General features: G+C 53.5%; 4 protein-coding genes and 3 long non-coding RNA genes across 22 annotated transcripts; 2 read left to right on the top strand and 5 right to left on the bottom strand.

Annotated features, from left to right (window-relative positions):
* Positions 1-26,709: 26,709 nt before the first annotated feature.
* SMUG1 (single-strand-selective monofunctional uracil-DNA glycosylase 1) lies at positions 26,710-33,279 on the bottom strand. 3 transcript variants are annotated; one of them, XM_077869780.1, is made up of 5 exons: positions 33,048-33,279; positions 31,990-32,202; positions 29,814-30,115; positions 28,676-28,795; positions 26,710-28,477 (listed from the first exon to the last, which is right to left on the bottom strand). In XM_077869780.1, the coding sequence occupies exons 3-5, from the start codon at positions 30,045-30,047 to the stop codon at positions 28,268-28,270; spliced, it is 564 nt and encodes a 187-aa protein (XP_077725906.1). In that variant the 5' UTR covers positions 30,048-30,115; positions 31,990-32,202; positions 33,048-33,279; the 3' UTR covers positions 26,710-28,267. The 3 variants fall into 3 exon arrangements, with proteins under 3 accessions (XP_077725906.1, XP_077725904.1, XP_077725905.1); XM_077869778.1 differs by having other exon boundaries at positions 26,710-28,795; positions 33,048-33,206; XM_077869779.1 differs by lacking the exon at positions 33,048-33,279 and adding an exon at positions 32,659-32,881 and having other exon boundaries at positions 26,710-28,795.
* A 1,768-nt stretch (positions 33,280-35,047) lies between these two features.
* Positions 35,048-41,005, bottom strand: LOC144296710 (uncharacterized). Of its 2 annotated transcripts, XR_013363707.1 has the most exons (4): positions 40,430-41,001; positions 39,368-39,530; positions 37,128-38,080; positions 35,048-37,030 (listed from the first exon to the last, which is right to left on the bottom strand). It is a non-coding gene; the product is annotated as an uncharacterized LOC144296710 (long non-coding RNA). The 2 variants fall into 2 exon arrangements; XR_013363706.1 differs by having other exon boundaries at positions 35,048-38,080; positions 40,430-41,005.
* A 25,593-nt stretch (positions 41,006-66,598) lies between these two features.
* Positions 66,599-104,369, bottom strand: CBX5 (chromobox 5). Of its 6 annotated transcripts, XM_077869771.1 has the most exons (7): positions 104,210-104,368; positions 99,192-99,294; positions 98,012-98,120; positions 84,881-85,059; positions 80,683-80,869; positions 76,964-77,064; positions 66,599-74,984 (listed from the first exon to the last, which is right to left on the bottom strand). In XM_077869771.1, the coding sequence occupies exons 2-7, from the start codon at positions 99,263-99,265 to the stop codon at positions 74,834-74,836; spliced, it is 801 nt and encodes a 266-aa protein (XP_077725897.1). In that variant the 5' UTR covers positions 99,266-99,294; positions 104,210-104,368; the 3' UTR covers positions 66,599-74,833. The 6 variants fall into 6 exon arrangements, with proteins under 6 accessions (XP_077725897.1, XP_077725900.1, XP_077725898.1 ...); XM_077869774.1 differs by lacking the exon at positions 98,012-98,120; XM_077869772.1 differs by lacking the exon at positions 104,210-104,368 and having other exon boundaries at positions 99,192-99,207.
* On the top strand, positions 72,293-84,195 carry LOC144296709 (uncharacterized). Of its 2 annotated transcripts, none has more exons than XR_013363704.1 (4): positions 72,293-72,425; positions 72,620-72,912; positions 75,324-75,383; positions 83,750-84,195. It is a non-coding gene; the product is annotated as an uncharacterized LOC144296709 (long non-coding RNA). The 2 variants fall into 2 exon arrangements; XR_013363705.1 differs by having other exon boundaries at positions 72,313-72,425; positions 72,818-72,912.
* A 514-nt stretch (positions 104,370-104,883) lies between the features above and the next one.
* On the top strand, positions 104,884-111,409 carry HNRNPA1 (heterogeneous nuclear ribonucleoprotein A1). 3 transcript variants are annotated; one of them, XR_013363703.1, is made up of 12 exons: positions 104,884-105,041; positions 105,593-105,709; positions 106,024-106,170; positions 106,307-106,517; positions 106,616-106,708; positions 106,805-106,897; positions 107,159-107,233; positions 107,427-107,585; positions 108,147-108,302; positions 108,523-108,588; positions 110,965-111,049; positions 111,270-111,409. XR_013363703.1 is itself a non-coding variant. In XM_077869764.1 (11 exons), the coding sequence occupies exons 1-10, from the start codon at positions 105,027-105,029 to the stop codon at positions 108,576-108,578; spliced, it is 1,122 nt and encodes a 373-aa protein (XP_077725890.1). In that variant the 5' UTR covers positions 104,884-105,026; the 3' UTR covers positions 108,579-108,588; positions 108,818-109,517. The 3 variants fall into 3 exon arrangements, 2 of the variants coding, with proteins under 2 accessions (XP_077725890.1, XP_077725891.1); XM_077869764.1 differs by lacking the exons at positions 110,965-111,049; positions 111,270-111,409 and adding an exon at positions 108,818-109,517; XM_077869765.1 differs by lacking the exons at positions 107,427-107,585; positions 110,965-111,049; positions 111,270-111,409 and adding an exon at positions 108,818-109,517.
* Positions 111,410-114,333: 2,924 nt separating this feature from the next.
* On the bottom strand, positions 114,334-121,343 carry NFE2 (nuclear factor, erythroid 2). 4 transcript variants are annotated; one of them, XM_077869766.1, is made up of 3 exons: positions 121,043-121,343; positions 116,951-117,118; positions 114,334-115,595 (listed from the first exon to the last, which is right to left on the bottom strand). In XM_077869766.1, exons 2-3 carry the CDS (start codon positions 117,062-117,064, stop codon positions 114,588-114,590), a joined length of 1,122 nt encoding a protein of 373 aa, XP_077725892.1. In that variant the 5' UTR covers positions 117,065-117,118; positions 121,043-121,343; the 3' UTR covers positions 114,334-114,587. The 4 variants fall into 4 exon arrangements, with proteins under 4 accessions (XP_077725892.1, XP_077725896.1, XP_077725895.1 ...); XM_077869770.1 differs by lacking the exon at positions 121,043-121,343 and adding an exon at positions 120,729-120,981; XM_077869769.1 differs by lacking the exon at positions 121,043-121,343 and adding an exon at positions 118,558-120,482.
* A 3,565-nt stretch (positions 121,344-124,908) lies between these two features.
* On the bottom strand, positions 124,909-136,339 carry LOC144297545 (uncharacterized). 2 transcript variants are annotated; one of them, XR_013364543.1, is made up of 4 exons: positions 136,196-136,339; positions 125,977-126,068; positions 125,281-125,439; positions 124,909-125,155 (listed from the first exon to the last, which is right to left on the bottom strand). It is a non-coding gene; the product is annotated as an uncharacterized LOC144297545 (long non-coding RNA). The 2 variants fall into 2 exon arrangements; XR_013364544.1 differs by lacking the exons at positions 125,977-126,068; positions 136,196-136,339 and adding an exon at positions 125,586-125,730.
* Between the last annotated feature and the right edge of the window lie 1,691 nt (positions 136,340-138,030).

Genomic DNA, 138,030 nt, shown 5'->3' with positions numbered 1-138,030 from the left:
CGGGGCCTCAGTTTCTTTGTTTGTACCATGAAGGGATTAGAGAAGACCAGGACGTTTTCCTGCAGCAGCAGCAGCAGCGCCTTAGAACTTCTCTTCAAAGCACCTTCACTCAACCCCGACACAGGAAGGGGGACGAGGTCTGGAGAGAGCGCGAGGCCAGGGGCGATCTGGAGCCTGCCAGTGACCCCGAGGCCCACCAGGGGCCCCGGGGACGCCCAGACCCCAGGCCCAGCCCCGGGCCGGGATGATCTCAGGCCTTCCTCCACCGGCCCTCTAGGCGGCTGGTGCCCCAGAAAGAGCAAGAGCTCTCCCAACCACCCCGGAGCGGGGGGCCGAGGGGGCCCCGGAGAAGGACTCTCTGAGGACAGGAGGGGTGGAGGGGGAGGGCTGCAGGAGGCCAAGCAGAGGGCTCCGCGGAGGACGGCTGGTCCCCAGCCCGGGCACAAACCACCCCGAGAGCCTCCACCCTCCGCAGGCTTCCCCACTCCGGCGGCCCGCACGCCCACCAGAGCTGCAGCCCAAGAAAACACGGCCATAAAACAGACATTTGCTTTAATTTTGACTTGAAGGGGCAATTTAGCGCAGGCTGTTTGCAAGCTGTCAGAGTTCTTTACGAGGCTCTATCATGTTTTCCCAAAATGCTCCCCCCAAGCGGATTCCCAGGGTCAGAGTTCACATATGACTATTTAGAAGGAAGAGAGGTTGGAGAGAGCATGGGAGCTTGTGGAGAGCGGAGAGTGAATCTGTGTATACATATGTGCGTGTGCGTGTGCGTGTGCGTGTATGTGTGTGTATATATATATTTTTTAATCAGATCAAGAGTGGCTGGGAAACTAACAGCAGAGAGCGCCAGCCCGGGAGAGCCCCAGGTCGGGGCAAGTGCTGCGTGGCTCTGCCCAGGCACCCCCCGCCCCGGGGCCTCCCACCGCAGACGCCTGCCCAGGCAGAAAAACGGACATAGGGACTCAGCCGCAGCCTCAAGGGCTTCACACACTTATTCGCAGTGACCCAGATACTAGGACACTGGCATTCACGACCAAGCCAATCTCTGTGTCCTGGCTGGCACTGTTTTTTTCTTTCTTTTTTTTTTTTTTTTTTAAGTTTTTTAGTAATCTCTGCAGCCAGCATAGGGCTTGGACTCATAACCCCCAAATCAAGAGTCAGCCGGGCTCCCCTGATTGGCATGTTGTTATTGGCTCTCTACCCCGCCTTCTAGCAGCTCCAGCCCCCACCCCCGCCCCCAAACTGCTGACGCCTCTTCTCTCCTCAGTTTCCCCTCTGATGTCCCCGCTGGTTTTCTAAGGCCCTCCTTTCCTAGGAGAAAGTGCTAGATCTTATTAGATCCTCCCAGCTGTCCAAGGGCGGGGAGGGAAGGCACCGACCCACGTCCTCCCAAAGCGACGCTTGGTTCCTCTCCATCAGTTTTCCCACAGTCCATCCCCCGCTTCCCTCAGGAGCCCGGGGCTGAGAGGCAGGGGTAGGAATAAACCCCATACACCATAAACAGCAGTTGCTCCCAAGTCTGGAGGCCCCCAAGGTCCTTGGAGATCTCGGAGCGCAGAGGGCCTGGGAAGCCAGACCCGGGGTCCCCTGAACATGCCCGGGTACCCTCCAGCTCCCTACAAAAGAGGCCTCTCTTGCCTTCTCTTGCCTTTAAGGTCCTTGGCAGGCTGGGGCATAGGGGCTCGGGGGTGCACACTGGGGCCTTCCTCCAACCCTCCCCTAGGGTGCCATGGGAAGCAAAGAGGAGACAGAGACTGAAATATAGGACAGGGGGTCTCCCTTCACTGAAGACCCCTCCCCCTTCCTCATACTTCTGAGGAACTTTTCTGGCCTCTGCGGACAACTCCAGCCTCAGTATTCCCAGGGAAGGGCAATGAGGCAAGGGGGACATGGCCTAGGCTGGGAGAGATCCCAGAGGTCAGATGGGGGCCGGATGTCCCGGAGGCAGGGGAATTGGGACTATGGGAATCTGGGGCGGTGGGAAATCTCGTGATTCCTGCAGAGCAGCATGTGCGCAGGAGACTCGGCCAGAGGAGCTCCCTAGAAGCTCACGGAGGTGTTTCGCAGCCCAGACCTTGCCAGTGGCCGCGGGTCAGGGACACCACCAAGGCCTGATGCCAAGCCACTCAGGCCGACTGGAGGAGAGGTGGGTGCAGGTTCTCCCAGGCAATAATCAAGGAGAAAAGAAACAGGGCAGAGCCCAGACTAGGAGGAAGGAGAAGGGAAGGGGACGCAGACACAGGTCCCCAGATAACTGCACCCCTACCCATACCGGGCATGGATTAAGCTCCCACCGGCTGAAGGTTCTCCAATGGCCCAAAGCAGCCTGTGACATTAACTCTGCTCTCCGTATAGATAAACCAAGGATGCAGGAGGTAAAGGAAGTGGCCTAAATCCACGCTGTCTGTCTGGACCTGACGCCAAGCTGCTTTCTCCCAGGGAGCAAGGACCCTCCAGACACCCGAGTGTAACTGCTCCCACCATTGAGCTCGTTACCCACCCACCCCCGCCCCTCTGTGCTGAAAGGGGCCTCCCGTGCCCCTATCTAGGGGGGTTAGAGCCCCATACTCTAAGATTCGGTGTGTTTGTGGTGGTGAGGATGAGGACAGGCGTCCCAGCGTTAATTCTATTTTCCATGTAGATAAACTAAGGCTGCAGGAGGTAAAGGAATCGTGAGCGGCGCAGCTATGCTGCTTGCTTGAGGTTGAACAGCCAAGAAGAGCAAGAGCAGGGACGTGATCCAATTCCGATGGATGCTGTTCCCCAGAGCCAGGTCCGCAGCCACTTATGTGCCCGGATGCCAAGCACCATGTTGGCAGAGGGGAACTAAGGATGAATAAATACAGGCTCTGCTCCGAGAGGCTCACACGTGGGGACAGAGCAGCCTCTCATGCCAACCTAGAGGCAGATTTCTTCAGATGTCGAAAACCGAGCTAAGGAAGAAGTCGGTAAAAGCTGAGGCAGTGAAAAAGGCCTCCCGGAGGAGGTGAGCCTCACCCAGTAGAGCCGTGGACGGAAGACGGCACGGCCCCTGATCCACACGGGAAGAGAAATGTAAGTGTATATGATTTTTTTTAGGAAAACACTCCTGGTGGAGGATTATGGGAGACCAGGCTGGGAGGTCAGGTTAGCACCAGATCAGAGAGGGCCTCGGATGCTAGGCTAGGGATCGGAGCCTCACCCCGAGGGCACCAAGGAGTCATGAAAAGTTTTCATCTGGGGTCAGAGGGGAACCCACGCAAAGAGGTTTATTTGAAGATTTACCCTAGAAACAGTTTCTGGGGAAGACCGCCTGAAAGAAAGCCTGAGACGGGGGCGCCTGGGGGGCTCAGGTGGTTGGGCGTCTGCCTTCAGCTCAGGTCATGATCTGGGTCGAGCCCCATGTCGGGCTCCTGCTCAGCATGGGGTCTGTTTCTCCCTCTGCCCCAATCATGCTATGTGTGTGTGTGTCTCTCTCAATCTTAAGTAGACAAGTGAATCTGAAAGAAAGAAAGAAAGAAAGAAAGAAAGAAAGAAAGAAAGAAAGAAAGAAAGAAAGAAAGAAAGAAAGAAAGAAAGAAAGAAAGAAAGCTCCGACACCAAGAGCCTCACTGTGAGTGTCGGGGTGTGGTCTGCAGGGGCGTGCCCATGTTGCACGGTGTGAGTGTGCACACGTGCACAGACATGCCCCCCACATACACCTAAGTGCGATGCTAAGATCAGGAAAGTCTGGTTCCACAAAACCACCCTGGTCTGCTTGAGGGGGGAAATGATGGATCACCAGCTCCCCGCCCCTCTGTCTCCCTCGTCTAGCTGCCCTGAATGGGCAGGAGCGTTGCACCCCAGCGTGCACATGAAGAAAGCTCTCCTTGAAGCAGAGAGCACAGCCCGGAGCAGAGTGAGCCTCTCCTCACCTGGCATGTCCCCCCAGATCTCGTGCCAGTGGTGAAGGGCACCCATGGCTGACCATCCAGCAGCCCATGGGCCCAGAAGGGCAGTGAGAGTCAGGTGGGGGACAGGTGTGAGGGCACCGCTGATGAGGACAGTCCAACCACCTGAGGCCCACGGAAACTCAGAGAAGGCAGAGGGACAGTAGAGATGGGGGACCATTGGGAAGAGGGGTCCCCGGGGGCCACTGGGAGCCCACATGCCCCTTGCCTTCCTGCTCACTAGGCCCTGACTGACGTAAGGGAGACAGACACCTGCCTTACAGGGAAAATGTTAATTTTGTCCTCCTTTGGCACCTGGGAGCCAAGGAGCTCAGGCCACCTGCCTTCCCTCAACCAAGAGGACCTCAAAGATGGGGGGACTGTGATTAATGAATCCCGCTGGGGCTGTCATTTCTGTGACCCACAGAAGAGTGACTGGCAATCATCACCGCCACGCCGTCATGTCCGCTGGCCCCGGAGGAGGGGCCCGGCAGCCACCAGCAATCAGCCCACCTTCCCTGGCTTCCCTTCTCTTACTCATTTTTAAAATTTTATTCTTTTTTCTTTTTTTTTTTTTAAGGCATTGCTTTCTCGTTTTTAAAGGTTTATTTACTTACTGATTTGAGAGGGAAGGAGAGAGACGGTGAGCGAGGGGAGGGCCGAGGGAGACGGAGACCCAGAGTCTCGAGCAGACTGCACAGAGCATGGAGCCCTGCGCGGGGCCATCTCACCACCCGGAGATCATGATCCGAGCTGAAACCAAGAGTCAGGTGCCTAACTGGCCGAGCCCCCCAGGTGCCCCTGTTTATTTATTTGTAAGTAATCTCTACACCCGACGTGGGGCTCAAACTCGTGACTCCACCATCAGAGGTCGCATGCTCTACTGACTGAGCCAGCCAGGTGCCCCATTGGCTTCCCTTCTCAAAACCTACGGAGAGGGATCCCTGGGTGGCGCAGCGGTTTGGCGCCTGCCTTTGGCCTAGGGCACGATCCTGGAGACCCGGGATCGAGTCCCACATCGGGCTCCCGGTGCATGGAGCCTGCTTCTCCCTCTGCCTGTGTCTCTGCCTCTCTCTCTTTCTCTCTGTGTGACTATCATAAATAAATAAAAATTAAAAAAAAAAAAAAACCTACAGAGAATCCTAATTTGGGGACTCCTGGGGTCTCAGAGTCAGAACAAATCTTGTAGAGGCCCCACCCATTTGTGACCGTCTGTTGGCCCATCTCCAGGCACCCACTGCCCTGGCGAATTGCTGAAGACACACAGCTGACCCTTACGTCCTGGTGCCCACCGGAGAAGGCTGGAGGAGCTCTGCCATTTGTAGGATCCCCAGGTCTTTCCCATCCGTCCCCAAGCAAGCCCAGACATCTCGCCCCCCCACCCCCCCACCCCCATGCTGGTTGATTTGAGCCCACCTCTTTGAGCTTCCACTTCAGGGTCACCCACCCCCACCCCCGCTGCAAGAACCTCTCCACGTTCTCCTCAAGCCGCACCACTGTCATGCGGCCTACTTCTGCAGTGACCCCCCGAGAGCCTCCCGCAGGCCGGAAAAGGCTGGTCTCAGTTGCCTGCCTTCTGAGAAGGCTTCCAAACCTCTACTTCTGCCTTCCGGTCTCTTGCTCGACTGCATCGTATCCCAGACAGTCGGGAAGTTCTCCTCCACATTTAACCCAAATCTCGCCCTCGGTGTGAAGGGCTTGGAGAAGGGTCATTTATTCAAAGTCCCATCGCAGCCTCCCAGGTCACCGAGAGTGTGCTTTCCTTCCCCTCATCAGCCTTCCGGAAGCGGCACCCCCCCGCTCCAGCCCAAACCCCAGGCTAGGGCCCAGCACCCCATCACCCCAGAGCCGTTCAGGCCAGGCTCTAGCTCGGGATGCCAGCCTTGGCCCCGGTGGATTGAGAGGGAAGCCGTGGAGGCGCCCAGCCCCCAACCCCGGCTGGAGAAGGAGGTAATTAGGAGCTGTGCGGTCCCTGTCCCCCAACAGGTACGGCCTGGCAGCGCATCCATCATCCGGGCAGCTGCCAGGGAGGGGAGGGTCACGTGGCTGGGCAGGACCAACGGCGGGGGGCGCGGGCGCTTCGGCTGCTGGGCCAGCGGAGGGCTGGAGGGGATAGCCCGAGAGTGACCTTGTGGGGACTTGGGCCCCCAGGAGACACCCCTGCTTGCTAACGCAGTCTGTGTACGGGAGGATGGCCTCGTGTGGGCTTCATAGGTCTGGGGGAGGCAGTGGCGTGGCCTGGATAAGCGCGGGCGGCCCCTGAGAATCACCCTGGAAGGTTAGGGTTGGAAGAGGGGAGGGAGGGAGGAGGGACGGGGTGGGGGCCGCGTTTGGGCGGAACAAGTGTTGGTGCAGGTGCATCTTCCCTAATTGCCTGCCTCGGTGCCAGGCTGTGGATGTGAAGGAGCGCGTGCTGGCAGCCCGGCGCAGGGCGCGTGGGGGGCAGCCCGGGACGTGCTCTGCATGCTTGCGCCCTCCTGGGCCGTCCCCACAGGCTGCAGCACACTTGGCGGAGCCGGCACGGGGACCTCGACCTTCCTGCAGTGCGGGAGGCTCACGCGTGCGCCCACGCAGCTGGTACCGAGCGCACCCACAGTGGGCGCTCGCCTTGGCGGCTTCTGCTGGGGGGAACCCCACGACTGGCCTGCGCCTGGGACCCTGCAGCTCCTCTCCCAGCTGGGTGGCAGGAGCCCTCCCGCCGCACCCCTAGAACCCCAGGTCAGGGTGGCAGCTGGCAGGAGAGAAGAAAGCGAAAAGAGAGGAGGGGCAGCTTCTCCAACACCTGTGAAGGGCCTTCGTTATATATGCAAATGTCCTCATTAGAGATGCGGAGCGCCTCCCGGAGCTAACGGCTGCGAGCAGAAGGAGCGGGGGCGGCGGGGCAGGAGCAGGAGCAGGAGCAGGAGCGGTGCCAGCGCCCTCGTCCCCAGAGCTGCTCCTTGTCCTGGAGGCGCCGCGGTGAGCCGCAGGCACCCGGCTTCGCCCCCCAGCCTCACCGCGCCCCCCACCTCTGCAGCCACCAGGCCCCAAAGCCCCGGACCTCTGGGTCTCGGAGCAGGTGGCCCTGGTGCCCCACAGGACGCCGCCGGCGCAGCCTGCCACGGACACGTGCACACAGCCTGCTCCCGAGGCCTCCGTGGGAAACGCGGCCTCAGCCACAGAGCAAGGGGCCTGAGCCCGGCCCGGCCCCCGCAGCCCCCCAACGCCCGGCCATACAGCAGCCGCTGCTCGGGCCTCGCAGCCTCACTGCCGCCAACATGTACCAGGCGCCCCCCCCAACCAGAAATCACCCTCCTCACCCCCGGGGCGCCCCTGGCCTGTGCCTGGCGACCTGCCCTCAGACACACACCCGCACCCGGACCGTCCTGCGGGCCGCTGCTGTCCTTGAGCACGCACGTCATCCCATTTTGGGGACACGCTCCGCAGAGACCTCGCCTGCCCTACCCCCCACCTCTCCTTTCTTCACTTCTCCCTCCCCTTCCCGCCCTCCTCCCTGGGCACCCGTTTGCCAGGGTTATTTATAGAAGCAAGCGATAAATTCAGTGTGTTTCTCGGCGCGCAAAGCTATAAATAATGGCACAGATCATTAAACCCCGAGAGCAGGCCCAGCCGCCCCACAAACAAGATGAAGTACAAACCACCACGTGAGAGGGAGAGAGGGAGGCGCCAGGCGGAGCCCCGGACCCGGGCCGGTGGGCTCCCGCCTGCACCCTGCAGCCCCGTCCCAGGGGGCCTGGCCGGGCGGGCGCTCCGGGAGTGGGGACAGCCAGCCGGGCCTGCTCTGCGGGCTGGTGGGCAGGGCTCACCCCGCCACCTGCCCCCTTCGCCCTCTCTCCCCGCTCCGCTTCCCTCCCACCCCCTCGCTGGGTTTTCATCCTTCCTCTGTCTTCTGCACACAGGCTGTGCCCCTTTCCCCCGTCCCCCCATCTCCCCTACCTTCTGCCCACACCCCTCCCTCTCCACCCAGCGTCCTGCGCAGCCTTCCTCCCCTCACCCCAAGTCCCCGGGCTCCAGGAGGGGCCCTGATCCCACCAAGGAGCCCTCAGAGGCAGAAAGTCCCCCGTCAGCAGAACGCTGGAGCTGGCTGCTGATTCAGTGTCTGTAATCTCCCAGGCGGAGGCAGCGGGGCGGGGGGCGGGCGGGGGGACAGCGAAGATGGATGAGCAGTAGGAGAACAAAATGGCACGGACACCGGGGCAGGCTCCAGGCTCAGGGAGGTCCGGGGAGTGGGACCAGAGCCCGAGCCGCTGGCCGGTCAGCCAAGTGGGAGAAGTGCTTTCTGGGTACAGAGAGGGCACCCCGGGAAAGACAGGGCGAGTGGGAAGGAGCAGGGGCACCGGGCAGGGGCCGCAGGGAGAAGACGTTGGGGGACCTGGAGAAAGAGGGGTCACAAGGAAGCCAGGGGAGAAAGGGGCTCCGATAGAGGGACGGCCCCCCAGCCCCACCCGAGCCGCCTGCAGCGAGGACGCCGAGCTGCCACAGGGTGCTCCCCAGTCCGCCCCAGGGAGCGACGGCTGGGGGGCCCGCCCACGGCTACCAACCCGCCCTCCTTCACTTGTGGGAAGCACCTCTACCCTTCGGGGTTCACGCAGCCCAACTCAAGCCCGTCTGGCGGAGGCCTCGGTAGCGGCCACTCAGGTCACCTACAGCCTGGGGTCGTCCCGCTTCCCACTGGGGAGGTCTTGCCACCGCCTGTTTCTTGGAGCCGCGCTCCCACTGGGGCAGAGCCTCCGTCCGTCCGTCCGTATGCACCAAACAGGGTCCCAGGGCGCCGAGCAGCGCCCAACCCTTTGCGGCCTACTCGGCCCGCGACGGCAGCCGGTTCTCTCCTGCTCCCGCGGTGCCAGGCCAACAGGCGTCAGGTGGGGCAGCGGCGATCGGACTCGCGGGCCGAGGGCGGGGGACGCCAGCACCGCAGTCCGGTCCTCGACAGGTGGGGGAGCCCCAGGGGCCTTGTGGCCGCCCGCCGTGCCTGCCCCCTGCACCGCCCCCTGCACCGCGGCCGCGGCCATCTGCTCCCACCCGCTCCCTGTCGGCCGCGGTGATGCAGAGCTCGGTTACTTGCCGGGGGATTTATAGTAGGAGCCAGGACAGCAGCTAAATCCCGGCCACCGAGGTAAATCAGCTGCCGCGATGGGCCGGAACGAGGGAGCTGTCAGGCCCGGAGGCGGCCCAGCAGGGCTGGAGAGGAAAACACTTGTCCCTGCTCCCTGGGGGCAGCAGCCAATAAATCCCCTCCGGCACCCATTAGGGCCACGGCGCTGCTGGCAGGGGGCAGTGCCCACGGAGACAGGCTGCGGCCCGGGCACGGGGATCCTCGCAGAGCGGCTGGGCCAGCAACACTGGGGGGACCAACGGCTGCCTCCCCAGGGCCGGGTGGGGCAGGGTCCCGGCTTAGGGGGCGGGGTCTCGAGAGCCAAAGGCCTGGGCTCAAGTCCGGCCTTGCCACTCATGACTGTGTGACTGTGGGCACGTTACTCACTTCCCCGTGCCTCAGTTTCCTCCAGTGCAAAATGCGGATGAGAAGAGAGGCTGCCTTGCGGTTATTATGGTGATGACCTGAGGTGACATGGGCTGTCCCCAGCACTGCCACCTGGAATAAGCACCTGAGGTTACATTAGATCTGGCCTCATGCACAGAAAGGAGAAGGGGCCGAGGAAGCCCGAGCTTCCAAGGTGCTGCTCAAAGAAAGTCCCTGCTCAGCCGGGAACTGGCTTCTCCCTGCGAGGCCTGCTGCTCCCCCTGCCTGTGCTCTCTCCCTCCCTCTTTCCTCTTCTCTGTGTCAAATAAATAAATAAAATCTTTTTAAAAAAAAGAAAAAAGGAAAAAAGAAAAGAAAAGAAAAGAAAGAAAAGAAAGAAAAGAAAAGAAAAGAAAAGAAAAGAAAAGAAAAGAAAAGAAAAGTTCTCGTGGGCGCCTGGTGGCTCAGTCGGTTAGGCGTCTAGATGTCGGCTCAGGTCGCGACCTCAGGATCCCAGGATCGAGGCCCACACTGGGCTCCACGCTCAGCAGGGAGTCTGCTTGAGAGTCTCTTCATCCCCCTCGGCCCCTCCCCCTCTCTTTTTTCTCAGAAATACATAAATAGACTTTTTTTTAAGATTTTATTTATTTATTCATGAAAGACACAGAGAGAGGCAGAGACACGGGCAGAGGGAGAAGCAGGCTCCCTGTGGGGGGCCTGATGTGGGACTCAATCCCGGGACCCCAGGATCACATCCTGGGCCGAAGGCGGTGCTAAACCGCTGAGCCACCCGGGCTGCCCTAAAATACATAAATAACCTTTAAAGAACGAGGGGGTCTCTTAAGCTCAAGAGGAGAGAGAGTGAGAACGGTCTCCCAGGGCCTGCGTTGACTCCCGTGGTCAAGACACAGGCTCCCCGGTCAGGTTTGCATCCAAGTCCTGGCGCGTATCACCGGTGAGCCCCTCAGCACGTTCTTTAACTTGTCTACGCCCGACTGACCTCATCTGTAAAATGGGGACCGTAAGAGCACGTCACAGGGCTACTGAGAGGATGACCCAGTACGGGAATTGTCTTGTCCATAGTAAGTGCCCCTGACAGTTTAGTCCTGTGATCACTATCATGTCAGCAAGTGATTGAGGACCATGCAGTGAGCCCTAAATCCAAGCAGTGAAGCTGACATGGAGAGAACGGGTGGGGGGGGCAGAGGGGTGAAGGCTGGGGGCAGAGGGGTCAATAAGGAGAAAGGGAGCCCCAATATGGAAGAGGAAGATAGGAGCAGGCGGGCGAGCCGGGAGACTTGGAGGCAGAGGGAGAGGAAGGGGACGGCAGGGGGATGAGGTTATGGGAGGGGAGGAGAGGGGAAGGGAGGGGCGGGGTGGGTGGGGTGGGGTGGGGTGGGGTGGGGTGCATCCAGGAGAGGAACGGATGGCAGCCAGGGGGCTGCAGGGCCTGCAGGGCCGCATCCGGAGGGACAATGGATGGAACCTCAGAGCAGGTGTCCAGAGGGGGCGGCAGGGACCGTGGGGCAAACTGGGGGTCCGGGGAATGAGGAGAAGGGGCCAGGGCAGGAGGGAGGAGACAGGAGGCCAGGACACAGGCGGGGAGACAAAGGAGGAAGAGTCCTCGTGGAAACGCAGCGAGCCAGAGCTGGGGCGGCTCCTCACAGAAATGTGGCTCCAGGCGGCTCCGCTGCCCCCCATTTTCCCGCCCTCACTTTCAGCTTGGCTTCCCCCTGGCCCCCCTCTCCCGTGCACCCCTCCTGCCGGCCGCAGGGCACATGAGGCAGCAGGGCGGGTGGGGGCTTGGGCTCCGCTCACCAGGGGATGCGGAGGGGAGGGAGGAAAGGGAACCCGGGGGCCCAGGCCTCCTTCTGGGGCTCCCCCTTGTCAGCGGTGGAAGGAACCGCACGAGTGGAATCGTACTGAGAGCAGCAAAGCCTTAGTGTCCACAAGGCCGGGGGCTCGCGACAAGCCTTGGGATGCAGGCGGCACCACCCCACTTACCATCACCACCCGCACCAAGCGGAACACGCACTTCCCCTGTTGACCCTCTGGCCGCAGCCCCGTGAGCCCCACTTTACAGACCACAAGCTGAACCCCACGTCCCTCCGCCTTGGCCCCGCCTCCGATCTCTCCTGCCCCTGCCGGACCCTCCGAATCCTGCCTCTCCTCCGTTCCCCCTGCGGTCCCCTCTTCCCATCGTCCCTGCTCACCAAACCTCAAACTGGGTTTCTGCGCACCCTCTACCACCCCCCACGGCCCAGGGACCAGCAGGACCCAGCGCAACTGCATCTGATGGGCAGCCCTTCATCTGGGGACCCACCAAAGCCCCGAAAAGGGAATCACAGGGCGGCTGACGTCAACTGTGACAGTGTCTTCCGAGATGCTGTTTCCCCCCACTTTTCTCCCCAGCGGGGGGATGACTACCGTCTCAGACCCGGAGTGACGGGACAGCAACACACCAGGAGAGCGTGAGGGAGGAGAAACCGGGAGGTGAGAGGGCGGCCCTGGAAAGGACCCCTAGGGGCGGAGCTGCGCAGGGGAACCTAAGTCAGCCCGCAGTGGCCTGACGAGGATGCACGAAGCCAGGTCGAGGCCTACAACCTCCTCGCCCGCCCCGGAAGTCCCCTCCCGCGTCCATCGGCCACGCACTGGGTGTCCGTGATGACACCCAGGACGCAGACCTTGCTCTTCACCCTACAAGGCCCCAGGAGAGCTGCGGGACTGAGCCGAGGGCTCCAGGCGGGACACCCGCCCAGGGAGAGGCAGGGCCCACATGAGCTTGGCCCAGAGCCCAGAGAAGGCTGCGGGGTGTCCGAGCCGTCCCCGCCCCGCTCCCACTCCCGCGTGGCCTCCTTGGCACGCAGGCCCCGCCCGCCCATCGACCCGCTCCTGGCTGCCCCTGCTCCTAGGCACAGCAGCGTGGCGGGTCCAGAATAAATCAGATGCAAGTAATACCGCATGCTCCCCCTCGGAAACCAAGCCTGCCCTCCCTGCTGGCATAGTTTCCAGCCTGAGGGAGGAACGAGCCCGAGGAAGCGAGCGACGGAGGGCAGGGACACCCAGGGAGGAAAGACACGGTCCCCCGGTCCCCGTTAGGGAGGCCTCCAGATTTGCAGGGGTGCGGCCCCCGCCCACAGTCACAGAAATGCTGCCCCTTCCCCGGCAGCCAGCAGGGGGGCCCACGCCATCTAGGCCTGTGCGTGAAACACAGGCACGCGAGGCCGGGAAGTCGGTTCTCAGAAGGCGGACGCGTGGACAGTGCTGGGGGTTGCTGAGCAGGAAAGCCGCCAAGCACACGGCACTGGCGACATGGGCCCACCCAGGGGCAGCCCCTCCAGGCCCTGAGACACTCCGGGGGCGGCGGAGGGGCTGACAGGCCACGGAGCACCCGCAGTCCTGGGCCCGTGGGTGGGCCCCGGCGTTCACCAGCGTGCACCCGCCTGGCCGCCACCTGCTCAGCTCCCAGAGGAAACAGACCTTATCGGCGCCGGAGGGACTCAGTGGGTGAGCACCTGCCCTCGGCCCAGGGCGTGACCCCGGGGTCCCGGGATCGAGTCCCGCATCCGGCTCCCCGCATGGAGCCTGCTTCTCCCTCTGCTTGGGTCTCTGCCTCTCTCTGTGTGTCTCTCATGAATAAGTAAATAAAATCTTTAAAAAAAAAAGAAGCAGCTGACCTTATCTCCCTCCTTCTCCCTTTCCTGAAGCACAGTCTGTCCTCATCAGGGCCTCCTGCTTAAGAGAACCCGGAGGTAAGGCAGGAGTTCAGGAACCTCCCACATAACAAAACGAGCTTGTCCCCACACTGGAGGAGGGGAGGCGACCCCCAGCTCCTCCCACACCCAGGTGCCAGCCCCCCGCCTTCCAAGCCTGCCTGAGCCTCCAGCGGGTGCAGACAGCCGGCCAGGAGGACACGCAGAGGTGGGTCCCTGCCCGTGGGCCTTTCCTGGAAGCACGTCTTGCCATGCACACATCTCACGAACTCCCTCCCCTGCTCCCTAATGCGTGCAGAACAAACCTGCGTTCACATCAAAGCCCTGATTCCTCAAATTAGGGGCGCCCGGGGCGGGGCGGGGCTCAGTCCATTAAGCATCTGCCTTCAGCTCAGGTCAGGAGCCCAGGGTCCGGCCCTGCGGGGAGCCTGCTTCTCCCTCTGCCTCTGCCCGCCGCTCCCCCTGCTTAGGCTCTCTCTCTCTGACAAATAAATAAAAATCTTTAAAATAATAATAATAAAGCCCCGCTCAGTGCAGACCCAAAGAGCCCCTGCAACTTCTCCTCCCTCCCTCCCCCTCTTCCTGCTGCTGGTCGCCCCCTGGTTCAAGGAACACGCCCTGAACCATCCTGCTTCCAGCCCATTTTGCCCGAGTGCCCTCCCTGCCAGCTCCTGGGGCTCCGAGATGCTCCTCAGAGCCTTCCCCATCTCCCTCCGAGGCCACGCTCAGATCAGCTCCTCTCACCCCCCTCTAGCTGGGCCTCCGTTCACCGTGTGCCTGGCGCTCACAGGTCGTCTGGGTGATGTTTGTGGGTTCAGACAAACACTCCAAACCGTTCTCTCCCAGCCTTCTTTCCTGTGACTCATGGGGTACTTGCAAGTGAGGAGACAGGGACAGGAGGTGGCAGCCGTCCCCAGAGCCCGATACCCCCAAGTCGGGGCCGGGGCCCCCGGGAGACAGGCTACGGCGGGAGATGCCAGCTGCGCTCCTGGAGGCTGTCAGGATGCCGGCTTCCGAGAGGCTTCGGGGGCCATTGAACTGGGGCGGGGGGGGCTCCTTTCTCCCTTTAGCTCCTCTTTCACTATCTCTCCGTCTTTCTCAATCTTCATCATTCTCTTTTCCAATTGCAGGTGGGGTGTTCCTTCTGTCTGAGAGACACCTCCTCTAAGAGCCTCGTTACTCAAAATGTGATCTGAGAACCAGCAGCATCAGCATCCCTGGAAACGTGCTGGAAATGCCAACTTTCAGGCCCCAGCCCAGATGTGGTCAATCCAATTCTCCAGCCTACCAGGATCTCCAGATGGTTCTCGCACACATTAGAGTCTGAAAGCACTAGTTTAAGACACCAGGAAGGCCAGGCCAGGGGCCCAACAGGGAAGCTGAACACTTAAGACACGGATTCAGTCATTCCTTTATCCTTTTTTATTTTATTTATTTATTCGTGAGAGACACAGAGAGAGAGAGAGACAGAGACAGAGACAGAGACAGAGAGGGGCAGAGACACAGGCAGAGGGAGAAGCAGGCTCCATGCTGGGAGCCCGATGTGGGACTCAATCCCAGGACTCCAGGACCATACCCTGGGCAAAGGCAGGCACTAAACCACTGAGCCACCCAGGGATCCCCATCCCTTTATCCTTTTAATCAGTATTTAACCAGCACCCACTGGGTGCAAAGCGCTGCACTAGGCACTGGGGATAAAGTGGGGCGTGAGCAGACCTGGGTGTCCAGGCTGGAGAGGACGGCAGCCGTGTTTCCCCCACCCGGGGGGTTCCTGGCCAGGGCCTTGGAGGGGAGGGAGGCCCGGGCCAGGAATAGGGGTGCATTCAGCAGGCAAATCTCTCAAGAGCCTGAGGTCGGCGAGAGAGTCTTCTCAACCTCAATCCGAGGAAAGAGTCAGTTGGTGAGACAGACAGGAAGAAGCTCTGAGAAGGAGGGAGAAGGCCGCATATGGAAGAGAAGATGGAAATGAGGCGAAGCAGGTCTACGGCGAAAGCCCTGAGTGCCCCGGCCACCGCAGAGACACTTGCGACCTTACCCGTTGACCTCTCGGTGCGTGCCCCTCCACAGCAGCACAACAGGTAGATGGGCTCCCACGACAGCGGTCCTCGGGGCTCTGTGCACGACAGCCCCAGCCCCTCCTGCACCCTCCAGCCCAGGAGCCGGGGTGGGGGTGGTCACACCGGGCAGCGGGACCCGTTGGAAGGACATGAGACTAGGAAGCAGCCCAAGGACTTGGGAGATGGGGTGAGGACTTCAGGCGAGAGACGGCTGCGTGGAGGATGTGCAGGGTCAAGGAGGCGGCTGTGCAGGAGCCCTGGCGGTCAAGGAGCATCTGGGGACAAGGAGCATCCGGCTAGGACCGCTCAGGGGAGACCGGGAGATGCGGTCGGATGTGGGGTACACATGGCGATGAGGCTGCTGGAACTGGCTCACAGACTGAGTGTGACAGGTGACGGCCCCTTAGGGGTGGGGCCCGAGCTACCACGGTGATCTGGTGATGGGGACACTTCTGGAAGGTGTAGGAGCAGCGGGGAAGGGAAAGGAAGGGGGGGGAGGGGGAGGGGAAGGGGAGGGGAAGGGAAGGGGAGGGGAGGGGGAGGGGAAGGGGAGGGGAGGGGAGGGGAGGGGAGGGGAGGGAAGGGAAGGGAAGGGAAGGGGAGGGAAGACAAGACCCAGGCACCAAGTGGGGAAGAAGAGAGTCCATGCCGGGGAGCCTAAGGAATCGAAGTGAAGAGACAGGAGAAGAACGGGAAAGTTATGCCGGGTCCTCATTCAAGCCTCTTGGGGTTGCCTCCTGTTTCTCCTGAGGCCCTCGGGGTCCTCTGCGGCTGTTCTGCACGGAGCGGGGGCAATCAGCCCCGGTAGGCGGTTGGTGCTCCTTGGGAAGTGATCCAAAAGAGGGGGCGCCTGGGGGGCTCAGCGGGTGAGCATCTGCCTTGGGCCCAGGGCATGACCCCGGGGTCCCGGGATCGAGTCCGCCTCGGGCTCCTGCATGGAGCCTGCTTCTCCCTCTGCCTGGGTCTCTGCCTCTCTCTGTGTCTCTCATGAATAAATAGATAAAATCCTTTAAAAAAAAAAAAAAAAAGAGAGAGAGAGAGAGAGAAGTGGTCCAAAAGGCAGCACGGGGGCGGGGGCTAGAGAGAGCACTCAGCTACGTCTCGGGGGCCCCAGCCACCTTCTGACACCGGGACCTTTGACGAGACACTGTCTCTCAGGGCCTCAGTTTCCCTACTGGCAAAGCAGTAAGGGCGAACTCACCCCAACTCTCCTTCCCTGGCTCTGAGACCAGAATGCCGAGCTGCGGGGGCTCTGGCCAGCCCTGAGCAGGGTGGGGGGGGGGGTGTTCAGGCAGGTTGGTGTTGCAGTTTGGAGGGGAATGAAGTGGAGACCCAGGGAGTGAGCTGGGAATAGCTAGATACAGGCCAGCAAGGCGTTGCCCACCCCACCCCATCCCCAAATCTTTCTTGCTGCAATGTCTCTGCATTTGGGGGCTATTTTCTTTTCTTTCTTTCTTTTTTTTTTTTTTTTTCCCAAATCCACAACTCTTAAATACTGAAATGCCTGGACTTGATCATTGGATGTCCTCTATCTCCGATCTGTGCTCACCCCTCGGGGCATCTCATCCAGTGTCCCAGATGACTCCCAAATTTGTATCTGCAGCCTAACCTTACTGTGGAACTGCAGCCCTGTGCACCCATCTGCCTACCAGACACCTCCACCCGGGCTGCCTACGGGCATCTCTGACCTCACATGCCCACCCTGGCCCCTCCCGAAACCGTTCCCCCTGACCTTGTCTGCACGTCAGTTCGTGGTGGGGACTCCACGCTTTGGGCCATGCAGGCCAAATCCCTGGGGCTCACCCTGACCCTGTTCTCTCTCTCACACACCCCATCTGGCCCATCAGCAAATTGTCGGGCTCTCTCTGCCAAGTGTAACCAGAATGTGAGTAGTTGTCACCTCCACTGCCACGTCGGTGGCTCCCACCACCCTCATCTCTGACCTGGTGCAGCAGTAGGTTCCTTTTTTTTTCTTTTTTAAAGATTTTATTTATTCATAGACACAGAGAGAGAGAGAGAGGCAGAGACACAGGAAGAGGGAGAAGCAGGCCCCATGCAGGGAACCTGATGTGGGACTCAACCCCGGGTCTCCAGGATCACACCTCGGGCTGCAGGCGGTGCTAAACCGCTGTGCCACTGGGGCTGCCCTAGCAGTAGATTCCTAACAGGCCTCCCTACTCCTGCTCTTGGTTGTTCAACCCAGTCTCAGAGCAGTAAGAATTTTCTGTAGAGGAGCACCTGGGGGGCTCAGTGGGTGCGCGTCTGCCTCCGGCCCAGGGCATGACCCCGGGGTCCCGTGATCGAGTCCCATGTTGGGCTCCCTGCATGGAGCCTGCTTCTCCCTCTGCCTGTGTCTCTGCCTCTGTGTGTCTCTCATGAATAAGTAAATTATTTTAAAAAAAAAAGAATTTTCTGTAGAAATACACGGTAGATCACATCACCCCCCTGCTCAAAACCCTGCAGCGACTCCCATCTTCCTCAGTGTGAAAGCTAAGTCCCAGGCCTTGCTGTGACTCACTAGTCCCCGCAGTCTGGCCCCCTTACCATCACCTAGTCTCCCTCCGCTCCCTGCTCCCGTGCACCAGCCCCATCACTGTTCCTCGACAGGCCAGACGCGCTCTCCTCAGGGCCTTCGCCCTTGCAGCTCCTCCTGTCAGGAACCCTCTTCTCCCAGAAATCCGCAGGGGCACGTAGCATCTGGTAAATGGCAGGCTCCATATGCTGAGGCCCAAGCGGGATGAGAGGGAGTGGAGAGGAAGAGGAGACAAGACAAGACGGCTCTTGTGGCCGCTCTGTGTGCCTCCCTAGAGGGGACCTGCGGCTCGGGTCCTCAGGAGGACCCTACCGCCCAAGGGACCCTCGGAGGAGCCGCAAGCCGTGATCACCTCCTCTCCCTCCAGGACTCTGGGGCCTCCTGAGGCCACATGTGGCAGTCCTGGCGGCCTCTCCCAGGGTGGGACGGTCACTCCTGCTCCGTACTCACCACTACCTCTTTCCACCATCCTGCAGTCAGCCGGCCCCACAAGGCCCCTGCAGCTCCCCTTCCATCCTCTGCTCCTCCTGGCGCTACCTGTCCTCTACCCCATTAGGAGGCTGGAAGCTGAGGCCATAGTGGGGGTGGGGGTGGGGGCCAGGGTGGGGGGCCAGCCGCAGGCCTGAGTCCTGGGATCTTCGGGCTGTGGAGGCCGGAGGTGAGAGAATGGAGCCCAGGGGCTGGTGACCCCCACACAGGCCAACAGGAGTCAGGGTCAGAGGCAGAACTGGGGAAGCAAAAGGAGACTCGAGGTGCAACAGAGCCTTGGCCTGGAGAGCCCAGCCAGCCTGCCGGAGGCCGAGTGTGGGTGGGAGTCAGAGGTGCCCCAGGAGGGCGACCCACAGCTGCCATAGAAAGGGAGTCACACAGCGCCAGGGGAGTGGCTGGAGCAGGAGGCAGTGGGGACAGGAGGGGGGGAATGGAGCAGGGATGGAGTGGGGACGGTGTGGGGACCAAGCGAGGATGGAGCGGGGCTGGATAGAGCCGGATGGCATGGGGACCAAGTGGAGATGGAGCGGGAGGGCGTGGGGGACTGAGTGGGGGACTGAGTGGGGACCGAGTGGGGATGGAGAGGGGGACGGCAGAGGGACCGACCAGGGATGGAGAGGGGGACAGTGCGGGGGACCGAGGGGGGAGGAGCGAGGGATGGAGCATGGAGAGGGGGATGGTGCAGGGACTGAGCAGGGGACAGGGCGGGGGACCAGCAGGGATGGAGAGGGGGACGGCGCGGGGACCAAGTGGGTACTCAGCGAGGATGGAGCGGGGCTGGATAGAGCCGGATGACATGGGGACCAAGTGGAGATGGAGCGGGGAGGGCTTGGGGGACTGAGCGGGGACTGAGTGGGGACCGAGCGGGGATGGAGAGGGGGACGTTGCAGGACCGAGCAGGGAAGGAGCAAGGGATGGGGTGGTGACAGAGTGGGGATGGAGAGGGGGAAGGTGCAGGGACCGAGCAGGGGATGGCGCGGGGATGGAGCGGGGATGGAGCAGGGATGGAGCAGGGACGGAGAGGGGGACGGAGAGGGGGCCGGCGCGGGGATGGGGCCGGATGGAGCGGGGCGGGCGGGGGAGGGCGGGGACGCGGGCGGGCGGAGGCGGCGCAGCGGGGCGGGCGGCTCGTAAACGGCGCGCGCCGAGCGGGGAAATTGCGGCGGAATCGCTGAGCTCCACAAAACGCCGCCCGCCCGCCGCCGCGCGCCCGCCCCAATCTCCAGCCTCACCGCCGCGCGGGCTGGTTATGCATTTAAATGTTATTTAATTGGATTGCGGAGGAGCTGGGGGCCAGAGCGGCCCGCGCCCCCGCCCCGCACGCTCCGCGCGCCCGGGCTGCTCGCCTCCTCCGCAAATCTGTTTTCCGAGCCACAGATTGCGGCGCCCCCCGCGCCCCCCCCCCCGCCCCGGCGGCTCCCCGGCGGCTCCGCGGCGCCCGGGCTCCTCCCCCCGCCAAACCGAGCCAGAGGACACTCAGAAAGACACGAGTCCCCTGAAGACGCACGGAAGCGCCCACACAAAGAGGCGACAGCGGCGGAAAGGGGTCACACCGGGTACACAAGTGCACCCCCCAGGTTAAAAAATGCGGAGACGAAAAAGATCCCGTGGGTCGCAGAAGTCCCCGCGTGTGCGGGGCACGCCCGAGACCCACACTCCAGCGGGAGCCCATCCCCCTACCCCCCGGAGCGGCTGTCACCGAGGGACACTACCGCACAGGGAACAAGATGGTGCTAACCGGGGGACCCCCCAGGGCGACCCACAGACCTTCCTCAAAGCTAGGGAGGGCACCAAGCACGCTCACTCTCACACCCGCAGCCTCTTCACTGTCTCCAGGGCTGGAAGGCAAACCCTTCCCCTGCCGCCGCCTCCTTCTCTCAGGCCACAGCGGAAAGCATCACCCGACGGGGGCCTGAGAGGCAACTGCATCAGCCTCCAAATTTCTTAAAACTGAACCAAGAAACAAACGGGAGCCACAGTTACAACGGGTAGCCTTGAAGGTAGACACCAGGAAGGCCTTCCCAAAAACACAGAACGGTTGAGATCGCAGGTGGGGAGGCTGGGCACGAGTGTGTGGCTGGGCTTCTCTCCTATCAAACACGGGGGACCCATTTTTGCAGCCTGGACTGGGAGTTAGCACCATCCAGGTAGATGGAAGGACAGAGTGACCTGCCGAGCGTGTCCTCCACACACTCCCAACCAGCAGACAGGAAATTGCTGGCCTCAAATGATCAGGGTCAAGCTGCTTCAATTAATGAAAATGGAAATGGCAACCGGGCTTGGCACAGGCCACTGTGAAGGACTGTTCTGGGCTCTCAGCCACCCCCTCTGCAAGCCAGGCCCAGAGACCGACATCGGGCGGAGATCCTTGAATGGGATCTAGGGGGAGAAGAATGGGAGAGAAGAAATGCAGGAACAGTCTATTGCAGGTATTTTGTTATGTTTTGTTTTAGACAGAATAAGGGTCAAAACAGGGAGGGAGAAAAAAGGGAGCAAAAGCGTCCCCCAAATACGTTACAGCTCAGCCTTGACTGGTAAGCTTGGGCTGCGGCCAGGCTGGCACTGAGGCCTCTGAAGGAGAAAGCAGTTCAGCCTCCCCTAAAGCTGTGGATCTCTGCATCACCCGGTGGCCATAGCTGGGAAGTCCACACACGTCTAACCTCAGTGTCTCACACTCCAGTTGAAACTATTTCCTTCTTTGGGACATTACGAAATATTAGAAAACAAAACAGCTGGCCTACACCCTCCTCAACAAGAACATGTGAAGGGCTGAGACTCAGTCTGGGCTGGGGCCACACTCACTATTCCCTTCGTTCCACTCGTGTTCTCGGCCAGCTATGCCCAGGCTGGGGTTCCCGTCTTTTTTGCTCTAGCCGCTGGACACCCCCTGACACAACCTCCTGCATTTTTCCATCCCAGAGGTTCACGGAACAAGAGATGGAATCAGAGTCTCCCAGAGGGCCACGCCCAGCCCTCAGCGAGCCAGTTCCATGCCCCCCATCCTGTTTCCCAGCCCCTTGCAGTTGGGGCTGAGAAATGCTAGAGATCTGCCACGGGGGTCCCTTTTTACAAACAGCCACTCAGTGGAGGTGGCAGGCCAGCAAGTGATGCGGGAACCCTGCGGCCAGCACCCTCCCTTACGGGCACACATGCCTCCCGCCCGCTCCGAGGGCTAGTCGCTTCCTCGGTCAGTGTGCCCAGGGCGCTGGGCTTAGACGTGGTTCACAACCCGCGTTCCTTTTGATTATAGTATCATGGGATGCGTGTATCGCCCAGCACTGGACAGTGTACAGTGAGGACAAAGCATCATCTGCTTCACCTCTGTCACCCCCTGCAGTGCCTGGCTTGGGGACTGGCACACGATGGACACTAATAAATGTTGAACTGAGAGAGGAATGTGAAAGGCCACACAATGGTCAAACTCAAGACTCAATCTTGTTTTACACCATCTTCTTTTTTTAAAGATTTTATTTATTTATTCATGAGAGACACAGAGAGAGAGAGAGAGAGGCAGAGACACAGGCAGAGGGAGAAGCAGGCTCCATGCAGGGAGCCTGACATGGGACTCGATCCTGGGTCTCCAGGATCAGGCCCTGGGCCGAAGGCAGCACTCAACCACCGAGCCACCCGGGCATCCCTTCTTTTGCAACATTCTATTCCAGTAAGGAAAAACAAAACAGTAGGAAGAGTCTTTTTCTTCTCAGCACACTCCATCCTTCAGTGTCAGAATCACCCCGACCCCACGCACAGCTTAGCCTCTATCACTGTGTATACGTGTGTGTACGTTTGTGTGTGTGCAGCTGGTGGACTTCTAAGCCTCCTTTGCTCCTCTGAACCAGAATTCCCACCATCACTGGACTAAAGCAACAAACTCTGTGGACACTTGTGTTACTTGGATGGGCACTTGGGGTAGATCTCACAAGCCAGACTCATGCACTCCTTGACACCTGCAGGCGTTGGGTGACATACTGGGGAAAGGAATCTAAGGGACCCCCTCCTTGCCTTCAAGGCACCCAGTGCAATCCTGCCTTATAACCTTGGCTGCACATCTGTAGCACAGAGAGAAAAATAGGTACCAGGCTGCCCTGCAGACCTGCCAAATCAAAGGCTCTTCAAGTGGAGCTCAGACACGTGCCTTTTTTAAAACCTCCACAAGTGAATCCTGATTCACAGGCAGGGTCATCAGCCACTGATCTGCTGATCAGCGCTACCCAATAGGACTTTCTGCGATGATGCGATGTTCCCTATCTGTGGTGTATGTGTGGCTATCGAGCACTTGATGGCTAGAGGCTGAGGAATTGAATTTCTAATTTTACTTCAAAATTAACTTAATTTTTTTAAAGATTTTATTTATTTACTCATGACAGAGAGAGAGAGAGAGAGAGAGGCAGAGACTCAGGCAGAGGGAGAAGCAGGATCCACGCAGGGACCCCGACGTGGGACTCGATCCCTGGGCTCCAGGATCATGCCCTGGGCTGAAGGTGGCGCTAAACCGCTGGACTACCGGGGCTGCCCAAAAATTAACTTAAATTTTTAAAAGATTTTATTTGAGAGAGCGCGCGCGCGCACACACACGTGGGGGGTGAGGGGCAGAGGAAGAAGAAGACTCTCCGCCCCAGGTGGGGAGCCCAGACAGATGAGGGGCTCCATCCCAGGACCCCGGGATCACGACCAGAGCAGAAGTCAGAAGCTTAACCGAATGAGCCACCCAGGCGCCCCATTAACTTAAGCAGCCCCCCGTGGCTCGTGGCTCCTATTTCAGACCACAAAATTCTAGGTGATCCCAAGTGACTTCACTGTGGCTTTAAAATACTTCTCACAGTATTGTTTTGTAGCAGTTCAAGTCTCCATTCCCCTCAGCCCAGTAGAAAACTGTGAGCTTCCCCTCCCTGAAGACTCTCATTTGCCCTGAAAACCTGCTCTAGAATGGACGGGGGCAGAGCGGCGGCCCACAGGTGGCCAGCACTCGGCCCCCAGACTGGAGGAAGGGCCCTGCTGAGGACCCTGTTTTGTTAGAGGCCCACATTGGTGGGGACAGGAAAACAGTGGCATGAAATGCCCGTTATGAGCCAAATTGTGTCTCCCAATCCCCCAAATTCGTATGTCAAAACCCTACCCCCCAACGTGGCCTTTATTTATTTTTTTTTTTAATTTTCATTTATTTATGATAGTCACAGAGAAAGAGAGAGAGAGAGGCAAAGACACAGGCAGAGGGAGAAGCAGGCTCCATGCACCAGGAGCCAGATGTGGGATTCGATCCTGGGTCTCCAGGATCACGCCCTGGGCCAAAGACAGGCGCTAAACCGCTGCGCCACCCAGGGATCCCCCAACGTGGCCTTTAAAGAGGTAACTGAGGTTAAATGAGGTCATAGGGGTGGAACCCTAATCCAAAATGACTGGTGTCCTTGTAAGAGGAGCGACGGAGAAAGGCCATGGGAGGACACGGTGGGAGGGCAGCTGTCCCCAAGCCAAGGAGAGAGGCCTCAGGAGAAACTGCACCTACTGACATCTGCATCGGGGACTCCCAACCTCAAGAACCCGAGATGATAAATGTGTTGCTTGGGGCAGCCCAGGTGGCCCAGCGGTTTGGCGCCGCCTTCTGCCCAGGACGTGATCCCGGAGTCCTTGGACCGAGTCCACGTCGTCGGGCTCCCTGCGTGGAGCCTGCCTCTCCCTCTGCCTGTGTCTCTGCCTGTCTCTCTCTCTCTCTCTCTGTGTCTCTCATGAATAAATAAATAAAATCTATAAATAAATAAATAAAAATAAATGTGTTGGTTAAGCTCCCCAGTCTGTGGTATTTTGCTACGCAGACTAACATGGTGCCCTTAGGAAAAGGCAGGCGCAGCACCCTCAGCGGCCTCTTGCTGGCAAGACGTGCCCCAAGAATTCAGAACAACAGCTCTACTAGAAGCAGTGGCTCTGCTGGCATCTAAGTCTCAAACCACCGTCCGGGTCACTACCGTTCCAGCGCCCCTAGGCCCGGCCCTACCCCATCTCGCCACTCTCAACCCCCAGTCCTAGGGTTTCACCTAGACCATACTGTCCCAGCAGGTCACCTGCCCTGTAATCGCCTCCCGTTCCCTCCTTGACCCCGTTGCACCCACTCTGCCTTCTACAGAGCCTGACCCTTCATGCCCATCTGTTGATCTGTGTTTTATTTATAAGATCAATTAATTTTTTAAGTCAACTAGTTTACATAAAAACAAAGTTCTCAAAAAAAAAAAAAAAAAAAAAGGGACGCCCGGGTGACTTGGCAGTTGAGCTTCTGCCTTGAGCCTGGGGTGTGATCCTCAGGTCCCGGGATCGAGTCCCACGTCGGGCCCCCTACATGGAGCCTGCTTCTCCCTCTGCCTGTGTCTCTGACTCTGTGTCTCTCATGAATAAATAAATAAATCTTAAAAAAAGGTCTCTGCCCTACCCCTCCACTATTTATTTTTATTTAAATTCACTAATATCTAATGTAATGTTGGTTTCAGAAGTAGAGGTCAGTGACTCATCAGGCTCATATAACACCCAGTGCTCATTCCATCAGGTGCCCTCCTTGGTGCCCCCCTCACCTCCCCCACAGCGACCCTGTTGGTCTCCTGTGAGTTCTTCATAGTTTATCTCTCTCTCTGATTTCATCTTGTTTTACTTTTTCCTGTCTTCCCTTATGATCCTGTTTTGTTTCTTAAATTCCACGAGTGAGATCGTAAGATAATTGTCTTTATTTCACTTAACACGACACTTTAGTTCCATCCATGTCATTGCAAATGGCAAGATTCCATTTTTTTATGGCTGAGTACTGCTCCATTGTATATTTATATAGACCACATCTCTATCCACTCACGTGTTGATGGACATGTGGGCTCTTTCCATAGTTTGGCTACTGGGGACATTGCTGCTACACACAGGGGTGCAGGTGCCCCTTCGGATCACATCTGTATCTTTGGGATGAATGCCCAGCAGGGCAATTGCTGGGTCGTAGGCAGCTCTAGGGTCAACTGAGGAACCCCTGCACTGTTTTCCACAGTGGCTGCACCGGCCTGCGTTCCACCAACAGTGGAGGAGCTTCCCCTTTCTCTGCATCCTCGCCAACAGCTGTCATCATTTCGACTTGTTCATCGCTGGGTTTTTTTTTTTTTTTTAAGTATTTTATTTATTTATTCATGAGAGAGAGAGACGCAGAGACACAGGCAGAGGGAGAAGCAGGCTCCATGCAGGGAGCCCGACGTGGGACTCGATCCCGGGTCTCCAGGATCACGCCCTGGGCTGAAGGCGGGCACTCAACCGCTGAGCCACCCAGGTGTCCCATCGCTGGGTGTTTTAAATGCGTGTGTTCTGTGCATCTCACTTTCCCCACTGGACTTCAGATTCTCGAAGATGAGTCTAGCATTTAAGATCCTTCGCAAGATGGCTCCAGCGTACCTCCTGGCTTTTTCTCCCAACTGGGCAAAGTCAGTGCTAATCTACTTGCCACCCCTTGACCATAACGATGCTCTCCAAAGCTCCTGGTGTCTACGGCCACCTGCAGTGCCACCTCCTCCGGGGAGCTTTCTCTACCTCAGCTAAACGCAGTGGGGAGCGACGGCTTTTATCTCTGTGCACTTACTTCGGTGTGTAACCTAGTGCCCCGGGCATGGGCGCGGGGCGATGACTGCTCAGCACCACAGCCCTGCAGCAGGAGGAAAGAGGTCTAAGGCATGTGGGGGTGCAAAGTTGCCAAGCAGGTTTAAGGGCACAGTCCCCAACACAACTGCTCCCACTTCAGATGCCAGCTACAAGTTCAGGGGTCCCCAGGCCACCTGTGCTTCCAACTGGCTACGAATTCAGGGGTTCCCATGACCGCTTCAGGTTCAGCAATTCACTAGAATGACTCACAGAACTCCGCGCTTAGAACCACAGCTTCATCACACAGGATGCAAACCAGGACCAGCGAGACATACGAGGGGCAGGGGCTGAGAGGGCTCCGAAACCCAGCTTCTAGTATCGTCCGGAAGGACACAGCACCCTGCTGTTGCAGCCATTGTGTTCGACAGGCTCACTGAAGCCATTTTTTTTTTTTTTTTAAGATTTTATTTATTCATGAGAGACACAGAGAGAGGCAGAGACACAGGCAGAGGGAGAAGCAGGCTCAATGCAGGGAGCCCCACACGGGACTCTATCCTGGGACTCCAGGATCAAGCCCCGGGGCCGAAGGTGGTGCTAAACCGCTGAGCCCCCCGGGCTGCCCCAACAGATGCACGCTGGCTGGTTGCGTGTCCAATTTTCATTAGGGTTTCTCATTGCGTATTATCAACTGAAACCACTGACCACATGGGGGAATTCAATCTCCTGCCTCCCCCACCCCACACACTTCGGGCTGATACCACCTGGCTCTGAGCCCCAACCTGCTCATCAAACGGTTGGCCTTTTCTGGCGTCGTCCTAGTCCTCCTCCAGAGCCAATGTCAGCACATTCAGGTGTGTGGTCTGGCCCCCACCCCTGCCGTGAATGACAAAGACACTCCTATCACTTGGGAAATTCCAAGAGTTTAGAGACTCCCTCCCAAGAACCAAGGACAAAAGCCAGTCAAGTTCTTTATTATACAAATGGGGGACACTTACAGTAAAAAAAGTCTTTTTATATTTTTCTACACCCCACATGGGGCTCCAGCTCAAAACCCCAAGATCTACAGTCTCGGGCTCCTCTGAGCCAGCCAGGCACCCCTATGCTAAAAGTCTTATGAATTCTGAAAGCTGAAGATGACCTGTCTTGGGAGCTGGAGTCCAACCATGTGTTCCTCATTACGAGGGTCCCAAGACCCACTCTATTACCAGTTTGCTTCACCTTCCCAGCCCCGTTTTAGGGCACGCCAACCAGTCATCCAGCAGACCTAAGAAATGAGTTAGGTGGAGACCGCAGGCTCCATCCACCCATCACCTGCTCCCCACAGGGCCCCAGTAGCAGACAGACCCACGGAGCCCCTTAGGCTCTGGTAAAACAATCAGAGGCCCGTTTACGTCATCTCCCCAGATACCCAGGGGAACTCTCTGCACACGGAGTAGAGGTAAGAGAAGGGAAAAACTAAGCTACCACTTCCATCCCAGACATGCAGGAGGGGGGAAAACAACAACACAAAAGGGTTTAGGAGCTGGGTTTTTTCTTTTAAAGATTTTATTTATTTGAGAAAGAGAGGGAAGAGAGAGGGGCAAAGAAAGAAGGAGAAGCAGGCTCCCCATTGAGTGGGGAGCCCAAGATCACGACCTGAGCTGAAGGCAGCCACTGAACCAAGCCACTCAGCTGCCCAGGTTGAGGAGTTTTTAATGCTTGGGCTGAAAAACCAGAGGCTGGGTTTTTCATAGTTATTGGTCCACCCCTGGCAAGGGGAGGATCTGCCCCTCACCCAGCAAGAGCTTCAGGGTGGGGGGCGCCCTCTGTAGTGCGGTGTAGTGATGCCCCCACCAAGAGGCAAGAAAGCAAGAGGTGTAAGGAGCACCCACCCACCAGGCACTGCGCCAAGGCACTTCCAAGTGTTTTCTCACTTAATCCCCACCAACGCCACGGAGCGGGGATCCCCCTCTTACAGACGAGGATCCTCAGCTTGGAGAGGTTCCTCAGTTTGTCCAAAGTTATAAAGTCTCAAAGCCGAGATGAAAATCCAGGTCTTCTGGTCCGTGTCCGTCCGTCCGCCCGCCCGCCCCGTGGCTCCCGCCACGCTGAATTCTTCCTCTGATCCAGCCTCAGTCTCCCGTAAGAAGTTCGCTCTTCACATCCGTGTCTTTCGCTTTGTTCCGGCCCCTCGGAGGAAAAGGCTCAGCTTGAAGGAGGCTGTTCTGTGAGGACGGGTGGGGGTCCTGGCAGGGTCTCCATCACAGCAAAGACGGCTCCACAGGTCACTGTTCAGGCCACCGTCACCGACCAGAGGCGCCCGAGGAACCCGTGAGGTGAGCAGATGCCAAGTCCCCGTGCCGCTCTTACCACAGGACCAGAGGCAACAACGCTCAAAGGAAGGGGGAGCAAGCAGTAGTGTCAAACCTGCGGCGGCAGGTCCCAGCAAGCAGGGAGCCCAGGGGCCTGGCTGCTCCGGCCCGGGGCCTGCGGTCCTCTGCCGGCTCCCGGGTGACGTGGGGCCGCAGGGGCCCTCACCTCGTGAGCAGCGGCAGCAGCCCCAGCTCACTCAGTCTGTCCTTGGCCGCTGCCTCCCAGCCCCTGTTGGCCTGCGGGCTCCGGGGGGAGGGGTGCAGGAGCCACTCCACCCTGACCTCGGGCAGCAGGCCGGCCAGCGCCCTCCGCGCCCGCTGCTCCGCCAGCCGCCCCACGCCCACCACCAGCCGCACCTCCAGCAGCTGCACCTGCCGGAAGAGCGCCGCGTCACAGACCCTAAGAAGCTGCTCTCGCTGCTTGGCCGGCAGCTCGGCGGGGGTGAGGTTGCGCCCGTTGGGGTCCAAGAAGAGCAGAGGACATAGATTGTGGACAAAACAGTGACGGAAGAAGACCTCGGGCTGTCCACAGAGGTTCTGGAAAAAGCCCCAGAACCGGGCACCGCTCACCTCTGACTGAGGGCACTCCAGTCCCAGCACTGGGCGCTTCGGGTGCTCTTGGGCCGGGGTCGACACAGTCCCCCCAACGCCCAACCAGTCCCGGACTACGTTCACTTCCCCGAAGGGCACCTGCCGGGAAGGAGAGACAGGAGGGTTTCAGTCTGGAGACGTCGCCTGCGTTCTGGACCCGCTGAGCCCTCTACACCCTCTGTGAAGATCCAGCCTGGACACCCCACCCCCAACCCCTTCACCCAAAGGCCTGAGACAAAGATTCTGGCCCTCTGGTTTGATCCTGCCCATCTTTCTCCGATTTTTCATTGTGGACTGTGGTGCAGAGGATCTATTTGCTGCTTCTACCCCCATTTGCCTTTGGGACCAAGTACAGAGAGTACATGGGAATATCCAGCCCTACACAGGCTGTGATGCGTAGTACTGGGGACAGACAGACGGTCTGAGATAGGCAGACAGCCGGGGTTAGAGGAGCCACAAGGACAGGACTGACCACTGCTCTCTGGGTGCCCTCTCAGCCCCGAGCCTCAGGCCGTCACTTCCATCGATCATCATTGATCACCTTTCATCCCCCAGTTGGGGTCAATAAAAGCGATTGAGCCTCCTGCCCTGAAGCCTCTCCCCCTCCCCCATGGCCCAGCATCCCCACTGAGGGCATTCACTCATCCTGCCATCTGAAAGGGAAGCAGGCAGGCCTCAGAGCCCGCTGTTTTGAACCCCTCCTCAGCTAAGAAACAGAAGCGGGTGGGCTGAAGGCCTCGCCTGTCAACCAGCCCCCTGAGGACCCAGTACTCCTGGTCCCTCTCCCGACCCCAACCACACTGTAGGCAGAGCAGATCCGGCAAGGCAAGGTAAGGATGGGGCTGGCGGAAGGAAGAGCTCGCAGAGGCAATTAGAGGACGGCTCACAGGGGAAACGGAACTACCGTTAATGTGCTCGGTTAGCTATGGGCGGCAAGGCCAGGAGAGTGTCTGCGACCGCAGGAGCCAGCATGTGTATGGGGGGGGGGGGGACGGGGACCAGGGGGCCGGTACCCAAACATGTCCACAGGCGTGCACATGCTCCTCCCCGCAGCACACAGCCCACACCCACCTGGGAGCCTCCCACTTCACCCACCAGGGGAAGCCAAGCCCTTTACCCCAGTCTGAGCCATGCCAAAGGGCCCGGGGTTCATGCCCAGGAAGAGCACTTCCTTGGGGCCCCGGCAGTAGCGGGTCACGTAGCTGTGGTGTGGCTCCCACGCATACTCCAAAGGATTGTAGATGATGCCCACAGGCTCTGAGAACTGCAGTTGGCTCAGTTCATTATTGAGCCGCAGCTCCTCCGCCAGGAAGCCCTCAGCCAAGCTTCGAAGGCAAGGCTGGGGCTCCATCAGGGCACCTGCAGGTTCATGGAGGGGCCCCACTGGATAAGCCTAGGGCACAGCCACGTGACTGTCACCTGGAAAAGAGACGGACAGAGGCTCCATCAGCCCTCAGCTGTAGAGTGAGAGGGATCCAGGCTGGCCAGGGCTACCCTCTCCTGGGCTCAGAGGAGACCATCAGTCACCCTCCACCCTCTAGGTTTGGCTGCGCTCATCTCAGTTCTTGCTAGTGAAGGCCCCTTCCACTTCCCGCTTCCTCAAGTGTCCCTCCTCCTATTATGTCACCTGGTGAGAACGGCCCACCAGCCCCCACTCCAAACCTCCTTTCCATCAGGCGTAAGCCTTGAATCACTAGTTCCAAGGCTGTGGCAAGCACATGGGAGGTTTTCAATACACATTTACTGGTGGCAAACTCTCAGCACTCTAATGTCATCCTTAATGAAACAAGCTCGGCCAGGACGGGCTGTGTCCTGGAAACCAATGTGCTGAAGAATGAGATGCAGGTGCACAGCCAGAGCCCAGAGACTAATTACAGAAGGCTAATTACAATTGCTTCCAGGTGGTGAGCAATTGCTCTGTGCCAGCTACACCTCATTGATCCTCGTAACAACCCCATGAGGCAAGGATTATTGCTCCCATGTTACAGGTGAGAAGACTGAGGCTTAGAAAGATCAAGCAACTTGCCCAGGGTCACGCAGTTAGCAAGTAATGAAGCTGGGATTTGAACCCAAACTACCCAACTCGAGGCTAGGCTCTTAACCACTCTCCTCATCCTGCCCGAGGCGGTTCAGTCAGCCGCCCTGCTCTTCCAACAACCCCCTCAGGCCCAGCCCAGCTTCTTGCCCACATGCAAGAGTTCTCAGCAGCCAGCACGATGATTACCGGACTTAGGACAGCCCCTTACAAGCTATGTAACCGTGGCCAGAGCCTCAGGTTTTCTCATCTAAATACTAGGAATAATATCCACTCAAGGGCAGCCCAGGGCAGGGGCTGGCTCAGCAGTGTAGCGCCGCCTTCAGCCCACGGCCTGACCCTGGAGACTCAGGATCGAGTCCTGCATCGGACTCCCCGTGTGGAGCCTGCTTCTCCCTCTGCCTCTCGTGAATAAATAAAATCTTTAAATAATGATAATATCCACTCAATAATAGTAATGTGAGGGATGGAATGAGATGTTACATGCAAGTGGGGGTTGGGGGAAGAGTAGAGAAGCAGGAGAGAGAAGAGGGGGGAGGAGGCAGAGGGAGCACTCCAGCAAGCTGTATCGTCTACACAGACCATGCCTTCCAGTCCTCCTCCTCACAACTCCCGGCCAAACCCAGTGTTCCAGCCTGAGCATTCCACTCACGCTTTCAAAATGCTTTTCCTACTCCAAGTCCCCAAATTTGGCACCTGCCATTTCTTCAAACCCAACCAAACACATTCCTGGAGTCAACCGGGACTGTGACTCCCCCGCCTCTCCATACACCCAAGCCATGCCCACCCTTGGAGACGCAGCTCCAATGATCCCACGGGGAACGCCTTCCCCCTTAGGACACGGTGGCATGTGCCGCACGCGCGAGTGGGTCTGCTGTGAGACCTCAGGTGATCCTCATGGTTGATGCAGGCTGAACACCACCTCGCCTCCCTGCCGCGACTTGACAGATCAGAAGCCTGTTCAACTTCCCTTTGTATCTTCAAGGTCGTACCTTTTATTAGGGAGCCAAAAAACACCTGCTCGCTCTGTCCATCCTACCTTTTCCAGTCCTGTTTAAAACTACCTTCTACCGGGATGCCTGGGGGAGCTCAGCGGTTGAGCGGCTGCCTTTGGCCCAGGGCGTGACCCTGGGGTCCTGGGATCGAGTCCTGCATCAGGCTCCCTGCGTGGAGCCTCCTTCTCCCTCTGCTTGTGTCTCTGCCTCTGTGTCTCTCATAAATAAACAAAATCATTAAAAAAAAAAAAAAAAAACAGTACCTTCTGCCAAGGAGTCCTTCCTGACGCACTCTAGAGCCCGAGCTCACTCAAGGCTCAGCTGCCCACTTGGCACTCTGGTCGTCTGAGGGTTTCCCGGGCTCTGGGTGGATCTCCATCGTGTCTGGGCCTCCCCTAGGGCCGGGATCTTCACCCAGGTGGGACCCTCGTGCGGACGGAAGAGCTTGAGCCATCAACCCGTTCTCGGATCCGAACCTAGGGGAAGTGAGAGAGAAAAAAAAAAACGTCAGGGCCGGTCTTAGGAAAGCCTTCTCGGGGCTGATCTGCGAAGTCTGCTGCTCTGTCCAGACGGCTAAGCAGAGCCGCCGGGGCTCCGGGAGGGCCGAGAAGGGGCCTGGAGGACTCCCAGGTCTCGGCCGCTCTGCCTCTCCCGGCGAGTGCCAAGGTCGGTGCCCGGGCTGCCCCAGCCCCGGGACTGCTCTCGTCCTAGGCTGAGCCCGCCTCTGACCTTTAGCGACCTGCGCTGCAGACGGCAAGGCTGTGTGGGGCTCGGGTTCCAGGGCCCCCCCGAGAGCGAGACGCAGTCCGGGCGGCCCCTGAATCCACTTCTACTCCTGCTCTCACCTCTGCGCTCCTCTCCCGCCAAGCCTTTACCTCTGCTCTCTATAGAACGAAAATCACAAGTTCCATCCACCTACAACCAACTGTTACCTCGTCTGGTTTTTTGTTTGTTTGTTTCAACGGGTCCGTTCCATGGTCGGCACCGCAGGCGCCTCCGGACGGGCGAGAAGCCCAGGACGAACGGCACAGGCCAGGAGCGCGGGGCCCCGGCGGGAACCGGAGGAGCCTGAAGCCCGGCGCGGCGCGCGAGGCCCGGAGCCTTGAACGCCGACACGAGGTCCGTGCGGGGGCGTCGCCAGCGCGCAGGGCCGGAGCGCGACGCGGGGCACCGGGGCGGGGCTGCCCACGCCGTGGCTCGCCCGCCGGGAAGGCCCCTCCGCGGCGCCCCCTCCGCCGCCGCCAAGCCCCCGAGGCAGCAAGCGGCGCCGAAGCGCGACGCCGCCCCCGGGACCCCCGACCCCCGACTCCCACTTCCTCACCAGGTTCCGCTCTCCATCCGGCTTCCGGTTCCCTTCCCCGCCCCCGGGCGCGGAGGACACTGGGAGTCGTAGTCGGCTTTGTTCGGCGAAGGCGATTGGCGCGGCCGCGGCCACTTCCGCCGGAAACACTCCCATCCCCGGAAGGCGTGCTGCACGGGGCCTAAGTGACTCTGGGGATTGTAGTTCATCCGCTACGTCGGGGCCGGAAGCCGGGAAGCCTAAGAGAGCGCAGGCCCAGGAAGGCCCGGAGGCCCTGGCTTCCAGCCCCGGAGGGCAAGGCCCTTCCAAAAGTGCATCGAGACTGTAGCCAACGGGACCAAGAATCAAGAGACTTTAACCGAAAACAAAAAAAAGAGAGACTTTAACCGGGGATCCCCGGGTGGCTCAGCGGTTTGGCGCCTGCCTTTGACCCAGGGCGTGACCCCAAGTCCTGGGATCGAGTCCTGCGTGGGGCTCGCTGCACGGAGCCTGCTTCTCCCTCTGCCTGTGTCTCTGCTTCTCTCTGTGTGTCTATCATGAATAAATAAAATCTTAAAAAAAAAAAAAAAAAGGAGAGAGAGAGAGAGACTTTAACCACCCCCGTCTCGAAGCGCACCTGAGGGCTTTACCAATGGTTAGAGACCCGTTTCTGGTCCTTCTGCTGCCCCACGGACAGGAGACCTCTCCTTGGCAGCCCCCCAAGCAGGTGTCTAGAACATCCCCAGGGGCACTTCTGGGATCCCCCAACAACTCTTTAGTGATGCTTGAAGACTGTTGCGTCTCCCGCCACTGCCCCAGCTTAAGTCTCCATCCCTGCCTCTCCCACTTGACTGCTCCCCCCCCTCCACCGCGGTTCAGCCTACCTAGCCCTACCTAGCCCATAGCCTCCCATCCCTCCCGATCCTTCCCCTCCAATCCTCTGTCCGCAACACCTCCCTCCAACATTCCTAATCCCATGGCTGCACCCTCCTACCTCCCCAGGTCAGAACAATGTCCAGAGCCGTCCCCCTCCTGATTTTGATCTTGTCCCGCATCTCGGTATATTTCTGTGTCCTACCTCTCAGGTTTCCATTACACCTCACACCCCATAAGGCTAATTGCCTTTGGATTCCTCCCACCCCCTGCACACCTCAGCACAGCCATGCCTGAGATCAGGAAGCAGGGGCTCCCTACAGGTGGTAAAGGGTGAACAGGTGAACCCTAGAACAGGAAAAGGTGAGAGAGCAAGGATGCTACCCCCTTCCCCAGCTTCCCCTGCTCCCCACCACAGACAAAAGCAGCATGAGCTTCAGGGAACTGTAAGCAGCGACCCCCTGACACCAAAGGTGAGAAACCACCCCCACCTTTGTCAGACTTGGGAAACAGAGTTAATCATCCACCTCACAAAGTGGGCTATTTCCTGAGCTTGTGTTCGTGCCAGATTCTTTCCCTTTCTGGGTCTTTGCCTCTCTCTATGTGAATGTATCTCTATTCCTACTCTCTCATTTTGGGGGGCTTTGTTTTTTTAAAAAAGATTTTATTTATTTATTCATTCATGAGAGACACAGAGAGAGAGGCAGAGACACAGGCCGAGGGAGAAGCAGGCTCCATGCAGGGAGCCCAATGCAGGGACTCGATCCCAGGACCCTGGGGTCACGCCCTGGGCTGAAGGTGGCGCTAAACCACTGAGCCACCCCGGCTGCCCTGATTCGTTTTTTTTTTTTTCTTTTAATTTTTTTTTAAATTTTATTTATTTATGATAGTCAGAGAGAGAGAGAGAGAGAGAGAGAGGCAGAGACACAGTCAGAGGGAGAAGCAGGCTCCATGCACCAGGATCCCGATGTGGGATTCGATCCCGGGTCTCCAGGATCGCGCCCTGGGCCAAAGGCAGGCGCCAAACCGCTGCACCACCCAGGGATCCCCCTTATTTTTTATTGGTGTTCAATTTGCCAACATATAGTATAACACCCAGTGCTCACCCCATCAAGTGCCCCCCTTAGTGCCCGTCACCCAGTCACCCCCACCCATCGCCCTCCCTCCTCCCTCTCTTCCACCCCTAGTTCGTTTCCCAGAGTCAGGAGTCTCTCATGTTCTGTCTCCCTTTCTGATATTTCCCACTCATTTTTTAAGTAGGCTTTACTATCAGTGTGAAGCCCAACACGGGGCTGGAACTCACGACCCTGAGATCGAGACCTGCGCTGAGATGAAGGGTCCGAGGCTTAGCTGACTGGCCCACCCAGGGGCCCCTCCGCACTCTCCTGTATAGCTCGCTCTCTGTATCTGTGTCTCCGTCTCGCTCTGTGCACACCTATCCCGTGCCTCTGCTTCTTCCTCTGGAATGTCTGGAATAAGAGTATCCCAGGCTTCGAGAACTGACTGTCCCCTCAGGCTCCTCTGTCTTCATAGATCTATGCATTTGTATGCTGCCGAACAAAAATTTGGGGTGGGGGGAGAACCATACTGTGTTTTCATCCTATTGCTTAAAAACCCAAGGAGCCTCCCCATCCCTGGGACCGCCCTCTTGCCCGCCCTACCCCACAGCCGCTTGCTTGCCAGCCACTTCCAGTTATTCATCGTGGCAGCCCCTCCACATCCCAAGACTGCTTCTTAAGACAGTAAGGAGTGGGCAGCCCGGGGGGCGCAGCGGTTTAGCGCCGCCTTCAGCCCAGGGTGTGACCCCAGGGTCCCGGGATCGAGGCCCACGGCCGGCTCCCTGCATGGAGCCTGCTTCTCCCTCTGCCTGTGTCTCTCTCTAGCCCCCCACCCCCATCTCTCATGAATAAATAAAATCTTTAAAAATAGAAAAAAGAAACGGAGACCCAGAGTTTCAAGAGGCAGAGGCCGTGAGATGGAAGTCAGCAAGGGTGGGGCCCTCCCAACCTGCTGGGGCAGGTGTCCTGCCCCCCCAGGAGGTGTCCCCAAAGGCTGGCTGGCTGTGCTTCACGGATAGAACCTGTGGGGCCGGGGCAGGGGCAGACCCGTGCCCTGCGCGGAGCCTGGGGCGGCGGGGCCTGGGGCAGGGCCCTGTGCTGCCGCCGGCCCAGGGGCCCAGGCACGAGGGGGTTAAGCCGCCAGCCGGTGCCCCTCGGTTTCCGGGCGCGGCGAGGCTGTGTTGGGCCACGAGCGCCATCTATGGGCCTCCGGTGCTCGGCTCGGACCCGCTCGGGCTGCCGGCGGTGGGGACCTGTGCACCTGCAGGCCCCAGAGCAGAAGGCCGGCGCTGGCCATTGGAGGAGCTGAGGCCCATGTGCCCCCAGGCCCCAGCCCTGACCGCCTGCGCCCTGGGGGACCCCAAAGGCTTCCTGGCGTGTGCCTTTCAGTGTAGCCGTACCCCCCAGCTCCACCACCCTGGGCATTTCCCTCTCGGCCCTGCGAGCATCCAAAGAGCACGGGAGAGGCGGGGCTGTAGCAGAGGCCTCGGGAGTGGGCTCTCGGGCCTCGGCCTGCCTGGACTTGAATCCCGGCCTTGCCGCTTGTTAGCAGTGACCTTGGGCAAGTCACTTAGCTCCTCTGTGCCTCAGTTAGCTCGGCTGTAAAATGGGATAATCGCTGTAATCCATCCCTGCTTTGCTGATAGTTGAATGACCTCGTTACACAGGAGCTCAGTCCGGGGCGGCTCAGAAGCGTGCCCCACAGAGGTCAGGTATTGCTGTCGGGACCAAGAGTCAAGGTCTCGCCAGCCTGAGAACACAGGGTCCAGACCGCAGAGCCGTAGGACACACAAGCACCGAGGACAAGACTGGGCAACACACCCCTGGAGGTTTCCACAGAGACAGAGACCCATATGGGCGGGTCCCGGGGCCAGACGTTTAGGATTGCAAGGGAAGTACCCTTCGGGTCCCCCAGACCGGCAGGAGATTGGATGAGAGGTCAGAGAAAGAACTTGAGGTAGGGACGCCTGGGGGCTCAGGGCTGAGCGTCTGCCTTTGGCTCAGGGCGTGATCCTGGGGTCCCGGGATCGAGTCCCACGTCGGGCTCCCCCGCAGGGAGCCTGCTTCTCCCTCTGCCTGGATCTCGGCCCCTCTCTGTGTCTCTCAGGAATAAATATATAAAATCTTGTAAGAAAGAACAAACTTGAGGTAAAGATGTAGGAAGGAGAAGCACTAAGAAAAAGGTACTAACCGGCCCTTAAAAGGACCCTGATTTCGGGAATTGAGAGAGGTCCCTGATGGGTGGGTGAGCCAGGGCCACTGCATCCCGAAGCCTGTCCTCCTTGGAACAGAATCTCAAGGTGCCATCAGGCTTCCCAGTCCTCCAGACGTATCTGGAAGCCCCATCCAGGCTCTGTGGGGACGTAAGCCCCAGTGCAGTTCCCCGGCCTGGCGGGGAGGTGACCCACAGAGGGAGAAAGGTCCCCGCAGGCCCCACACATCCCCCTCCCGGGTCCGTCCCAGAGGAGGAGAACCCAGGAAGCCTGGCTGTGGGCGACGGGTTGGGCCACACAGGGTTGTCTCCTGTGTCCCCGCCTTCCTCTACCTTCCTGGCAAATGGGTACAGACTACTTCAAGGGCTGAGATGACGGGCAGAGTGACACCGCCTCAGGCAAGACGGAAATGCGGGGCCGGGTCCCCGGTCGGCCTCACCACCCCACGCCCCATCTCAGCCCCGAGGCAGCACAGACCAGCTTATGGGCTGACGGCCACCGGACTGAAGGCGGGGGACGGCTTCCAAGTGAGTCCAGCTCAGGTGTTCTGGGTGTCCCGGGGCCCGGACGCCTGGGTCCCCCGGAGAGGAGCAGGACAGGCCGCGTGGGCTGATTTGCATCGCTTACTCGGGAAGCAATTATCGGAGGAGCTGTCAGGCCGGCGCGCTCTCTCCTCGCTAATCGGATTTCAGCAGAGCCCGGGGCTGGGGGTGCCGAGTAATTTGGCTTGATGCACTGGTGGGAGATGTCGGGGCCGGGAGGCCGGGCAATCCGTCTGAGTGGTGTTCGAGTTGTCCAGAGCAATTATCCCGAGGAGACCACAGCCGTCGGACGGGCAGCCAGCGAGGGGCCCGGACGGTCCCGAGGCCCGCAGCAAGGCCTGTGGCGAAGCCGGGCGAGCCTCTCCCACGGCTCGAGCCAAATCAAACAACTGGGAAGAGGAATCAAGATGAGGCTGGGACGAGGGCCACGTGGCCAAGCGGGAAGGGGGCCCAAGACACAGCCTGCGGCCCCGCGGCCCCCGGGGACCAGGGACCAGCCGCAGGGCAGGGACCTGAGGCCCCGGAGCCCTGCTTCCCCTGCCCTTGGCTCTCTGGCTCCTCACTTGCCTCCTCCTGGCCTCACGGCCCTTCTGAGCCCAGCCCCCCCTTCCGCCCCCCTTCCGCCCACGCTGCCTGCTCCCTGTCTCCCCAGGTTGGCGCCCGGCGGCTCGCGGGCCCCTCGGCCTCTGTGTTCCACCCGCAGAGCCCGAGGATGGTGACAGTAAGGAGCCTGCCGCCCCCACAGCACCTGCACCCTCAACTCTGCCTCGGGCTCCGTCCCCTGCACCTCACGCTAGTGCTGAGGGTCGGACTGCACGGCCCAGGCACCAGGTACTGATGGGGACACTGCTGCCCGCGGAGCTCCCTGGGGGAGGGGCACACCGGGCTCTGCGTCCGGAGCCACCAGCACAGCCCTGCAGGCTCTGATGTGCAAGGGATGCGAGTGGACCGGCTGGATGATGGAACGAGTGACCGGCCCTACCCCTCCGGGTGACACGGACACGCCTGGCCTGGCCACTGCGCCCTCTCATAGCCTCAGCCTGCCACTGCGGCCTGACCTTCCCCACACCTCTCTGCTCGCTCCGCGGCTCATCCTCTGCTGCTGCTGCGCAGGGGCCCACGCGCCTGTGGCCTGCACCTCCCTGGTGACCTGGTCCCCAAGCGCTAAGGGTTTCACCCGCTACTACAACGCTTGCGGCCCCCCTAGAGCGTCTCGGGCGGTCAGCACTGTCTCCTGTCTCCTGGCATCGGCCCACTGCCTTGCACCTACTAGGTGCTCAATAAACATCTGCTGAAGACCTGAATCTCCGCTCGCTTGTTGATCTTTGGGGATGCTCCTGCGGCAGGTTCAAAGGGGCACTCGGCTTCCAGGAAACTCGAGTGGGGCTCGGCAGTTACCAGCGGGCCCCTCAGGACCTGGGCTGATCATTCCGCCCCTCACCTGGGAGAGGGGATGACAAGAGCGCACCTGGAAGGACGTGCGCGCAGCACCGTCCTCTTACCCGCTCCGAGTCTGTCCCCAAGGCTGTGGACATCCCTGTCCATCGCCCTGCCTCGCTCCCGAGCCTCTGCCTCTCGGACCCCCACCCAGCCCGCAGCTCCCTCACTGTCACTAGGCCTGTCATCCCCGGGGGTGGCCCCAGCCTCCCACCCAGAGCCGGGGGGACCCTCCTCACCTTGGCTTCCTCACCTCGTAACAAGGGAGGCCCTGAGTCGTCCGTCTGAGGACATCAGTAATAAGGGAACAGGCCCTGGGCGGGCCACTGCAGGCGGGGCGGCCCCAGTCTCAGTCCCAGCAGCAGGACCCTGAGCTCTGGACCCGGGAAATCCGGGGCTCATCTGCATGCGATTTGCATCATATTTGCATGTGACCAATTTCATGTTCAAAGGCGCGATCCGGGCCCCAGGGTTCCCCCCACCCCCGGCCCAGGCCCGACCCGGCACCCCCAGCCCCTGCACCCCCGCCCCTCCCCCCTCCCCCCTCCCCCCTCCCCCCGCCGGCCACAAGCCTCCCCCTCCTTTCCCTCCTCCCTGCGGGGTCCCCCGCCCCCAGCCCCCGCGCGACCCGCGGGGACCCCCTCGCCCCACCCCCAGGACACATTCCCGGGGGGCCGCGGGCTCGGGAGGGGCATCCCCGCCCCCCTCCGCGCCGGGCGCAGCAGACAGCGAGCGCTGCTCGGCAAATCCCAGCCCATTCAGCCCCGTGATTGATGGCGCTGCCCTCCCCATGAACCTGCCTTTAATACTGAGGAAGTTATGAAACCGCCATACATCAGCGGCCCGGCCGCGCCCGCCCCCCGCGCCCCCCCCGCGCCCCTCTTCAAAATCTCATTTGGGCTCCAGCCGCCGGCCCACCGCCGGCCTCCGCGGGGGAGGGGGCGCCTGCCCCCCGCAGCCCCCAGCCCCTCGTCCGCGGGCCCTCCCCTCCTCCCCCCGCCCTCCTCCCCCCTCCCCTTCTCTCCCCTCTCCCCCTCCCCAATCCCCTCCTCTCCCATCCCCTCCCCTCCTCCCCCTTCCCCCATCCTCCCCATCCCCTCCCCCCTCCTCCCCATCCCCTCCCCCCTCCTCCCCATCCCCTCCCCTCCTCCCCATCCGCTCCCCTCCCCTCCCCTCCCCTCCCCTCCCCTCCCCTCCTCTCCCCTCCCCTCCTCTCCCCTCCCTCCCCTCCCCCTCCTCCCCTCCGCGGCTGCATCTCCGGACCCATTTAGAATTGCTGACATTTTATCTGCATTACATACATCACTCCGTCCCCAGCAGCCATCTCTCATGGATGGGGGGGGTCCTGCGCTCGGAACGGGGTGGGAAGTAGGGCGGAGGTGGGGCGAGGAGCACTTCCCCCGCACCCCTGTCCCTGGGGGTCCCCGGGGGCTCCCCGCAGCCGCCTGGAGGTCATGCCGGTGGGGACCCAGGGCAGGGGCCGGCAGGCGCGGGTGGGCCAGGCTCCCAGGCAAGGCCCTGCTCCCTTACAGCATCGCAAGACATTTTCTGAGACCACACGGCCCTGAAGGGTCACGTTGCCCGCCCCCCCCTGCTTCCATGGGGCTCCCCCACAGGACACCCTGGAGGTGCTGCTACATCTGTCAGCCTGCGCTCTGATGTTCCCCACACCGTCCTTCTGGGAAGTCCCTCTGAATATCTAACCGCTGTGCCTCGTGCTGCAGTCATTATTTTCTTCCCGCTTCATCCTTACAGGTTGAAAAGCAGTATTGCCTCTCAGATGAATTAAACGCTTTGTTCCAGTGCCCCGAGCCACCTAAATACGGCCGCCCGCCCACACCCCTCATTCTCATAAATGGGATAGGACGCAGAAGATGGGGCCACCCCAGAAAGGAGGGAACCGACACCCAAATCCCAGAGGGGGCAAAGGAAGAACCTGTCCGAGACCAGGAGGCCAGGACCCAGGGGTCCCACAAGCCCCAGCGAGCCATTTTGTCTCGCTGGAGAGATGGACAGGGCGGACCGATGACAGACGGAGCGGTCGGGACCAACAGACAGACAGCAGAGGGGGCGGGAAGGAGAAGCCGGAGAGACGAGCAAACAAAGAGACAAACAAACAAAGAGCTAGACAGACAAAGGGACCGTCGGCCAGGGACAGGCAGACAGGCCAGGGGAAGCTGGCCGCGCGGTGTCTCAGGCTGGACACACGAGGACGGCTCCGGCTGTCTGTCCGTCCGTCAGTCAGGGTCTCTGCTGGATGGCGTCTCTCAGGATCTCTGGGGCGCTGTGCTCACGGGCTCCGGGACCCCCAGTCCCACTGTCTGTGGTCCCAGCAGCCCCTTCGGCCTCGGGCCATCCTCCTGACCTGCTCCCCACACCGCTCGGGGGAGCAGACAACTGCTCCCTGGGGGCTCCCGGGGGACTGGGCCAGTCCTGCAGGGATGGGCAGAGGGCAGGGCTCCGCTCCAGGGGGGCTCCTGCTCCAGAGAGAGCAGGGAAGGCCAAGCAAGGTGCTGCGGCAGGAGGGCCCTCGCAGGAGGGGGAAGGCAGGGAGGCGACAGGACCCTCGGGTGCCCCCACCCTCCCCTAGTTCACCCCCCACAAACAGACCTCAGGCAGGGGTGTAGCGGGGAGTGGCTGGCTTGCATGCTGTTTGCATCTCATCTGCATGTCCCTGGTCCCCAGTCATCCCACACACCTTGTCCCTCCAATTCCAGGCTCCCTCTAGCTCAGTCTGGCCCCAGAGGGCTGGGGGCAGAGGGGGGTGGGAGTGCGGTGAGTCTTCCTCAGGCACCTCCTGCCAGTGCAAGACACTTCCCTGCCCGCCCAGGGCACCTCCTCTCCTCCCAGCGTCCCACCCCCACGCACCAGCCACGAAGTGTCCTCCGGACTCTCACTGTCCCCCTCTGACCTTGTCCCCGCGGTTCCCCAGCCCTCGCCACCCTTCTCTGTTTGGTTCAACGTCAGCCATTCTTTAAGGGCAGGGCTCCAGGCCTTCCTCCCCCACGAAGACTTCCTTGGGCACCCAGTCCACAGTGGTCACCAAACTCCGGCTCTCAAGCCTGGAAGGCACCTCAAGAATCCACACTCTTGGGATCCCTGAATGGCTCAGCGGTTGAGCGGCTGCCTTCGGCCCAGGTCGCGACCCCAGGGTCCCGGGATCGAGTCCCGCATTGGGCTCCCTGCATGGAGCCTGCTTCTCTCTCTGCCTGTGTCTCTGGCTCTGTGTGTGTGTGTGTGTCTCAGGAATAAATAAATTTAGAAAAAAAATCCACACTGTTTTGTCTTGCGTACCTTCGGGTAAGTGATGCATCACTCTCCCCATTTTACGGATGAGGCAGCCGAGGCCCAGGGTCAGTTAGATAAGCTTCCCAGGGAGGAGAGGCAGCAAGTAGGGAGAAAAATGGGAGCACAGGCCACTCCTCTCAATGTCCCCTGTCCTACCCCGCCCTTGTCATTCATTTGGTCCTGAGCAAGACCCTGTTCTGCCCCCCCAGCTCTTGCTGTCCAGCGCGCGAACCATTACATATCGTTGCTTAACTTCTCCTGGATTGGGGTTTCCGTCTCCCACAGGCTCCCCAGGATCCAACCCCACAAAATCACTGGCAGTTCCCTGCATTCTGTGCCCTTTCTTAGCAACAAGCCTGTGCCCACGGGGGTCCTCCAGCAAGAGCACCTTTCTTCCCACCGCCTCATGAACTGGGAAGGTTTCAGCCCATCCCTCAAAACCCAGCTCAACTGTGGCCTCCTCCGTGAAGCCTTCCCTGCTGTTCCTGTGAGCGCCCCCAACACACACCACACTTAAGCCTTGAGGGCAGGACTTGTCACGCTGCTCCTCGCAGCCTAGCCGCCCTGTTCGGCGCTTTCCCCAGAGCCCACGTTGTTGAATCGGAGACCCAGTTTCATCACCACCTTTTTTTTTTCCTTTTTAAAATTTAATTTATTTATTCACGAGAGACACACACACATACAGAGAGAGAGAGAGGAGAGGCAGAGAGAGAAGCAGAGTCCATGCAGGGAGCCCGACGCAGGACTCGATCCCAGGACCCGGGGTCACGCCCTGGACTGAAGGCGGCCCTAAACCGCTGAGCCACCTGCGCTGCCCACAGCTTGGTTTTCTAAATAATCCCCTCCACCTAACAATACTGAACGAAGGAAGGACGAGAAGAAGGCAGAGGAACAGAGGAACAGAACTGAAGGGGAGCAGAGGAAGAAGGAAGGAAGGGAGAGCAAAACAAGGAACGAGAGAGGTGGGGCGGGGGCAGCGGGGAGGAGAGTCAGCGGGGAGGAGGAGGGATCCTCCAGCAGAGACCCTGGCCTCGGGCCTTCCCAACACCCCTGCACCCCTGGCCCTGCTTTCCCGTCTGGGAAATGGGCGCACGGCTCCTTCTCCAAGGACGAGTGAGGCTAGGGAGGGCGGCAGAGGACGGAAGCTCCCGCTGGGCACGCTGTGCCACCCGAGGCCCCGCAACACGCTGCCTCGCAACACCCACCTGGGAGGCAGGGACCATCCTCCCCCGCAGACGCAGGGGCCACACACCTCCTGGAGGTGGGGCGCAGTCCAAGACCCCGGCCCGGGGCCCTCTCCGTTGAGGACAGACAAGAGGCAGACGACATCTGGGCCCTGCGCCCACTGAGCCCTTGCCTCGCGATGCTCAGTCTGACCCTGAGGACTTCCCAGGGGCTCCGGAGCCGCTGGAGCGACGCGCCCGCCGCTCTTAGGTCGCCCTTCCCTCTGCCCCGTCCGCAGCCCGGGAGGGGGGCTCAGGGCTCCTTTTGAAAGGTCACACGGGCCTCTTCCTCATCCCCAGAACCCACAGGCCCCGAACATCCTCGGGCCCCTGAAGCTCGGCGCCCTCCCCTCCCCCTCCCTAGGATGGGAGCCTTAGGGTGCTGGATCACAGGCGACCCCACAGAGCCGAGCTCCACCCCAGAAACAGGCGGGTGCCCCGTGTGCAGTCGCTGTCAGAAGCTCAAGCCCCTCCTCTGTCGGGAAGTCCCTCCTGACGTCTAGCTCACATCTGTCCCGCTGCCATCAGTCCAGGCCTGAGCCGTGAGGCCGAGCAGAATGTGAGCTCTACGGGTCAGAGGATGGGGAGCGGGATAAATACTTTAGGCCTGGGGGTCAGGAGAAGGGGTCCTGGAGCCCCAGCCCTCCCCCAGTAGCAGGAGGAATGGAGGGGAGACTCCCTGACACAGCAGAGAGGTCCGTCTGGGTGGGAGTGTGACAGGCAGCGGCTGTGCCCCGCCGGGGGCCCCGTAGGGCTGGGGCACTGGAGCCGTGGTGGCAGCAGCAGGGGCACCTCTGAAGCTCGTCCAGCGGCTGGGAACCCGCAGCTCCCCCGGGAGAAGGAAGCGCCTGGGCCCGGAGCCCCCTTGTGGCCGCGGGCAGGCTGAGCAGGGGGGGGCGCGGGGCGCCCAGGGCACAGGCCCAGCCTGCAGCCAGCGGCGGGCACAGCCCTGTCACCCCCAGCCCCGCAGACGCCGTCCCTGCGACCCGGATGGCTGGGGGCCGGGCACGAGGCCCAGAGCAGGGACAGGGCCGAGCCGCGGGAGGAGGGCGCCCCAGCATTGGGGGCCCAGGGCCCAGCCCTGCCCCGGCGGCCACGATGACCTCAGGGAACCCTGCAGTCACCCCAGACGCTACAGGGACTTGGGGTGTGTGGAGCAGCACCCAGAGAGGCGGAAAGGGTCATCACGGTGGACCGAGGCCAGGCCCCCAGCCCACGGCCTCCCTCCTGGCTCCTCCCTTTGGCCCTTTGGAAGTTCTTCCCAGCAGCTAACCTCAGTCCTTCCTGCTGGGACTGAGAGGACTCCTCCCTGGGGATTATTCTGGCTTTTTTGCCTCTTTATAAACCGAACAAATCGATCTAAACCCGACTGGGGATGGAAGAGAGGGAGGAGCAGGTAAGACAGGTGATGACCAGAAAGGCGCCGTGTCCACCCTCTTTCCTCGCACCTGTGCGCAAGGAGCGGGGCGCGTTGGGCTGCCCTGGGGGGGCCGGGGAGCCTCACTGGGGACCCTTCTCAGAGGAAGGCGGACGCTGTGGAGGTACGTCGGAGCTCCAGGACCCGGAGATGAGCGCCAGAGAGAGGAAGGCAAGACGGGGAGACACGGGAACGGACGTGTGTTGTCCCCAAAGAGCAGAGCAAGCGCACGGAGGGTGGGGCGAGGGGCCGGGCCTGCCGCGGGCTCCTGAGCAGCTCGGGGTTGTTCCAGGGGCCGCTCCGGGGCAACGGGGCCTGCGTGGGGGCTCAGGGAGTGCAGCCCCGTGGCCACCACCACCCCCCCGCGCAGGGGCGAGTGAGCAGAGCGGGGCAGCAGGAGCCCAGGTGGCCCCAGCCCTCTGGCTAGCGGCTGCGCTCGGAGCCCCGGGCTTGGGGAACAGGTCTGGGCCAACCCCGGGGCTCCTGGATCAGGGGGGCCTGGGAACCCGGGCTCTGGCCAGCACCCCCACCGGCCCCCTAGTGACTCGGAGTCCACGCCTGACAACTGCTGGCTTAGTCTCAAGCTATCATTTTTTGGGGGAGAGAAATGAGGCCCGGAGAAGCAGAGCCCCCGCCCCGGTCGCCAGCTGCACGCTGGACCCACGCGACTCCGAACCCCATCGCCCGATCACCCGACTCAGGAAATAGCTCAGGCCGCGCCCCCCAAGTGTTGGGGCCTGGCCCCCCCTCGGCGCAGGGACCGACGCCTCCTCCTCGTGCCCGGGGCCCTGAGCCGCCGGTGTTCGCTGTCCATGCCCGCGGCGCCGAGGCGGGAAGGCTTCGCGGCATCTGTAGGATGAAGGACCCCGTCCGCCCGTCCCTCCTGGCCCCTGACCGCGGGCAGCAGGTTCGGGTGAGTCCCTGGGGAGAGGCCGGAGCGGCCCGCTTGCTGCCTCCAGTGTGAGGCCCGCAGGACGGGGGGCCGGACGCCCTGGCCTCGCTCAGCGCCCGGGAGCGGAGGACCCAGCTCTGCGCTGGGCCCCGTGGGCAGGCGGCTGGGCGGCTCGTCCTCCAGGTGCACGCGGGGTCAGCAAACCCCTCCGAGAGCAGGCGGTGGCCGTGCCACGGAGACACTGACAGGTGTGGGCGCCTCGCTGCACCCCCGCCGAGGGCCGGAGACACCTGGAGCTGAACGTCGCCACCGAACGCAGGGTGACGCTCTGGGGCCCCCACCCAGCCCGGCTTCTGTGGAAGGTCCCTCCCCAGCCTGGAGGGGACTCACCTTCCTGCTCTGGACCCTCCCAGACACGCGGGTCCCCCACCGGCAGCCTCGGGGTCCCTTCAGGTCTGCGGGAGGGAAGACGAGACTGAGCCCGGGAAACGGAGGCTGAAGCTCCGTGCAGGTCGGTCAGTGACCTTCCAAAGCCACGCCTGTACCCGGTGCTGGCCGGCGGGCCACGGGCATAGAGCAAGTGGACAGACAGCGCGGACGGAAAGAAGCAGCGAGGCGGGAGCGAGGGGGAGAACCGAGGCTCGCGGGGTGAGAGGGCAGCCTGCTTCCAGGGGCCTCAGCTTCCCTTTTGAAGCTATTGCCCTTTTTTAAGATTTATTTATTTAAAGATTATCATTTATGGGGATCCCTGGATGGCTCAGTGGTTTAGCGCCTGCCTTTGGCCCAGGGCGCAGTCCTAGGGTCCCGAGATCGAGTCCCGCGTCGGGCTCCCTGCATGGAGCCTGCTTCTCCCTTTGCCTGTGTCTCTGCCCCTCTCTCTCTCTCTATGTCTATCATGAATAAATAAATAAAATCTTAAAAAAAAGATTATCATTTATTTGAGAGAGTGCGTGGAGGGGCAAAGGGAGAGGGACAGAGAATCTTTTTTGTTTTTAAAGATTTTATTTATTCATGAGAGACACAGAGAGAGAGAGGCAGAGACACAGGCAGAGGGAGAAGCAGGCTCCATGCAGGGAGCCCGATGCAGGACTCGATCCCAGGACCTTGGGGTCATGCCTTGAGCCAAAGGCAGACGCTGACCCGCTGAGCCCCCGGGCGTCCCGGGACACACAGAATCTTAAGCGGACTCTGCGGTGGGCGAGGAACCTGACGCAGGCCTGGATCTCTTGACCCTGAGATCGTGACCAGATCGCGACTGTCACTGAAAGACTCAGACACCTAACCCACGGGGCCACCCAGGCCTTAGTGAGAGCCCATGCAGAGCTTCGTGGGAGCCCCCCCCGCCCTTCCGCTGCCCAGTGGTTCCAGCTCCCTGCAGATTCCTGGAGCACCCCAGGCCCCTTCGGGAGGAGCACAGAGCAGCTGGGGGGGGGGCAGGAGAGGGAGTTCCAGTTCCGCATCTGCCACCAATGTGCTTTGTGATTTGGAGAAAGGACCCACCCTCCAGGGCCTCGGCTGTTCCAGCTGTGAGAGCACAGGGCCCAGCGCTCTCTGATCCCCTCTGCCTGCTGCCCCCCCCCCCCCCCCCCCCCCGTGCCAGCGCTCAGGGCTAGTGTGAGAGGTGGAGGGGCGCGGGTGGAGAGACGCTGGACCAGGATCTGCCGGTGGATCTTCCTCTTTTACAGAGGGGGACCCTGAGGCCCAGAGAGCCGGTCCTGCCAGGACAGGGGGAGCCACAGCCCCCGGCGGTCCAAGAATGACCCAGGCACCAGGAGCAGCAGCAGCACAGGAAGGCCTGACGGGAAGGCGGCCTCCCAGCCTCCCCCCCTGCCCCCGGGGCCTAGTGGACCCCAAGATCCGCAGGGGGCGGGAGGCTGGAGAGCCCTGTGCCAGCAGATGGCCGAGTGTGTGGGTTGCACGGGGAGCTGCACGGAGCTCACGCAAAAGCTGGGCTCCCCCGCTTACTAGCTGAACTTCTGTGCCCCGCACGGTGCAGGCCGCGTAACCCCCATCCCGGGGTTCTCCGAGGGGGAAACCCCTGCCCGATGGGACGTGCTTGGCGCGTGGCGGGCGCCGGGCCAGCGGCCAGAGGAGCGGGGCTGGGCCTGCCCCGTAGGGCACACGGCGCTCAACGCTCGGAGCCTCCTCGGGACCCCCTGCGCAGCGGGCCACCCTGGGCGAGCCCCTGCGTCCTCCGGGGTAGGAGGCTGAGCAGTCCAGGGTGCCTCCCTTGGAAGGTTGTGGAAGGGCTCAGTGATGAAACGATCGGAGGCACGTGGCAACAACCACTCCACAAATGTTTTAACTGTTGTTATGATTATAAGAGCTCCAATCTCCAGAGACCCAGATTCTAGGGAAGAAGGCCAACCTCCGCGGAGCCCGCGTGGAGGAGGAGGCGGCCGCAGAGCTTCGGGGCGGGGGAGGACGGGGCCGCCTCCCACAGGCACCCCCGGGCCCTGGGAGCCGCGCAGGCCCTCGCTCTGGAGCCCAAGCTTGTGGGTTGGTTTGCTTTTAACTTATTTATTCATGAGACACACAGAGAGGCAGAGACACAGGCAGAGGGAGAAGCAGGCTCCCCGCTTGCACCCCACGCGGGACTCGATCCCAGGACCCCGGGGGGTCATGACCTGAGCCCCCAGGGGCCCTGCAGCGCAAGCGTGTGAACAGAACAGCACACAGGCCGCGGTCACGCCGACACACGTGTGCACAGTGAGCACCGAGCAGGAGCCCGGGAGCCCCCCCCCCGTCCCCTCTGCACCCCGCAGGCTGCTTGTCCCCTGGGGCCTGAGCCTCCTCTGCAGAAGGGGATGGACCCTCAGCCAGACTCCGAGGGCCCCCTCGCCGGCTGGGGCGCGGATTCCCTGGTTCCGGTGCATCCTGACCCCCGCCCTGCCCAGCCCACCCCAGCCCACCCCACCCGCACTCGCAGGGAGGCCCAGGGGCAGGAGGGGAGCGCCCCAAGCCCCCTCCCCGCGGGCCCGGGTGGCCGGGGCGCCCCTTCCCGCAGCTCAGAGCCGGGCGTCTGCTGCCCCCTGCCGGCCAGAGGCGGGACGGCGGCCCGGCCTGCGCGGCGGGGGCTGCACCGGTGGCCCGGCCGCACCTCCCCGCCCCGTCCTCGGAGCCACCCCTCCGCGCCGCTTCCCTTCCAGGACCCTCCGGAGCCCATGACGGGAAATGCGAAGAAAGCCCATTGGCCCCGGCTCCCAGGCAGGGGAGACAGCTGCGAGCAACACGCCATCCCCACTGTGCCCGCGGGGCAAGCCTCGCTGGAGCCAGGCCCCACCAGGCCCCACCAGGCCCCACCAGGCCTTACACCCCCCACGAGCACCACTCCCCACTTCACGGGAGTCACACAGACACGGGGGGGGGGGTACCAACGCTCAGAGGGGCCCAGAGGCACAGGTAGAGGTAGAGACGCAGGGACTCAGCTACGGAAGCGGGAGGAGGGGCAGGGCGGCCAGGAGAGGGAGGAGAGGGAGGCGGCTCCCCTTTGACCCCGGGCCCCAAAGATGCTATCAGGCCAGACCCAGGCCGGAAAATCCTTCCTGGATCCCTCGCATTCCAGCCTCCACCCGGCAGCTTTTACAGCCTCGGTGGCCGGACGCTGTTTATGGCAGCCCCATTCTGCAGCTCTTGTCTCCAGGCCCCAAAGGCATCTGGCCGGGCTGAGGGAGGCTTGTGGGGGCAGGGGTCCCCCGCCCAGCCTCCCAGCCTCCCAGCCCCTCCTTTGAACACTGCTGGGTGCCGGAAGGAGGGGGCTGGGTGGGCGCCACAGGGCCCCTTGCAGGCTCCTCACCGCCTGTCTGGGGGGCGGAGGCTGACCCGGGCTGCGGCCACCTCCCTCCCGAGGACCCCTGAGTCCTCACTCGGCACTTCCTTGCTTGTGACCTTGGGCACAGGCCTTGACGTGGTTTAACCTTCCCAAGCCTCAGTTTACTCTTCTGTAAAATGAAAATAATAGTACCTCATGATTTTTTTTGAAAAATTTGACATATTATAAAGTGCCAGCCCTTGGGATCCAGCAGTTTAGCGCCTGCCTTTAGCCCAGGGTGTGATCCTGGAGTCCCAGGATCGAGACCCACGTCAGGCTCTCAGCATGGAGCCTGCTTCTCCCTCTGCCCGGGTCTCTGCCTCTCTTTCTCTCTGTATATGTGTCTCTCATGAATAAATAAATAAAACCTTAAAAAAAAAAAGTCCAGCCCCAAACTGTAGCCAAAATCATTATCTATCATAGAGTATAGTAAATAAGGTATAAACTAAAGATTTCCACCCCATGAAATGCCCTAGAACCTTCCGGCTAATTCCACTCCTGCTGGTGTGTGGCTGCGAGCTGCTCTGGGCCCACCTCCTCGCAGCCAGCGCCTGGGACCCCCAGCCCCACAGCCCTATACCCCACAGGCTGCAGCCCCACGCCCCGCAGCTCAGCACCCGGTGTCCTGCAGCCCTACACCCCACAACCCCGCAGCTCTGCCACCCGGGACCCTGTCACCCCGCCGCCCAGGACCCCACAGCTCCGCCTGCCAGGATCCCGCAGCCCTATTCCCCGCAGCCCCGCAGCTCAGCAACCGGCGTCCTGCAGCCCTACACCCCACAACCCCACAGCTCTGCCGCCCCAGATCCTGCAACCCCGCAGCCCTGTGCCCCGCACCCTGCAGCCCTGCCACCTCGCGCCACGCAGCCCAGCTGCCCTGGACCCCACACCCCGCAGCCCCGCGCCCCGCTGCTGAACCCAGCAGCCCTGCACCCCGCACCCTGCAGGCCTGCAGCCCCGCCGCCCGGGAACCTGCAGCCCCTCAGCCCTGCACCCCGCAACCCCGCTGCCCTGGACCCCGCAGCCCCGCAGCCCTGGACCCCGCACCCTGCAGGCCCGCAGCCCCGCAGCCCTGCACCCCGCCTTCCCGCGCCGCACAGCCCCGCGCCCAGCCCCGCGCCGCCCGGGCGTGTGCGTGTTGCCCTCTGCTGGCCGCCGGGAGCACTGCACGCCCCGCTCCCCTCTGCCCCGAGGGACCCAGGGGGACCCACGCGAGGTCCCCTCCAGCTTTCCAGGGAGCTGGGGCGAGACGCCTCCTTTGGGCACCGTCCCAGCCCGACAAAGACCGGGGACAAGGGCAGCCCCGGTGGCCCAGTGGTTTAGCGCTGCCTTCAGCCCAGGGCGTGATCCTGGAGACCCGGGATCGAGGCCGGGGTCGGGCTCCCTGCATGGAGCCTGCTTCTCCCTCTGCCTGTGTCTCTGCCTCTCTCTGTGTCTCTCATGAATAAATAAATAAAATCTTAAAAAAAAAAAAAAGACCGGGGACAGTGAGAACAGCATCGGTGATGCTCCCCAAGACATAGGGAAGGGGGGCTGCTGAGGGTGGGAGGAGGGTGCCCCCCACGGGCCGCAAGGGTGTCCGTGAGTCTGTCTGCAGGAGGACAAAGACGCTGGCGGGGCTGGAGCTGGTTCCGGAGCGTGTTCCAGAGACCGCTCAGGACCTGAGATGGACCCCTCCGGGCCGGTGGGCAGGGACGGGCAAGGAGCTGCCTCCTCCTGTCCTCACGGCCCAGGCCCTGCAGCCCCCGGGCCGAGGGCAGACAAGAGCAAGAACCCGGAACCTAGCCTGGGCTGCAATCCCCTTCCTGGCCCGAGGTGCCCAGAAGCCCCGGACCCCCCAGTCATCCCCCGCGCCCACCACTGAGCGGTTCCCTGGGAAGGTTCGTCAGTCCCGGGGGACCTTGGATGCCGGCCTTCCCTCAAAGTCACCGGCAACGGGTCTTCAAGCAATGTCAAGGGCTGCAGGGCTGTGGTCCCCCTTTCTGCCCCCCAACTCCCTCCCGACTGCCGGCCCCTCCCCAGCACCACCACCCCCAGCCACCAAGAATTTCCAGCAGGAGGCTGGTTCCAGGCCCGTGTTTATGTTTATCTGAGGACAGGCCCAGTCCTGCCAGCAGCTGCCCCTGCGCCTGACCCCCTGCCCTGCCCCCGGGCTCTGCCTCGTCGACACTGAGCAGGGCCCGCTGGGGGCCGGGCAGCCTGCGCCCCGACGGCGGGGGCCGGGGCCTGAGGCCTCCCCTCGGGGAGCCAGGTGGCCCCTCGAGCTGCTTGTCCTCGCTCGAGTCCCTGCGCTGCGCCTCCGCAGGCCCGGTCAGAGCCCCCCTCAGCTGTTGTCCCCCCAAGCGGCCGGCGCCAGGGTCTGGACCCCGCCCCCTGCACCCTCTCCGAGCGGGGTCTGGGGAGTCGGCCTGGGGCGGCCGGGCCGAGGCATAAACACCCGGCGCGTGGGAAAGAGGCTGGAGGCCCGGAAGGGAAGCGCCCCGGCAGGTCATAAACAGAGCAGGGCCTTCTGTAAATAGAGGGGAGCTCGGCATAAACACGAGCCGAGCGGGCTGCCACGCGGGACGCCCACAAACAGCTCCGCTGGCCCCTTCCCACGCAGCGCGGACCGAAGGGCCCGGGAGCACCTGACCCAGGGAGGAAGAGGCCTTGGGAGCGGGGTGACCGCAGGAACACGAGCCTGCGGCTGTGGGAAGGGGCCCCGCACGGGTGGGAGTGGATGGGTCTCTGAACGGAGCAGATGGAGGTGACGCTTCCGGGGTGACTCCCGGTGTCAAGGGCAAGTGTAACCTGCCGCCGCCTCGCCTTCCTCATCCTCCCACCCCCTCCCGCCAACCCCACGGAGCAGAAGGAGGCCGGGCCACAGCCAAGGGGAGGGGAGGTCCCGAGGGCAGGAGCCTGCGACAGGCCCGAGCCACCACCGGTGCCCAGCCGGAAAGCAGCGGGAGGGCCCGACCCAGCACCCAGCACCCAGCACCCAGCCGCACAGAGCCACTTCCTTCCCCCCCTGGTCCTCTGACTCCTCTTACCCTGTCCTTCCTCCCCGCTCTGCTTCTCCTCCCTGCAGGCGGCCACACCTCCCAAAGCATCAGGTTCAAAGGCGAGACTGTCACCCCCAGCACTGCTCCTCCAGGTCACCTGGGCAGTCACACTGAGGTCGTTGGACACCCGGCCACTCAGCACCGGGCCCTGCCTCCGTCTCCCGCCACGCCCGGCCCCTTCTCGCCCCGGCCACACGCACACGCACACGCACGCACGCCTAGTGCAAGTCCTCAGTCCCTTTCACCTGCGCGCACGTCCCTGCCTCCAAGTCCCGCGGCCGTCTGGGCCCGGAAGCCAGGGGGAGAGGCATGAAGCGGGTGCCCCCCTGCCAGGGCTCCAGGTCGACCCTGGGCTGTTCCTGACCCCGAAGCGCGGGCGGGCGGGGAGGGCGAGAGCCGCAGCCTTAAGCCCTCACCCACCTTCCCAGGACGGGGCAAGGTCCGGATGCCGCCAGGCCCTAGAGCCATAACCTGCTCCACCGCTGCCCCTGCCACCGCCACGCAATTACTATTCATAGTGCACAGCTCGGTGATTAATGACCTGATTAATAATTACTCAGGCTAATAAAATAATTAATTAATTTGGCAAGCCATTATTTATCTGTTCATCCTCAGCCTGAAACTCTGCAACTAGGAGTTTGGGAATCTCCCCTCCAGGCTCTTTCACAAATGTGATCATTAATATGGGTGGGGGTGGGGGTGGGGGTGGGGTGGGATGGGGTGGGGATGTGTCTTCTCCATCCTGAGACCCTCGCAAGGTAGGCGCTGGGACGGCCCGAGGGCTTCCTGAGGATGCAGCTGGAAGGGCTGCAGCAGACTGACCTGGCAACCTCAAGCCCTGGAAGGAGCCGACCAGGGAGGTCTGGGGGGTGGGAGTGGGCTGCATGGGGGGGGGCACACTACAAGGAGATTGGGGGGATGGCCGAGCACCCAGGTTTGGGGAATTCATGGATGCCTTCTCTATGGCAAATGATTGATGACACCATTTTCAACAAATGATCTTTATCTCGCCTCTTGTCTCCCAAATTTATGATTTTGCCCCCAAGCCCCAGGCTAGACAAGCAAGGACCTGGTGAGTTCTGCAGTGGGGGTGGGCTGACTTGGGGTGGGGCCCAAGGGTGAGTGGGGTGTCTGGGGTCTTCTGCAGGGGGGAGAAGCCTCCCCCGACCACCGGTTTCTGGGCTCTTGAGAAGCAGAGCTCTGCCCAGAACTTGGGTTTGGGTCTCCGGGACCTAGCGGGCCTGGACACCCCCCCCCCAGTAGGGAAGGGAGCAAATAACAGGAGGAAAGAAGGGACAGCTGGTCCCCTGGGGTTGGGACAGGAAGCCGAGGCCCACCCGGTGGTGAGGGCAGGACGACGGGCATGTCCAGTCAGTGTGTAAACAGGTGAGCGACGTCTGCTGTGTTCCAGGCCCAGGGGCAGGGGACCCGGCCTTCCAGGGTCCGCAGGAGCTGGAGCGCCCCGGCCAGTCCCCAGGCCTGCCTGTTTGGGGGTCCCGGGCGCGCACATGGGGGCAAACAAACCAGACCTTGCCCCGGAGGAGCTCGAGTACCTGCGGGGGGGGAGAGAGACTTGCAAGTGGCCCAGCATCAGGGCTAGAAAAAAGAAGAGTGTAGAGGGCAGCCCCGGTGGTGCAGCGGTTTAGGGCCGCCCGCAGCCCAGGGCGTGACCCTGGAGACCCGGGATCGAGTCCCACGTCGGGCTCCCTGCATGGAGCCTGCTTCTCCCTCTGCCTGTGTCTCTGCCTCTCTCTCTCTCTGTGTCTCTCATGGATAAATAAATAAAATAAAACAAGACAAAAAGAAGAGTGTGGGAAACTCGTGGGAGCACAGCAACACCCGGCCGGGAGGGGAAGGGGGGTCGCAGGAAAGAGTCCCGGAGAGCGGGGGCACTTGAGCGGGGCTTTGAGGAACGCGTAGGAGCTCGCCGAGAGACAGTAGGTCTGTGCGGGGTGCGGAGGGCAGGGGTGTCCGGGGCCCGGCGGGGCGGGCTGGGGGGCCCGGGGCGGGCGAGGCTCCCAGCGGCAGCAGGGGAGGGCCCCGCGCTCCTCCACGTTTTAGAAGATTCTGGAAGGTGCCGCGGGCAGGGGGCCGGCCGAGCGGCAGGGGCTCCCCGAGACCCGGAGCGCGGCCGGTGGGGGCTGTCGGGCCGCGCCGCGGGGCCCAGGGTGCGGGACTCCCACGGCCGCCCCACGGGAGGGGTCGCGCGGCGCCAAGTCGCGAAGCCGGCGGCCGGCAGAGGGCGCGCGGGAGGCGGCCCGGCCCGGGGAGGCGGCGGCGGGGCGGAGCGGGCCCGGGCGCCCCCTGCTGGCCGCGGGGTCTCCGCTGTGGCCCCCGCCGCCGGGACCTCGCTCCTGCAGGAGCCCCAACGCGCGTGCGTGCGACCGCGGCTGTGCCCAAGCCCGCCCGGGACGCCGCGTGTGCGTGGCTCGGCCCCCCCAGCTCACAGCTTGCGTACAACCAAGTGCCACCGCGTCGTCACCTCCGCCGCCGGGAAGCGGGTGACGCGGCGGGGGCACGGTCCCCTTCACGGGGGGGGGGGGGGCGGGGGCGCCCCGCGGGCGAGGTCACGCGTCAGGAAGCGCAGGACCCGCAGCCAGCGCCTCCCCCCAGGCTGTACGTGGGGTCCCTGCTGCCTGCCGGGTGCCCACCACGCGGTGTCCCCGCCCTCAGACGAAGGCTCACCCAGGGGATTCAAAGCAGAGGAGCCAGGGGACCCGCAGGCCGGCCGGCGCCTCGGGGTGCGGAGTGGCCGGGAGCCCCTCCTCGGGTGCAGGGGGCACGGGAGCCCCTTAGGGTGCAGGAGGCACTGGAGCCCCTCCTCGGGGTGCAGAGAGGACGGGAGCCCCTCCTCGGGGTGCAGAGTGGACGGGAGCCCCTCGGGGTGCAGGGGGCACTGGAGCCCCTCCTCGGGGTGCAGAGAGGACGGGAGCCCCTCGGGGTGCAGGGGGCACGGGAGCCCCTCCTCGGGGTGCAGAGTGGACGGGAGCCCCTCGGGGTGCAGGAGGCACTGGAGCCCCTCCTCGGGGTGCAGAGAGGACGGGAGCCCCTCGGGGTGCAGGGGGCACTGGAGCCCCTCCTCGGGGTGCAGAGTCGACGGGAGCCCCTCGGGGTGCAGGGGGCACGGGAGCCCCTCCTCGGGGTGCAGAGTGGACGGGAGCCCCTCGGGGTGCAGGGGGCACGGGAGCCCCTCCTCGGGGTGCAGAGAGGACGGGAGCCCCTCGGGGTGCAGGGGGCACTGGAGCCCCTCCTCGGGGTGCAGAGTGGACGGGAGCCCCTCGGGGTGCAGGGGGCACGGGAGCCCCTCCTCGGGGTGCAGAGTGGACGGGAGCCCCTCGGGGTGCAGGGGGCACGGGAGCCCCTCCTCGGGGTGCAGAGTCGACGGGAGCCCCTCGGGGTGCAGGGGGCACGGGAGCCCCTCCTCGGGGTGCAGAGAGGACGGGAGCCCCTCGGGGTGCAGGGGGCACTGGAGCCCCTCCTCGGGGTGCAGAGTCGACGGGAGCCCCTCGGGGTGCAGGGGGCACGGGAGCCCCTCCTCGGGGTGCAGAGAGGACGGGAGCCCCTCGGGGTGCAGGGGGCACTGGAGCCCCTCCTCGGGGTGCAGAGTCGACGGGAGCCCCTCGGGGTGCAGGGGGCACGGGAGCCCCTCCTCGGGGTGCAGAGTGGACGGGAGCCCCTCGGGGTGCAGGGGGCACGGGAGCCCCTCCTCGGGGTGCAGAGTCGACGGGAGCCCCTCGGGGTGCAGGGGGCACGGGAGCCCCTCCTCGGGGTGCAGAGAGGACGGGAGCCCCTCGGGGTGCAGGGGGCACGGGAGCCCCTCCTCGGGGTGCAGAGAGGACGGGAGCCCCTCGGGGTGCAGGGGGCACGGGAGCCCCTCCTCGGGGTGCAGAGTGGACGGGAGCCCCTCGGGGTGCAGGGGGCACGGGAGCCCGCCGGGGTGGCGGCCGCGGGCGGGCCGTGGGGAGGGTGGGGCGGCGGGCTCACGCAGACACGGGTGGCCGCACCCAGCGGGGACGCCCGGGTGGGGGGCCGAGGCCACCCGCACGTGGGTCCCTGGGGGCGCGAGGGGTGGGAGCACCGGGCCGTCGCCCGAGCCCGCAGCCCTCCCGCGGGGGAGGGCGGTCGCCTCACCTAGGCTGCTGCCTGCGCGCGTCCCCCGGTAAGTCCCCGTACTGGGCCCTGCCCCCACCGGCCCTGGCCGGGGTCTCGGGTCAGTCGCCTGCAGCCCCGGAGAACGACGCCGTCGTCCCCTTGCGCCGCCAGTTGTGCGCCTGATGCAGCCGGGAAGTCCTTCTCGGCGTCTGACCACTGTCCCTCCTGCTGCAGGTGTGGAGGGACGTAGCAGCTCCGGCCTGCGGGAGAGCGCGAGCGCGTCGCCGATCCCTCCCGGCCGCCCCTCCGCAGCCGCAGGCCGCCCTCGCCCTGGGGCAGGGCCCCTTCCTTCCCGGCCTTGCGCTGTCGGGGGGGCCCCCAGGGGTTGCTGACCGGCTGCCCGCCCCTTCCAGTCCCCCGCCTCGGCGCGCAGGGCCAATCCCACGCGCCACGGCCACGCACGGCCTCAGTTTCCCTGGCGGGACGCCCCGCCTCGGTGGAGCCCTCCCGCTCCGTGGGGTCCCCCCGCCAGCTGCGGAACAGGGGCGGCCACATTCGGGCATCTCAAAGCACTTATTGAGCGCCTACTGTGTGCGCGGCCGAGCTCGTCGCCTCCGTCCCAGACCTGGGGCGCGCGGGGCCCACCTCCGGGCGGGGCCCACCTCCGGGAGGCCGGGCTGGGGGTGCGGGGACCTCCCGCGCCCGCCGGCTCGCCCGCCGCAGCCTCCCATCCGCAGCGCGAGGCAGACCCCTTGTGGCCGCCGAGGGAAGGGCGGCGGGCGGCCGGGAGCGCGACCAGGCCCCGCGGTCCCTGGTCCCTCCGTGCAGCCCTGCGCCGGCACCCCGCGCCCCGCGCCCCCAAAACCCAACCCTGGGATCCCGGGAAGGAGCTTCTTTTTTTTTTTAATTTTTATTTATTTATGATAGCCACAGAGAGAGAGAGAGAGAGAGAGAGAGAGAGAGACAGAGAGAGAGAGGCAGAGACACAGGCAGAGGGAGAAGCAGGCTCCATGCGGGGAGCCCGACGTGGGACTCGATCCCGGGTCTCCAGGATCACGCCCTGGGCCGAAGGTGGTGCTAAACCCCTGCGCCACCCAGGGATCCCCGGGAAGGAGCTTCTGTGCGAATCACGGGAAAACCAGAAGCCGTGGGCCGGGCGGCTGTGGCTGGAGTTCTGGAAGGAGCTCCCTGGACGGCTGGGAAGCGGGGACAGGTGGCAAAGGCCGGACAGGTCACCGCGGGGACGGGGAGGGGCCTGTCGCGGTCGGAGCCGCCGTGGGGCTGGGCACATGCCCCCCCATCCGGACCTGGGGAGCGGAGGGCGCTGGCGCATTTGCACCGGGCTGCACACCCAGCTGTGCATAGCTGCATCTGCCTTGGGGCCATGAATCCGGGCAGGGGGGCCCCACGCGGGGAGGGTGCCCTGCCCTCGCCCCCCCACCCCAGTTCTCACAGCTCGGGGAGCAGCGGCCTGCGCAGCCCTGACCTCCACCCCCCAGCTCAGGCCACCTCCCGGGCCTGAGAACCCAGTTCCGGGTCCCTCCGGTGTGTGCATCTGTCTCCCTCTGTCTCCCTCTGTCTCCCTCTGTCTCTCTGTATCTGTCTCTCTCTGTCTCTGTCTCTCTCTTTGTCTCTGTCTCTCGCGCGGTCCTCCTCTCCTGAACGTACCCCCCTTTCCCTGAAGCCTGGGCCCAGAGTTTCCTGTGGAGCCCAGGGAGCGGCCTGGGTGGTGGTCCTGCCTGGGGCGGGGGGGGGGGGGGGTCTCCTGCTGGTCGCGGGCAACAGCGTGCAGCTCCGTGGACTCCCCCGGTTTGCCGAAGAAACCTTATACGGTTCACTCTTGCGCGTGAAAACCTCAGCCTCGCCGGCGCGTCTTCAGCTGCAGCCCGGGCCCCTGCCTTGCACGCCCGGCGCCTCGGTTACCCCGCGCGGAAGGCCCTGGGTGCCCAGGAGCTCCGCGTCCACGCGGCCTTCCCCGGGCGGACTGCCCCTGCCTGTGGCTGGCTGCATCGCGCCTGGGTGGGTGCTGCGAGCCCCATCCTGGAGGTGAGGCCGGCTGAGGCCGTCAGCCGCGGGACCCCTGACATCTACCTGCAGGCGTCTGGGCACTGCACCCCCGGGCGGGGCTAGGACAGGGCCGTGGGGCTCCCCGCTGTTTCCAGGTCCCAAACGCAGAGCCTGGTGCCTGGGAGATGCTTGGAAACCCTGGGTGACAGGCGGTGAGGCTCATGGGGGCGGCACAGCGACCAGGGCAACACGGTAGGACGGTGCAGGTGTGAGCCCACGCGCGGGTGGCCCCTGCTTCCAGCACTCCTAGGGCGGCAGGCCGGCCCTGTGGGGCTGCGGCAGAGGGCACCCAGAGGGCACCCAGAGGGCACCCAGAGGGCACCGGGCCCCAGAGGCTTGGGGCCAAACTCTAGAGCCCGCACCCTTGGACAGTGGCTTCCTCAGGGACGGAGGTGGACACTAGCGCCCGCAGGGCCTTCCCAGGGGCTGGGGAGCTCGGGGACACCTGCCCGGCCACTGCAGCTCCAGCACCCGTCCCCGGGGACAGCACCTCCCCAATGACCCACGCGAGGAGCGGGAAGGACAGAGCCAGCCGCCTCCCACAGGCTGCTCCTCCCCGCGTGGGGGCCCAGCCGAGGCCCCGCTCTTCCCTGAGCGGCTACCAGGGGGCAGCACAGAACCCCAAATCCCAGCTGCCAGCAGCTGGAGGCAGGCGGCCTCAGGGCCATCCTGGAACCTGAGCGGGTCGGGGTCCCCAGCCCCCCCACCCCCTCCCGCCAGGGCGCGGTGCCTCCCGGGGCCTCAGTTGGCCCGCCTGCCCTGGACCCAAGCGGGCCGCCCCAAGCAGCACCCCAGCACTGGGGGGAGGGTGGAGAGGGGACACTGGGGGCCCGGGTGCCAGGCCTGCTCTGCAGCCGGTGGTCGCCTGTCTCCTGGGCACATGGCCAGGGACGCACCCCGAGCTGGGGAGCAGGGGTGCGCCGGGTGCTTGCGGAAGCTCTGCCGGCCGGGCCTGGCCCAACACGCCCTCGGACCCTGCGGACCAGAGCCTGCCTTCTCTTTTTTATTATTATTATTATTTTTCATTCTAGAGCGAGAGTGAGCAGGGGAGGAGCAGAGGGAGAGGGGCGAGCAAACGCCTCTCAGGGCACAGCAGAGCGCAGCTCGGGGCTGGACCCCAGGAGCCCGAGACCCCGACCGAGCTAGAGCCAGGATGGCCCTTCGCTCCTGACGCTGACCGTATCCCCTCGGGGGCACAGTATGGATGCAGCGTCAGCCCCCCAACATGGGGGCCGCATAGGGTAGCAGCGCACCCCCCAGCCCCGGCAGCTTGGAGGCTGCAGCCCCGCGCCACAGCGGTTGTGCCCCCCCGCCCCCCTCCACTCCTTTACGTGGGAGCATTTGCTGCAACTGTCCCTGCTAAGCCTCCTATCACCGTTTTGGGTGGTGGGGTGCTGTCCAGGGGGCCCCGGCACAACCAGGGCACCCCTCCTTTACGCAGTGGCCTCCCCCCCAGCTCACCTGTCTTCTCCGTTTCCTCTTTCCTTTTCCTCTCCCTTTATGCGCCCCACCCTTTCCACTTTCTTCCTCACTTTCTTCTTCCTGACCCTCCAGAAATCCTATCCTTTGTCCGCCTCCAGTTCTTTCCTCCGCTCTCCTCCGGGAGCTCTCCATCACCTTCCTCCAATTCCCCCACTGCGGCCTCTGTGTTCCCCCACCCGAGCCCGAGTGATTTGTGAACCACTTTTTTGGAGATCCCAAACTCGGAAGGAGCCTTCTGGTGCTTCAAGGGACGTGATGCATAAACTCCACTGGGGGGACACCCTGGGCGATAAGGGTATTGGACCAGGGCAGGGGTGCAGGCGGAAGGCCTGTGGGGCTGGGGCCAGAGGTGGCCAGAGAGCCTGGGCAGCGAAGGTCTCGCCAACCGCTGTTGGTGTTCTCGGTGAGCTTCACCCCTGTTGGTGATGACGAAGACAAATCTAGTCTCCCTGGATGTCATATCATTCTTTAAATTATGTTCACATCCTTTTTTTTTTTTTTAAAGATTTTATTTATTTATTCATGAGAGATACACAGAGAGAGACAGAGACCCAGGCAGAGGGAGAAGCAGGCTCCATGCAGGAGCCCAACGTGGGACTCGATCCCGGGGTCACGCCCTGGGCCCAAGGCAGATGCCCACCCGCTGACCTCCCCCAGGCTGCCCTGTAATGACCGCCGCCCCCCAGTACCAAGGTGAAGGTGTCTTAGACCACGAGCTCCGGAAGGCGGCAGGACGGGAAGTACCATCGCTAAAGCTCTGGGCTTGGAGAACTCTCCAGGAGCCTCCGGAGGCGGCGACAGGCCAGTGGATACGGGGAGACGAAGAAACAGCGGAGGTGCAGACGCAGATGGGGGGTCACGAGCCTTAGCACAGGCAGCAGCGGCCCCGAGGAGAGCGGATGAGCTGCAGCGGGAGGGCGCGGCGCAGTGAGAGCGAGAAGTGGGAAGGGGAGCCTTGGACTCCCCTGCGGGCAGAAGGGGGCCTCGGGGGCCCTGGGCCCTGCTAGAGCCCACACCTCGGGCCTGCACCATCATTTTATTTTATTTATTTTATTTTATTTTATTTTATTATTTTATTTATTTTATTTTATTTTATTATTTTATTTTTTAAAGATTTTATTTACTCATGAGACACAGAGAGAGAGGCAGAGACACAGGCAGAGGGAGAAGCAGGCTCCATGCAGGGAGCCCAAGGCGGGACTCGATCCTGGGACCCCAAGGTCACGCCCTGGGCCGAAGGCAGGCGCTCAACCGCTGAGCCACCCGGGCTGCCCTTCACGATCATTTTAAACAGTGACTGTTACAAATATACATGCTATGGGACTACTTCATGATGTTAAGTGGAAAAAAATACAAAATGGGGGGCGCCTGGGTGTCTGCCTTGGGCTGGGGTCATGATCTCAGCGTCCTGGGATGGACCCCACCTCGGGCTCCCTGCTCAGCAGCAAGCCTGCTTCTCCCTCTTCCTCTGCCCCTCCTGCTCTCTCTCTCTCTCTCTCTCTCTCAAAACAAATAAAATCTTTTTAAAAAATACAAAATGGGGGCAGCCCGGGTGGCTCAGCGGTTTAGCGCCGCCTTCGGCCCAGGGCCTGATCCTGGAGACCTGGGATCGAGTCCCACGTCGGGCTACTGCGTGGAGCCTGCTTCTCCCTCCGCCTGTGTCTCTGCCTCTTTCTATCTGTGTGTGACTCATGCATAAATAAATAAAATCCTTTTGAGCGTCTCTGGCTTCCCAAGGGCGCGCTGCCCTGCCGTCTCTGCCCCGAGGACTGGCAGCGAGCTCCCGGCCTCCCAGCAGCAGGCGCCCCGAGGCGTCCCCGGCCTCCCTGCCTCCCCACCCGCACACACGGCCTGCACGGTCTGCTTCGGCCCGCGCGGCTGCCCCGGTGAGAGCCGAGGGCAGCTTTGGTTTGCCTCGATTAGCGACCTCTTCCTCTCGGCCCGGAGAAGCTCAGAGCACCTGCCGGGGCCCGCGTGCCAGGCAAAGCCCCCTTCAGTGCCACTCCTAAGTGATGGGAGGATTCTCCGCTGCCCTGGTTACCTGGGCCGCCGCTTCTCCTCCATCAGGCTCAACATGGACTCAGCGGGTTTAATCCATACGAGCACAAATGTCTATCGAGGGTCACTTTCAAATTCTCACCTGCACACAGACCTGCCATTTCTTCGGGAGGAAAGGGAGCTGCTTGTCCCGCCTCCTCTGTGGTGACAGCAACAGCCAGCCCCCCGGCTGCCCTCCCCTGCACGTCCTCCTCATCCTCCTCCTGCGCTCACTGAGACCACCTGAGGCAGGGCTGGGGACCGAGGAGAGAAAACAGGAGGATTCCAGGCCCTTCACCCGCCCCCCCAACGCCAGGGGAGAAATCTAAGCCGTTCAGGAGGCCGCAGAGGGCCCCGTGAAGTCATCAGAAATATATTTTGGAGTTTCAGGGCGCTCATCCAGTTCAGAGCAGAGACTATCCTATAACTCAGAACACATGAGGGTAAATGCTAAGTTGATTCATGGCCCAGAGCTCTTCAGAGGTGCAGGGCAGCCGTCTGCGTCGGGGTGAGCCTCCGCAGGCCCCGCGTCTGGGCTCGCGTACACACGTGCCCCGCGCAGCATCTGGTTGTCCAAGCCTCTCATCTCCCACCCTTCCTCATTTCACTCCATTCTCCTGGTTTCTCAGGGTCGACCTCGTACCTCCTCCTTCCACGTCCTCTCTCCAACTGTCCTCCCGAGCCACACCTGACCCCGCGCCTTAACCCAAACTGGAAACCCTCTTCTCTGCTTTGAGAGAGAAAAGCAAGGTGGGGATAATACACCCGAGCCCGCTCCTCGCCTCCCTCCATCAGCAGGCTGGGCCTGCCCTTCAGGGGCGGAGGAGGGAAAACCGGGAAATGGTTCCTGCCTGCCTCGCGATCCCTTTGGTGGATGAATGGGGCAACAAGAGACCCCCCCCCACCGCCCACGCCCAAGAAAGGAGTTTTTCTTCCTATGCTGAAAGGGAGCAACAAATTCGGACAGAAATAAGGATGCAATTGGTTTAGCTGGACAGTAACACCCCAGACTCCAATCGCCTCAAGGAGGGTTATGAGATTATCCAACGGGATCATCTTAATTATTTTTACCAGAAAAATACCACGGAGAACTGACTCTGCTTTTGTGGGGACGACAAGGCTCTCTCTGATAGACAAAATCACGAAGAACCCAATTGAAAACAGAAGCTGTTTTTTTGGGCCCCCGTTCAGGAGTCCCTCCCTGTTGTAGACATCACTGCTGAGACCGATCTGGAGGGCCAGGGTGGAGAGACGCTCCCACCCCCAAGAACGGAAAGGGAAGGAGGGAAAAAACACCTGTACTCTCCTTTCCCTCTCCATTCCTTCCCATGAGCCCTCTTATTAGCTGCCTACTCCTAGAAACATGGACATAAAAATGGGGAGAGAAAATAAGGGGAAAAGGGACTGAGAAAGGACACCAACAGGAGAAAAAGAGGCAGGAAGGGGCAGAGAAAAGATGGAAAGAGGGAGCATCCTCTGTGTCTGGGTCTCAAAGCGGAAGAGATTCCCCCGTCCTGGGCAGCACCTGCCAGCAGCAGGTAGGCCGGCCTTGCCCTCTGCTGGGAGCATCCCCGCGGCTCGGTCCCTCCACCTCCCAGCTCCTCGAGCACATAGACTCAACTAGAGGCGCTGGGGGGACCGGATGAGTGGGGTGCGCGGCAGAGGGGCAGAGTCAGGCCCGTCCCGGGAGTTGACCTCGAGGCAGCAGAGGGCTCGCGGGCGCGGGGAACGGGCCCAGGCCGCCCAGGCCGCCCAGGCCGTAGGGAGGCACCGCGCTGCGGGAACTGCAGGAAGGCGCGGGCGTCCAGCGCTTCCGCAGCGCAGGCCAGGGCTTCAGTTCACCGCCCTCCCCCCGCGCTGCAGAGCTCACCTGCACCCCCGCCCTCTGCAGACACAGCCGCAGAATTTCCTCGCTGCAGCCGCGGCAGCTGGGGCCCATCCCCCAGCTCACCGCCAGCTCCTTCCCAGAAGACAGCAGCCCCAGGAAGGGGGAAGAAAGGAGGGGTGCAATGATAACCCCAAGCCTTTTATCTCAGCAGCCCCCAGATTTATCAGCCAGCACAATTCTCAGCCTCTCTTCCTCTCTCCCTGGCTCACAACCAAATGATCACACAAGGCTTTGCTGAGAAAAGGCAGGAGGCATCGCCTCTCCCCATCTGGGAGGGAGCATCACGCTACACACAGAAAGAGACGCACCTGTTTCCAGAGGTGGCATGGGGTAGAAAGAGCTCGTAAAGAGTCCCAGGTTGTTGCAAGAAAGATAATAATTTGATGGGGTTGAAATTAAATGTCCAAATTGAGGCTGCTTATGAAATTTAAAGGGGGTGGAGAGAACATGGGGTGGAGGGACCAGAAATGAGAAGAAAAAAGACAAAGAAAGAGAAAAAAAAACGATATAGTAGACAAAGGGGAGAAACCATAAAAAATACAGACACACAAATAAAGACAGAAGCTGAGAGAGGAGGGAGCTGGCACCTGGAAAGCAAGATGTTCCAGCTGCAGAGGGGGTGGGGGAGGCAGGAGGCAGGAGGCAGAGGAAACAAAGGCCGAGGAGCCCAGGGCCAGGCCCTTCCCCGCGCGCCCTCAGCCGCCCTCAGCCGCCCCAACCTTGAGCAGGAAGCGGGAGGCTCCGCGAGGTTCTCACCGGCTTCACCTCCCCCATCCCCGCAGAGTAGCAGAGGACCCCAGCTCTGCCCCACGCTCCTCGACGGTCGCCCTCAGGCTTGGGGCAGCTTGGGGTGTCCTGGGCCCCCCTCTGCACACGCCCGCGGGCAGCAGCCCTCAACACCAGGGCTCCTGCTTCCCCCCAGGTGCAGGCTGCTTGCCGGCAAGCTACCGAACCCCCACACCGGGCCCCCCGCTTCCCCCAGGCTGTCCATGCTGCACTGATGGCACCAGCTCCTCTGCAGCTCCGAGGCCCTTAGGCGGAGACAAAAGGGGAGGCAACAGCCCGGCTCGGACGCGCAGCAGAGGCAGCATCGCCGGGAGAGGGCTCGGGAGCGGCGATGAGCTCATCTGACGAGGGCCATGCACGCGAGCCCCCGACACACCGGAGGGCAACAAAACCCACGGCACCGTCATTCAGGGGCGGCAGTGCGGGGGGCAAACCCCGGCGCCTGGCCTTGCGCAGGCCCGAGGCGGAGACGAGGTGGCGTGAGGGTGAGAACCGGGGAAGGGAAGGAAGGGGCAAGCGGTCCCAGGCTTCAGCGGGGGAAATAAATAATGTCCAGAAGGGGCTGGCTCTGAAGTGGACCAAATGGCTCTCCTGTCCCATGTTTATGGGGTCATGGACCATTAAACCAGCCAACCTACAGATGTCTTCATAAGACTTTACGAGATTAGGCTGGGGAGACCCTATAACTCAGCAGCAAGAAGGGAAAAGAAGAAGGGAGAATTGCAGATAAGAGATGTGGAAAAGAGGGCTCGGCCTTCGGGGTGTTATCGATCCGCGGGAGGAGGTCTGGGCTCTCGGCGCCTCTGCCTTCCTCGCTGCTCTTCTCTGAGTTTCTGTCTCCACTAGATTCAAAACTGCACCAGGCTTTTTAATTAATTAATAAATTTACACGTTTCCCTCCTCATCCAGCTTCCAATTGCTCCCCCCGCAACCCCGAGACACCATGTTCCTGACCCACAATCATCAGGTCGTCCAAGACATGGTTTCTCTGGTATTTGTGAAGCAAATTGTTAAAGATAATAAAAAAGCCGTATTTGCAAGCCCACATATATTGGGATTTTTAAGCCTGATTTAGATTGTCAATGTGGTTTTCTGCAAATTCTAATAACCAGGGGCTGACTCTTCTGGGTCCCTGGGTTGCTGAAGGCTAATATTTATTCTCTGAGCCACTGGCAGCAGAGAGGAGTGCAGAGACCAGGAAGGCACAGTCTGAACAGGTTAAGGGAATGGAGTAGGGAACAGGATACGTGGGGTCTTATTCCCTAGGCTTGCGCCACCCCGTGGCAAATCAGAGACCAGCAACTGTTAGAAAAAAAGCCCTTGTTCTGGAAGGCTCGCTGCTCTTTTCTTTCAGAAAGGCATGTGTGACAACTGGCTGACATTCCAGGGACCAAATTAAGGAAGAGTGTCAGACCCAGATCTTCAAACCACCACTCAGGATCCATATTTGAAAAGCAACCATTTATTAGAACCAATACAAGAGTATGAAAAGAGGGAAAAGAGGAGGGTGGAAGAGGGGGAGAGAATGAGGTCTGCATCAATGTCAGTTGTGGAAACACATAAATTGCCTACTTTTAAACATTTACATTTAAAAGGCGAACATATATATATCACTTATCCTAAAAAAATAAAAAAATGAAAAGCCGACATGTTTGGCTGAACTAAAACCAAGAAACACAACCAAAACTCCCCCACAAACCAAAAGGTCCATAGAGAATTCAATTTCCCATTTTTCCACTTAGAAATCTGGCTACCAAGTGTGATGTGTTTTCCTACACAGGATGAGACAGTGTGGAGAGCCCAGCCTCTTGAGTCCTTCACGTCCCATCCTGTGGGACAGGGCGGCAGAGCTGCCGGGCCACGGGTGAGTCAACTCCTGGCTACCTGGCAGGAGGCAGACTGCTCTCTCCATCCCCCACAACTCCACAGGACCACCTGGCGCTGCCCGAGCTGGGTGAATAGAGCAAAGTCCACAAAGCACGGAGAACCGGAATGTGACCACAGCAAGGGGCCAGAACCTTGTGCTTTTCCATGGGTTACACGTCTAGGGCCAAGGAGAGGGAAAGGACAAAGAGCCCTGTTGGGAAGAGGAGCTGGCTAAGCCCACATCTGGGCAAATAGAAATCGTGTCCAAAGTTTTCCCAAACTGGAGGGAAAACAGGTCAAAGTCAGGTTCAGACTGTGGACACAGAAAAAGATGACAAATGAGTACAGTAAAGTCAGATGAAGCTTGAAGAGTGTTAAACATATCTCTAAAAAAATTTTTTTTTCCCAAGATGGCTCTTTTTTTGGTAGGGGACGGGGAAAGTGGTTATGTTTATTGAACCAGCTGGTTCCTGTAGGGAGGCAAGAGGGGGTGCGGTGACTCAGTTGGGGGGGGCGCGCGATAAAAGCAAGGATATAAATTAAGCCCACTGTGTTCACTTTGCTCCCGAGACAGCTGGAGTCTGTCCCAATCCCTTGGGGAATGGGACCTTAATTCCCAACCTGCAGAGAGAAACAAGCAGTAGCATCCCTGCCTCATAGTTCCCTAATCCAATGCTCCTGGGTCTGAGACAGCCTCTCTTTGTGGATGCAAGACATAGAAAATACTAAGTGCCTTCCCCCCATAACATCCTACGTCTGGACTATTAAGACTCCAACATTCACAAAAACACTGTCAACATCTGAACTAGCAGCTTTGAGGAGGGGTGGGGGGCAGAGAACTTGCCGAGGTCACTAGTAGTTCCAACCTTGGGACAGCTCAGTGAGGACTGAAGCCTATGTCAGGCCTAGACTTTAGACTTCGGCTCAAGGCATCCTCCATCGAGGACCCTAAAGTGTTCTACCAACTTTGATTTGCAATGCCTCACAACACCCCTGTGAGGTAGGTCAGTATCATTAACCCCATTTGACAGATGGGGAACTGAGGCATTGAAAGGAGTGACTTGCCCAAGGTCAGCAATTATGAACCAGTTGAGGAGGTTGGCACACACAGTCAGCATCCACTCACGTCTTGTTTCACTCCCTAGGGCACCTTACCTCTTAAGAGCGCATTTGCTTGCAAAAGGAAGTCAGCAGGTACACTTCACTCTGCAAACTAGATGAATTTAGCCAACCCACAACTATTAACAGAGGGCCTATTCTTTATCGGGCATAATGCAATGAACCTTGGAGACACAAACTGCTTCTGAAAGTCATGTGTTAGTGATGTTTTGCAAATAAAATTACATTTTAAGCATTAAGGGCATGATTCTTTTGTAAAGAAATACACACTTTCTCTTAAAGAGGTGAAAGTTCTATACTGAGTAACCCCTATCCCTAAATCCTAAAACCCAAGAAAAAGACCTCATTCGAACAAGAATGCAAGAACCCTATCCCCAGGGCCAGTCTCGGTGGTGTCCTGAGTCGCAAGGCCGGGGGAGGGGGCGCAGGCCTAGCAGCAGCAGTGGCACCAATGGGAGGCACTCTCCCCAGGCTAAGCCAGGCCAGGTGGCAGGACGCAGCCCCCTCCTGCTGCCGCTCATCCCTCCCCTCAATGCCCACAAGGCAGCATCTTTCCAACCATTCTGCACCAGTCTAACTTCAGGAGTTGCCAGGATCCTCATGAATGGCTCTCGAGATTAAGGATATAAATGGTGACCCCTCGTTTTCCATTCAGAGAGGGGAATGAAGTGTTCTCTAGGACTAGCTGTAAGACTCTTGTAATATTCTTTAATACCCTGACAGGAGCGTAACTCTTTGATGAAAGCTTGAAAGAAAGAAAACCTTCCCCCCTCTCTGGACTTACAACTGGATTCTGGTGGTAATCATTATGACCCTTATCCTAAAACTAGAGGAAAAAAACTAAAACCACAGTCAGCCCTAGTTTAGAATCAAATTCTAAAGCTACTAGAAACTGTAAAACACAGACTTTAAAAGTGCTGTGACATGACTGAACTCTATCTTCTTGGGTCTCCTTGAAGACTCTCCAGGCAGAAAGCCCCTCTTTTCCCTCTGCACCCCCTTGCAATAGCCAGAGCAGCAGGACTCTCCATACATCAGAAGCTCAAAGAATGATCTACCAATACACACGGTATAATGTCCACCAGGGATGCTCTCATTCCAGGAAGGACCAACCATCACCAAGACCTAAATATTAACCTTTTTCCATTGATTGCTGATCACACTGGACAAGCCCAGGTGATGATAATGTTCAAGACATTAAAATGACAGTTTAGTCTGTTTGGAATTCCTCAAAAAGTGTGATGAACTGGCCACCGGCACCTAGGATCAACTATGAGGGTCACACCTGCCAATGCCAAGGGACATCGCTCGCCCGCTCTCACACACACAAACAGAATGGCAAGATAAAAAGTTCACTGCATTCAATTTAGCCTAATTTCTTGATAATAGTTTCCTATTAGATTTTCCGATTAATACTGATGGCTCTTACCTAGGCTGTGATAATTAGGTTTTGATCTATTGTGACATTAATGATCACAATCAGTTGACTTGGAAATTGTCTTAATTAATGGCTCTTCCCTCCTCAGCTGCCTCCAGTGCAGGTTCTGTCCCCTGCCCTCACCACCTTGTTTTAACTCTTTCCTACTGATCCCAGAGACAAATAGCATTGGAGGACCACTTCCCGTAAGCCAAGATTTCTAACTATTTTAAAACAGTTCTCTGACGGAAGAACAATATGAGATGATGAGGATCAGGATGAGAAGAGAACATGCTGTCAAGGCATAGAAAAAAATTCCATGTTAGAAAACAATCAAAGTCAAGCATGATGTGAGAGTGGCAATGACAAGCCGAAGTAACTTCTAAAAAGACAAGATGAGGTAGTTTAAAATTCAAGAAATCCAGCGCAAGCACAAAGAAATTAGAATTATTTTTATGAAGCTATCCAAAGAACCTTCACATTTCAATTTTCCAGAACACTTACTCATTCCTGGGAATTCTGACTTCCGAAGTTAGTCAACTCTCAATGATCCAGACAGAGAAAAGTACCTTTTTCTTGTAGTTACACAGTTCAGAATTAAGACATTTCTTAGACCGTTTCTTACTTAGCAGGGCTAAGGCCTCACCCTAGACTTCCTTAGATTGATTAAATCTGCAACTCCAGGTATGTGCGCTTCCTAGAGAGGTTTCCACATAACTGACACGTCTCCTTAGAAATCACCATGCTGCAGTGTTGAATAAAACTACACTGCACACAGTAGACACGCATGTGTTAACAGGTGTGCCCGACGCCTTCTTTTTAGTAAACCGCTCGTCATTGAAAAGTATGTCCTTGTTTTAAACTTAAAGCCAACCTCACGATAATTCTTCCAAAAGTGATGAGAAACTGAAAAAGGTGTGAGCGACTCTGATAAAATGTCCGTGAGGAATAAACGTCACAGAACCCATAGTAATGTAACAACACAAAGGTGGGTCTGCAACATAGATAATACATTCCACAAGCAAGGATTAACTAGACCATAAGTACTTTGGCAAAGAGCCCAAAACAGGGATCAACACGAGGGGCTTCTCAATCCACACTCACCTGTTGTTTTCTCTCTCAGCAACAGCAAGGCTAACCAACCTTCAGCTATCCTTATTTTCTGGAATAAAACAAGCCCTCGTTGTAGTCCACCTATGGCCAGTTAGCTAAGTTCATCCAAGGTCACAGGTCTATCCCCCTATGAACCATCACCCACCTACTGTCCCCAAATCAAAAATGTGTACCTATTTGTAGCACTTATTACATTGCACTATTAACACTCAGTTCATCCCACAACAGTATGAAAGTTCTTTGAAATCAGAAGAGTGTATCTTCTTGAACCGTGTACCCCTAAGGCCAAAAAAAATGCTTGTGGAATAAAATGAGTGCTGCTGCACACTAGTATGGTTGGAACATGCACAGCTCAATATAAATCCACTACTATTAATTGGATGAGAACACTGAATTCTGAGCATATCATGTACCCCTGGGTGCAAGGCTGGTGACATCTGTTTTTGAAAATATAACTTTTATGATTAGTGATAAAGCCAGCATGAAACTAGAATACACTGGATCCAAACCATTCCTCTTTCCACCTTGCCACAGGTAGGCTTGCTTGGCAGTCTGATTACAAAGGTACAGACTTCCACACTATAACTTTTAATCCAAAAACCTAAACCAAAAGGATAGAAGTATGGATGCAAAATGAGCTTTTCCTTTGACCTCATTTGTGAGGAATAACTTCCACATTTCTAATCTAATGACTTAACCATGCTTGTGGTTCTCATGTCATTGGAAAGCAGTATTTTATTTTAGGTCCTCAAACTCAAATCCTGAGGGCAAAGACAACTGCTCCCCAGCCCAGACACAAGATAGATCCCTCTGACCCCTTACTGTACCTTAGGTGAGCTGGACCAAACACAGATCCAACAAAATCACAAGATGAAAATCCCAAGCACCTTCCCAAAAGCCCTAGGCTCTGACCTGAACAGAAGGATAATGGACTGCAGGACAGCTACAGAACAGGAACAAAGAGAGTTAAGAAGAACCTAACTGCCCTAGCTACGGAAACAGGACTAACCTTTCATCAACAACAAAAAGCAGTACACGGCCATGGCTGGGGGACAGCCAAGGACCGCCTAGATTCATATTAAGGAACACCAGAGGCCCAAGCGCTTCCTTGAACAGACCAAAACCGGACTGTGGGAGGAAAAATGATATGGCTCTCTCCAGGTTAAAAACAGGTGCTTCCATCAAGGCTGATGTTCCTAACAGCTAATCCTAACATGAGGGCTTTGGCCCAGTGCAGAGCTCAGAAAAGCAGCTACACTGACCTTGGTCAACTTTGCCGGGCAGGGCTCTGTTACCTACTGTTACCTACGGTGGAAAGTGAGATCCTTGAATGGGGATTACTAAAAGAAATTCAGCATTAGAAAGATGTTTTGAAAGAAGACTAAGTAAAAACAGGGAAAAAAGCATGCTTGAGCACCGGAGACCTAGATGTTTAGGAGTGCTTATTTAGCCCAGGGCTACTAACTCTTCTGAGGAGAAAGCCCCATGAAAATAGGTTTCCTTCTGAGGCTGCAATTCTGCAAGGGCCAGGATAGCTACTCAGCACTAACAAATGCCAGAGGCACAGGCCAGTATGTGGTTTCCTTTTGCTGAGGGCTCAAGTCAGAATTCTGGCCTCTGGCTCCCTACATTCCTATAGAATGTAGGAATTCCTATAGAATGTGGGTAGGCAGGGAGAAAACAACAATTGTTCTGGCAGCATTCAGTACAAGACCATGATTCAATACTGTGAACAGAAAAGATGGAGTGAAGAGTAAGGTATTAAACAGCTGATGAGTAGTAGATGGTAATTCCTTTGTTAAAAATCAGATTTTGATAAATGTCTTATATATCACCTATAACCATGGCAACCACGCGCCCCAGGTTTCTCAGAACCAATCTCAGCATAAACTAATTCTTTTGTGTTCTTTGTCCACATGTTGATTTTGGTCTGAAAAATAGTCTCACTGTAGTTTATAGGCCCACTGCTCCTGGGAGACACACACCGGCTCCATGGATAAGCTGTCATTTTCTCCACCTGCAAATCAACAGGCCCAGATCCCCTCCTCAGGGGCTCTGGCCTACTTCTGACTTATTCTTGTCTACCCTAATTATATCCTTGGCTACTTGTATGACAAATCCGTTTCCTGACCATCCTTTCTTTCTTTCAGATGCCCATCAGATTAAGTACTAATCAACTGTCAATTATCTAGGCCTTGAATTCTTCCAGAGTAAAGAAAGAGATAAAAACTCCTACCCACTTGAGGTATGGGTTAGGAGTTCTCACCCAATCACATTACCATTCAGAAGGATTTTCCTGGATGACTTAAACCAAAAGCTTCATTGTTCCAGTCTGTCATGTCACTGCAGCAACAGCTGTCTTCTCAACTGTGCAGTATAATTTTTGACATAATTTATACAAGCACACAGAATTCAATCAGCAGCTGAGCAGGAAAGCAATGGTAACAAATGCTATGAATGGGTATATGATTTGCATATTATTCAGCTCATCTGTGGACTGGAGCAATCTATCCATTCTCCTGATTACTCTGAATAATCTAGAAATAGTTGAATGCTCCTGGCCAGACAGCTATATGTTTTAAAAATCAAAAGCACAACAAAAACCACCTAAGTGGCTAGTGAACTCTAGAGTTAAGGCTATTTCAAGCATTTATTCTTAATTCCTCAGCTTTGGACCGGGACACAGAGGCTCATGACCCTGCTATTTCCTTACTTTTTAGTCTTGATTCTCTAGCACCCCCTCAACTAAAAGGAAATGGCTAAAGAGAAGTAGGGCATTTCTTGGGGTCACGGATGGAAACAGAAGATCAGATAATGATCTCTCAATACAATGGCAAAGCAGGAGAAAGCCAAAGGGAAATATTCTGAATAGGGACAAAAGGTTGTGTCAACATGCTAATGCCAGGGCCTGTCTCTCTGAGGTGATAGTCTTCCACAAAAATGTATTTTGAAAAATAAAATACAACTGTGAGTTTGAGGGTGGAAAAAGGGAAGAGCAATAATACTTTGGAGACTCTTGGTGGCAAATCCAGGCGTCAACAAAGCAGAAAATTTATGACTATAAATGCTATGAATACTTAAAATTGATACTGTGGCCAAGGGCTCCCCTCCAAGAATTCCCCACTGAAAATAATGGCATGGAGGGGAAACTTGGGTCCACTGAGAAGTGAGGGTCAGGTCTGAAGCCTCTTTGGTACCAGGAATGCTTTGGGAGGCCACAAAAGCTGGCAGGGCAGGAGGGTGCCTAGCACCTTGGCACAAGCAAGCACCAGGCAGTCACTCACACCTACATAAATATAGAGTCCAAATGTGAGGGATGGAAAGAAAAAATTCATATATACCATATGTGATCATAAAGACAACTGTATCCTACCCCATCATCCTCATGTACAAATAGCTAAAAAATCTCCGCAGTTCATAATCTTGTCATTTTATGACAGACTATACCACCTTGCAGAAGCAGAATCAGGGATTGCTAACAAACAAGGCCAAAAGTCCTGGGGCTAAGAGCGCCTTAACAAATATGAGTGTAAAATTTCAAGTCCTCCAAGGGATGGAGCTATTCTGGGAGGATGAGTGGGGATAAACAACAGAGGGTGGCCCAGAGGACCACACCAGGAACCCTGTATTCTACTGGGTAGAGCTGAATGAGGTTGGGAAAGCCCCAACAGGTAGGCAGTTGCTATTGGCTTTTTTAAAAGATGGGAACATCTTTTCCATCCCAACATCTCAAAACAAAAGCTAACTGGTCATCAACATGTTCTAAGAACCAAAGCAAGAAACCAAAATTCATCATCATTACAACAAAATCCCCCAATCTAAAAAGGAACCAACCCTGAAAAGATCAAGACTCTAAGGTGATTAAAAAGTTAAAACTCATCTTGAGGTCACAAGGGAGCAGAAGGAAGAGATCAGGGCAAAGGAAAAAAGTGTGGGAATTACACACAGTATGTAAATGCCTGGTCTTCACAGAGAGACACTTATCATGAATCAGACCATCAGTTATGTTACAAGAGAACCAATACCAACATTTCTCCTGTGGAGCACAGTGATAAGCACATTTTTTATGGATATGTTTAGGATAGAAGGGGGTGGGCAGAAGGAAGAGGAGGCAGGGAGGTGAATGTATTATATACAAAGAGAAATGACAGAGACCACCCCCTCCTTTAGCTCTTTGCTGTTTCTTTCTCTTTGTTTTCCGCATCCTCAGGATATGCATGCCATGTCAGTCTCTCTTCATAAAATGCTATCACAATCTGTGGACATTTTACATTAGCTTCTTTTGCAAGAACCAGGTCTGCTTCATCTGTGTCTTTCCTGGAGAGAGAAAATATGAGACTTAGAAGGAGAGGAAGTAAGAGCGAGAGAGAATCTATCTAAACCAAGGCTTAGGGGATCCCTGGGTGGCTGAGCGGTTTAGCACCTGCCTTCGGCCCAGGGCGTGATCCTGGAGTCAGGGGATTGAGTCCCACATCAGGCTCCCTGCGTGGAGCCTGCTTCTCCCTCTGCCTGTGTCTCTGCCTCTCCCTCTGCCTGTGTCTCTGCCTCTCCCTCTGTGTGTCTTTCATGAATAAATAAAATATTAAAAATAAATACACCAAGGTTTATATTATATGGATTTAACCAACTTGATTTCCTCTCCATCTCGATTTCAAGGTGAGGACAACCCTAACAGCTCCGTACTTTCAAGGAGAAATTCAAGTAAATAAATTATCAGTGAGTATCATTTAACTGCTGCTACATCAGACAGAAGCGGAAGTCTTCAGCTAGAACTTAGATGGAAAACATAGCAGGCTTAATCAAAAGGCTGAAAATGAAGTTATATAAATTTTGCTCCTATAATTTTGATTTATATGTATTGAGTGAACATGATCAAATCTACATTCAGTCCTATTGATTATGCACAGAATGATCAATACAGTTTCTGGATCATCTCAGTGAAAGGGTTAACCTTTCTCATCTTGTGGCCTTTTAAACACTCACTATCCTTTTGGTGAGAACTATGGACTAGAATAGTAAGAAAACAGAAATTTAAGTCTGCAATAGTACTTATATAAGGAACAATAAGAGAATGTAAAATCCAGTCACTAAAATGAAATGTAGGAATTAGCTGCAAATTTCAATTGTCCAAGTTACAAGAGCTCTACCAACGTGTATAAATAAAATTCTAGCCCTGGGTGGCTCAGTGGTTTAGCGCCTGCCTTCAGTCCAGGGAGTGATCCCAGAGTCCTGGGATCGAGTCCCACATCGGGCTCCCTGCATGGAGCCTGCTTCTCCCTCTGCCTGCGTCTCTGCCTCTCCCTGTGTCTCTTGTGAATAAATAAAACATACATACATACATACATACATAAAAATCTAGCAAGTCCCTTAACCAGCATTCCAAATGGAGAAAGTATTATGGGTGAGGAAAGGAGGGGAAAACACACAGCTCAGAGCAGACACTCAAATTTGGACTGTGGTGGGAAAAAAAAGCTAGTTAATGTATGATTATAAATCATATGTAACACATATGGCTGAGTGGGGAAAATAGTCAATACAGTTCCTTACTTCTGACAGAGTATAATGATTCTTCAAATCTAGGCTTCTGGGTAATTTACCAGCAAAATTTCGATCAGATAAAATATTAAACCTTTTGATTCTACAACTTCAAGGTAAATAAGCTTCCTCAGTGGCAATGCAGCATGAAGCCTCTCTTTAGAAACCAAACTTAAATCACAAGCCCAGAACACTGGAAACAGAGAGGTAGTGAGGGCCACACCATAAATCACCCTGTCTTTACGAAACCAAATTGAGGGGAAGTAACTACACTTTCCTCTAAGAGACACTCCCTCCACCGGATGAAATAACTTACGCTTATTTACGCTTTGGCTAGTATTAGTAAATGCTCTCTGTTGAGATGATTTTTCGCTTTTAGACATTATTCAGTTGTTTTGATCCTTAGTGATGCCAGAAAGCCTCACTCAACTCCTATCTCATGGCCACAGGCTCATGGTCTAACGGTAAATGATTCAGAACTGTGTAAATAAATGGTTAGGTCATGTCTATACGTTTCCTACCTCAAAGCTACCTTAGGTATTTGGGCTAAAATAATTTGGCTTAATACCAAGGCTTGAGAATGTCTTAAATCCACTCCCAACCATAATTTCCATTAATACTAATGGGTGATATAAACCAAAGATTCTTGACAATCAAAATTCTTAGTCGGGATATACTCTGCCTTCCTTCCCTATCTTCTATACAAATTCAAGCCACTGGCAAAGAAACACAACTATACAGTGAAGCCCAATCTCTCTCACCATTTCATTAGGAACATTAAATCACCACAGGAATCTGTCGCCCCAATGATCTTTTCTGGTTCCAGTCCTCTCTCAAAGCCCCGAGCGATATCATTGCTCTGCTATAAATAGAAGATAAAGAAAAGGTTACAGTCTGGAGAAGAGTTAAAAAAAAAAAAAGTTTCACAGCTCAACAAAGCCCAACCTAAGTTCATTTTTGTCACAAATTCAAAGAATTCTTAGAACTTAAGAAATACAATACTGGGCCAGCCAGTGACAATGACGCCAAGAAGTATTTTTGTTAGATGCAGTTGTCCTTCTACTACACTTTCACAGGATTACAAGCAGCCCCTAAAACTCTTTCATATCCCTTAAGATATTCTGGAGGCATCACCTAGGAACTCATCTAACCTTCTAATCTAATCTCCTTGATATTATGAATTGACTACTTCTCAATTGTTGCTTCCGAGATGATAAACAAGTCCATGCTTACCCGAACTAAACCCTTTTTCATTTTATAAACTCAAACGTACCGCTTCTCCATCTTAATTTTTTTAGACATTTAGTCTACCTTAACACTGACCAGTATTTTTAATATTTTTCACAGTCGTTTATATTTATGAAAGAACAGAGATAAGAATGATTCAAGGCAGTACCATAAAATAGCAAATCTCTTTCAGAGCTCACATACTGCACAATACCCACACACTTGGAGAAGAGGCCCTGGTCTGTGCCTAACCCCTCCTGATATGCATGAGCTGTTAGCACTAGAAAACAGAACTGGAGAGTGATTTAAAACAAACCAGTAATTTTCTAGATTATTCAAACTTGGTCAAAATGCAATCATGCAATCAAGACAAGGAGCACAGAGTCCTATTCAGGTGTGATGGCACTGATGAGAGCAAAACAGTGAAATTTTAGACAAACCAGGTAATTTTAAAAACCTTATTATGGAAGATAATGCAAGCTTATCTAGTGGTAACATAAAAAAGATTTAAAAAGACTGCCCAAATGAACTAGATCTCTGATGTCCGATTTTCATAATAAAATCTCTTTGATCTGACATTTACTCTGCCCTTTTTTTTTGAGAGAGAGAGATACAAAGTATTCAGGATCCAGGTGGTCCCCAAAGATACCAGAACCAACACTGGGAAGGAAATTCCATGCACGGATCAGGGGAGATACTGACTTAAAAACACTGCCTCTTTTGGGGGCGCTTAAGGGGAGGAGGTTCCCAGATGTGCACACAGCTGCTCACAGCTGGAATGCTGGCACACAAACTGAGTTGTAAATCATAGCTGGCGGCTGAAAACAGTTTGCCACATAGAGAGGGAAGGGAAGAAAAATGTTCAAGCTGCTGAAAAGGAGCCGAGGCGAGGAAAATGCTAAAATCATCACACAGGCAGTAATCTTAAATCAGGCATAATGCCGACTAACAAATTTCTTCTGCAGTGGTCTAAAGAAAGAAACGCAATCCCCTCCTGTACCTTTAAAACATACAATCACCTATCTTCCTGGCTGCCTACCTGACAGCCGCCAGCACTGCTGAGAATGCTGTCAGGGACCCTAGATGAACATTACAAGGGACGTGTGGGGGTTGTTTTCAAGGTCAGCAGCATCAGAACCTGGCCCAGGAAAGAAACTCTCTATGCCGGCCAGTAGGTCTAAGCCAGACTGCTCCTTTTTGAAAGGAGAGAAACCCTAGGTTGAGGAAATACACAACGTATGTCACAAATGGCTAGTCCCAAGTCTTCTGCTGTGCTGTTTTTTGGTCTCTTTACTTAGCTAGAAAATGAATCAAACAACAAAAGCCAGAATACAAAGGACTAATAAAAAAGAAAGAGCAAACCAGGTCTTAGCTCCTTAGAGAAGAGAAGGCATTCTCAAATTCCTTATCAGTACAGTATATCATAATGATATACATACCTCACCAAAACAAAGTAGTTTTAAAAATATGGTTGCAAAAAATAAAATTAACCAGGGAAGCAAATAAAGAGATAGACACAAACCTAGAGTGCACTTTCACTTTTAGCCTCCAATCTTTCACTCTTATTTCAATTCTTTTTGGAAAGCTGATCTCCCATTTTCTCTATCACTTGTGTAAGTCTTTTAAAATACTGATGTCTAGGGTCCAACCCAGAGAAGTCTGAATTTAACTAGTCTGAGGTGTATCTTGGGTACTTGGTCTTTTTTTTTTTTTTTTTTTTTTAAGCCCCTCACCCACCCCTAGCGATTCTAATGTACAGCTAGGGCTGAGAACTAATGTTCTAGAAAGATGGGTATCAAGTAGAATGAAGATAAATAGAGATGCTTATGGTAGGGACACTAGAAAATTCTGAAGTGGACTTATGCTTTTATTTTATTAAATGTTAAGGGTATGATACATCCTTCATCACAAAAGGCTTCATAACCTTGAAATAAATGAAAGGATTGGAAGCTGGGGGGGTGGGTAATATGTGTGTCTGTGTGTGTGTACAGATGGAAAATATACACATGAAAAAAAGAGAAGCAGGAACAGGGCTTATGCTAGTGATTGAGAGCTAAAGATCAGAAGAATTAAAGTAACTAAATCAAACCAAACTTTCATAAACACACGTTTTAAACTTAACAATAGGGATGCCTGGGTGGCTTAGCAGTTGAGCATCTGCCTTCAGCTCAGGGCATGATCCTGGGTCTAGGGATCAAGTCCCACATCAGGTTCCCCGTAGGGAGCCTGCTTCTCCCTCTGCCTATGTCTCTGCCTCTCATGAATAAATAAATAAAATCTTAAAAAAAATAAACTGAACTAAAAAAAAAAGATGAAAATTATTTGGAGTATGTAGAAATAATAGACTCAAAAGAGAATATACATGCCACTGAACTGTACACCTTAAAATGGTTAATTGCGTCTAGGCGCAGTCAGTTGAGCATCTTGGTTTCAGCTCAGGTTGTGATCTCAGGGTCTTGAGATCAAGCCCCAGGTCAGGCTCCCTGTTCAGCGGAGTCTGCTTGTGATTCTCTCCCTTCTCCCTCTGCCCTTCTCCAACAATGTATGCATACATGCTCATTCTCTCTCAAATAAATCCTTAATAATAAAATGAAATGGTTTATTGCATGCTATGTGAATTTCACTTCAATTTAAAAAAGAATTTTAAAGTTTAAAAATAAGTGCTATCTTTGAAACAAAAAAATTAGAAAAAAATTAGTAAATATTTTATTTTTTACTTTTATTTAAAAAAGATTGTATTTATTTATTCATGAGACACAGAGAGAGAGAGGCAGAGACACAGGCAGAGGGAGAAGCAGGCTCCCTGCAGAGAGCCCAATGTGGGACTCGATCCCAGGATTCCAGGATCATGCCCTGGACCAAAAGCAGACGCTCAACCGCTGAGCCACCCAGGTGTCCCATTAGTAAACACTTTAAAGCCCCTTTTCTACACTTAAAAACTTCACCAAGTCCCTCCCTCACTAAGATAACTTTGCCTATTTATTATGGAGAAGACAGGAAGTGGTTACCTGTTTTACAGGGATTTAATTTTGCCACTCTACTACAATTCAGTGGAATATACAGTATGTTTCTCAATCAGCCAGGAGAGGGAGCTGCAGTTAATCAACGTACCTCCTTGGAAGCTCTTTTGTTCAACAATTTACCTTGCAAGCCACCCTTAGAACAGAAACCACCAAGATATTGCTTAGGAGGTTGGGGAGGTGGGGAAGAGGCAAAACAAATGTTTGTGGGAAAAAGGGGAAAAGAAGCTTACCTCTCTCTTTTTTTTGGATTTGATATCATCAGCATTGTTCGAGAAATTGGATTTCCTCTTGTTACTTTCTGATTTCTCCCTGGGTTTGTTATTTTCACCCTCCTTCATCTTCTTATACTTTTTCATAAACTCAGAAATTAGCTCAGGACAATCCAAATTTTTCTCGGGTTCCCAAGTATTGTGCTCCCTGGGCACAAAGAATGGGGGGGGGGGGAAGGAAAAGAATGAGGGGGGAAAAATCCAGTGCTTTCTTTCAAAGAAGACAAGTAGGCAAAAAGAAATAAGCCTTACACTTAAGAGAGAACAAATTTGATCTTAGGAATCTATCTAAGAGAAATGAAAAAAATACATATCCACAAAGAAACTTGCACACAAGTACTTATAGCAGCATTTTAATAGCTAAAGACAGAAAACAATTCAAATGCCCATCAACTTGTGAATGGATGAATAAATGTGGTGTATCTATACAGGAGAATACTATTCAGCAAAAAAGGGAGCACAATACTAATTAATACATGTCACAACATGAAAGAATCTCAAAAATAACATGCTAAAAACCAGATGCAAAAGACCATATATTGTCTGATTCCATTTATATGAAATGTAAGAAAGACACATTTAGAGAAAAAAGCAGACCAGTGGTTTGTTGGGTTTGGGATTAAATACAGATGAGCTCAAGAGAATCTGGGGAAATTATGGAAATATTCTAAAACTGGAATGTGGATTATAATGGTTGACAACTCTATGAATTTACTAAAATTCACTGAATGAATTTACTAAAATTCAACAAATGAATTTTATGGTATGTAAATTACACCTCAATCAAGTTTTCTGAAACTCAAAATAGGAATTCTGCTTTATAAAATAATGTGATTTCATACATATAATCATCTATGCAAATCCTGAGGAGAGAATACATAATAAATTGTGCACTCCCAGTTTTCACTATCTTAAGCATGTTACTTATATTTTGAAAAAATGTCAATAAATTTTTGGAGGATTGGAAGTAATTATTAAGAAAAAAGGTAGTTGTAAGGGCTTAAATCATTAGAATATAGGCAAAATGTTAAAAAGACGACCCAGAAGTGGGGCTTCAATGCTGTGGATTCAAGTCTACTGTTACTAGTCAAAATATGTTTTCATATTAATTAAAAAAACCCAGGCTGAATAAACGAGTCTAATTAAGCTTGGATCAAGGGAGTCCTATTATGAGGAAAACAGTTATTATTCACAAAGTTGTTGTCTATTCCTGGCACGGGGTTTGGAAAACCAAACCACCAACTACATCATAAACTTATGCAACCAAAGCATGAAATGTACCTACATGGGAAAAATCAGACCAGGGATGCTCTTCAGTCCTAGCCAGTGGCAAAAGTTCTTTTGGTTATTTGGTAATGGACTAATTTATATTAAAGTACATCTGAAAATATGTCATAGAAATGGTTTCTACAATCCTTTCATAGACTTGAGAAAAAATTATTTCATGTATGCACTATCCATTTTAAAAATTTTGTTTTTTAAACAAGGTATCTTTAGATGGGCATGGTTTGAACACACACCATAATAACTTGACTCAAATAAAAAGTAAAATGGAAAAATCTGATATTTACTCTAGATTTAAAACTTTCTGCAAAAAGAGCTTGAGAATGAGACAAAATTTATACTGAAATAATCTGAGCTAAAACTAGAAAACGCTTGCCTTCATAGCTCTTCTTTCAGCAAAAGACAAAAAAAAAAAAAAAAAAAAACCCACCTCATACAGTAACTTTCCCCCAAATCCATAAACCATATAGTTTACTATCCCAGAAGAAATTAAGACACCAAAAGCAAGAGGCTTGCCAACGCTGTAAAACACAAGCAAGCAAGCAGCAAGCAGACATTGGGAGGGCGGGGGGGGGAGGGGGGGGGTCTCAAATGATAAGGAAAGCCAGTACTATAATGGGATTATCTCTTTTCCTACCATATTGGTATGGCTGCTTTTACATCAATCCATTTTTACCCAAAAGATAGCATGGTATAATTTTAAAAGAGCCTGGGAACTAGGGCCAAAGTAATCTGATACTAGATCCTTGTGCCAGCACTTACCAGTTATGCTATCTTCAGCAAATAGCTTTGTTAAACCTCCTCATCTGTACATTCAAAATACCTCTAAAGGCTGTTATGAGAATTAAAGAGAATACATGAGGTAGAAGAATCTGATCACTGCCTAGCAATCAGCAGGTACTTAGTTACAGACAATGCTAATGGGGCAAAATTTGTTCCAGTCTGTAATGAATTCCCGGGCATTTCCGAGAAAGTAAGGACAAGTGCTTTTAATTCATCTGCCCCAAACTTTCTTTCCCTCTTTAATCAATGTAAGTTACCAGTTACTGTAACTCAAATACAGATATAGTCCTAAGTACCTTCAAAATGACCAACAACTTCCAATGGTAATTCAATGGGCCCAATAAACATCCTTAAAACCTTTTGGTGTTATTTTAAATTCTTATTTCTAGGTCTCTCAAACTCGTAATTTCTCATCTCTAAAGAATGCCGTGATACGATTCCTCTTTGGAATATAAAGGGCATATTCTGATTGCTGTGCTACCCATATTTAGCACTGTGTGCTAGAGATGCTAAGCATCCTATAGTGCATGGACTATCCCATCTAAAATGTCAAAAGTGCTCCAAATGAGAAATGTTGATTTCCGTAATGAAAGAACTTTATGTTCCAAAGGCTCCTGATTCAGACCTTTGTCCAAAGGTACTATCAACACTTGAACCTTTTACTACATTTAATAAGTCCTATACTTTAAAGCTGTGATATTCAATATGTTAACATATTGTGTGGCTTCTGAACACTTGAAATGTGACTACTATGAACTGAGATGTGCTATAAAATGTAAAATATACATGAGATTTTTAAGATATTAAAAAAAGTAAGATATCTTAATTTTATATTGGTTAATGTTAAAACAGCACTTTGATATACTGTGTTAGATAAATTAAAATTAATTTCACTTTTCTTTAATGTGGCCAACAAAAATGTAGAATTATAGACATGCTTTGCATTATATTTCTATTGCAGAGCCACTCCAAGAAGCCTACAACAGTTTCTACCACTGCACTAGGATTCTAGAAAATCCATTCTTTGTTATCAGGCATCCTGGGAAGATAATTAATCAGAAATTGAGGCAAAATGTCTAATGATTACACAGATTTCACCTTTCAAATTACCTCTTCTGTGCTTCAATGTGTCTAGTTCTATTTACTCCAAGGAAAAAGAATAATCACCTCTAGCACTTCAGCATAAAGCCAGTTACTTCCTAAGAGACATTCTAGTCAATACTCAGTATCATTCTTAAAGCTGACTTTTAAAAAAAGGGTTTCTGAGGTTTTCAAATACAAAAACAAAAAGCTAGAATATCTTAGTGTTGATTGCAGAAACTAGGTGGTGTGTATCTCAGTGTTTACTCAATTTCTTTTGTCTCGGCTGTAGATTTGAACTTAAAAAAATAAATACTAGGGGGAAAAAATGTGGCCTCAGATTTAAGTTTCTCATTAAGATGAGTCCTTCATCCTAGGTCACTTGTAAGATCCAAAGATCATTTTAGAGAGGTATAGGCTATGGAATAAACAACTTCTGCTTAAATGTATATAATTTTAGCTTAGTTATATGCAAAAGAATATTAACAGTAAAAGTTTATGCTTTTAAAGATTTTGTTTTTAAGTAATCTCCACCCAATGTGGGTCTCCAACTCACAACCCGGACATCAAGAGTCACATGCTATACTGACTGAGCCAGCCAGGTGCTCCAGTAACAGTTTATACTTAACATTAAGCTTACCTGTCAGGCTCTACATATACCCAACATCCCTATGACAAGTACCATTTCCTATTCCTGTTTTTTTGAGGAGGAAAAAGATTAAGGAACTAAACCAAAGTCACCCAGCTCACAAGTGGTGGAACAAAATCTGGACCTAGGCAATCTGGCTCCATGTCTATGCACCTAGCCAATTCATTATACTCTCTCTCAAAAGCGTTATCATTAAAACACCAGCTCCAAGGGAGAGGAGACTCTTTAATTTATTGCTACGTCTTCAAACTCTCAGGAGGAGTGCAAGTGAGGAGGGAAAAAGACAAAGACGGCAGTGGCTCATGGGGAAGGAAAAAAGGTGTCCACCTCTACAGAGTCCTAAGGCCTAAAAGAAGCACTTACTCAGAAAAGCCTTTCCACTTCAGTAGATATTCCACTTGCCCCTTAACTACACGCCTGTCTAGCACCTTCTCCACGACATACTCCTCCTCATCCTCTGAAGAAGAACTGTCAGCTGTCCGCTTGGTTTTCTTTCCCATGTCGCAAGCTGTTCCACCTGAAGGACTAAGGCCACCGGGTTCCTGCAAATAGGAAGGACAGTATGGTCAGAATCCATGCAAGAAGTTAAAACTTTGTCTCTTCTTGATGGAACGCAGGGGGTATAACACAAAGTTGCCATGTACCCTTCTCTTGGGTCTTGATGCATTCTAGAGGAGTCCTAAGAATATAAGCAAAAAATGGGTCAATCACCACTTTCCCAACCACAACTTTCTTATCAGCTCACAAGGCCAACATCATTATTATAGACACAACTGTGTAACTTCTCTAATTTCAGATTCCAAAGACAAGTGGTGTGGTATATTACTCCTGAGTACTTCTATAACTGTTTTACAAGCCAGGAGCTCAAATAAATGCAGAAAACTATTAGTTAAAATAACAGTGATAGAATTAAAACCTTTCCCTATGAAGTGAATAAGGTTCTTCATAAAAATGAAAAAAGAGGGGCACCTGGATGGCTCAGTTGGTTTCAGCTCAGGTCATGATCCCAGGACTTCTTGTAGTCAGGCTCCTTGCACAGCAGGTAGACTGCCCCTCCCCCTGCTTCTCTTATGTTCCCTCCCAAATAAATAAATAAAATCTTAAAAAAAAAAAAAAAAAAAAAAAGCTCCAAAATGTAACCTCAGCCCAGAGAATCTTGTCTAGTCTCTTAGCAAGCTCAGGTATCTTTTACCACTGTCTTCAGGGACTTGGTATATCTCTCTCTCCCTTAAACAAACTGAGCTTGTCCCTACAGAGCACCCATCAGTTCACAAAAGCAAGGCTGGCATCTCAGATACACTAAGCCACCTTTTTCACTTGGGGATGGGAGAGAGGCAGAGAGAGAAAAAAAATTTTAGTCCAAAAAATAAAAATTAGTTACTGGATTGTTCAGTAATTCTCATGGCTCAACTAATCCAAATAGTTGAGGAGGTACCTCTCTTAACTGGAGTTGACTTTGGGCCAAAGGAAGAAGAGGAGGAAAAAGAAGTCTGGCCCCAAACTCACATCAACATGAAGCCTCAAAGCACAGAGGAACCATTCATAGGCCCAAGGAAAGCTGAAGCAAGGCAACACAAATGGAAATTGAGTTAAGCTCAGAAATATGCACAACCAGGGGGTACTCAACGCAGAATCTAGTTTTTTTAAATTCCCACATTGTCGTCTCCATAATCATTTTTAAGAATTCTTCTTTAACCATGTTAAATGGTGCCTACAGTCTGGAATATAGAGTAGCAGGAATTGTTTTCTTAGCTGAACTCCATTTTTATTTTTCTGTAAGCTTAAAGGATTTTTTTCAGCACTCTCTAAAAATATTTCCATCCTGACTAGAAGACGACTCCCAGGAACAGGAAAGGCCACCACTACTAATCTCAGAACTGTGTTCAAGTCAAGTAACATAAAAAGTTGCATTTATCAATTTACTTCAAGTTAGCAAAATTTAAGGAATTATTCCAAGAACATCTAGTTGGAAACCATATCTCTAGAACCTACTAGCAATAGGTCTGCCCACCCAAAATACTGTCTGTATCCACTACTGCCCTGTAAAAAAAACTTAAGTTTTTATTAAAGTACTTTACTTGGAAAAGGGGACGGAGGGGGAGAATGTAGACAGGAGTTTCAAAATATTTTTTCCATGAATTTAGAAGAGAGTCCTAAGCTTCAAGAAAAAAAAAAATCTTATTTATTTAAAATAAAAACAGCCTCTAACCTCACCAGAGACAGGAAATGTCATATTCCAGGGAGAGTACCCCACCCCCACCCCCACTCACCTTGGAATTTCCGGGAGCTGAGCTGTTTAGGTCAGAGCGCTGGGGTTAAAACCAGCCCCGGGTTAGATGCATGCAGTTAAGCATTGTGGCTATGGCCTCCCCTGCCTCACGAGGAAAAACAAGGATTTACATATGTGTTCTTCAGTTTGAGGGAGGAAAGAAGAAAATCTCCCTTTATACCTTCATGCAGAAGAGGAACCCCAAAGGTAGAAGATGAATGGGGGTTCCCTCCTTTACCTACCGGATCGCCCCAGTTCTTTCTTTCCCTCTGGGCTAACAGGAGGGGCCTCCCCTCCCAGGTCTGGGGCTTGGCGGGCTGGCAGCTCCCCCGCCCCCACCCAGCTGCCTGGGAGCCACTGCGCAGCTGTCCCAGCCCGTTGCCATGGCAACTGGCAGCAGTACTAGACTAAGGGGGGGGAGAGGCAAACGGAAAAGTTAAAAGGCTTAACTTTCCTTTTCAGTGAAGACTGGGTGGAGAAGTTGGAAGGTACTCCCTTGGTCTCAAAGCAAAGGCATTCAGAGCTCAAGGGAATTGGTTCTTGCGTTTTAAACCCAAAACCTGTGCTTATTCCTCTAAGAGCACTGGGAATTAATCAATAGCATTTTAAGATCATCTAACAGGATTATAGCTCAACTAGAAGGGGGAGGGGAAAAGCTAGGCCCTTCTACAACAGGATCAGTACAAACCACTCACCCCTAACCCAGCCCACCAGAAGCACTTTAAATAAGGCCTTTTTTGCCATCTGTCACTGAACAGTTAATTAAAATTGCTTGGGGGATGAGGGGATAGCAGGAAAGGGGGGGAAGGGAAGTATTTCAGGATACTATACAACTTTCCTTCTTTGAGGGATTACTAGATACAGAAACACAATCCAGACACTTGAAGCACTATTAAAGAACCTATCCACCGAAATTAACAGGTAGGAAAAAAAATGTAATCCTTATGTAGTTCTTAAAAAAAGAGGGGAGAACAGTTCAGCCACAACTGTTACTGAGTTAAAACCACTTTTCATTAATTGTGACTGTAACATTATGAAACAAATTTTCAAATAACTACTACCCACCTGAAGCATTAAGATATAATAATTTAGGGGGATCCCTGGGTGGCGCAGCGGTTTGGCGCCTGCCTTTGGCCCAGGGCGCGATCCTGGAGACCCAGGATCGAATCCCACATCAGGCTCCCGGTGCATGGAGCCTGCTTCTCCCTCTGCCTGTGTCTCTGCCTCTCTCTCTCTCTCTCTCTGTGACTATCATAAATAAAAAAAAAAAAAAAAAAAAAAAAAATTAAAAAAAAAAAGATATAATAATTTAAAACTCCGTATCAATAATCCCTAATACCTGAAATAAAGGATGATAGAGATAAAGAAAAAGAGCTACTTAGAGACCTGCAGTCCCATAAAGTTTCTTCTCTCTTGACCCTAAAGAACATTTTCAAGAGCTCTAGAGCCTTCTGCTTTACGGTTCAGGTCTTTAGAGCCAGAGGTTGCTGCCACAGGAGAGTAAGAAAAAGGGATAATCAAAAGCAAAGAACCCAACTGAGGAAAAAGCAGAAAATAGTGATTAATAACAAATTATGAAATAGAAGAAATTTTAGGGTATAAAAGTAAAGTAGACAGTTCTTAGCTACAGAAGGTTTCCTGAAATTTGAGTGGAACTGTCAGAAAATGTTTGGGTAAAAACTGCCTTTTTGGACTTTTTCCTATAACTTTTTAATACTTTTTGTAATTAAAGGATATAAAAACAATGCCAAAGGAATTAGATCAGGGTTCCAACTCTGTGATTAACTTGCCATGTGTGATCTTGAGTAAATAATTTGAGATTTAATCCCAGAATCACTAAAATGGGCCAAATCCCCATGGCCTACCTCCTTGGGAAGTTTATAAAGAGACGAAAGAGCTGGTAAGTCCCCCAAAGAGAAGCTTTTATAAAAATATAGGGCCAAATACAACAGCAGCAGGAAATACTTGACCTTCCAAATTCCTAAGCCGTTAAACCCTATCACATGCAGTAACTCCTGCAGCTCAACATGTTAGTAGATAGCAAGAAAGAAGTAGCTATTAAACTAGGCACTAGTAAACTAATAAAGCTTCAGAGAATAAGCAGCAGGTACATTCTCTCTTCAGGGTAAAAATACTTATTCTTACTCCTTAAAACTCAAAAGCACTGGAGATAGCAGAATGAAAAGACTAACAGTAATTCTGTGAAGAGATAAAGGACAGGAAAGGATGACAGCAACATTAATATTTTGGTGAAACCTTTCAGAAAAAAGGAAAAGTAAAACCCACAAAGGAAAGACACTCTGGTGTCTACCCCTTCCCTAAAGCATCCGGAAATAATGTCAGATCAATTTCCTCCTTCCCACTCCTTAAGAACTACCTAAAGGGCACCCAGCTAAGGTCCCTTTCTCTTTGGGAAATGGGTTTTGTAACAGCTGACAAATCAAATTGGGCCTGATGCCAGGAGTCAGAGTCCAACCATAATATTCTGTAAAGAATGGCACGCAACTGTCTTGTAAATCTCCTGGACAGTCACAGATCAGAAGCTGGCAAGGATGACGACATAGTTCTGATGGAATGTGTCTTATCTTAACCTTGAAGTTACAGATCTGCTCAGGAGCAGCAGTAAGAAATGAGAAATGCACTCAGACATTGGAGGGGATATAATTCTCTTTTAGACACTGCGACCCGGAGTATTAGGGTCAAATGAAACACAAAGCCAGACGGACAATTTAAGACCAGCGCCTGGACCAGATAAAGCATCAAGAATGGTGGTTCACGCTGGGCTTGAGAGGAGGGAGCACTCAAGTAGGAGAAATGAGACATGGCTGGCAGGATGATGGAGTGATTAAGGTAGAATCCCGATACCATGACGAAGGAAGAGAGGATGAGCCTCTGAGCGCAACCCTATCCTTGTGGAAATCTCCATAGGAAGGGGTAAGCAGCTTCTCAGGTTTCTAGAGTCTCTCGGGCATAACAGCTCTCAGCCCTTTCTTGACTACACACAGTAACTGGTAAAGGCATCAACAACTATAGACAGATGCCAGCAATTCAACTGCCCATCAGGACATGAGAAAAGAACAGGCCCCACCAACTGTTCGTATCAATGATACAAGGCAAATTCACCTTACAGGCCTCCGATGGCTGGGCAAAAAAAAACCTAAACCAGGGATCTGGTGAGAAGTCAGCATTGGAAAAACATCAAAGAGCTTTGTGGTCAGGCACAGTCAGAACCCACATTCCAAGTCGATGACAGGAGACTTCTTTAACAGATAAATCTTCCAGGAAAAAAAAAGGGGGGAAGAGGTGAGGCAGCAAAGCAGAAAGAAGAGAGACCAAAAAATCCCACTCAGTATAAGGGGGGGAGGGGGAACCATTAAAATCAGTCCCCAGAATTTAGGCCATTAGAGAAAACTGGGGCAATCCAGAACAACAGAGGTAATGGATTGCATTTATCAATCCTGGAATCACAGAATCACCCACACAGGGTTTCTGGGATCTGTTTGTCCAGTTCAGGCTCTGCTCTAGTCCCTCCAGTCACTACTTTGCAATGCCAGCTGTCTTGGTGTCTTTTCTTAGATCTTGGTGTAGCACATTTTATTTTCATCACTACTTACGAGAAAAAGTATATATACAACATAATTCTAAATCTTTCTCTGAGCTTGCTTTGTATTTTTAAAAAAGTAATGAAAACCAACTGGTAAACTGCTTCACTGAACCACCCACTGAACTATTTGGAAGTGGTAGTCAGACCAAATGTCAAAACACATAATCAGTGAGCTCTCTCTTCATTTTAGAGTTTCTTTTTTTCCCCAAAGATTTTGGGTTTCTTTTTTTAAGACTGTATGTATGTATGTATGTATGTATTTGAGAGAGAACAAACATGAGCAGGGGGAGGAGGGGGTGCAGAGGGAGAGGGATAAACAGACTCCCCGCTGAGCGGGGAATCCAATGGGGTGGGAAGGGAGAGCTCCATCCAAGACTCTGAGATTATGACCTGAGCCAAAGGCAGATGCTTGACCAACTGGAACACCCAGACACCCCCCCCAAAGATTTTATATTTAAGTAATCTCTACCCCATTGTGGGGCTCAAACTTAAAACCTCAAGATCAAGAGACACATGCTCTACCAACTGAGCCAGCCAGGCACCCCTATTTTAGAGTTTCAGTATAAAATCTGTAAGCCCAGTAAGAAGGCAAAATTCTCCAGGAAGAAAGGCATTCTAAAGACGGGAAAGGTGTGAGGGCATATGCAAAGCTCCCTGTCACATGTATTAATTAAATATTCTGCTGATGAGTGACTTCAGTTGGCCCAGGCTTGAGACATTCCCATTTCTCCTCCAAGGAGCTTTGGGAAAATTAGTGGCTTAAGTGAAGATTAGCTTGTCAGCTACAGCACCGTCTTCTGGGCGTCCTCTATATAGCCTTATTGTAATAAATAAAACAGATGAAAAGAAACCAAATTTACAGAACCATTTTTATCTGGTCTATATTCTTTGTTCTTTATGGATCTAGCAGCACCAATGATTTTAAGTTTGTAACACACATAGCATAAAACTAAAATACCCTCTATAAAAATGTTTTCTTCTACTAGATTTATGATTTCCAAAGTATTAGCCATGTGGCATTTTAACAAAAACACAGCATAGAGATACACATTACAGCTGTCCTGGCTGTCTCAGGTTTTGTTAAATGGGCTGATAACTATCACTCCACCTCCACCAAAAGCCCATGAGCACCCAATTCAAGAGGAGTTAAAAGCTTTTTAAATGTCTATTTAAGAGACTGGATTAGGAAAGAGTTGAGGAGGAAGATTAACTGTGGTCGTTAACACCCCTATCATTAACAAGCCACATATAGACAACACAAACTTTATTAATAGAAAGGAGTGTGGAGAGAGGAAATGCTCTCCCTTTGGCTAGTGCAGTTCCAGTTTGTGATTCTTTAAAAATCAGGCCAAAGCACTGCCTCAACCAGTCACAAAATTATTCTAGGGCAAAGTATTGTTTGTTGATTATCCAAGCCTCCTGCTCCAGGGAGCAAAGAAGCTTTTGTTCTTTTAGATTAAAACATATACATTATAAATAGAGATAAAGACTGCCTTATAAATTTTGTTCAGCTGTACTCTCCTCCAAGCTCTGACCACCATTAAAAAATCTAAATGAATGTGTACTGTAGCAATTCTCAGAACTGCTTAAAGTTATCAGTCTGGTTCACTGGCATATTTAGCAGTAACACAAATTCTTGAAATCTTATTATGAGAACACAATCCCACAAAATAATTTTAAATGGGATTTTCTGTCCTTTATTAAAATCTACTGAATTTCTTCTCTCAAGTGTCAGTCGTCTTTAAATTTAGTTAGGCCACACCTAAATCCATCACTGGGCAAGGTTAGATATCCAATTGTTCCAAGATTTATGAGAAAGTAGATAATTTGGCATCACTATGGGCAAATGTCTTCCAGATGGTGCTTTCCAACAATTCCATCCTTGCAATGGACTGAACTCTGAAGGCACCAGTCTCATATGGGTGTGATTCTCACAACCACTCCTCTCTTAATTAAATGTGAAGCATGAACTAGGAGATCCAGTCACCTTTCATGAAGAACCTGGCAATTTCACCATAAATAAATGTTAAGAAAAATGGGTTAGAGCCATGTCGGAGTAGTTACTGTGAATCTTAGATTTTTACATACCACTATGGCAGAGCATGTTCACAAAATACAGAACGGTTAAAAGAGAACTAAAGTATCTCTGGTCATATTTTTCAAAGAGCCATAAAATTAAGACATAGTGCTTTATCTGGCACCATCCAGCTTGTACAGATTTTGGGTTACAAAGACCCCTTAAGGTTACTCCAACAGATCCTCTAATTTAAGGAAAAGCCTCTGCTATGCCAGACAATTTATAACCTTAGTTTATTATTTTTTTTAAGACTTTATTTATTCATGAGAGACAGAGTGAGAGCCAGAGACACAGGCAGAGGCAGAACCAGGCTCCCTCCAAGGAGCCTGATGTGGGTCCTGGACCCCAGGATCACATCCTGAGCTGAAGGCAGATGCTCAACCACTGAGCCACCCAGGCGTCCCTCTGATAGGCTTAGTTTAGAGAAGACATTCAAAACACATAAAAACTAATTTGCATAAGGACACCTAGGTGGCTCAGTGCGTTAAGTGTCTGCTTTCAGCTCAGGTCATGATCCCAGGGTCTGGGATCTAACCCCGCATCAAGCTCACTGCTTATGTTCACTCTCTGTCAAATAAATAAATAAAATTTCTTAAAAAAAAATCCATTTGAATACCATAAACTAAAAAATTTCCAAAATATCTCTAATTTAACTGCTGAAATGCTAGAATTTAAGTTAATATGCTAAAATCTGATTAATACATGCTGACAAAAAAAAGGAGTTTTTATATATTTGGAGTTAGAAAGATATCTCAGACTGTAAAAAACTTCATGGAGTAAAAGAGAGCATTCCTTCAATATATGGCATAATTTTGCGCTTTGTCATTACCTTGGTATATTAGCAACATGAATTATATTGAAGTCATAGCCTACAATTTAGATAAATAAAATCAAGGCAGTATTGAACTTCTTCCCATCCCATGCAACGGTATCCTTGGCAGCTCCTTGGCCATCTATTATGATCCTGACCAATTCCTCTCTGTGGCAATTTAAAAGCTGTAAAAAAATACATAATGGGTGATGACAGGAGAAACAAACCCACACCAGAAATTATTGAACCTTGTAGGTCTTTGCAAGTGTCTCTATTGACATTTAAGTGTGAGTTACTATGCCACAATATCATAAAAGTGTGTTCTACACTTCAGATATATTGATAGTTAAATGCAAAGAAAGGCCACCACCAGATTAACGGCTAAAAGAGAGAGCCAATCTCAGACCACCCAGCTCTTCCACTGAGTGTTCTGATGTGTTCCTTAAACCAAATAAGAGGTTTCTTTTTGTCCACGTTCCAACCACAATCCTAATTTAAATCCTATGCCAAAGGGATGATTGATACTGCATTTCTAATCCTTGTTCTGGGGTATTTATTGCATGGGCACTGAGTCTAACCCAGTCTTCAACTTAAGGGCTGAGGATTTCTCCTTGGTGAAGTCAGCACTTGTTAGTCCTGTCCCCAAAGGGACAGTCCTGTTACAAAAAAGCTACTAAAGGGGCAACTTGTTAACAGTAGCAAAAATCCAGGACTAGGAATAAGATGTGGTCCTCTCCCAAATTAGGTCACTGAAAGGTCAAACTAGACAGTTCACTTCATCTTAATGGTATTATTTGCCCTACTTATAGGTCTGCTATGAAGGGAAGGAAAAAAAACCTGGGAAACACTTAAAAATATAAAGGGGGGCGGGTGACTGGCTGGTTCAGTCGGTGAAGTATGCAGCACTTCATCTCAGTGTTGTGAGTTTGAGCCCCAGCTTGGGTGCAGAGATGACTTAAAATCTTGGTGGGCAGCCCCGGTGGCTTAGTGGTTTAGCCCCATCTTCAGCCCAGGGCATGATCCTGGAGACCCGGGATCCAGTCCCACGTCAGGCTCCCTGAATGGAGCCTGCTTCCCCCTCTGCCTGTGTCTCTGCCTCTCTGCGTGTCTCATGAATAAATAAAAATCTTAACAAAATATATATATATATACATATAAGTGAAATAAAAGTTTGCCTGATAATAGATGAAGTTAAAAATAACGAATGCCTTAATAATCGCTCCTCCCTCACCTATTTTCTGGAAGAGTTTGTAGAATTGGTAATACCTCATCCTTAAAGGATTGGTAAGGAGAGAGAGAAAAAAAAAAAAAAGATTTGGTGAAACTTACCAGTGAAGCCATCCAGGACTGGAGTTTTCACTGGGAGAACATTTTCAATTACCAATTTCATCTCTTTAATAAATATGGGGCTAGTGAGGTTCTGTATTTCTTCTGAAGTGAACTTTGGCAGTTTGTCTTTAAAGGAGGTGATTCAATTCATCTAAGATACGGAATGTACTGGCATAGTTGTTCGTAATATTCCCTTATTACTTTTTTCAATGTCTCTAGGATCAGTAGTGATATCCCTTTTCTTGCTCCTGATAGTAGTCATTTGTGTTTCCACACCCCCCATCAGATCTGCTTGTTTTTTTTTTTTTTAAGATCTGCTTGGTTTATTAATTCTACTGATTTTTTCAAAAACCAACTTTCACTTTCATTGATCTTCTCTATTTTGTTTTATTCTTCACCAACTACCTACTGCTTTTAATATTTTTCTTTCTTCTACGTAATTTGGGTTAACTTGCTCTTCTTGTCCTAGGGTTCTTAAGATAAAAGTGTAGGTCACCAGGGCGCCTGAGTGACTCCGCGGTTGAGCATCTGCCTTTGGCCCAGGAAGTGATCCCGGGATCGGGGATTGAGTCCCATGTCGGGCTCCCTGCATGGAGCCCGCTTCTCCCTCTGTCTAGGTCTCTGCCTCTCTGTCTGTCTCTCTCATAAATAAATAAACTCTTTAAAAAAAAGTTAAAAAAAGAAAGGTGTAGGTCACGGACTCTAGACCTTTCTGCTTTTTTAACTGAACCATTTAGTACCTTTTTTAAAAATGTATTTTATTTATTTATTCATGAGACACAGAGAGAGGGGCAGACACACAGGCAGAGGGAGAAGCGGGCTCCCTTGGGACTTGATTCCAGATCCTGGGATCACGACCTGAGCCAAAGGCAGACACTCAACCACTGAGCCACCCAGGTGCCCCTGAAACATTTAATACCATAAAATTCCCTTTAGGGATTCCTACGTATAGCTCAGAGCCCGCTTCTCCCTCTGCCTGTGTCTCTGCCCCTCTGTCTGTGTCTCTCACAAGTAAATAAATAAAATCGTTAAAAATAAATAAGTAAAATTCCCTTTAAGCACTGCCTTAGTTACATCCCACAAATTTTAAGGTCATGTTATCATTTTTATTCAGTTCAAAATATTTTCTAATTTTCGGATGTCTTCTTTGATCCATGGGTTACTTAGAAACACGTTAATATAATGATATATATATTTCAGTTCCAACATTTTTTTCTTTCATGTATTTTGAAATTTTATTATTAGTTGTGTAAAACTTAGGGTTGTTATGTCTTCTTGATGAATTCTTTTATCATCTAATCTGGTGTTAGCTATCTGTCCTACCTACCTCCTGTGTCTGTTATGGAAAAAGAAGAAAAAAAAAAAAAACCTCTTTGGAAAGTATACAGCAAACAGAAGGTAAGATGTCTGATGATAAAGGAAGTTAAAATAACTCTAATGAATTTCCTGAACTATCTGTAAGTTATATCTATGCTTGTCTCCAGCTATTCATATAAATGGGGTTTGCCTATGTTTTATCAGATCCTTAGATTTATTGTTGTGAAATACTGAACAAATTAACAGTATATTACCCTCCATAACTTCCTGTGAGGTAAGTGAGTCTCACTGATTTAGGGATGAGAAAGAATGTACACGGAGTTCAAGGATCTGCCTCAGACACCAAACTTAAGCTAGATTTCCCAGCCTGTTGGTTGACCTCTTTAGCAGGGCATTTTATTCCGACATAATTATGCCTGCTGACTCAGATGTGAACTTGCTTTATTCTAAGAAATGGAGATTTTAATCGGAGAAATACTTGAATTCAATTTGGTTCCTCCTCCTCTACATGTAAGAAATAAATAATGACAATGTATAAAAAAATCAGATCTTTGAATAGTCTTTTCAACAACACCATCTCAATCCCATGTTTTCTAGTGTCGTTTCTAGCAACGAAGCGTGACAGAATACGCACTCAGTTAAGTCTGAAGAATAAGACTGCATGTGAAAAAATTTAAAACTAGGGATCCCTGGGTGGCGCAGCGGTTTGGCGCCTGCCTTGGCCCAGGGCGCGATCCTGGAGACCCGGGATCGAATCCCACGTCGGGCTCCCAGTGCATGGAGCCTGCTTCTCCCTCTGCCTGTGTCTCTGCCCCCCCCCCCCCGCCCCGTGACTATCATGAATAAATTTAAAAAAAAAAAGAGGAAGGAAAAAAAGACTATCATAAATAAATAAAAATTAAAAAAAAATAGACTCTTTAAAAAAAAATTTTTAAACTAGCTCCACGACCTAGTTTCAGGTAGAAAAATGTGTCAGTGTTTAATTTTGACAAACTACTCTTACTGGAAAAGAAATCCAGACTATACATTAGGATAAGAGTGAAAAATGGCCCAACCTATCCATTACACCCTTTTTAGAAAACCACATACAATTAACAAATTTATTATCCTGTGTTAATACCCCAAGGATCTGACAACCAGCCAACAAGTCAGTCCTCAAATCCTAGGCAAGACCTCCAAAGGCCTATACTGGCCCAAAATATTAGAATGAGTTCTTCATTCACATTTAAAATCACTGACTTCAAAAACAAAATCCAAGACAGTTCAGGAATCATTTCATGAAAGTCTTTAGTCTAGAAGGCTAGCAGCAATCACCTAACCAATTCTTTCCATATAAGATGGAGAAACTAGGGACCAAAGAGGGCAAATGGCTTACCTAAGGTTGTATCAGTAGTTAAAGACATAAGTGGGAAGAGAATCTAGGTTTCCTAAACTTTAATTTCCATTTGCCTCTCATTTTTAAAATAATTTTTCCTTTGGGCGCCTGAGTGGCTCAATCAGTTAAGCATCCAACTCTTGATTTCAACACAGGTCATGATCTCAGGGTAGTGAGATGGAGCTCCCTATCAGGCTCCATGCTGGGTACCTGGTTGGCTCAATGATTGACTGTAGCATCTGCCTTTGGCTCATGTTTTGATCCCGGGGTCCTGGGATTGAGTCCCGCATTGGGCTCCCCACAGGGAGCCTGCTTCTCCCTCTGCCTATGTCTCTGTCTCTCATGAATAAATAAAATCTTAAAAAAAAAAAAATCCTCTCCTTCCCCCTCTGCCAAAAACAAATAACCTTTTCCTGAAACCAGAAAAATTAAGTAACTTTTTCCTTTTTTAAAAAACTCTTTTTATTTGAGACAGAGCGTGCCCATGCATGTACAGAAGCTGCATGAGTTGAGGGAAAGAATCTGAAGCAGACTCTGCACCAAACACAGAGCCCCACATGAGGCTTTATTTCATGACCCAGAGATCATTACCTGAGTCAAAACCAAGAGTCAGTTGTCTAACACACTTAGCAGCCGGACACCCCGTAAGTTTTCTTTTTGAATTACATAAACTTAGGGGGATCCCTGGGTGGCTCAGCGGTTTAGCACCTGCCTTCTGCCCATGGTGTGGTCCTGGAGTCCCGGGATCGGGTCCCACGTCGGGCTCTGTACATGGAGCCTGCTTCTGCCTCTGCCTGTGTCTCTGCCTCTCTCTCTCTGTCCTTCATGGATAAATAAATAAAATCTTTAAAAAAAAAATTACATAAACTTGGATAAGAGTTGGAGAATTAGGGCAGCCCCGGTGGCTCAGCGGTTTAGTGCCGCCTGCAGCCCAGGGTGTGGTCCTGGAGACCCCGGATCGAGTCCCACATCAGGCTCCCTGCACGGAGCCTGCTTCTCCCTCTGCCTGTGTCTCTGCTTCTCTCTCTCCTCTCTGTGTGTTCTCATGAATAAATAAATGAAATCTTTATAAAAAAAAAAAAGAATTGGAGAATTAGGGTGTAGTGGTCTGACTGATGACCGCTCCCCTCCCAAGACACCTAAGCCCTAATCCCTTGAGCTTACGAATATTACTTTATATGGCAAAAGGTGTGACTAAAAGATGTGAAAGAAGAAATCTGAAATTTACCCCAGAGTATCTGGTTGGCTCTTAAACAGAATTCCTTGTATCCGTGTAAAAGGCAGGAGTTCTGAGACAGAGACATGGAGAAGACAATGCAAAGACAGAGCAGGGAAAGATAAGGCTGACAACGATCAGAAGCTGGAAGAGGCAAGGAAGGGCCTCCACTCTAGGGCCTCCAGAGGGGGCTCAGCACCTTGACTGTAGACTACTGGCCTTCAGAATTTTAAGAATAAATTCCCACTGTTTGAAGCCACTAGGGTTGTGGTAATTTGTTCTAGCAGCTACAGGAAACTAACATACAAGGGAAATAAAATTTTAAAAATCATAAACTGGACATATATAAAACAAATTACTGATCTAAAAAAAAACTGTGCTTCAAGTAACCAGAAGAATGCCAAAAACCTTAATCCCTGATTTCAAAGGGTAAGTTGAGGCAACCAGAGACTGTAATTTATCCCCCCAAATCCTGGCAGATCCAGGAAGACAAACTCAGCAAGGTCTAATATTTACATAGCTGCTAACAAGAACAGTGTAGGTTTTTCCCCAAACATGTTAGCTAGTGGAGCTCCTGGACAGACTAAACATAGGCACCAGTTGTCGCTGTGGGTGTTCTGCCAACACAAGTGTAAAGTTGTCATCAGAAATGAATATGTGGCTTCGAGTAGCTTACAGAAATCCAACAAAGCTGTATCTTGGACTCTGCACAAGCCAACTCTTCTCAGGATGACCTGGACTCCTTCCCATTAGTACAATGATCAGCTAAAAGGCATCCTCTATAAGAAGGAAAGGAAAATCAAAGTTTATGTCAGGGAAAAGAGGTAACTGCCCAGAGTCCAAGTTTATGAATAACAATGTATAAACGGCAGCCACACCAAGCCAGTTACAAGTGATATCTCACATTGCAATTTACTACTTTTAAAATCAATATTCACAGCACACAGCTCTAAACCCAATTTCATGTAAGATAAATGGAAACAAAAACAGACTAAGCAAAAGAACAAGAAAAGGCATAAGAAATTATTTACCAAGGATTGTTAAATGCACTATTCCCTTTATTTATTTATTTATTTTTTGAGATTTTATTTATTCATGAGAGACAGAGGCAGAGACACAGGCAGAGGGAGAAGCAGGCTCCATGCAGGGAGCCCGATGCAGAACTCGATCCCAGGACTCCAGGATCACGCTTGAGCTGAAGGCAGATGCTCAACCGCTGAGCCACCCCCGGCGTCCCTAAATGTGCTATTCCATAAGATCCATAAACCATGCTGTGTGGTTAAATAAAATACCTAAACAAAAGTAAAAATTATTAATCTTCCTCAGAAGCCTCTATACCCTGGATACCTTTCTCTTTTCTAGAGCTTCTACCAAGGGCTCTGAAAACTACCAAAACTTTCCTAGACATATAAAAATCCAGCCTCTGTAATGTTCTCTTTCTTTCTTGTTGCCCCAACATTATCCTGCTCACCTGCTATCCAGATAGCTTTCTACTTACTGGTTTTCAGACAGACCACTGAAGATATGTTATGTTCCCTTTTAGTGAACACTATCCTTTTAAGTACAGTAAATATTTAAGTTGTAAACAGAAGTACTCGAAATTTAAATTCCTAACACAGCCAAAACATCTTGCATTGTTAAAAGATCAGTACAAATGAACAACCAAACCAGGTTCTCCACAGGCAAGAAATAAGTCTAAACTTGAGATTTGGGGGACATCTGGGTGGCTCAGTGGCTGAGCGTCTGCCTTTCGCAGTCCTGGGTTCAACTCCCATATCTGGGTCCCTGCAGGGAGCCTGCTTCTCCCTAGGCCTATGTCTCTGCCTATGTCTTTTCCTCTCTCTTTCTGTCTCTCATGAATAAATAAAATCCTTAAAAAAAAAAAAACTGTTCAGTGTGGGGGTCCCTGGGTAGCTCAGTCAGTTGAGCATCTTGATTTCAGCTCAGGTCATGATGCCAGGGTCCTGAGATTGAGCCTGCATCCACCTCCAAGGGGAGTCCGCTTGAGGATTCTCTCTCTCTCTCCCCCTCTGCCCCTAACCCAGCCCCCTTTTCCTGCACACATGCAGGTTTGCTCTCTCTCAAATTAATAAATTTTAAAAAATAAAAAAAGATTTTCAATGGAATAGTCTCAGAACATCAATGAAAAATAACCCACTAAAATTTCCCCACCGGAGAAAAATGTTCATCAGACCTATTAACTCTAACATTGTTATAAAAAAAAAAAAGAAGGGGGGGGGATCCCTGGGTGGCTCAGCGGTTTCGTGCCTGCCTTTGGCCCAGGGCGCAATCCTGGAGTCCCGGGATCGAGTCCCACGTCGGGCTCCCAGCGTGGAGCCTGCTTCTCCCTCTGCCTGTGTCTCTGCCTCTCTCTCTCTCTCCATGTCTATCATAAATAAATAAAAATAAATCTTTAAAAAAAAAAACTCTAACATTGTAAGAGAATCCACAAAAAAGCAATGTGTACTTGTAAACCACAGTAAACCAAGAAACCTATGTCAAAATCCTGAAATCTTTGAAATTAAAATCATCAGATAAGGGGTCACAGTTAATTTTGTTTATAAATCCAAACAGCTGGGGCTGGAGATGGGCAAAATCCATTCAGATACTCCAGGGGCCGTGATTTGTTTACCTATTCTTCAGATCAGTTCTCTTTTTTCCCCAAACACAGCCACAAAATCAGCAAAAACTGATCTGCATTTTTAAGAAAACGAAATAGTGTACTATAGATGAGAAAATACCAGAGCGCTTTGCACACGTATTTATATAACAAAACTTGTTTTGTGTACAGGGTTAAACAGATTGCCTAGTAACGATCAAGATCAAAAGTTTGAGACACACTGATCCAAAAGAATCCCCAGTAAAGGAAAGAGGCTTAAAGCAGGTAAGAATCTAAGATGCATCTAATCCAAGGTCCACCATTCCATTATTTTAGGCAGTCAAACAAAAGATGCAAACAATCCTGTTACACTGCAAGAAATAATAAAAACTTAATGAAATTCTCCTTTCTATCCAATGGAACAATGAGCTCTCTATATCTGAAGAGATTACCATTAAGATTTAGCGATCCATTTATCAAAGGCTACTTCCTAAACACTTCATTCACCTTCTCCCACTAATTTCCAATTATTAAAATAAAATACTTTGACAAGATTATCAACTCTAGCATCTGTCATTTTATTTATTTTTGTAAATTTAAGTAATCTCTTCACCCAATGTAGGGCTCAAACATGACTTGAGAGCATCAAGAGTTGCATGCTCCTCTGCTGAGCCAGCCAGGTACCTCCAGCATGTCAACTTAAATCAACGTTGCTTTTTAAATTTTTTTATTAATAGTGAATTCTTTAGCTGCACTCCCAACGTGGAGCTTGAAGTCACCACCCTGAGACCAAGAGTCACATTCCTCAGACCCAGCCTGCCAGGCACCCCTAAATCAACAGTTTTCAACCGAGGAAGATTTTGCACCACCACCGCCACCATCACTACCACTGACATCCCCAGGACATCTGGCAATGTGTGGTGACATTTTGATAGTCACAAATGGGTGTGAGGGAGGAGGTGAAATGCATTTATTAGCTTAAAATGTCAATAGTGCTGTAAGAAATCCCGTAAGTCAAGACTATTTCTTTTGAACCTAAATAAATTAGGGAGAACTGTAATTTAGATCCCTTTAGTTCTTATAAACTCAGCAGAAGCAGCTGATTAGCACACCTACAGTTTATAAAGAAATACGAAATCAAGTTGTCCTCTTGCAAGTGTCAGAAAACACAAATCTCTCCAGTCTTCATTATATGGACAACTAAAATTAACTTTCCTTTGTATAATGTCACAAAGGTCTATAATCAGAAGTGTCCTTCATACACAGTTAAACGTATTACAGCATCTAAACATCTTTCTAATAACCTTATGCCATTGATCAAGAGGGCAATTTAGATTCTGATATAACCATTATGTAACGAAAACGTCTTTATTTTTACTAAAACATCTTCAAATCAGCTGAATGGGTGTTACCAACAGGTGATTACAGTGCCTGTAAAATAAACACTTTGAAGAAAATACAATGAAGGCAATGGAATAATCCAGGTGATGGAGGAGTCCTCCTACCCCTAACACCCTAAATATCATCCATGTTAAGCAATTTGTCAAAATTCAGACATCCTTAGAGGAATAGCAGAAAGAGTCTCGGAAACTTTTTAATGGATGGGACGCCTGGGTGGCTCAGTGGTGGAGCGTCTGCCTTGGGCTCAGGGCGGGACCCCGGGGTCCTGGGATCCAGTCCCGCATCCGGATCCCTGTGGGAGGTCTGCTTCTCCCTCTGCCTGTGTCTCTGCCTCTGTGTGTTTCAAGAATAAATAAAATCTTTAAAAAAGAAAAAAAAAAAAAAAAAGGAAAGAAACCTTTTAATGGTGTAAAGAAAGATACAAAAGTTCACAGAAGAGACTGAGGTAAAAAAAAAAAAAAGAGAGACTGAGGTAAAGGCGTGGCAACACAGATGATGCGTGTAAAGGGTTTACTTACTTAGCACAGCGTCTCCCTGGCAGGTACTAAGTACACAAAAGAAAGTCAAGTTTTTAAAATTCGTGTTTTTATTCTGAGCATCACCGTATTAGTTCCGCCGGCGCGCGGGGGGCGGGGAGGACAGCACTCTCTCGTGGTGTAGGGATGACACAGGGGGAGGGGAGGAGCAGGGGATCGTGCCTGGAAACACGAGGGCTGCCTTCCCCATCTTCACCGAGTCACAAACTGCGATCCCTGAAAGGACTTGAGCGGGAGGGACGCCACCTGCCCGGATCCCACCCGGGCCCTGGACACGAACGCACGGCGGGAGGCGGCCCTTCCCACACTTCTCCTGCGGGCTCACGAGCATCCGCCACCGGTCCGGGGAAGGCCGCGGCGTTCCGCGCACACGTGGGTCGGCGCCTGTCCGCGACGGCAGCGGCTCTTGTTCCGATGCGCGCGGACGCTGCCGGCCAAGCGGGTTCCCGACGACCGGCCGAGCTCCCCTGGGAGCCTCCACGCGCGGGGCGACCAGAAGCCCCGGGGTGCGTGTGCGTGTGCGCGTGCGCGAGCGCGAGCGCGTGGGGCGGTTATGCCGAAGCCGAAGCGACACGCCACAGAGTCAGGGTCTCCCTCCCGGAAACGCGTGTGGGGTGAAGGCCCGAGCGCCGGGCGCCGGCGGCCACTGTGGAGAGAACGCGCGCCCCCGCGCCCTCCCGCCCGCTCCTCCACAGCCCGCAGCGAGGCCTCCCGCTTCCGCACTGCTGACTGGGCGACCCGCCCGGGCGCCGTCCGCAGGCCGCCCGCCGCCGGCTCCACAGCGGGGCCTCCCCCTCGGAGTCCGCCCGCCGCCTCCGAGGAGCCCAACCTACGGCGCGCTCGGCGCCCATTGGCTCGGCGGGACGCTGCTCAGGGCGCAGGGCCCGCCCCCACGTCCCGAGGGCCCGAGGGCCCGTCCGTCGGCGGCAAAGGCGGACCCAATTGGCCCGCGCGCAAGCCAGTCAGACTCCGGGCCGCGCAGCCCCACGGCACTCCCGGCCGGCAGACATCCCGCCCCCGCCGTCCATTGGTTGGCTGAACCCAGCGCTCCCCCTTTACGAGCCCCCACCCCGCGCTCCATTCATTTCACACAATAACGGGCCCAATTGGAGTCAGTTCAACACCTCGTATGAGTAGGCGAGACGATCCGCCGCTTACCCGGAATCGAGACCGGCCACTCGCGCCAACGCCTCCCCTGTTCCTCTGTGGCGAGGCCGGACCACGGGACGCCGCCGCCGCCGCCTTCTGCGCAACGCCAACCGCCCGCCAAAACGGATCCTTCCCTGCGCCTGCGCGGCCAATCCTGCGACCGGACCCTTTCTCCGCCCATTACGCCTGCGCAGAGCGGGGCGCGACTCCCGCCACGACGCAGGCGCCGTAGAGTCGCCGCCGTCTCCCGCCCGCCATTTCACGTGCTCCAAGCGCCGAGCGGAACTGGTTAGTGCGCCTGCGTAAACTCGCCATTTTACTACACATGCGCCCGGCGGGCGGTCGTTTGCAAAAAAAAAAAAAAAAAGAAAAAAAAATCACCTGATAACCTCGTTCGTAATATATTAGCATTTACCGTGCTTCGCCAACTGAGCGGAACATAATTTCGGGACGGAATGGATTGAAAATTCATTGAAATACCTTAGGTTCGTTCAAATATGAATGACTGGTTGACGAGCCAATCACAGTAATTAGGAATAATATTACCCGGGAACCAATAGACCTGAAGGGGCGGAGCCTGCGTAGAACGCCCAAGCGGATGACGTTGCGCAGCAGTGCGGGGCTATAGACCAATAGCAGGGGGAGGCTATCGCAAACATCCAATCAGAGACGCTCAGGGGCGGAGTCTACCAATGCCTAAAGCGAGGAGGCGGGATAAAAAAGCGAGGCCGAAGGTAGGCTGGCAGATACGTTCGTTAGATTACTCCTTTCTGCCCCTGGACGCCGCCGAGTAAGCATCGTTAAAGTCTCCCCTCCCACCGCCGTCATGTCTAAGTCAGAGGTGAGTAACACGCTGTCTCCCGCCTAGTTTCCTTCCTCGCTCCTTCCCTGGGGCCGGTAGGACGCGGCCTGGCGTGGCCGCTCGCGCCAGCCCGTTCGGCAGCCCTTCGGGGGCCGCCAGGGCCTTCCCCTCCCGAAGTTGAGGTCGCCATTTTGTCCTCGTCGTCGCCATGAGGCCGCCGTCCTGCAGCGCTTGGCTGTGGCCCCGGGCTGCGCCCTCCCGGCAGAACTCGCGGGCGCATTCGACGGGTTTTGTTTGATCGTGTCTCCGGGAGCGAGTTTCTTGCGGAGCAGCCGTAGTTCCCCGCCGCTTCGGCGTCCGTCCAGCCGAGTCCTTTTGTTGCGCGTGCGTCGGAGGGAGAGTCGGGGCGCATGCGCCCGCGGCCTCCCAGCCCCCACCGCTCGGTCCCCCCCGAGGGGAGAAGCACGTGGCCTCCCGTAACCCGAGGGAACAATACGTGCCTTGTAACGCTGCTGTCTAGGATTTTCCTCCCAACGGGACGGGGCTGGGCGTTGGGCGCGCCACGTAACGAGCTGTGTCCCCGCTCCTAGTCTCCCAAAGAGCCCGAGCAGCTGCGGAAGCTCTTCATCGGAGGTTTGAGCTTCGAAACGACCGATGAGAGTCTGAGGAGCCATTTTGAGCAATGGGGGACGCTTACGGACTGTGTGGTAAGACGTGCCGGAGACGGAGGGCCCGGGAGCGAGGTGGCTTCCGCCGCTCCGACGGCGGTTAACGGGACTGGGGCGGAGAGCCGGCCGGCGCCGGAAGGGGTGGTCCCAGCCGCGGAGGCGCTCCCGGGAGGAGATGCACGTGTGGCGGCCCCGGGGAGCCGGAGGGCCTCGTGGGCGGGCGGGCCGGGGGGGGGGAGGGGAGGGGGCGCGCTTTTCTTTTCTTTTTTTTTTTTCTTTTTCTTTTTTTAATTTGTAACTCAGCGTGAGAAGTTCCGGGGTTCTCCTCAGTATTCAGGGAGCTCACCTTTCAGGTAATGAGAGACCCCAACACCAAGCGCTCCAGAGGCTTTGGGTTCGTCACGTACGCCACCGTGGAGGAGGTGGACGCGGCCATGAACGCCCGGCCGCACAAGGTGGACGGAAGAGTCGTGGAACCAAAGAGGGCTGTCTCCCGAGAAGTGAGTGAGGGTTTATTCTTTCCTGGGCAGACGCAGAAGCGGGCCGCCAAGGGGACCTCGCGGTTAGGGGTGGCTTGGTCGGTGTAAATAACGGAATTGTGTCCGTCCCGTCCCCCCCCCCCCCCCCCAACAATAGGATTCTCAAAGACCCGGTGCCCACTTAACTGTGAAAAAGATTTTTGTCGGTGGCATTAAAGAAGACACTGAAGAACATCATCTAAGAGATTATTTTGAACAGTATGGGAAAATCGAAGTGATTGAGATCATGACTGACCGAGGCAGTGGCAAAAAGAGAGGTTTCGCTTTTGTGACCTTTGATGACCACGACTCTGTAGACAAGATTGTCAGTAAGTGTCGGGCATGCTCTTTGCTAAGGCTTCTGAAATCCATGTTACGTTCTAAAGCCTGAGGTCATGTTCTCTTGGAATTTTTTTTTTTTTTTTAGTTCAAAAATACCATACTGTGAATGGCCACAACTGTGAAGTAAGGAAAGCCCTATCGAAGCAAGAGATGGCTAGTGCTTCGTCCAGCCAAAGAGGTGCGTTTGTTCAGTTAATCCTTGCACGTGAGGATTCATTAACTGAGTGATTCTCCAATCCGTATAATGTAACATTTAAAACTTTTGTGTTTTAAGGCCGAAGTGGTTCTGGAAACTTTGGTGGTGGTCGTGGAGGTGGTTTTGGTGGGAATGACAACTTTGGTCGTGGAGGGAACTTCAGTGGTCGAGGTAAGTTTACCACTCAAAGTTAACAATAAATTTATACTTTGATTATCCCCAGGTCCCTTTTTCCTCTGCAGCAGATTAACTCCTGGCTTAAATTTTATCCAAGTGTAGATCTGGCTTTTTACTAACCAGAAAGTTAAATCATCAACATTGGGATCATTTTTGTAGCACAGGAAGTATCTTTATAGAATTCTACTTTAAAACAACATAAAACACGTATACTCTGTACACTTCATGGTGGTTTAAAACTCTACTTTCTTTCAGGTGGCTTCGGTGGCAGTCGAGGTGGTGGTGGATATGGTGGCAGTGGGGATGGCTATAACGGATTTGGTAATGACGGTAAGTTTATTTTAAGGAATATATAGGTGGAGTTTAGTTTGGCAACCTTTAGACTAGGTTAGTAGAGCTAAACTAGTGCATGATAAACAGCTCTGATAACAGCATGCTGTGAGCAGGCTTTTAGGCATTACACTTGCACAGGTTTTGACTGTGAAATACTTTTGTCTTATTGAGAAGAATTGTATTCTTGTAGGTGGTTATGGAGGAGGCGGCCCTGGTTACTCTGGAGGAAGCAGAGGCTATGGAAGTGGTGGACAGGGTTATGGAAACCAGGGCAGTGGCTATGGCGGGAGTGGCAGCTATGACAGCTATAACAACGGAGGAGGCGGAGGCGGCTATGGCGGTGGTAGTGGTAGGTATCCAGTGATCCAAGTACTTGGTGCAAAAGCTAGATTAGCCCTTTAGAGTTTATGTCCCTAAGGGGATTTAATGCTCTTAAAAAGCATTATGTGGTACGATGCATGGTATTTTTTAATGGGCTTGCTAATGCTACCTCCTCCTAGCTTTAAGCTGGGGCCGCCTCACTCCCAAATAAGATAGATGGATAAGTGGATAGTGGTGCCTTTAATCAGAATTAGATTAGTTTCCAGCAGGATTTAGTATATGACTCCTTTGGGATCTTAGGCACTTGGTTGATAGATCCAGCCTGTGTTTGCAGTGCCCTGGATGGGTACAAGCCTTCGAGGCTAGAGAATACGATCTGTTAATGCCATGATAATTTGTGGGTGAATCTTTTTAAAAACACTGGATTATTCAACTTAGTGCCTTGCCCAGAAAAAGGATGAAATAGGTAATTGGAGCAACCAGAGTTTGGGAGGAAGGCAAAGCAGATCCTGCAGCTTTTTTTGTTATGAGCACTAAATAGAATTCAGAACTACCATCTTCAAGTAACAGGCCCTCTTTCCATTCCTAGGAAGCAACTTTGGAGGTGGCGGAAGCTATAACGATTTTGGCAATTACAACAATCAATCCTCAAATTTTGGACCCATGAAAGGAGGAAATTTTGGAGGCAGAAGCTCTGGCCCCTATGGTGGTGGAGGCCAATACTTTGCCAAACCACGAAACCAAGGTATTGTCTATATGCGCTGTTGGGAGCGTTCAGTATTTATAATACCAGTAGAGTATGTTAAAAGCCTTTAGGAAATTTAAGTGACAGGCAATTTGCAATCAAATTGGGAAAGTCTTGTGAGCTCAAACTCCTGAAAATTTGTGAAATTTTACTGCCCCTTATATAAAAAAATCTTTCTGTTGGTGCTTCCAAAGCTTAAAGGGGCAAATTATGTTCTTAGGTGGCTATGGCGGTTCCAGCAGCAGCAGCAGCTATGGCAGTGGCAGAAGGTTTTAATTACTGCCAGGTAAGTAAACACCCTTTTATGTTTTAAGTTAATTTTTGTAAATGATAATGAACCCAGTAACCCTAATGTAGCTGAGCAGTGCAACATAGTTAACATTATAATTGCAGTAAAATTGTGGATGTTAATATTCAGATCAGCAAAATTTGTGGGAAACAAAACTTGCTATTGGATTGTAGCCTTGAGTCTTAATATGTTTAGATTAACAACTTTATTCCATATTGTTCAACAGGAAACAAAGCTTAGCAGGAGAGGAGAGCCAGAGAAGTGACAGGGAAGCTACAGGTTACAACAGATTTGTGAACTCAGCCAAGCACAGTGGTGGCAGGGCCTAGCTGCTACAAAGAAGACATGTTTTAGACAATACTCATGTGTATGGGCAAAAAACTCGAGGACTGTATTTGTGACTAATTGTATAACAGGTTATTTTAGTTTCTGTTCTGTGGAAAGTGTAAAGCATTCCAACAAAGGGTTTTAATGTAGATTTTTTTTTTTGCACCCATGCTGTTGATTGCTAAATGTAATAGTCTGATCATGACGCTGAATAAATGTGTCTTTTTTTAAATGTGCTGTGTAAAGTTAGTCTACTCTGAAGCCATCTTGGTAAACTACCCCAACAGTGTGAAGTTAGAATTCCTTCAGGGTGATGCCAGGTTCCACTCGAAATTTATTTGCAACCTGCTTGGGCACAGAAGCCATTGTCTCCACAAACCTTGGTGTGGTTGAACTGACAGTTAATGTGTTGTGACCTGGAGTTCACCGTTAAAAGGGTCACCCAAGCAAAGTCCTGGAGTTTATTTGGTTATTATGATTGTTGGCACATCCTATGCAATATATCTAAATTGAATTATGGTATCAGATAAAATTATAGATGGGATTAAAGCTTGTGTATCGTCCATTATCATGTGTAATCAATAAACGATTTAATATTCTCTTGAATGGAATGACAACTGTATGGATTTGGGACTGGCAGAGCTTTGGACTTTCCCTACCCACTACCCCTCATAATGTTGAATGCTTCTATCACAATTCAAGTTCAAAACTCTGCCAGAGAATAGAAACCAGCTGCTGGCTAATGCCACCCCATAAGTCCACAGATTAGAAGTGTTTGGGAGACCTTTTTAAACTGACCAGCACCAGTAAGAATATCTTATTTTTAATACAAAACCAGGTTTACATTAAAGGAAAACAGCAGTTACATTTTGTTCTGGTGGGTGGGTCCGTAATTGAGGTTTACAAATTAATCCCATACTACTTAAACCTGTTTGGACATAAAAATTCTGCAGATGGCAAGGAACCTTATTATGTTCACGTTAACTGCAGTTTTCCTTTAAATATGGTACATCACACAACCATCCTAAAATGTTAATTGTATAGAAAATGATTTCTAAAGCCTTTTACAGTTAATATCCAATCATTGTTATTTGTTACATAGGTTCTTTTGAGCCCTCCCTTTGGTACCCTCAATATCAGTGCCATTGTACCTGGTAGCATAGAGAATTGTTTATCACTAGGATTGTGTATTCCATCCCGTGGGTGTGTTACTTGGAAGTTTGGGGAGGAGGGTGGGTGTGGAGTGGGGGGGAGGAGGGTGGGAAAGCATGGGTGATAGTTCCATGAGTTTGATATTGGCTGAGTTTGCAATGGCAGGTGGAACCTTAACTATTGAGGGAGTTTGCAGATACCTCAGGATTCGTGACAATGCCTTTAAAGATCCAGGAGAGATGTTCAGCTTCTAGGAACTGCTAGCAAGTATAGCGCGAATGGCTCCGAGCTCAGACACTCTACAGCTGAGAGTAGACACTTGTGGTATGTGGAGTACAGATAAGCCAGGGGCAGGCCACGGCACGCTCCATGAAAGCTAGGAGGGAGTGAAGTTTCAGTGACCATCGCAAGAAAGGAGGCAGACAAGAGTAAGGCACACCTGACTCTTAGGACTAGCAGTCAGAACCAGGAGAAAAGGTTTTATTGCTATGCTGGTAGGTAAGAACAGATTTTACTTACATCCATATAGTGTTACTTAAATTCCAGTTTTCTGTTACATTCTCCTTAATATATTGAGCCAAAACTAGTCCAGTTCAGCTGAACTGGCTTTTCTGGAGATCAGTTGTTTTAAATGGACACCCTAGACTTGGCTCCCAAATGAAGGAAGTGAACACTTAATTCTACTGTGACAATATATTTTTGCCCTTTTAATTTTATTTCCTACCTTCCTTTAACCCATTTCATTAAAACAATGGCTCAAAGTAATGCATTATAATCTTCCCCAAAACATGGTGGGAGGGAGGGTGGACCATTAATTTTGGGGGGTGGGGGATTTACCCTGATCTGGGAGTTGGTCTCAGAAAAGCTAGTTCTAAAGGTTGTTTACTTTTCTAGGGAGGAGTCTGCTACTCCAGGCTAATCAACTCTCTTTAAAAAAAAAATTTTCAGAAACTCATCCATACAAATTTATGGCTAAAAGGTAAGCCTTTTATAAACTTAATTGTCAGCAAGAGTGCTTGGTAATTGCCAAAGTAGAGAATGACAAATTGTGCCTGGGAACCCAAAAAATGGGATCTGTCTGCCGTAGCCAGCAAAAAGTATTTAAAGTAATTGGGTTCCCATTAAACTAAATCTGACTATAATTGTAGAATTTTTCAAGCGCTTCTGTAAACACTTAATAACTTTTTTTTTCCTTGCAGGAACATCCTTAATGAGGACAACCTTTAATCTGAGCCACTATGCACCTCATTTTCACTGCCATGCAGTTGTTAGCTGCTCTGCAGCTTGAATTAATCATTCAGTTTTGTGAATGGACTTTTAATAAATACTTTGTAACTTGGTTCTGTTCCTTGTTTCCCTCCCCCCCCCTTCATAATATGATAAATCAAATTTTTTTAGAATTGAAGATCTTTCTCCTTTATACCTTACTAATGCGTCCTTGGACCCTTTAAAACCTAAAGGAACTACTAAGATCTTGGGTGTGTAAAGAAAGGTGGGACAACATAAATTCCTTAATCAGGTTGAAGTTGAGATTAGGGAGGAACTTGAATTGTTGGGAGTGGTCCTTTTTCCAAACGAAAAAAATAAGTAGTATTCAGCTTTTTGGAATGGCAGTGGTTCCTTTCCCCCCCCCCCCCAAGATTTTATTTATTCATGAGAGAGACCGGCAGAGGGAGAAGTGAGCTTCCTGCAGGGGAACCCAGTGTGGGACTCGATCCCAGGATCCCCGCCTGAGCCCACCCGGGTGTCCCAAAGTGGTTCTATTCATTTATTTTTTAAGATTTTATTTATTCATTCATGAGGGACACCGAGAGAGGCAGACACAGGCAGAGGGAGAAGCAGGCTCCATGCAGGGAGCCCAGTGTGGGACTCGATCCCAGGGCTCCAGGATCACACCCTGGGCCAAAGGCACTGCCAAACCACTAAGCCACCAGGGCTGCCCTCCACAAGTATATTGGCCAGCTATCTCTGATTTCAAAAAAATCTGAAAGTTAAAGGTGAATCTGGGGAGACCAGGAAGTTTTAAGGTTTTGGGGTTGTTTTTTTTTTTTAAAGATTTTTTTATTTGAGAGGCAGAGGGACAAGCAGGCTCCATGCAGGGGACCTAACACAGGACTCGATCCTGGGTTTCCAGGATCACACCCTGGGCTGAAGGCAGCGCAAAACCACTGAGGCCCCCCGGGCTGCCCAGTTTTTAAGTTTCTTAAGAGTAACCCAAAAATTATGAAGCAGTAATTCAACCACCTAGTGAATGCTTAACCCTTCTGTCTTCAAAAAAAGATCATCCAGCTTCAATTTTCAACTTAGGTGTGAATGTGTAGGTGATCTACCACTGTAAGAATCTAATTCCCTTTGTGACTTGAAGTTACTAAGTTTCTCATAATCATGGTTTAGAAGGACAGGACCACTAGAATAAAAAGGTTATGCTTCGGTTACATTCCATGTACTTCACTACGTGCTTTACAAGTAAATACAGGATGTTAGTAAGTTTATTAATGGGAGACACAGGCAGAGGGCGAAGCAGGCTCCCTGCGGGAAGCCCGATGTGGGATTCAATCCTGGAGCTTGGATCATACCCTGAGTGAGGCAGACACCACTGCTGAGCCACCCAGGCGTCCCAGGTTCTGTACTTTTTAAATGAAGGTGACCTGGCTCCAGTTCTTGCAACCTCCGGAACATAACCCAGGTTCTACAAAACCCATGTTCACCTTTAACTTTAGGTTATGTAGGTTCTGTGTATATGGTGGTCTTACCCGCTTCGATGTAGCTTTAGAATGGAGCATTTTCCCCTTTTGTATCTCCAGTGCCTAGAACAATTCTAGAATAGGTGCTCAGGAAGCACTGAATAGTGGTCTGAACTACCCTCTTGTGAGCTTGCCTAGAAGTGAAAAAATTGCTTGGCATCCCTAAGTGAACTGAGTTGCTAAACCGCTAACCCAGGCACTGCCCTTTGCAACTTGATCCTGCATTTTCAATTTTTTAAGAAAGTAAGGTTGATAAGTTGAACTTAGCAGATCTATTAGGAATCTGAGGCTTTCTGTTGTTTTCATTCCCTAACCTAGGAGACCACATTTTGAGAACCTTTTTTTTTTTTTTTTTTAAGATTTTATTTATCCACAAGAGACAGGCAGAGGGAGAAGCAGGCTCCATGCAGGGAGCCCAACGTGGGACTCGATCACGCCTTGGGCTGAAGGCGGCACTAAACCGCTGAGCCACCCGGGCTGCCCCATTTTGAGAATCTAAGCATAACAATTCCACACCTTTGATGTCTGCTTTCATGTCTCAAAACTACCAGAACTTGGACGTTTTCCCCATTGGAATGGAGCTAGTAAAATTGAAGTGTAAATAGAAGTAAGATACCCCAAAGACCTATTGCAGTGACTGGAAAGATCAGGAACCACCCAACGCCAACCCGGAAGATTAAAGTGTAGTGTCCGAGAAGTTTGATTGGACTTGGATTTTGGAACTTATTCATGTTCTGCTTCAAGGAAAAAATGCCCTAGTTCTTTGAGGCTCTAGGAAAGGGAGGCCCCCAAACAATGGGGTAGTGCATCTACTACAACCAAGGAGAAAAGTTCACCAAAAGGCATATCCTACACCAGGGAGCAGGGCTTGCCCAGACTCGGGTTTGAAATCCCTTGAGGGGCACCTGGGTGGCTCAGTCTATTAAGCGTCTGCCTTTGGCTCCGCTCATGGCATGACCCCGGGGTCCTGGAATCGAGTCCCACGTCGGGCTCCCTGGGTGGAGCCTGCTTCTCCCTCTGCCTGTGTCTCTGCCTCTCTCGGTGTCCCTCATGAATGAATAAATAAAATCTTTATTTAAAAAAAATGCATTCCGCTTGAAGAGCATCTCAGTCTTCCGAGAGCTCTAGTACATGAGGACGAGCAAGTCCTACAGAAGTGGACGGGAGGGAACAGGAAGAAGGCCCGCGGTATCCCGGACTTCTCTGTGCTCCGGAGATTGGGAAAGGAGAGGCCTGAGCTTCAGGATCTTGCACAGGGGGTATAGCCAGCTTTGGCAGCAGCCCCTACCCCCTAAATAGTGGGTCACCAGGGAGGGGGCCCCTCAGATCATCCGTGACCCCTGGCTCTGAAGAAGGAGATGAGGGGGTGGACCGTGCTGCTCAAGCCCAAATGTCTCCCAGAGCTGTAGGGGCAGAAAAGAGCCTGGCAGGGTTCCCTCTCCACCACTGCCCAGCGCTGAGCTCTGAGGGGTGCTCCGTCTCATCGCCCTCTCCTGAGAAGGAAGACACAGTGGAAGGCTTTGTGTGTGTGTAGAGCGCTTTATATACCGAAGCTCAAACAGGAGGTGGAGGCTGGAGATCCAGGAAGCCGGATCATGGAAAAGAGATTCCAGCGCCCCGCAATCACTTCCCCGAAGGCAAGCCTTACCGATCCGCCTCGGACCTCCAAATGCTAGGTTCCCCTTGTCCCCTTCTGCTCTAGAGAACTCGCTCCTGCTAGGGAGCACCCTTATCAGAAGGGAATTAAGACCTCTCCGGGGCCAGCCCCGCCCTTCAGTCCGCGGCCTCCACCTTGGTCCCCCGGGGCACCAGGAAGATGGCCCCATCGGCGGCCTGCTGCAGGGCGTACTCTTCGGGGGAGTAGCTGTTGCCTGCCTCGTCCCGCAGGTGCTGGAAGATGTCACAGTACAGCTCCGTCAGCTGCTGGCGCATGACCTCCAGGGTCCGGTCGGCCTCCCCTCTGGCGCGGAGCAGCCGTTCCCGCTCGTTGCCCAGCCGCTCCAGCTCCCGCTCCAACTGTACGATGGTCTCCAGCTTTCTCTTGCGACAGTTCTGGGCCGCCACCTTGTTCTTGCCCCGCCGTCGGATGTCCCGCACTAAGGCCAGCTGGCTCTCCGTCAGCGGGTACCGTGCCAATAGCTCGTTAAAGTCATCCACCGGCAAGTTGACGATCTTGTCCGTCGGGAAGGGAATCTTCATGGCCAGGGCCCGACGCTCATCCCGACTCCCCGCCTCCCCCCGCGCCGTGGACTTGGCCCTCACGGGGCCTGCGGAGGGTTCTAGGGCTAAGGGGGTCTCTGCAGGTGGCAAGGCATAGTTGGGGTGAGCCAAAGAGTTGGGCATGAGTGAGTAGGGATACTCCACTGGGTACATCTCTACATACTCGCCGCGCCGCCGACCAGCCTCCGTCCCCTCCAGCTCAAGAGATTCAGCGTCACTATAGTTGAGGGATAATCCTGAGTCAGATTCTGGGTCTTCTTGGGGCTTCGGGGGCCCCGCTGGCAGGCCGATGTCCAGGAGAGCCAAGGGATCTGGGAGGGTCTCACTGAGCAGGCCTGAGAGGGTCAGGGGCTTGGAAACCGGTATGGCCATGTTGCCGTAGGAGTACGACGGGTCTGGGACATGAGATGTGGCTGCTGGGAGCTCGTAAGGTGTTGGAGGAAGGGGGAAGCCAGCATCTGGATGGATCGAGCAGGGGCAGTAAGTCGGGGGCGGCGGGGGCCCAGGGTATGGGGCTGGGGCTGGGGTCTCAAACGACGGCTCACTTGGAGCATTTAGGCCCTGCAAGAAAACACACAGAGGTTTGAAGACAGGCTGAGGAAGAGAACCAGCTGGGTCCTTCTGAAAGGTACGGTGACATAACGGGAACAGAGAGGTGCAAAACACCACGCGAAGCCTCTCGTAAGGTTGCTGTGCCGCTATTCCAAGTAGAAAGCAGCTTTAAAAAGCTTAAACAGGGGGATCCCTGGGTGGCGCAGCGGTTTGGCGCCTGCCTTTGGCCCAGGGCGCGATCCTGGAGACCCGGGATCGAATCCCACATCGGGCTCCCGGTGCATGGAGCCTGCTTCTCCCTCTGCCTATGTCTCTGCCTCTCTCTCTCTCTCTGTGTGACTATCATAAATAAATAAAAAAAAAATTAAAAAAAAAAAAAAAAAAAAAGCTTAAACAGGAGCGGCAGTCCCCGAGGTCAGACTCCGGGAAGGACTACCTAACGCTGCAACATTATGGAATCTCCCCCTCTTCAGGGGAAGCTCTCACCCAAGTTTGAAAAGGCTCGTCTTCCTTTCTTTCCTTCAAGAAGACAAGAAGTTGTTATCTGTGATGACCCCCCCAGAACCCTTTCCTGCTGTGGTTATCTAGGGTCAAAGGGTCAAGTTCAGATGCTGGCCATGCCCTTGGCACCCGGCAGAGGGAGCTGCTGAGCGCGAGGAGGGCTTAGGGCAGATGGCAGGGCAGAGAAGCGGGGGGCAGAGGGCTAGGTCTGGGGGCTGAGAGGCACCTTGGGGAGCCGGCACTCACAGTACCCTCTCCTCCCCAGGCCCTCTGTCCCTGCCCAGGTGCAGAGAGAAGGAGGGAACATGCTGGAAACAGGGCCCCCAACTCACATCGAGGAGCCACCGTGCTCCAGCCCAGCCGGGGACAAAGGCATCATTGTTAGGCCAACAGACACCCCTTTGTCCAACTGGCAGGAGGCAAGGACCCTGTCATAGTCTGACCCCCTCCTTCCCCAGGCCCCTGAACTACTGCTCTGCTACCTGAGGGAAAGGGGCCCAGCATCTGAGGGCAGGGGGAGGCAATGAGGGGAGAAGATGGGCAGGGCTGGAGGAGAGGGAGTTCAGAAGGGAAGAAGGTGAGCGAAGGCAGGCGGCCCAGGTGGGCTAGAGAGATGGGAGGGGAGGGGCTGCTGAGAGCCTACGCGGCCAATCAGGTCCTTCCTTCGCCACCACTCCTTCCCCTGCTCTTCCGCACCGCTCACCCCTTAATATTCTGGTCTTCCATCCAGATCGCCCTCCTGCACCAGCCCTTCCTTTTCCAGTGTCTGGAACATTCCCCGCTCGCTCCAGCCCCCTGCTCAGCCCCAGCCAGACTCCCTGCTCCTCAGCTCTCCCCTCCCTGGTCCCCCCAGTCCCGCTCACCTGCAGCTCAGTGATGGACATGATCTCTTGCCAAGTCAGCTCCATCTCGCCCAGCTCTGGAGTGGGCAACTGTGTCCCCCTGTCCCTGCTCTGCTGGGGAGGACACGGGGGCATCCTACTGGGCCAGGGCCTGGTCCAGCGTCCTTAAAGCCCAAAGTCCCCAGGAACCTGTGTCAAAGGAGAAACAGGGTAAAGAATAAATAAGTTTTAAAAAGGAGAAACAGGTTAAGGCCTCTCGTGCTAGGGACCAGCCACTTTGTCCTGGCTCCACGGAGAGCTCCCGCAGCCTCGCAGGAGAGAAGGCGCGCCCTCGTCCCCCAGTTACGCTGTCCTCGCCGACCAGCCCCTTGGGCTGCAGAGGCTGTCCGTGTGGTGTGATCTCCACCTCATCTGCTATGGCTGCAGACAGGTCCTTGCGAGCACAGCAGGTCTGTACCTTCTTTTGCAGGCAAGGTGCCCTCTCTTTCCCCTTCTTCTTACTCCCTAAAACTGTATCACTGGCCAGGGCAGAAGTCAGATCTTCCGGGGGACTTTTTTCCCTATTTTCCGGGGCGACATCAGGGATCACTCCTGCTTTCCTCCTCTGTCCTCAGTTTTCCTCCTCTGTCTCATCTTCCCAAGATGAGAATGAGCGCTTGGGGATCCCCAAGGAGCGTGTTGTGGGAAGAGCCAAGTAGACAGCCCCTCCTCTGCTCCGAGATATGGCCCGGGCCTGGTGGCTGATAGCAGCCCTGCCTTCTCCTCCTCTCCTGGCTCTGGGCTCCCCTGCTTGGGCCTGATAAGAGGTTTATCAGCTGGAGGCAGCAGAGGAGGAATGGTCTCTGGAGACACTGGACCTCTGTCCTCTGTCCCTGCAGGGTCATCTCGGCCATACCCCAACCCACACAGCCAGGCGGCCGGGGTTCCTAAGGTAATAGGACAATCGTCGCGAAGGCCTAGACGCGCTGTCAAGAGTTCAAGAGCGGCGAGTGTCCCGCAGGCCTGAGTCTGCCGCCGGCTTCCACACCCGTCCCAGGAGGTCGGCCCGAAATGCAGCCGCAGCCGAGAAGCCGGGCCACCGCCTGTGCCCCGCCGCCCCGCCGCCCCCGGCCCGGCCCGCACTGCCGGCTCCGGCTCCGGCCCTCCTCCTCACGCAGTTCTTTCCGCAGAACCTCTTCTCTCCTCTTCTCAGAAAGGCCTCTCTAGAGCCTCAAAAGCACTTTCCCTTCGGCTCGTCCCCGCCGACCTTCCCTGACCTGGGCTCGAGCTGCCGCGGCCCCGGGCCTGAGGCCGGCAGCCCAGGCCGGGCACTGCTCTCAGCTTGTCTCCGCATCCATAAACCCGGGGTTGCGTAGCTTGAGCTCCGCGTCCTTTTCTGCAGCTTGCTGCTCTCAGGCGCCCTCAGCCCTCTCCACGTCGCCTCCCTCCGGGCCCTTCTCAGCCCACCTCCCCACCCGACCCGCCGACCCGCCGTCACCCACCTCCCGGCCCGCTCTCCCTGCCCCCGGGAGGGATCCAAGGGGCTTTCACGGGGCCTCCTCGGATCTTAGGGCCAGACACGGCACCCATCGCTGCCCCAGAGGAAGGGCAGGCAGGCTGGGGGGCGGGATCACCCCAAGCTGCAGGACCTTGATCGCCACTAGGATGGCCCATCCCCGAATCTGCTGTGCAACCGGCTCCTTGGTTTCCCGCAAACTCAGGCAGAGAAGCTATCCTGAGGAGGAGGCCGCCCCCCGCCCCCCTGCTCTACTGCCCCCAGAGCTGGGAGCCGTGTGGCACGCCCCGCAGTGGGCAAAGTGGGTGGGGTGTTTATGTCTGCCCAGGATGCCATTTCAACACCGGAACCCCGCCCTCCCCCACCCAGGTTCTGGAGGAAATTGCCCAAAGGCAAAGTGAATGGAGAAGGGGCTCAGGGGGCAGGGACAATGACTCTTGCCTCACAGCCCTTCACCCTGCACCCCTCCCTTGGTCCCTCCTCGGGTCTTCCTGGATCTGACCCGTAGCTGCAGTACCAGGAGCCTGCCCTAGGAGGCAGGAGACCAGGTTCTCGCGCCTCCCGAAGGCAAAGGCGTGCCTTGGGGCAAATCACTTCCCCATTCACCTCTTCCCCGAGGGGACCAGAGGCGTCCCTAGCTGTGGGAGGCGGTCCGGTCCGCGGCACCCAGCTCGGGCAGTCACCAGTTTGATTGTGCACCACACTCACCTGTTGTGCTTGTGGGAACTCGGGCTCCCGCAAGGCACCCCAGACCTACTGAATGGAATTCATAGGTGCAGGTACCCAGTGGCGGGCACCTTAACAAGCGCCTGGTGCTTCTGATGCGCAGCCCCACCCCACCTTGAAAAACGCTGAACTAGTCCAACCTTCTGTGTTTACAGGGAAGAACACGAAGCCAGAAAAGAGCCTGGCAAATTAACCCTAGACGCCTCCTAGCTTCAAACCCATGACCCAGGCAGGCTGCCCTCGGGGCTGCCCCGGTCTCCGAGACTCCGTATCAGCCCCTTCTCATGGAGACCAGGAGCTCAATCTCCCCTGAACCTTTGGGACAAGGAAATGAGAATCCACAAGGGTCCCCGGGGGGACCTGGAGGCAGGAAGGTCGGGAAGGAGGGAGTTGATGAGAATCTCCGGATTAGCTCTAACGGCCTGTGTGGTGCAGGCCATGGACCAGCCCCAGGGGAGCGTGTGCTCTTCCCCAGCCACTCAGGGCTTGGTGGTGGTCTCTCCACCAGCACAGGCCTCTCCGGCTCTTGGGAGCCTCCCTGTCTAAGGAAGGGGCCGGGGCACAGGGGCTGGCAGGTACACAGCAGGGAGGAGGCTTAGTCTGAACTGCTCAGACAGACCACCACCGGGACGCACGCATGACGGCTCCCGGGAAAGCGAGCGGGCCTCCCTGCGTCCCTTTAGCTTTACAGTAAACTGTTCCCACTTTGCAGTGTGACCTGCACTTTGAGGTCACACAGCCCTCTTCCTCCCCACCAACATGTTCCAGGCAGGACGGGAGCCATTTACAGGGACTATACTCCCCCCGATGGTCCCACCCGGATGGCTCGTACCGCAGGGTCCGGGCACTCACAGAGTGACACAGAGCCTTATACCCAAGGATCCCAGAGGAGGACCACCTGCGAGGGGACGCCTTGACGGGGAGAAGGGGACAGAGAGGGTGCTGGCCTCTGGGATCCTGCTCTGAGGTTTATTAGACCACCCACCTCTCCGGGCATCAATAGAAGCCATGGAAGGATGGGGAGGGATCGGCGAAACCTGGGGCGTGGAGTGGCAGGTGAGCAAGCTGCTCAGAAATATTAGGAACAATCCCAAAAGAGGGGGAGGCACATGAAGGTAAAATAGAGAAACAGAACAGAGGAAAAGGGGAGAGAGAGAGAGAGAGAGAGAGAGAGATCATCAGTGGGAGATCCAGACTCGAACAGGTGTATAGGAACGAGGGAGAAAGGGACAAGTGTGTGCCATCCCCGTTCGGTCCCTAGAAACCAAGCTCCAGCTGTTTGGGGGCCAAGATGTAGAGAATCCCAGCCCCCAGACCGGCCGCCCCCCTCTCTCTTCGGCTGCCGCCGGCCTCCTCCTTCCCAAGCTGCTGGACCTCCAGGGTGAAGGGCTGCCCTGCCGGCTGCAGCAGGGGGCGGGGGCAGGAAGGCCACGGGCGGCCAAACCCCAACAGCCCTGCGCCCACCGCGCATCCTGCCCATCCTGGCACCTCTCACCCCCCAGGCCAGCGGCGGCCCCAGCTCCTCGCCTCCCGAGCTTCCCAGCGGCCACATGGGGCAGCAGGATGGGTACCACGCACCTGAGCATCGCTCCCCCAGGGCGGCCGTGCCATGGGCTGGCTCCGGGTGCCCCAGCCCCGTGACCGCGGCCCAGAGGACCACCGTGCCGCCCCCGCAGCCAGTCACCCTGAGGGGCCCCGGGCGCTCAAGAAGCCATCTGGGTCTTCTTCCCCCAGATGAATTCCTGGATGTCCACTCCTAAGGGGGGCCGCCGGGGAGGCCCTCGGCCCTCGGGGGTGTGCGGGGAGCTGCTGATTCTCTGGGCCGCCACCTCCACGTCCCCAGCTTGTCCCTGGCCCCCGGGCACCCGCCTCCCGCCCCACCCCGCAGGCACCTGTGGCAGGGTCCGAGCCGGGTGAGGAGAGAGCCGTGGCTCCGGCGCGGAGGCTGGGGAGGCTGGGCCTGCGCTGACACCTCCGGGGTGACGATCCCCGCTACCTCTGGAAACAGGGGAGGGCTGCGCCCCGCCCCCGGGCCATCACTGAGCGCTGGGTGCCGAGGCCGGCCTGAGCACTGAGCACGGGGAGCGCGGCGGCGCCCCAGCCTCCGCTCTGAAGACCTGGGCCTGAGCTCTCCGTCCTTCCTCCAACCCTCCTCCCCTCTCCCCGTGGCCCTCCTCTCCTCCTGCCCCTTCTGGCCAAGAGAGGAAACTTGAGCCCGGTGTGGTTTCTGCCCACACCCCGCCCCCACGGTGCTCGGGCCAGCGGGGGCACTCGGGGCTCCAGCGCCCCGGCCCTGAGGAGCCCAGGAGGCCCGCCAGGCCTGCATTTCTCCCGGGCACATGATGAATCCCAACCTGGTGGCCCTCTCCCGGGTGACCTCTCGACTTTATGCAAGTCGTAACCTCCTTCCTTCTGCCCCCTTGACTCTCTTCGGGGCAGGGAAACTGAGTCATGGCAAGGTGAATGGCAGCTGGAGATAGGGACCCAGTGTGTCGCGTCCCAGCTGTTTGGGCAGCTGGGCATTTAGGGCATTGCTTTCATTTGAGGAAAGCCTGGGTTCCGGGAGAGAGGTGAGGGAGCTGTTTTGGGGAGGAGGGGCAGTGCTGCTTTGATGTGTCCTTTCACCTGCAGCTTGTCCCCTCCCCCAGCAGCCTCAGATGTCCTGGGACAAAGGCCTCTTTCTTGGCCCCGTTTGTTGCCAGTGTGTGAGGGGAGTTAGGTGTGCCGGGGGCGCCCAGCAGGGACATTATGCACCCCTCTTACAGGGGCCCTGGGTGCCCTCTGTCCTCCTTTCTCCCAGGCGGGGCACCCCAAACGCATGGCCGCCACACACCCTCCGGGCCGGCCGGCACATGTGTGCGGGATATCAGGTTCATCCCCAGCACCCGGAGCGGCTCTGTCTCAGGCCAGCAAGGATCCCCAGAAGTCACTCCATCACCCCTGGGCCTCCAACACGCACCCTAGGCCCAGGCCAAACATCTCTCTCCAGAGACTGGAGGAGGCTTGCTTCCTCCTAGCTTCCTTTCAGTGGCTCTCAGCTGTAAGGAAAGTCCTTCCCAGGTCTAGCTTCAGGCCTTACAGCTGCAGCTTAGACGTTTTCTCTATTTTTTCTTCTTAGAATGTTCAAGTTTGCAGCGGTTTGGCGTCTGCCTTTGGCCCAGGGCGCGATCCTGGAGACCCGGGATCGAATCCCACATCAGGCTCCCGGTGCATGGAGCCTGCTTCTCCCTCTGCCTGTGTCTCTGCCTCTCTCTCTCTCTCTCTCTCTCTCTGTGACTATCATAAATAAATAAAAATTAAAAAAAAAAAACAAAAAAGAATGTTCAAGTTCCATTGGAAACAGTTAAAGACTGGGAGGCAGATGGGCGGCGCTGCCCCCAGCCAGGATTCTCCGAAAGGATCGTGCTCACTGTTAAAATGACAAAATTTTTCTGTCCTGGTTGATAAATAAGAGCTCCTCCGAGTGTTCCCCCCTCCCGCCGCCTCCACATCAGCACCCCAGTTCTCCCTCAGGACCTTCCACAACCAGCAACACAACCGAGCGACCCAAGAGGCCTCCTTGAAGCCTTGGCGAGGGGAGGAGGACCGGTCAACAGCCACCCAACCCCAAGGTCAAGTGCTTGGGGCTCCAGCTCTGTCCCAGGAGACCATGGTCCTGCTCGCATGATGCACGGAGAGCCGGAGGGGACGCGTGGCTTCAGGGCGCGCTGCAGGTGGGGCCGCAGAACCCCCTGATGAGCTGGGCGTGAACGTGGGCCGCACACCTGGCACCTGGGCGCCCAGATGTAGCTCTCAGTGGCGTGGCGGGGGCGAGGGGTGGTGATAGTCACGCCTGTGGCTGATGAAGTAGTGATATCAGGTTGCAGCTAGTGGACACACGCGGAGTGAAAACTGGCTCAGGCCCCTGGTGTGGCCGCAGACGCCACGGTGGGTAACGAGCCTCCATAGTCATCAGTCCGTTCAACGGGGGCTTATCGAGAGCCCACGATGTCGCCTACTACAGGGACACAGGGATGAGTGCCACAGGCCACGCACGTCCCCACTCACAGCCTCGTTGGGGAGTTGCGCCGGGCAAGGTCTACACTAGCAGCTTCGCAGGTGAATTTCCGAGGTTGAGGAAAGAAAGGCTTCCCGGAGGAGGCGGCAACTGGGCTGGGCTGTGGAGGACGACGGGGGCAGGTGAGGCGGGGAGGCCCGGGCTGGGTGGGGGAGCTACCCAAGAGTGGGGGGGGGGTGCGGGGTTGCACCCTGGAGCACCGGGCTCATGGAAGCATTCGCAGGGGTTCACTGCTTGTTTGGGGGGACACACGGATCGGGATGGTGCGGGCTGGGCCGGGGGAGGAGGGCCTTCGCAGGCCAGCGCTGTCTCTCCCACCTGCCCCAGGAGGGGCCTGCCTCCGCGACACCTGCCTCCGCGACACCTGCCTCGGGGACACCTGCAGCCCCTGGGCCCCTGGGCGCGGGCTGGGCCCTCAGCCTCCCCTGGGTTGCTGCTGTGCAGAGGCAGCGGCCTTCTCCGTCCCTCCCTCCCTCCCTGGCCGGTGTGGTCAGCAGGGGCGGGGAGCCTGGACGGCCGGGCCCCCACCTTCTCCCAAGTCTCCCCCCTCCGGGCAGCAGGCAGAGGGGGGACCACGCGGCCACACGTCCCCTCCACGCGGCTCCCGCGCCCCAAGACGCTGGCCTGCGGGCCCGATCCGTCCCCTCACCCCCGGGGTGCACACCACCAGGCCAGGCCAGGCCGCAAGCCTGTTGCCAAACGCCCCTGGTTACGCAAGCGGCTTCCCGAGCAGGGCGGGGCGGGTAAAGGTGGAACCGGCGGCCCGTCCCGGTCCCCAGGGCAGGGCCGCCCCTGGCCTGCTCCCCGCTGCTCTGACCGCAGCGGCCCGGGGGCGGGGGCGGGCCTGGCCCTTTATCAGTGCCCTGCAGGCTGGCCCCTGCCACCCCCTGGCTTCCTCTCCCAACAGACGGAAAGGGGAGGCAGCCACAGGAGGCCAGGGGAGGGCCGGGCGTTATCCTGGGCACCAGGGCCTGGCGGTTGCCCCGATGGCTGGGGGAGGTAGAGGCCGGCGGGACCTGGGAATACTTGAGGCCCCTCTTCCTAAAGCCAACTGAGGCCCCGGTGTTAGAGCCAGCTCTCCCGAGCCATCCACCGGGGGTTCCTCGTGCTCTAGTTTGCGCAAGGAGAGGACAAAAAAAAGTCTTTGAGGGGGTTGCTTTCCAGGGATAAGAATTCTTAGAGGATTTGGACGCCTGGGGGCTCAGCGGTTGAGCGGCTGCCTTGGGCCCAGGGCGTGACCCCGGGGTCCCAGGATCGAGTCAGCATCGGGCTCCCCGCAGGGACCTGCTTCTCCCTCTGCCTGGGCCTCTGCCCCTCTCTCTCCCTCTCTCTGGATCTCTCATGAATAAATAAATAAAATCTTTAAAAAAAATTCTTAGAGGATTGACTGAGGAGTTGAGGGGAGCCTGAGCCCCACACTGAGGCCAAAAGAGCTTGGGGCTTAGAGGTCCAGGGATGTGGGTAAGACTGAGGTTCCCAGACTCTGACATCCGAGAGCTACGCCCTGCTAGCAGAGCCTAGCGCTGAACCCGAAAGGACGAAGGCTACTAGAGGAGTCCAGAGTAGCCCGAAGAAACCGCCCCAGGGCTTCATTCTAAACCTCGAAAGGGACATGGGCATGGTTAGAGCAGAATGAGGGAGGACCGGATCCTCAATCCTTTTTTTTTTTTTTTTTAAGATTTTATTTATTTATTCATGAGAGACACAGAGAGGCAGAGACACAGGCAGGGGGAGAAGCAGGCTCCATGCAGGGAGCCTGATGTGGGACTCGATCCCGGGACTCCAGGATCAGGCCCTGGGCTGAAGGCGGCGCTAAACTGCTGAGCCACCCGGGCTGCCCCTGGATCCTGGATCCTGGATCCTGAATCCTGAAGCCTAGGCTTGAGTCTCAGCATTTCCTGGCTATGTGGCTTGGGCAGCCCAACCTTCCCGAGCTTTCTCTCCTCACCTGAAAAATAGAGACGGTAATGATAATACCTATTTAGCGGTGTTGAGAAGATGAAAAGAAGTCAATAGGAAAGTGAGTCTGGAAGCGCCTGGGTGGCTCGGTTGGTTAAGCGTCTGGTTAAGCACCTGGTTAGCATCTGCCTTCGGCTCAGGTCATGATCCTGAGGTCCTGGGATCAGCCTCCCATGCATTGGGCCTCCTGCTCTGTGGGGGTCTGCTTCTCCCTCAGCCTCTGCCTGCCGCTCCCCCTGCTTGTGTTCTCTCTGTCAGGTGAATAAATAAAATCTTAAAAAAAAAGAAAAAAAAAAAAAGGAAAGTGAGTCTGTTATTATTAGGAGATGGAAGCTTCAAAGCCTGGGGACCAGAGCGCCTCAGGGGCTTGAGGAACAAGAACAACACCCCTGGAGGCCACACGCCCGTGTGCGAGGCACCTGGCACAGAACTGCAGCCAGCAGGGCAGCCTGACTCTGGAGGCATCAGGCCTAGGATGCAGCAGTTTGCGGGGCAGGTGGCAGCTAGACTTCCAGGAACCAGCCCTCAGGCCATGGCTCTCCCACCAGCACTGATGGGCGGGGCCACCTTTAGCCGCACAGTGGCACAGGGCCAGCCTTATGGGGCTTCAGCCACCTTCCAGGAACCCCAAACCCCTACCCCCACCTCACTGTGTTGCAATCCTCTGCAGGGGTGGAGCTGCCGAGGAAGCCTCACCCTCTGCTCCTTAGAGGAGGAGACCTGATGCCTACTTTATTTTTATTTATTTATTTATTATTAAGTAAGCTCTGTACCCAATACCCAATGTGAGTTCAAGGTGCTTGAACTCACCACCCTGAGACCAAGAGCCGCATGCTCCATCAGCCAAGCCAGCCAGATGCCTATTTATTGCTTTTCACAGCCATCCTGCTCATTCCAGCCTCCTTTAAAAAAAAAAAAAAAAAAAAAAAATATATATATATATATATATATACACACATATTATTTATTTATTCATGAGAGACACAGGGAGAGAGAGAGGCAGAGACCCAGGCAGAGGGAGAAGCAGGCTCCATGCAGGAAGCCGGGTGCAGGACTCAATCCCGGGACCCTGGGGTCACGCCCTGAGCCGGAGGGAGACGCTCGCCCCTGAGCCACCACCCGGCTGCCCTCATTCAAGCCTCCTTATCTTTGCTCCTGCCCTCCCCTCCACCAGGATGCTCTGCTGGGCCCTTCCTTCCAACCTGAGGCGGTGCGGAGTGGAAGAGAGATGGGGTTTGAGTGTCAGCTCAACCCAGCACTGGGCATTTATGCAAATTATTTAAACTTGGGATCCCTGGGTGGCACAGCGGTTTAGCGCCTGCCTTTGGCTCAGGGCGCGATCCTGGAGACCCAGGATCGAATCCCACGTTGGGGTCCCGGTGCATGGAGCCTGCTTCTCCCTCTGCCTGTGTCTCTGCCAATCTCTCTCTCTCTCTCTGTGACTATCATAAATAAATTTTAAAAAATTTTAAAAATTATTTAAACTCCTCTAGACTCTTAAATGGGGAGACTAGAACTCCCCACACAGGTGATTATGAGGGATAATTATGACGAGACAATGTATGTAGTGTGTAGTCCATGAGTTCCTTATATGTACCAAATAATTAGTAACCTGATTTAAATGTTTTATTTACAAATCGAACCATACGATTTTGTTTTATTATTAGTGATGATTATTATTTGTTTTGTATTCGTGATGGTATAAAACTCGACTCGGAAATAAAAAAAAAACTTGACTCAGGCACTGCTATAGCACAAAGGCTAAGAGCATGAATTTGGGGGGGGGGGGCCCTGGCTGGCTCAGTTGGAAGAGCATGAGATTTTTGATTTTGGTGTCCTGAGTTCAAGCCTTATAGTGGGTATAGAGATTACTTAAATAAATTTTAAAAATCTTTAAAAAATTTTTTTGAAAGCATGAATTTTGGAGTTGGAAATGCCTGTACTGGGACGCCTGGGTGGCTCAGTGGTTGAGCGCCTGCCTGCCTTCAGCCCAGGGCGTGATCCCGGGTTCTGGGATCGAGTCCCCCATGAGGCTCCCTGCGGGGAGCCTGCTTCTCCCTCCGCCTGTGTCTCTGCCTCTCTCTGTGTCTCTCATGAGTAAATAAATAAAATCTTAAAAAAAAAAAAAAAAAGAAATGCCTGTACTCTGATAATCACATTGAGGTTTCAAGCAAATTCTTTAATCTCTCCAAGCCTAATTTTACCCACCCAGCAATTTGAGGATAATAACAATACTTTATATTACTGTGAGAAGTAAATGAGGGACGCCTGGGTGGCTCAGTGGTTGAGCGTCTGCCTTCGGCTCAGGTCATGATCCTGGAGTCCAGGGGTCAATTCCCATATCGGGCTCCCTGCATGGAGCCTGCTTCTCTCTGCCTCTCTCTCTGTGTCTCTCATGAATAAATAAATAAAATCTTAAAAAAGAGAGAGAGAGAGAGAGAGAGAGAGAGAGAAAAGTAAATGAGTTAAAAGCCAGATATGTATGTTTAATTCAGTGAATCATCGCCTGAGATATAGTAAGCACTATCGAGTGGCACATCTAATATTATTATTAAATAAATAATTAAATATATTAAAGTATTAAATTGTTGTTAACTGATATATAAACTTATTGAAAAGAATTGCATTTTATGTTTTGTCTTTTTTTTAATATTTTATTTATTTATTCATGAAAGACACAGAGAGAGAGAGGCAGAGACACAGGCAGAGGGAGAAGCAGGCTCCATGCACCGGGAGCCCGATGTGGGACTCCATCCGGGGTCTCCAGGATCGCGCCCTGGGCCTAAGGCAGGCGCTAAACCGCTGAGCCCCCCGGGCTGCCCTGTTTCGTCTTTTGTATACATACCTTGAGGTGTCTAGTTCTGAGTATAGATACTGTCACTATCAACAAATACTTATAGAGTATTTGCCAAATTGCTAAGTTTGAAGGACAGCAAGATAGCTAAGTTGTGATCTTTTACCTTTGGGCATTCACAGTCTAATGGTGCAGACACATGTATAAACTGGTAAGTGAATATGGACAGTGATGTGAGAATAGATAAATTCGTTTTGGGGGTAACAAAGGAAAAGGAGGAACTGTCTCAAGGAAGGCCTCGGAGAGGAGGTACACTTTCAACTAGTCTTGAAAGATGAAAAAATCTGAATTTTCCAGGAAGGAAAATGGAAGACAACATTCTAAGCAGAGGAAGCAATATCTATAAATGCATCGTTGTGGGGGGAAAACCTGTAAGATTTGACCAGTTACAGTGTATGGGAACCCCAATGTCGTTAAGAGGGGTTTGGGTGGAGAGGAGGTTTCCTGAAGTTTCCTGATACAGCAGAGCAGGTCTTGGTGAGGAGGCTCAGGGTCCACTCCCTGCCTAGAGTCGAGTTGCCCATCAAAGTTCCTGGGTAGGTCGGTCCCTCCAAGTGCACTGGGGTAAACTGGGATGACCTATGCTGGGAAACCTTAGCAGGGCTTTGATGAGCTTCTTCCAGTCTCTAGGAGTGACCATCTTGGCCAGAGCTGACAAGGGGGTTCTCCTCACTGTGGCGAGCTGGGCCCCACCTCTGTGTAGCATAGAGACACCTATAGAGGTTGTCTAATTTTCTTTCTTTTTTTTTTAATATTTTATTTATTTACTCATGAGAGACATACACAGAGAGAGACAGAGAGAGAGAAGCAGAGACACAGGCAGAGGGAGAAGCAGGCTCCATGCAGGGAGCCTGACGCGGGACTCGTTCCCGGGTCTCCAGGATCATGACCTGGGCCGAAGGCGGCGCCAAACTGCTGAGCCACCGAGGTATCCCAAAGGTTGTCTAATTTTCTAAGTGCCTCTGGGCCCCTTCCCAAATTCTCGTGTGTGTAAACCTTCTTCCAAAAAGCCCATGTCTACACCAGGGCCTCACACGCTCCCTGTCGGCTATCCTTGTCCGGTTCTCTCTGGCTGCAGCTGAAACCACGCTCATGAACTGGTTGCTGCTCCGCTGGCAATGTTTTCCCCAAAGAGATCACTTGGCAGAGAATGAGACACCCACAAGAAGGAAGGTGCCGATCTCCTGACCTCATCTTCCCCCAACTATCAGCTTTCCTTCTCCAGAGTGAAGAGACAGAGATCCATATAGAGGATTGGTGGAGAGCCAGCAGCTCAGTTACCCAGGCGAGAAATGAAAAGCAGGCTTCATTGTTTCTTACTCTCTGGTGGGAGGAGAGGTGGAAAGAAGAAATAAGGAAAGACCAAGGGTTGGCATAGAAAAGAAAGTTGGAACAATTTAATCCAGATGAAATCCTCCGAAATGTCCCAAGGACCTTAACTTCTGTTCACCATTTCTTCTCACACCCTACGCCACTCCTCCCATCCAATTACCCCTTTTCCTTCAAGGACCCTAAACTATTGATGCTATTTTGTTAATTTATTCTTTAAATGATCCATCCACTCCCCTTCATATCCAGAACTATAAATTTGCAAATACTGTTAACTTCCTTGCCCCTTTCCCCCTCCATTATATTTTCCTGAGGGGAAAAAAAAATCAATTCTGGGGCATCTGGCTGGCTCAGTTGGTAGAGCATGTGATTATTGATCTTGGGGTTGTTGGTTTAAGCCCTTGTTGGGTGTAGAGATTGCTTAAGGAAACTTAAAAAAAAATCAATTCTGGTTAAATCCAACAATTTAGCTTCTCCACATCTATACCTGGGCAGCTAAATCTTGCTAGAGAAAAAGTCTCAGATTCTTGCTGACTAATATCACTTTAAATGCATGCCCCCCAAATTCATCACTGCCTAGTACTACATTTCCCTGGTAAGTTCTCATTTCTACTCTCCTCAATAATCGCTTCACCTTTTCTCTCTTCTGAAATCTCCAACACCCCTTCCACTTCCCTCTCAGCAGATGACCTCGCCTCATATTTCTTTCTTTCTTTCTTTCTTTTTAAGATTTTATTTATTTGGGACGCCTGGGGGGCTTAGAGGTTGAGCGTCTGCCTTTGGCTCAGGGCGTGATCCTGGGGTCCTGGGATTGAGTCCCACGTCCGGCTCCCTGCATGGAGCCTGCTTCTCCCTCTGCCTGTGTCTCTGCCTCTCTCTCTCATAAATAAATAAAATATTAAAAAAAAAAGAGTATCTCTGCTCCTAACTAAGGCCATTCCCTGTCAGCTCTGAAAGCATAGCTGACATTCAGTTCTGCACCACACACAGCAAGGCTGCTCTCTGCACAGCTGACTATGCGGACCCAGTCGTGAGGAGGAGGCTAATTCAGGGGTGGTGGTGGTGGTGCTGAACTGCAAAATAGCAGCCCTGAGAGTTCATCCAGGTAGAAGTCCCACCCCATTCTCTTGGATGCAAGCGCAGCTATATAATCCCAGAAAGCTTCCTCTTTGTGGTCTTAAATGTCATCATAGTCATGGGTGGTTGGGGAGACACTTCCCACACTTCAGAGACAAAGCCAGACTGCTGTTGGGGCAGAAAGATGCGACCTTCTCTTGTCTCCCCAGGACCTGCCTCACTGTCCGAAAGTGCCCCTACGGAGCACTCAAGATTGAGGTGTCCTTACTTGTCATCTTGTGGAGGGGATGTGCCCACATCTCCAGGTCATCAGCTACAGCTGCTGTCCCCCTCCTGTCTGCAAATCCCACTGTTTGTGCTGTTTCCCATTCTGTAGGAACAATCAGTGATTGCTGTAGCAAGAGGCAGAGCAAGCCCTGGGCTGGGAGCTGGAACATTCAGCACCTAATCTACGTGAGCCATGTGTGGCCCTAGGGGACCTGAAGCACTTTCTAGGTTTTCTTCCACTCTTAAAATGGAAAAACAAAACAACACCCCCCCCCCCACTACCTCTCTGACTACGTGAAATAAGTAAGGCTCCTTCCGTGCCTGGGTTGATGTGAGAGTGACAAGAGACAGAAACACGGTTGAGTTTTCTTCTTTAGGAGGATCTGAGGCTCAGCTTGAATGCCCAGAAGTTGATTTTGTCAAATTAATTCATCTTAGGAGAACTCATTTATGCTGACCAAACTCAAAAGAGCATGAAATATAAGCTATATGGTTGATTTAATGTTCCACATATAACTTACGGTGGCCTAGACAATCCTATCGACCAACCAAAACACTTGACAATTTTGGAAGTCAAATATTACAAATAGAAGGCTACTCAGTGAACAAGCGAGAATTAGTTGGATGATTTTATTTATTTTATTTTATTTTATTTATTTATTTTTTAGTTGGATGATTTTAATGGCTAATAGAACTACATCCATCTTCTTTATAAATAAACAAAGATGATACTTACGTAGGCCAAACAAGGAGTCTTCTTCTCTAAAGGTCACTGGGGAGAGGCTGGCAAGCTATTTTTGGTTGGCTGGGGAGGGGGAATTCTATTCAGATGATCTCCCCTTTTTGTGAACACAAGGTACAATTCAATTGATTGGGTCTCAGCTCCAGCCAAGTTAATATAATTGATTCTGTTTATGTTCACTTCAGCCATTTTATCATAATTGATTAGGTTAGAGTTTGATTGTGTTAGGGCTCCAGCCATTCTACTTTAAGTGATTAGGCTGCTAGGGCTTCAGGAATATTGATAGAATTATGCTTTCCTGAAACTACACCAGGTCATTGGCTACTTTTACAGATGGCTAATTTTATCCATTACACTTTGACTTTTCCTAATTTCGGTCACTTGTGGTACATCATCTTTTGGGGGTACTTTGCCATTATTACTATTCTGTGTCCACTGCAACGTGAAGAACTACAATGGCTTCCTAGTTGGTCTTTCTGCCCTGCATTGCTCTGGGAATCCTTCCTATACACACGGTTTTCAAATTAATTATCTTAAAATTTCTTCCATACAACCTACAAAATAGGAGAAAATAATTGCGACTCATATGTCTGATAATGGCCTAGTATCTAGAGTATATAAGAACTCTTAGAGGTCAACAACAAAAAGACCAACAGTCCAATTTAAAAAGTGGGTAAATGGGGATCCCTGGGTGGCTCAGCGGTTTAGCGCCTGCCTTCAGCCCAGGGCGTGATCCTGGAGTCCAGGGATCGAGTCCCCATCAGGCTCCCTGCATGGAGCCTGCTTCTCCCTCTGCCTGTGTCTCTGCCTCTCTGTCTCTGTGTGTGTGTGTCTCTCATGAATAAATAAATTAAATCTTTAAAAAAAATAAAAAAATAAAAAAATGGGTAAATGGGGGCTTGGGTGGCTCAGTGGTTTAGTACCACCTTCAGCCCAGGGTGTGATCCTGGAGACCTGGAATCGAGTCCCACGTCGGGCTCCCTGCAGGGAGCCTGCTTCTCCCTCTGCCTGTGTCTCTACTTCTCTCTCTGTGTGTCTCTCATGAATAAATAAATAAAATCTTTAAAAAGAATGGGTAAATGACTTGAATAGAAATTTCTCCAAAAAAGATTTACAAATGGCCAACAAGTACATAAAAAGATGCTCAGATCATTAGTCATTAAGGAAATGCAAATCAAAACCACAATGAAACACCACTTCACATTAACTAGGATGGTCATTTAAAAAAAAAGGCAAACAACAAATGTTAGTTATAATGTGGAGAAATTAGAACCCCTGTACTTTGGAAAGTACTTCGGTACAGCTGCTGTGGAAAATAGCTTGGCGCGTCCTCAAAAAGTCACACATACTATTAACATATGACCTAGCAATTCCACTCCTAGGCATTTAAGCAAAAGAACTGAAAACAGGTACTCAAATGTTTGTTACATGACATGAATGTGCATAACAGTACTATTCTTTTTTTCTTAAAGATTTTGTTTGTTTATTCATGAGAGACACAGAGAGGCAGAGACACAGGCAGAGGGAGAAGCAGGCTCCCTGCAGGGGGCCCGACGACGTGGACTCGATCCAAGGACTCCGGGATCCAAGCGCTGAGCCACCGGGCTGCCCTAGCAGTACTATTCTATATACAAGGGCCAGAAGGTGGAAACAACCCAGATGTTCCTCCACTGAATGGATAAACGAAACAGGGCACAGTAAGCAATGGATCATTACACGGCCATGAAAAGAAATGAAATACTGATACTTGCTGAGAAATGTATGCATCTTGAAAATGTTAAGTGAAAGGAGCCAGATACAGAAGGTCACGTTTTAGGACGCCCGGGTGGCTCAGTGGTGGAGCTTCTGTCTTCTGCTCAGGGCGTGATCCCAGGGTCCCAGGATCGAGTCCCGCTCCTTGCAGGGAGCCTGCATCTCCATCTGCCTGTGTCTCTGCCTCTCTCTGCGTCTCTCATGAATAAATAAAATCTTAAAAATAAAGTCACATATGGTATGACTCCATTTATCTGAAATATCCATAGAGATAGAAAGCAAATTAGTGGTTGCCCGGGGCTGGAGGGAGAGGAAAATTGGGAGCAACTGCTTTTGGGGTGCCACATATTTTAGGGGTGGCAACGAAAATGTTTTGGACCTAGATAGAAGTGGTTGCACAACGTCGTGAATGTACTTAATACCACTGAATTGTACGCTTTAAAATGGCTAAGGGCACCTGGGGGCTCAGCTGGTTAAGCATCTGCCTTTGGCTCAAGTCATGAGCCCAGGGTCCTGGGATCAAGAGGAGCATTCGGCTCCCTGCTCAGGGAGGGGTCGGCTTCTGCCTCTCCTGCCTGCCCTCTGCCCTGCTCATGCTCTCTCTCTGAAATAAACACGATCTTAAAAAAATAATAAAATGGCTAATTTTTTGGTATGTGATATTGCTCCAGTTAAAAAAAAATTGCCTCCATAATCTCATGCCTCTGCTCAGAAGTGTTCAACGGGTTCCAACTTTGTATGAGGTAATGAATAACAATGGTAGAACATTTAACAGTTTTTACATATTTTTATTATGTCATTTAATCTTACACATTTATCCTCATTTTGATGTTCACCTTTTTCTTTATTAGTTTTTAATTATAAACACATGCTTGTTGTAACAAAGTCAAATATACTGACATACATAAAGGAAAACTATTTAATAATCCACTCTTTCCATCTCACCCTTTAGGGTAACATATATATATTTAGATTTTTTTTAATTTTTATTTATTTATTTATGATAGGCACACAGTGAGAGAGAGAGGCAGAGACACAGGCAGAGGGAGAAGCAGGCTCCATGCAGGGAGCCTGATGGGGACTCGATCCCGGGACTCCAGGATCACGCCCTGGGCCAAAGGCAGGCGCTAAACCGCTGCGCCGCCCAGGGATCCCAGATTTTTTCTTTTTTTTAAAGAATATAGCTTTCTTTATGTATGTATGTATGTATGTATGTATGTAATCTCTGCACCCAAGATGGGGCTCGAACTCATGAGCCAGAGATCAAGAGTCACATGCTCTACTAACTGAGCCAGCCAGGTGCCCTATATGGTGCCCCCATATTCATACTTTTCTTCCACATTTCCCCTTATATGCTTTCTCTCTTTTTTTTAAACTTAATTTTTAATTTTTTATATATATATTTAAAGGTTTTATTTATTTGAGAGGAAAAAAAGACCATGAGCCAGGGAGAAGGGCAGAGGGAGAAGCCAGGGAGCCCGATGTGGGGCTCAGCTCAATCCCAGGACCTGAGTTTAGGTAGATGCTTAACCAACTGAGCCACCTGGGCTGCCCGTTTTTTTTCTTTCTTTTAAGATTTTATTTTTAAGTAATCTCTATATCCAACATACACTTTACAACACCAAGATCAAGAGTCACATGCTCTAGGACCAAGCCAGTCAGTCATCCCCTCTTCTATGTTCTCTTTGCCTAGAGTGCTCTTCCCCCAGATATCTACATAATTTATTCTCTTACTCCTTTCAGATCTTTTATTAAATATCCCCTTTTGGGGATCCCTGGGTGGCTCAGTGGTTTAGTGCCTGCCTTTGGCCCAGGGCTTGATCCTGGAATCCCGGGATGGAGTCCCACGTCGGGATCCCTGCATGGAGCCTGCTTCTCCCTCTGCCTGTGTCTCTGCCTCTCTCTCTCTCTCTCTCTCATAAATAAATAAATAAATAAAATTTATAAATAAATAAATAAATAAATAAATATCCCCTTTTTAGTAAGGTCTTCCTTGATCACCCTACTGAATTTCCTCTCTGTCCCTCACTTCTCCCCAAGATGAATAGTATCACTTCAAATTGTGCAACATACCAGAATTGCCCCCAGTGTCTTCAATTTTAATTTTCTCCCTAACAATTTAATTTTCTCCCTACCTAAACTCCTATATAGTTTATTTGTTCCTTTAGTTATTATCTGCTCCTGCTCTCCAACTAGAAGGCAAGTTCCGTGAGGGTAGGGAGACTTACCTGTTTTGTTCATTGCTATATAACCGGTGCTTAGAGTGGCTGACCCACAGGTGGAATTCAATACATATTTGTTGAGTAGAATAGAAACATTTACAAATATAGTTATTCATAATTAGAGTCTTACATTGTTTTTTTAATTTTTTTTAATTTTTATTTATTTATGATAGTCACAGAGAGAGAGAGAGAGAGAGAGAGAGGCAGAGGGAGAAGCAGGCTCCATGCACCGGGAGCCCGACGTGGGATTCGATTCCGGGTCTCCAGGATCGCGCCCTGGGCCAAAGGCAGGCGCTAAACCGCTGCGCCACCCAGGGATCCCCTTACATTGTTTTAAATCTTAAAAATGCAGGGGCGCCTGAGTGGCTCAGTTGGTTAAGCGTCCAATTCTTTGGTTCAGGTCATGATCTCAGGGTTGCGTCCAGCTCCGTGCTGGGCGTGTAGCCTGCTGGGATCCTCTCTCTCTCCCCCTCTCTCTCCCTCTGCCCTTCACTCCCTCTTAAATAAATAAAATGCGATCATACCTCATAAATTCCTCTGTAATGTAATTTTTCACTTAACATGCCACTCTACTACTTCTCCAGGTTAATATATATAGCTAGAACATACTTTTTCTTTAGTTGCAAGTTATTCCCCAATCTGGATGTACAGTAATTTATTTAACTATTCCCTTACTTATACACAATATTATTTTTTGTCATTGTAAACAATGTCGCAATAAGCATTCTTGTATTATCATTATGTACCGGGTTATGTGTTTATTTCTCTAGGTGAGGATGTACTTACATTTAATTTTACAGGATAGGGATCCCTGGGTGGCACAGTGGTTTAGCGCCTGCCTTTGGCCCAGGGCGCGATCCTGGAGACCCGGGATCGAATCCCACATCGGGCTCCCGGTGCATGGAGCCTGCTTCTCCCTCTGCCTGTGTCTCTGCCTCTCTCTCTCTGTGTGACTATCATAAATAAATAAAAATTTAAAAAAATAATTTTACAGGATATTGCTGTAATACTTTCCAAGAGACTGTAACAGTTCCATCTCCCACAATCATCTGGTCCCACTACAGCAGCTACCTAAGCTTGCATTCAAGGCATTTCCCAATCTGGCCACAAAGTACTTTTCCAGTTTTATCTCCATCCTCTTCTGTATTTCTTTATTTGAATCCTTTGTGCCATCAAGTCAATCCCTCAAACATTTCTTACGCAACCATGAGGACATTTTTGCTTTGCTGCATGAAATAAGCCAGACACAAAAGGACAGATATTATAGAATTCTACTTATAGAAGGTACTGGAATAGTCAAATTCATCCAGATAGAAAGTACAATAGTGGTTACCAAAGTCTGCTGGAGGGAAGAGGAGAGTGGGGAGTTATTGTTTAATGGGTACAGAGTTTCAGTTTCGGATGATGAAAAAGTTGTGTAGACTGATAGTGGGTGATGGTTGCACAACAACGTCAATGTAATGTCACAGACTGTACACATAAAAATGGTAAGATGTTTGTTATGTATAAAATAAATTATTTTACTTTAAAATTAAAAAGTAAAAATCTCTTACACATTCAGACCCCCGTACTTTCATTCTAACCGAACTCTACCTGGCATTTCATCAGTGCGTGAATGAGTTAATGCCTAACTCAACACCTCCTCTTCTCCCAGACCTGGACGACCCCATGCCCCAATCTTGAGGGATCACTCCCTTTTCAGTATCTGTGCTCCTTATTAGTCTTTTCATCCTAAGCTTCCCTTTGACACTGTTCATTCCTCTTTGTAAATTTTTTTTTAAATTTTATTTATTTATGATAGTCACACACACACAGAGAGAGAGAGAGAGAGAGAGAGAGAGAGAGAGGCAGAGACATAGGCAGAGGGAGAAGCAGGCTCCATGCACCGGGAGCCCGACGTGGGATTCAATCCCGGGTCTCCAGGATCGCGCCCTGGGCCAAAGGCAGGCGCCAAACCACTGCGCCACCCAGGGATCCCTCCTCTTTGTACCTTGCATTTTCACAAATGTTCATTCCATTCAGTAACTACTGTTTGAGTGTTCCCATTTGAGGGCTAGGGGCCGAAGAAACAAAATGAATGGGACATAGATGGCAAGTCTAGTGGGTTAGGTCTATGTGGTACAACATGGCTCTAAATAGAGTCAACGATGGTAACGAAGGGGAAAGCATTCAACTCCACCTGTGGACATCAGAGAAGGCTTCATGAGAATAAGTGGCTTTTGTCCTTTAAAAAATAGCTTATTTTTTTCCTTTTAAAATAGCACTCGCACATTTTGGAACACCCAGAAAATATAGAAACACTGAGAAAAATCCTAGCACTTCAAACAAAACAAAACAAAACAAAACAAAACACTGGTTACATTTTGGTATATTCTTTCTAGGCTTTTTCTCCATTTTTTCCCCACATATATGTATTTTTAAGATTTAATTTTTAAGAAATCTCTATATCCAACGTGGGGCTAGAACTTACAACCCCAAGATCAAGAGTCAGACTCCACTGACTGAGCCAGCCAGGTGCCCCCCCCCCGCATACATTTTAAATAAATTGTAATCATATATGCATGGTTTTATATTATCTGTGTGTATATATATATGGGGAGGAGTGAGGCACGTATGCATTT

This window comes from Canis aureus, chromosome 25 (genome assembly GCF_053574225.1).
Source record: "Canis aureus isolate CA01 chromosome 25, VMU_Caureus_v.1.0, whole genome shotgun sequence".
NCBI classification, from domain to species: Eukaryota; Metazoa; Chordata; class Mammalia; order Carnivora; family Canidae; genus Canis; species Canis aureus.
Note: the sequence above shows the minus strand (reverse complement) of the source record. Positions and strands in the feature narration are given on the sequence as shown.

What these genes read in the sequence shown, in the direction of transcription:
- SMUG1 (XM_077869778.1), bottom strand. Translation starts at nt 30,047, where the DNA reads ATGGAGCCCCAGCCTTGCCTTCGAAGCTTGGCTGAGGGCTTCCTGGCG. An exon ending in TTGGCATGGCTCAGACTGGG is followed by an intron (nt 28,796 to 29,813) that starts GTAAAGGGCTTG and finishes CCTTCCCGGCAG; the next exon opens with GTGCCCTTCGGGGAAGTGAA.
- CBX5 (XM_077869771.1), bottom strand. Translation starts at nt 99,265, where the DNA reads ATGGGAAGGAGTCCAGGTCATCCTGAGAAGAGTTGGCTTGTGCAGAGT. An exon ending in AATCCAAAAAAAAGAGAGAG is followed by an intron (nt 77,065 to 80,682) that starts GTAAGCTTCTTT and finishes TTCTATTTATAG; the next exon opens with CAGAGCAATGATATCGCTCG. An exon ending in TTAATGTTCCTAATGAAATG is followed by an intron (nt 74,985 to 76,963) that starts GTGAGAGAGATT and finishes TTCTCTCTCCAG; the next exon opens with GAAAGACACAGATGAAGCAG.
- HNRNPA1 (XM_077869764.1), top strand. An exon ending in TGCTTCGTCCAGCCAAAGAG is followed by an intron (nt 106,709 to 106,804) that starts GTGCGTTTGTTC and finishes TTGTGTTTTAAG; the next exon opens with GCCGAAGTGGTTCTGGAAAC. An exon ending in CGGCTATGGCGGTGGTAGTG is followed by an intron (nt 107,586 to 108,146) that starts GTAGGTATCCAG and finishes TTCCATTCCTAG; the next exon opens with GAAGCAACTTTGGAGGTGGC.
- NFE2 (XM_077869766.1), bottom strand. Translation starts at nt 117,064, where the DNA reads ATGCCCCCGTGTCCTCCCCAGCAGAGCAGGGACAGGGGGACACAGTTG. An exon ending in TGTCCATCACTGAGCTGCAG is followed by an intron (nt 115,596 to 116,950) that starts GTGAGCGGGACT and finishes GTTTTCTTGCAG; the next exon opens with GGCCTAAATGCTCCAAGTGA.